Source organism: Triturus cristatus, chromosome 2_2 (genome assembly GCF_964204655.1).
Source record: "Triturus cristatus chromosome 2_2, aTriCri1.1, whole genome shotgun sequence".
NCBI lineage: Eukaryota > Metazoa > Chordata > Amphibia > Caudata > Salamandridae > Triturus > Triturus cristatus.
Genome location: NC_140582.1, coordinates 70,677,014 through 70,798,909, shown reverse-complemented (window position 1 = coordinate 70,798,909; position 121,896 = coordinate 70,677,014). Strand labels below are relative to the sequence as shown.

The following is a 121,896-nucleotide window of genomic DNA, read 5'->3' as shown; positions in this document are numbered from 1 at the left end:
TCTCTGACCCTTTATAAACAAGAGGCATGTGAACTGCATAGAAGCCCCGCCCCACACACTGGCGGTGTGCAACGTCTTCCCGCCATTTCCCCACTATGATGGACAGCTCACTCGAGGGACCCCGGCGCCCATCGGCGCGGTGGCAAAGTTACAGACACACATGGTCTCTGGAGACAAAGCGATCAAACATCAAAGCGGCCGCGAAAGTGAAAGTAATAGCGGTAAAGCGCGACGCGGGCGCACGCCCGCGCACATGCACTGTAGGTCTAGGCTGGCCTGGTAGCACTTTTTGGAGCCCTCACAAAATGTCTCGCCAGACCAGCGCATGCGCTGGGTCAGGCGAGACCTAACAAGAATCAAATACGAACCCACTATACCGGCAAGAGAATATAAACCAGAGTGTCTTGGAGTTCTACGCAAACCTCTACAGTAGCTGGCTGAGGCAGGGCGAGGGAACTATCAGGGAATATTTAGCGATTATCCCACTTCCCAAAATAAGGGCAGAGGAGGCAGAAACGTTAGGAGCCCCTGTAGACATAAAAGAGGTAGGAGCAGCTATTAAGGGACTAGCTAGAGGCAAAACACCTGGCACAGACGTGTTCCCTGAAGAGTTTTATGCTGCCTATGCACAGGAACTGGCATCCAGACTGGTAGGCTTCTTTGGAGAGGCAATGGATGAAGGTCACCTCCCCAATACCACCCAGGAGGTTCTGATCGTTCCTCTCCTCAAACCTGGTAAATCCCCCTGGAGTGCTGCGCTTAAAGACTCCTATCCATGCTGAACTAGACTTTAAGATTCTCAGTAGGATACTAGCAACTAGGATTCAGGTGTTAATGACTGACCTCATACACCCGGATCAAGCGGGATTAATCCCAGGCCGATATACTAATATAGGCAACTCCTAGCGCTTATGGAAGCATATGGCAAGCTAGGGGAGGAGGGAGAGGTCTTTGCTGTCGATATTAAAAAAGGCCTTTGATAGCCTTCAATGGGAGTTTCAGTATGGGGTCATGAGAAGAATGCAGCGGGAACAAGGCTTCTTGAAATGGGTTGAGCTGCTCTACACAAGCTCTTGGGTCGGATCAGAACGGGCCGCACCATCTCAGAACAATGTGGATTGGAGCGAGGTACGAGACAGGAATGTCCCCACTCTCTACTGTTGTTTGCCCTGGCTATGGAACCGCTGGCATGTCTTGCCGAGACAGGCACAAAGTTCCGTGGGATACGCCCAGGGAACAGAGTCCACCATAAAGCGCTATACACTGATGACCTGCTGATGTTCTTGGGGAACACAGGAGAAGACTTGCCTGGTGCTAAGGAACTGATTAAGGCATTTGGAGAAATGTCAAGTTTACAAATTAACTGGCTAAACTCTTGACTTTTCCTGTTGACAAAAGACCTCCCCACGGAACTGAGAAAGCTCCAATGGAAACACAGATGCCTGGAATAGCTAATGGTGAAAATACACCACTCCCCCCCCCCCCGATATACTTAAGGATAATATGAGGGCGGCCGTACGATCTTTGAAGACCAGCATAGAGTTTTGGAAAGGCCTCCCACTGTCATTAGCGGAGAGGGTGGCGCTTTTAAAAATGGTGGCACTACCACGATTGCTCTACTTTTTCAATATTCTTCCAATATGGATACCCCCAAGGTGGCATATCGACTTACATTCCTTAGTGTCGAATTTCTTGTGGGGCACCGGACGAAGACGGGTAGCGCTGAAAACAATGCAGCGTCCGACTGCAGAGGGGGGCCTTGCAGTCTCCGACTTCGAACGATATTACCTTGTTGGCCAAGTACAATGGTTTGCCTGCTGGCTGCAAGATCAGCAGTCGCATATACGCAAAGTGGGACCGTTTACACCAGACTTAAACATATTATTGAAGATGTTGGTGCAGGTAGGTAGGACTTCGGTAGATGATGCCGGAGAAGTACAAGTGGTACGACGTGGTTGGAGACGCTGTCTGCAAAAGACGCAAACACGATTCCCCTACTCATCTGACCTCCCAATAACAATACTATTACTACCACATGGAGGACAATGAGAGGGCCTAGGAGACACTGGATACAAGTGGGGGCATCACAACAGGGCACTCATCCAATTTGAAGACTTTAGAGAGGGCTTCGATCTCCCTCACGGTCATTTCCTATTGCACGGGGGGATGGTGGCGACGATGTGCAAACACTCAGGGGGGAATGACCCAACCTCAACATCTTGATACTTGCAGATACATCCATATGGGGGGGGGGGGGGTACAAGAACCTGTCATGTGTCTCTACAAAGCACTGGGTAGGGGTACCCTTCAACCGCTGACTGTTCTCTGAGATAGATGGACAGAGGACCAGAATAACCCTCTGGAAGACAAAGACTGGGAAACTATATCGACCGGGACCCCATAGATCTCGAGGAATGCCCGTTTCCGATTAACTTCTTCATACTACGCAGGGCATACCTCACCCCGGTACGAATTAACTAATTTTTCCACAAGAAGGACACGAAATGCCCAAGCAGGACGCTTCTGATGCACATTCCATCTTTATCAGATCCAATCTCCTGCCAATGCTGTAGTATATTCATCTGGAGTGTTTTGCTTTTCTGAGAGCTACTATTTCACAGCATACCAGATCAGGCTGTGTCATTTGTAAGGGTGGGCGACAATTTCTGTTCCGCTCGCAGAAATTGCGAAATTTCGACATTTTTGCGTTCCACGCAGAACGCGAAAATGTTGAAACTTCCGTGATCCGCGAGGCAACGGAAATTCTCGCCCACCCTTGGCTAGGCAGGTGTGCTTTCTTCCAATATCTACCGTCAGCAATTTGCTGTAAGGAGGTCTGTGCATCCATGGGTTTCTTGAGCGCAATCCCTGTGTAGTTCCTGAGGTTATGTCTCCTCATCTGCTGCTCTGGTCGGTCTCTGACCCTTTATAAACAAGAGGCATGTGAACTGCATAGAAGCCCCGCCCCACACACTGGCGGTGTGCAACGTCTTCCCGCCATTTCCCCACTATGATGGACAGCTCACTCGAGGGACCCCGGCGCCCATCGGCGCGGTGGCAAAGTTACAGACACACATGGTCTCTGGAGACAACTCTTCTGGCCCTTTACGCAGCTGTAGGGTAAGAAAAGCACTATACATTTATTCAACGAGGTAGCACTTACTGATTAGCCAGTAGAAAGTACTTCAGTTGAGTAGAGGTATTGCACAAAACGGTGGCATCTTCTTGGGTAAATATGCAGGGCAGGATTCATTCTGGCACAAAAATTAAACCGTCCTCAACAGGAAGCACTTACAGATATAAATAAAGCAGGTGCCCGAGTTGAACTTGAAGCTCAAATTCAGTAACGCATTAATCAGCCCAAAAACATTTGTGAGCACGGTCGAGGCTAGGCAGGAGTGCTGTCTCCCCATATCTATCGTCAACAATTTGCTGTAATCCTTAATGGAGCTATGTGCATCCATGAGTTTCTCGAGCGCAATTCCCGTGTAGTTCCTGACATCAGGAGGTTCTGTCTCCTCATCTGCTGCTCTGATCGGTCTCTGCTCTCTGGCCCTTTATAAACAAGAGGCATGTGAACTGCATGGAAGCCCCGGCCCACACACCAGCGGTGTGCAACATCTTCCCGCCCTTTCCCCCACTATGATGGACAGCTCATTCGAGGGACCCCGGCGCCCATCGGCGCGGTGGCAATGTTACAGACACACATGGTCGCTGTAGACAACTCTTCTGGCACTTTGCGCAGCTGTAGTGTTGGAAAAGCACTATACATTTACCCAATGAGGAAGCACTTACTGATTAGCCAGTAGAAAGTACTCCAGTTGAGTAGAGGTATTGCACAAAACGGTGGCATCTTCTTGGATGATGCAGGGCAGGATTCATTCTGGCACGATGCTCCTGTCACAAAAATTAAACCTCAACAGGAAGCACTTTACTGAATTTGACCTTCAACTCGGGCACCTGCTTTATTTATATCTGTTACAGATATGCATTAATCAGCACAAAATTTCGCGTGATCGCGGAGATATTTTGCCGTTTCGCAATATTTTGCGAAAGGCACTTTCGCAAATTCTGCCCAACCATTTGAGTCATTTGAGTGATTTGAAACGGTTCTGTCCTTCCTTCTTTCATCCTTTTCTTTGTTCTTTTTTCTTTCCTTCTTTTATTCTTGCCTTCTTTCATTTTTTTCTCTTTCTCTTTCCGCCTTCTTTTGATTCCCTCTCCCTTTTTTCTCTCTTTCTATCACCCATCTTTCTTTCCTTCTTTCCCTTTTCTCTTTCTTTATTTTCTTCTCTCATTCTTTTGCTCTCTATTTCGATCACTTGCCTTCTTTCTCTTCTTTTATTCTTGCCTTCTTTCATTCCTTCTCTTTCCTTCTGCTTCATTCTTTCTTTCCTTCCTTTTTTCTTTTTCCTTTCCTTCTCGTTCCTTCTTCCCCCTTCTCTTTCCCTCCCCCACTCATTCTTTCTTTTTCTTTTCTTCATTCTTTCTCTGGCATTCTTTCATTCCTTTTTTCTTATATTCACTCTTTCCTTCTCTTTCTTTCCTTCTATTTCCTTTTTTCTTGCCTTCCTTCAGTCCTTCTTTATTTATTTGTCAAGGGCAGGAGGCTTGCAGCCAATGCCAGACTGATTGACTTTTTTAAGATGTGTATTAGCCAAGATCTTTTAACTTTACCAAAATGATGTCCAAAACATAGTTACTTAGTAGGATTTCAGCAAAACTTCGTCCATTAGTCTGTGGTTGGTGTCACTCAAATTTTTCTTCCAGACACTCCAGCATGTATTAAGGGGCACTGTATCGGCCCACTTCAGCCATTGGCTGTTTTCACTATGAGGTTCGGCATGCTGCCCTTTTACAAAGAACACATCCACACAAAGTAGTTCCCTTCAGTGCCAGGTAGTAGAATGGTGATGTGTAGTTTTTTTTTTTACCAAACTTTGTTTTGCTTGTTGCAAATGATTTTTTTTTTTAGATTGACAAGGGCCCAGAATATCCCTAAACAAAGTTTTACAAAAAACAAAATAAAACAAGAATTGCCAGAAGGCTGGTTGCCAACGCCAGACCTATTGCCTTTGCCAATGCTTGCCGTCAAATGTCATCAATTTAATTTGCAAAAATATATATATATATATTTTCCTGTAAGCTAATCATTCTAGCCATAACTAAATAGGCATCATAAAGTTATATTTAACAAGCCAGGACTGGCACATACATGATGTCATAAACCATATACACAAGCGATATACCAGAATGCCTACCGTTCAAACCGGATGTGATTCTATTTTTCCACATCCATGAAGAAGCACAAGGGCAAGGATATCTAGACATTACGTGTACTGCGCAAAACCCCATATACATGGAACATAACATATCTTGATATGCCAGCTAATAACGGTTTGACTATCAGTGTGAAATTTGTTGGCAAGCTGATGAACGCTTGAACATCCAAAGGTCTGTTTGTCATGACAACATGGCTGCTTAACACTTGGGGTGCATGTACACATACTATACACATGCGTGCACACTTACTATCTTCCTATGTATGGTGGCAAGTGGCAATTTCCTTAGGAAATAATAGAAAAATGCATTTCCATAGACCGCCAAAGGTAGGTCCACCGTTTTTAGTGGAAAACGGCCTTTTGTGTGGGTAACACATACCCTATATAGTCATAATGATTCCCTGTATCCAAATGAGCTCTAGCAGATGTACTGGTTTCTACACTGCTGTATGATTTGCAACACAGACTGCTTTGTAGTCCCATTTGTAGGGTGAACCCTTTCTCCAGAGCAAATTTGTATTCAGTGGCAGAATGGTAGTTCTAATGTAGATGTTTCCATGTGTTCTACTGTAGTTTATGGGGAGAAGAGTGCTGTTTATCTTTTTTACGTACGCAAAGGTCCTTAGACATACCTTTCCACTTGTTCCTTAAAAAAACCTTCACACACAATGAATAATGCACTTGTTGCAGTCCCGCAATGACCAACATCCATTTCTCCACAAGCAGACCCCTTTCAGCACCAAACAGTACGACAAACCATAGTCCACAATACGCACAACTCTAAACAGCTATGTCAATGACAGGTGCATGCTGTACTAATGCAGTGGTAAATGTGCTACTTTTAAATGTACGCATAACAATATAATCCACAATTGCTCTTTGACTTGCACTCTGCCCATTCTGCCTAAATTGTGTGCACAAAATGAAATGTCATTGTACCTCTGGACTGCATTTATTAATTTATTCAATGTGAAAGCAGCAGATCAACCCACCATGTGTATTTAGTGTTTATTAGGGTGTTGAAGGTAGTATAAAGTCCTAGGTGGAGGAAGTTATTCCATTTAATAACCAAGTTAAATTGAATTTTGACACTTTGTACACGTGTTCACGTTTATAATGTCTTCATGGAGACATTTCAACTGGTTTAACCAGAAATTTGTGACACGTTGGCTATTAAACCTGCCAACTAGAGATATTTTGAAATTATCCTCCAATTTCCTTAGCAACAGCCATTTCTATACCATCTGATATGGACTGCTGCCCCGGTAACCTCAGAAGCGAGTTTACATCTTTGTAACATTCTGTTAAGTCTCAACAGATCGGTCTCCAAAATGTTCCTACATATTGTCCTTTAGTTTGATAATTCAATCTGATCACCGTGCATTTTTAAGAAGATATCCAATGTTCTAAGGCGGTTGCATGAAGTTACACACTGTAGAAACGTTTGCAGTATTGCCCCTTTGGTTCTGGATTGTCTGACTATATTTGAAATTCACTTTTTTCATGGTGGAAGGATGCCTTCTCTCTGTGTCATCCTCTGACTCTGGAGTTAGCATTATGTGCCTAATATCCTTAGCTACAGCATATTTTCTATTATTTCCTTCTGGTTGTCAACTGAGCTTATTTTTATAATCTTTATACAAAACCTATGCATTTACATAAGCAATGAGTCCACAGTGTGTTCTCTCATATCTTCTGTCCTTGGTAAGTTGTTGGGTGGTAAAGTAGCTTGCATAATGGATCTGGTTTTTTTTTTAGCACTGCTACATCATTTGAAATATTTAGTAGTTCATCTACTGAAGATGTAGATAATAGGGTCAGGTTATTATTGACAAAGTTTTTCTCCTCATGTTTTCAATGTTGAAATAGGACTTGCTTTTCATAGGAAAGCCCTTCATTAAGGTTGTTGTCAACCAGTTGGTACTTCTATCTTTAAATAGATAAGATCTGTGATACAAATGTTTCACATTCTTTTGCTGATCTGAACTCTTATTGTTAACTTCTCTAGTGCTATCGCCTACATGCTGTTATTCTAGCTCCTCAAGTTACAATTTATGTTTCGTAGCGCTGCTTGTAGTGTGATAACCTTTATATAATACTATTTTTTGATTGGTCATGTACTTTTCATGTAAAACTGTCCTCTCAAGTATGTTTTCTTCGATGTTGATTAAGGTCTCCTTTCCAGGTAAAGCTTCTTCCACATTCAGTGCATTTATATGGGCGCTCTCCAGTATGTATTCTTATATGTCCATTCAGATTATCTTTTCGACTAAATCTTTTGTTGCAGATATGACATGCATATGGCTTTTCACCTGTATGTGTTCTAGAATGTGTCATAAGATTGGTCTTCCGAAAGAAGGTTTTATCACAGTCAGGACAAGCATATATCCTTTCTCGTGAATGTGTTTCCATGTGTCGAAGAAGCTCTCTTTTCAACCGGCAGCTTTTATTACATTCAGGACATGTGTATTGTGACTGATTTTGCTGTGCGTTTGGCAGGAAACCAAGAAAACGTGTATTTCTCAGATTACTTTCACATTCATTATATTTCTGCAATATCCCTATTTTAGACCTTCGCTGCTGTAATCTGAAATGTTCAGACTTGCTGAAGTCACCCTTATATTGGACTGTTTTTTCTTGTTTTAGTTGCACATAACTTTCCGACCATGGGTGGTTTTTAGTGTTGCTTCCCTTGTGGTAGTTCTGCAGAGCCTGAATGTTTGTCTTCCCAGATGAAGCTTTGCAAAGTTGATTCTTGTTAGTAAACTGTACAGATGCAATACTTTTCCTTTGTCTGTTCATAACTTCCTGGCCTGTTGGGTTGAAATAAAACTTATTAACATTAAATTTATGAAAAAATGGCTCTTGAAACAACAGTTTATTTCAAAGTATTATTCTTAGGATTATTTTCCGGAGTTGTATGAAAAACAACACCTTTGGTAAAACTGCTCAGTATGTCAATGCATATATTGCAGAGATCTTTGTGCAACAAGCATTTCTCTATTTTAGATTTTGGCAAGGGTGACTTAACTGTTCATCCCACAGTAAATACAATGTTTAACAATCAGCGTTTGCAATATCAAATCTCTTCTAAGATCTTTAAAACCTTGGTGATTTCGCAACACTAAATATTCGGAAGATGTACGCCTAATATGGGCAAAAATCTGTTGGGCAAGATGACCTAGCCAGATGAGCCAATTACTTGGTAGTTATCAATTTCACAAAGTTAGTAGCAACAATGCAACATTTGTGCTTCTACTGAATAAGCAAGGATGATTAAATAATTATAATATTGTACAGTTGTGTACTTATTTTAGTATGAAAATATTTATACTTATAATTGTACTTAGGGTTTTAATTTGAATAAGCTAAATTTAATACCCATGTTAAATTGGCCTTTTGTTAAAGATGCCTTATGTAAATGTTCAATCTTGAGACTGCTGATGTTAATGTACTAGACCGCAAACAAACACAGAAAAGGAGATAACGGAAGTGCTTTTGGCTTGGAGTGTGGCATGGTGTTTTAAGTAATCCTATTCGCCTGTTAAATAATTTCAAAATCCGGATTCCAGCAGCTCTGCACTTAGATAATAAGTAAAACATTGAGGGTAATTGAGTTCAGTCTGTAGAGATCTCGTTAGCTGTTAATCCCTCGACAATGGTACTAAATAGCATATTTCTGTGCATTTGCCTACAAACTTTATACCATGGCTTTTCATGGGTATTAGTTTGAACAAAACACATTTCACTCAAGAGAGGGTACAAGGAAATCATTTCTTGCTGGGAGGTAAAATCACATTCAAGTTGTCCCATGATTATTACAAGATTTTTCTTACTGTGTAAATACATTGCAACATGAGATCTGAGAGGCAGCAAACTGTTTTTCTCGTCAAATTTGCCGCACTGTTGTTATAAATAGATAAAGGTGCATCTGTTTGAGCATTTACAGTTACTCAATACAGTGTGTTACTGTGCCCAATTTACTTTTACTGGTTGATCTATCTATGTATCTATCAATAGACATATATAGGTTATATGGAGATGTACAGAGCGTAATGTGGTAATTACTACCATTGCTCAGTGTGAAAAGGGCCTCTCGTGAGTCCTAATGCCCCTCCCTCCACATTTGTAATAAATAGCATATTATACTCTGCACATATGGTTTATGGTATCTTTTCACATGTGCTTGTTTTAATAAAAGATATTTAACCTAAAGCAGCATAATAAGGATTACATATGTGCAGTGTGGTAAACTCACATTGAAGTGGCCTTGTGACTATTAAGGGGGCTATTTTAGGCAATCTGTGAGGCAAAAAGTCAAACTTGACTTCTAAACTGCAGCAATAAATGTGTAAGTAAGCTTTTATTAGTACAGTTGCTCTAATTCATGTGTTATTTGGCCACGTCTATTTCTACTACAATGATTATCTATATATACACACACATACACATTTACTGAAAAAACAAAACGTTACAGGGACGTTATAGTTAGGAAATAGAATTAAACATATATACTAAACTACTACAAAAGTTAAATTAGTATACTAGGTGTGCTACTAATCAGTGATACTACTTTTAAGATATATTACGTGAGTGACTGAATCACTGTGTGTGTCCGTATGTGACTGGTGGTATGGGTTTGTAAGTGGGTGTGTGATTGGTTGTGTGGGTGTGTGATTGGTTGTATGGGTGTGTGATTGGTTGTATGGGTGCGTGAGTGGTTGTACAGGTTTGTAAGTGGATGTGCAATTGGCTTTATGGGTGTGTGAGTGAACGTATGGATGTGTGACAGGGTGTATGGGTGGTTGTGGGGGTATGGGTAGTTGTGGGGGTGTGAGTAGTTGTAGGGGTGTGTGTGTGAATAGATGTATGGGTTTGTAAGTGGGTGTTTGAGTGGTTTAATTGGTGTGAGACTGGGTGTGTGAGTATCTGTGTAGGTGAGTGAGTGGGTGCCTGAGTTCCTGTATGGATGAGTGAGTGGGTACATCAGTGGCTATATGAGTGAGTGTGTGTGTGTGTGTGTGTGTGTGTGTGTGTGTGTAAGTGCCTGTATGGATGAGTGTCTGCATGTGTGAGTGGCTATATGACTCACTGTTTCAGTGGCTGTATGGGTAAGTGAGTGGCTCTGTGAGTAGCTGTATGTGTGAGTGAGTGGGCAGGGAAAGAGATGACACCTCTTTAACAGCTCCCACCTGCTGGAACCAGAGTGTATGTTTTTGCTTGATGGGAGCTGTCAGGTCCTGCCAAGCAAAGCAAACAGCTATGTCCCAGGGATGGGCACCCCGGGACATAAGAGAAGCCAGCCCTGTGGGGTAGCCGTCCCAAGGGCCATATATGGCTCCAGGAAGGGGGTCGCGCAGCCCTCCTTTTTTTCACGGGCCGGCCCCAGGGAGTTGGTGGTCCCTATGGCCATAAATGGCCCAGGAGAGGGGGGAAGCGTGGATCCTCTCCCACTTTAAAATAAGTTTTTGGCCCAAGGGAGGTGTCTGGGTCATAGGCGGGGATACGGCCCCCAGCAATATCGTTAGATTATCCCTGGGGAGATGGTGGTCCGGGTGGACGGGAGTCTGGGTGCCCCCACTATATTGTTTATTGATTTTAGCTCCTGGGAGGTGATGGTCTCTGGGCGGGGGTCTGTGCAGCCCCTACACTATCATTATATTATCCCTGGGGAGGTGGTTGTCCCCGGGTCACAGGGGAAACCGGGCGGCCCTTCCTATATTCTTTATTGATGTTAGTCCCGGGAAGTGGTGGTTCTCAGGGGCTGGGGTTAATGTGGCCCCCGCACTTTTATTGTATTAGCCCCAGGGAGATCGTGCTCCCCAGGCTTGAAACGTGCAGTCCCCCTCCATTGATTAATTAAAGCCCCGGGAAGGTGGTACTTCCCAGGGCTCATATGAGCCCATGGAGCAGGGTCCACACGGTCTCCCTCCAGTATCTAAAATAAAGCCCCGGGAGGTGGAGGTCCCTGGGGCTCCTGGTGCCTCAGGAGGAGGGCTCCATGTGCCCCCGATTGGTTTGCTTTTTTTTTATCTTGAAAAGCCAAGTTCCAAGATGGCTGCCAACCCTTTCTGGTTGAAGTGTTGGCAGCCAATCAGAGCTCTGTAATTCTCTGCACAAGCACGCCGTTATTTATGAAGTCGTTGCAATCATAGATATACAAATTTGGATTTCCTTTAATATGTAGAAAACTACCAAACGGATTTCAATGGGGCGCTATCAAGAATATTGGTCCCAAGATGGCTGCCAACACTTCCTGGTTGAAGTGTTGACAGCCAGTCAAATTTCAGTAGGTTTTTGTGCCACCAGATATCTATATATATTTTTTTTTTACTTAAATGTCTCTGAAACTACTGAACGGATTTACACCAAATCTCAAAAAGCATGCTTTCCTGACCAACATCTAGCTTTCTGCCAAATTTGGTGTAATTCCATTCACCAGTTCCGGCTGTAATCATGTTAAAAATCCCTATAGACTTAACATGGGGTAAATGCGTTTTGAGACCCCCCTTTTTTCTCGGCCCCCGCTTGACGGATCACCTCGAAACTTCCAACATAGCAGCTGAACGAACAAGGGGACGTTTTTTGAAAATTGGGTGAAGTTTCATCAAGTGACGCCAAAGTTATTGGCAAAACAGAAAACGCTTTTCCCATGGAAACTATGGTCCTAACTTTAACAATACTTAAATTACATGTCTGTGACTGCTTCTTTTTACATAGTTTTTAGGTCTAGCCTAGGCAGCACGCATGCGAGGCTCTGGGAGGTGACCTTTAGAAATTAGTCTGCTCTTTTCAAGCACTCGTGCTTGTGCTGGCATCCATCTTGCGGGAGCGAGCAGCGGCGCACCGACCATATGTTTTCCGCTCCTTGCTCCCGCAAACACGAGTGTTTGAAAACAGCTTACCCTCCCCCACCCCAGCAAACACTGGCTCAGATTGAGAACCGCTTTTCTCGCACTTCCTTTCACACTGTATTTCTCTCCTTCTTTTCTTTCCTTATGTGTATTTTGAATTTTACCTCTCTAATTTTCTATTGTTCTTTTCTTCTGCCAGTATGCATTTTTTCTTACTTTTATTTTTTGTCATTCCTCCCACTTTCATTCCCTTTCTTATTTCTTTTCCTCCCTATTATTCTTCCTTTCTTCCTCCATCACCTATCGCTACTACATCCTCCCTTGCTTCTTTACTTCCCTCTTTTCATCCTTGTTTCATTCCTGCCCTCATTTCTTTTATTTCCACCCTCTGACATGCCCATTTCACCTCTATATAGTACTCTCTATAGTGCTGATGCTGCGCAAAGATAATCTGCTGTTACAGACAGGTACTATAGTACTGATGCTGCGCACAGATACTCCTATAGTACTTATCCTACCTACGTGTTGCATTGTCAAACAGTTAACAACAATTTATAACCTTGGCGGCCTCTTGTGAAACTGCTTCAGGCAGCACTAAAGTAGACGGAGAGGTGAGCCAGTCCACTGTGTGTGCTTTTTTCACACTCAGACTCAAAGCCATGAAATGTATTTTCACTATGCTTGTGGATTGCACTGATGCGGATGTGCGTGTACCTCTTTCAATCACGGACTCTTTCACGAGGGAACCAGTGTTCGTTCTTCTGTCACTTCTAGGGAGGCCGTGATAACTAAGGAAGCAGGGAACCGATGCTAACATCATATTTACATTTTCTTCCCAATGTGGTGTCTACTTATGTCCTCCCAAACATGACTGCTGTGCACGTGTGTAAGAAGTTTCCCCCATGTCTTGTTACATCCAGTAAACCTCTCGTGACACGGCCCTGGGCCTGGCGGTCTCCCCAGCTGTCCCAGGCCCCCCCCTCGGTTTTCATACAGTCGGCGCAGACTTTGAACCATATTTTTCCTGCCAGTGCTAAGCCCCTCCAGGTCGAGGACTCAGGCCACTTAACTCCATGGCGGGCTACCCTGTTCGCTGCGTCCAATTACGCGCATTAGTGTATTGATCCGAAGGCTTCCATCGGACATTACTGCGGAGATGCGTGTTAAGTACAGCGTCACCCGGAAGGGAGAGGGGACAGCGGTTGTGTGCAGAGACACTATGGTATGCACTACTTAGAAGCTGACAGATTGTGGTCTCATTGAAGGTCTTGCTTTTTCTATTATGTTGAATCCGGCTTTACCCTGCCGAGCATTAATATAAAAAAAACTCCTAACAACTTCACTGAGTTCATTCGTCGGCTTTCAAACCTGCTTGGCCACCTTTATATACTGCATTCTAATTTCTTGGTCTTGGGTGGTTTTAATCTGCACATTGATGAACCGAGTTACCCTACTCCTAAGCAGTTTGTGAGCACGCCGTAGGGCTTCAATCTGGAACAATGTGTAAACTGCCCCACTCATATGGCTGGTCATACATTGGACAATGCTGTGGGGAGCGCTGTGACGCTCCACTCCCAGACGCACTGCAAGAATGGATACAAAATCCTACTAGTGATTCCACTTTAAACTTTCCATTTGAATCCATGTTAGTCCATGATATTATTCAGAAACTTTTATGCTTTCCTTTTATAGTCCACATGTATGGCGTCATGCATTTTTAATGCTTCCCATATTCATACATTGGACCTTATTTCTTCGCATTCATTGAATGTTCTCATGAGGTCGGCTTTATTTTGTTTATGTGTTTATTTATTACTCCCTTGCGCCCCATCCCGATGCCCCCACGGCAGGTCGTTATACCTCGAAGTGCACGTCCGGCTTCCTCCGCCTGCCACAGACGCCGGGCTGCCTGCCGCTCACGGTATCTGCCTTTCTCGGAGTGATGCAGGCACTGGCTACCTGCTCTTTTCCAACCCTTTCCCTCTTCTTCGCGTCGGGACACCATTTGCACCATAGCCCTCCCCCTCCTGCAACTTCCTGCACTCATTCACCCTGGAGTGTTACTGTTGTTACAATGCCCATCTCCCTCGCTACTCCCTACATCATTAGCAATAAGTGTTCCCAGGGCACATGGATTGCATACTGCATGTGTGATCTGCTACCACAGCTCGTATAGGACAACACGAGTAACATCGCAGTGTTTGTTTATTACTCCCTACCCGCTTTACTTAAAACACACAAGGGCTTATTAACAAGGCCCTTGCGCTACCGGTACGTCCCTATTGCACATATAAAAACAGAAGCACCAGTAGCACAAGGGGCTAGTAAAACTCTATGGTTTACTGCCTTGTAAATAAACACCATGGTTGCTACAGTAGTTATTACAGTAAATATATAAGAACACATTGATCTATAACATACCTTAAAAACATTGCCAATACCTCTCGCTAAACACTTATAACGTCCCAAAGGCGAGACCTATTGGCTATGCCAATGCTTGTTATTATTACATTTTGGTGGTGAAAAATGTGGAAATAAATAGCTACATATACTTTTTTTCTGTAAGAAAAAAGTAATCATTTCTCTTAGCCAACATTTAAACATTTTACACCACAAAAAACACAATCATTAAAACAACTGCATTAAAGCTTTGTATTTTATGTGATACTTCTTCAAGCCATATAAAATGCTACTGGCCCCTAAGTGGCACTACAATCGCAGCTGTAGAACAAAAGCTCCAGCCTGGGAAATGATTTTAAAGAATATGGTAAGTTCTCCTGGGGCCAGGGTTTCAATGACTCAGGAGACTTGCGTTTTTTAGCTAGTGTAGCTGGGGAAGGGGGGGGGGGCTGCAGAACTCCCTGCAGTCACCCTACAACATATAAAAAAAGAGTTTTGGTGATGTCCCTGCCTCTCATTGAGAGACATTACCAAAAACAAAATATAAGCAAATAGCCCTATCAGGGCATTATGGGGAGCTCCTTGAAGGAGCAGTCAATAATAAATGAGCAGCTGTAGCCGTTCATTTAGTCTTCAGTTTTTTTCCCCTTGGTGTCCCGCCTGGGACACCCACTATTATTTTTGTACAGGGGGCTGTCGGGGGAGCTCCTGTGCCCTGTGACCCCACCGGCTTCCTGCAAGTGATGCAGGAACAAGTGTTTTTTTAGTTTCAGAGAAACACTGGTCACTCCAGGGCACAATTATTTTTAGGGGCCGTGGTGGGAGCCCCAGGGCCCCCCTGGCATTGTTTTTTGTTTTGTTTTTAATAAAAAGTGGGCACAACTAGTCCTGGAATGTTTGGTTGTTTTTTTGAGTGGGGTGCCCTGGGGCCCACTCTGGGCACCCCACAGCTAGTCCCTCGTTGGGGGTTGTGGATGGGAGGCCCAGGGTCCCACAGCCCTGCCAGCTCTTCTGCATGCACCCATCATGGATGCAGCGGGAGCCGGCATTGTTCCAACCCTGCGGGAGCAACTTTGTGGGAGCAATTCACATAAGTACCCTGCCCAAGACCGCAGGCAGGTCGAGCTGCTCCCGCCCAGTGGGAGAACTTTGCATTTTCCCAGCCCGTGCCGCAGCTGGGGACACAGTCACTGATGGCCCCTTATGTCTTTTTTTAACTTTGTTTCTAAAGACTCAGTACAAAGTCCTGAGTCTGAAGATGGCTACCACTACTTCCTGGTAAGGTGGTGGTAGCAAATCAGATCTCAGGATGAGATCTGTCAGCTCCGCTGATCCTCTACGGCGATATAAAAAAAATAATTTATCCTTAATTTTTCCAAAACTACATCAAAACACAAAAAGTACTTTTTCTGGACCAAGATCAAGCATTCTGCCTAATTTGGGGTAAATCCTTTCAGCAGTTTGGGTTGTAGCTGTGTCTATATTTGCTGTGCAAAAATGAATGGGGAAAACGTGTTTTGAGGCCCACCTTTTTCTCGGCCCAAGGGGGGTTCAAAAATCACAAATCCCCTTGCATTTTCCATAGATTTTTCAGGCACGCTACCGGAAAAACTGCTAAACGGAAATATACTACATTTATTAGGTAGCTAGATCTTGGTCCAGAAATTATGATTTTTGTGATTTGATATAAATCTGTTAAGATATTTTGGAGATATTAAGCTCCAAAAATATTTGTATATTTGTAGGGTTGGATTTGAGGGACTGTCACAAGCCTTAGAAGACCATGAGGCCCCATCCCTTGGGCAAACTGGTGCAAAAAAAGGGAAGGCTCCAGGGACTTCATCCCCCAGGGCCGGCGCAAATACCCTGTCCTAGAGAGCCCACCCCTGGGACAGAGTAGTTTCCCTGCCCACACTAGCAGGGAAACTTATGTTTGCTCCTACCTGGAGGGAGCAATTTTAAATCTCCCACCAGGCAGGAGCAAACATGTCTATCCTGACTGCAGCAGCAGGGGGAGTCTGCTCCCAGCCAGCAGGAGATTTAAAACTGCATCCACGGGGTGAGACCAGACTTCGTTTTCCCTACCTGCACTCTTGCAAACAGGTAAACAGATATTGCTCCCGCTAGGTGGGAAATTAACAGCTGCCCCCTCCTGATGGGAGCAATGCAGGCACCCATACCATGCAGGGAGCTGGCGGTGTCGTGGGGTCATGGGGCTCCCACAGTGGCCCCCAACTAGTGGTTTGTCCAGGTGAGCACCGGAACACCCACCTTTGGCGGCAGGGGATGTGGTCCCCTAGCCCAAGAAGGCACAGGGAAGGGAGACCCCCTCCTCTTTTTTATTGCATTTGGCCATGGGGGATGGGGTTTTTACTTTGGTCCTGCGCTCTCGGGCAGGGAAACAGACAGAGTACTGGGAGTTGGGGATCGCGGGCCACTGTACCTGAGCTGTCTCGGTGGGATGGGGTCCCCGGGGTCATTGTATGGCTCTGATAACATGTGCGTCACCCCCCTGGGCTCTGGCCCATCCCAGCGGTGGTATTTCTTAAAAACGTGCAGGAGCCCACACATTTTCTTTAAACAATTCCCGCACAACTGCGTGCATGATGTTTTTTATTCTATTTATGTTGTGGGGGGCACTTTTTTAGTTTTTTGGTTTTGAACTTTTTTATGGCAGTAGTTCCTTTATCCATTCCCATCTTTTTCTAAAATATTTTTTGTCAATTTGCTCCTGCTAAATTTTGGTTCACTACGACCCTTTTTTCTTTGCCATGTCTAGAACAATATCCACTTATACCCAGCACTTCCTAGCATAGTTTAGTCAACAAAACATGTTTTTTCCTTTTTTTTACCTACTGGGTCAAAGTTTGTACAGTGTATCACTTAGAGGAGACAATTCCATACAATACGGTCAAACACGTTCTCCATGTCTAATGAAATCTTGCCAAGTTCTTCATTGTTGCCCTCTATTTCCATCATTACATAAGATAGCTGTTGTAAGGTAAGAGTAAATCTTCTGTTTTGGCACAAGTCCATACTGATTCACAAGGGCCACTTCTGTATCTATGTGTATCGGTTTGTTTGCAAGTATCTTCCAGACTACCTTATAGTCCACTGAACAACAGACGATATGCTTTGTGATCCGGTGGAGATTCTTGCCTCCCATGTAGATTCCGGAAATAGTTAATTGGCAAATACCTCCCCAAGGACCAACCACAAGCATGTTTACCAGCAGAATCTCTTCAAGATGCCTTGATAATTCAACCAGAATGTCTTTGCTTCCCTGTGACTTCTCATTGTCACTGGCCTGGACTACACTGAGTATCTCCTCCCTACACTCTCCAGTACCTCCTTCTGCTTAATATACATCTTCTTCATAAAAAAAGTTCTTCATACCTTTTTGCATATGTAGTTATGTTTTGTCAATACCAGACTCCTCTATGGACTAGCCTGCCCAAACTGGAGATGGGATGTCAATATTCCCCATCACATCTATACAGGAAGGGACACCAGTGTATTTCCCATCATCCATCTGCACAAAAAGTGACATAAATGGATTCCCACCACAACCGTCTTTAAAAGAAGAAGCCAAGCAGAGAGAACTTATTTTACAATCATCTATCTGCACATAAAATCACACCACTGTATATCCCATCATCCATCTGCACAGGAACTGACATCACTGGTTTCTTGCCGAAAAACACCTTTAAAAGAGGAGTCCAAGCAAGAATACTTACTTTTCCATCATCCATCTGCACAGGAAGTGACACCACTGCATTTCCAATCATCCATCTGCACACAAAATACATCACTGGAGTTCCCATCATCCCTCTACACAAGAAGTGACATCACTTTCTGCCTTCTCCCAACTTCAGTAAACTCCCCAGGGCGTCCTATCGCCCAGGCATTCCCAGCATATGGCAGACACAGTCAATGGTTTAGCCTGTTCCACAAAAACATACAAGGTAGGATAAAATCATGTGCTTCAAGCAGTACCCCATACTGCCACTTCTCACAATCACACCCAAATGTAGATGACCCAGACACTCACAATACATTCACACAAAAAATAAGCCTAACCTTGTGCACATCTCACTAACTCTCAAATACCCTCAAACTACAGAAAAGACATTCCCACTCATGCTCATGAACGCTCGCTTATGCAGTACTATTACTCACAGCACCAGACATAACAGATCTCATAACCTATCACATGCTTGACAGCCTTCTTCATCACAGAAACATAGTTCACACTTTATCTTCGCACATCCTAGACATCCTTCTTCCCGCAAGCTACAGCATCCATTGTGTGGACTGTGCACACAAGAAGGTAGGAGCCCTCTGTCATTCCTAACTCCTCCTGGTCCGCCACCCAAGGCAAGCAAGTAACACTCAACTCCATGGAGCGTCTGACATGCCATTTCTCACTCTTTGCAATTCAGACCTCCAACATCCATCTCATCTATGGGCCTCACGTACTGAACAATCACTTCTTTTGATGAATACTCAGATTTCCTCACCACCTCATTTATCCAACATGTATACACCACCCACTTGGATGACTTCATCCTCCCAGGAAACACAAGCTAAAGAAACACACAAAGACACCCTCTTCAACCTCATCTATACACTCACCTTGGTACAGCATGCAACACATCCACCAGATTGCACAGGACACATCCTCAACCTTTTCTTCTAAACTTCACCACCAATCCAATGCAAACCATTCATACCCCTGGAATGGACTGAGCACTTTGACGTCATACCAGAAAACCAAGGTCAAGATAAAAGAGAAGACCAAACCCTGAAATCCTTCAAAGACCTCTCTATAGACAACCTAACTTGAACTCATCTCTCAACTTCACTTCTGAGACCAACACTCTTCTAAACAACTTCAACAATGTTTTTGGAAAGCTATGCGAACATCCAAGCCCAGATCACAACAGCAAGTGCAAGCCAAAGCCGTCAGCACCCTGGTATCCTAAATACCTTACTGACAATAAACAATTCATCTGCAGACCTGAAAGAAAATGGAAGAATGACAGAACTCCAGATAACCTCTTGATAATGAAGTCCCTCAGCTCAACACACAGACAGCTCATCACATCAGCCAAAGTACAATAGCAACACCATCAAAGAAGCCACCAATGGAAGCATAAGGATATTCAAAACAATCAAGCACTGCATCAATGCCCTGCTGGGCCCACCTAATCCTCCCTCCACAGAGAAGTGCAATGCAATCAACCACTTCTTCTATGAAAAAAAACAGAAGGCCCGACAGCACATACCACTACTATGATCCCCAAAATAGCCCTTTCTAGACTCTCCACTACTCTTCTCCTCCTTGCACCATCTGACACCTCTTTTACTATACTGATCCCCAAAACAAGCCTTTATAAACTCTTCCCTCTGACTCTTCCCCTCCACATCCCTTTTTACTCATCCCAAGCCTCCCACTACTGCTATGAGCTCCCAAAAAAAAAAGTCTAAATCCTTCACTCTTCTATCCCTCCACTATCCTTTACAAACAAAATAACAGACTAACTTCTCAAATTTCATATTTCACTATACTAATTCACCACCAAATCCTTTATGGGTTCCGGAGTAGCGTGCTACTCACGGAAAAAGCACATCAACGAGGTGTTGTTGCGCTTTTACGGCAAGTAGCCTCAGGGGTAACACGCGATATATATATATATATATATATACAAACCTCTGTCCCTCTTCTATCCCTCTGCTACTCTTCTCAATCCAAATAACTGACTAACATAACCAGCACTCAAATGACTTTCATATTTTATTATACTAATTCAACAATAATCTTTTAATGGGTTCCGTAGTAGCGTGTTACTGTCCAAAAAAGCGCTTCAACACCCCATCAGGATAACAAGCGCTATATAAAGGCAAACCTTTTTCCCTCGTCTATCCCTCCGCTATCCTTCTCAATCCAAATAACTGATTAATAACCACCACTCAAATTACTTTCATATTTCATTATACTAATTCACCAATAATCCCTATGGGTTCCGGAGTAGAATGCTACTTGCTGAAAAAAGCGCTTCAACACACCATCGGGGTAACAAGCGCTATATAAATGTAAACCTTTTTCCCTCGTCTGTCCCTCAGCTATCCTTCTCAATCAAAATAACTGATTCATATCCACCATTCAAATTACTTTCATATTTCATTATACTATTTCACCAATAATCCTTATGGGTTTCGGAGTAACGTGCTACTCGCCAAGAAAGTGCTTCAACACCTTATTAGGGGTAACAAGCGCTATATAAATGCAAGCCTTTTTCCCTCCTCTATCCCTCCGCTATCCTTCTCAATCCAAATAACTGACTAACCTATCAACCACTCAAATTACTTTCATTTTTCACTATACTAATTCAACACTAATCCTTTATGGGTTCCGGAGTAGCGTGCTACTCTCCGAAAAAGCGCTTCGACGCCTCGTCAAGGGTAGTATGCGCTATATAAATGCAATTGCAATACAATACAATACATCACCAATTCTTACACCCACCCCATCTCGTAGAATCATGCAACGGTCAGCCTTCAAATACATATTTCTCCAAGATCTCACTGACATACTCGACTCACTCATAGCCACTTCTTATAAAGATGATGTCTTACCATCATTCTTCATCAAAGCCCTCTCTAAAATGCTTTGTTAATCCTACTTAACATTGTCAATGCCTCTTTCACTCAAAACCTCTTTCCAGAAGCTCTCAAGACAGGCCAGATCCCCCACTACACCCTGGTGACCTCACCAACTGCCGGCCTAGCACTCACCTACCATTTATAGGCAAGATCATTGAAAAAGCAGACTGTTCAACTCCAAGACAATATCCATCCTAACCATCTCCTGCACAACTTCCAGTCTGGCTTCAGATCATGCTGCGGCATGGAAACTGCTACATTACACATCGTAGACAATTCCCCCCTGACAACAGATGAAGATGGCCCTTGCCATGTGATATTGCTGGACCTCTCAGCTGCCTTTGACAGTTGACCATTCCACCTTCATAGACCCCCTGGAGTCTCTAATGGGATTGTCCAGCAATGTAGTAATGTTCTTTATTGGTTCTTCTCCTACCTTCCAACCAACACCAGTCTGTTCACATGGGCACATCCAAGTCACAAAAGATCCCTATCACCTGTGGAGTCCACCAAAGCTCTATTCTGTCAACTGTCATCTTCAACCTATACCAATATGCCAATGAAACACAACTCTACTTGAAAGTCTCCTCTGCTTTAGACATCCAATGACTCAAACACTGTAGCACATCATCCAGACGTAGATGTTCGTTGCCTACCTGAAGCTCAACCCAACTAAGAACGAATTCCTGTTATTTGACAAAAACACTGAAAAGATACAGTACAAACCTAGCTCAATAAAATAAACAGCAAAAAAACCCTTAAAAAATATTCACATCAGAACTGTCTCACAAAAGGAATAACACCTTTCTATAACGTTATTCGGTTTTATTTTCAAAAATATTCATCTATTTCAATCAGTTAATATCCAATAACTTTTCAATAAATACATATACATTAAATTTCATATGACTCCACCCTTCATCTGATACAGAGGAGTCCCAAGCATAGACAAAGCAGTCTACTTAATCCAGGTATATGTCTCAACAACAAAAAATAATATACATACACATCACATCCACAAGAAGAAATGACAACAAAATAACAAAAAAATACCATTATCAAAACAAAAACAATTTAACAGAGACAATACATCACAGTTATAAACATCATAGACAAAATTTAAACACCACAATTGCGCCGAAGCGTGTTTCGGAATCCCATGTACCATCCTTCCTCAGGGCGCTGATGGTATATTCAAAAAAGCCAGATACATTCATTTAAGTAGACAAAGAATTTGACAATTATTGTTGAGGCTTCGTCAATAATATTTGTTGCGTCAAAGTTGTTAGAAGATACAGACTATCATGGAAATAAAGCCGATCGTTCAAGCTATCTTCCTAGGATTCAGTGCTTTACCGTATCACCAAAAAAGAATTTAGGACTCGGAATATTTTGGTCAGTTGGTATGGAACACAGGAGACAACAAGTGTTCACACAATCGGGTACTCCAGTCACGAAAATAAGGAGAACCATCAACTATATTAAGAAATAGCCATATACGTCCGTGGTAGGAAATGTTATGGGTTTAATAGCACAGTACAGGTGGACACACCCGTCTCCAGCGATAATTCTATTATATGACTTCAGATGTCCCAATTTAACCCGATCCAGTCCAGACAGTCTATTGCATGTAGTTCTGCAGTGGCTCCTCTACCCCAGTTCGGTTGAAAAGATGTGGTTGGGGGAAAGATCCCTCTAAAGTCAAAGTCCCACCATGCGTCTCGTACTCTGGAAAAACCTAGCTCAATGACATGAACCTTGAAGGCTTCAAACCCCAACTTTTACCGAATGCCAAGTCACTTGGGTTCGCCCTGGACACAAACCTCACCCTCAAGGAATACACTGCTAAAAACACAAAGATGGCCTGGTACCAGCTCTCTCTTCTAAAGAAAGTCATACCCTTCTTCCAAAAAGTTACTTAAGAACTTCTGTTCAAGCCCTTGTATTCTTGCATCTGGATGGTGGTAATGCCCTTTTCCACGGCCTCTCAGATTCCACACTAGCCCCCCCTCCCCCTTAGTGGCATCCTACATACTGCAGCACGCCTCAGCCAGGGCTTAAAGAAATATGTTCACTTCACCCCCATCCTGATGGAGCTCTATGGCTGCCCTTACCGGCCAGCACCATCTTCAAAACCAGCTGCATCGTTTACAAAGTTATCACAACCAGCACCACCGTTTATTTTGCATACAAGCCCATAATCTACAGTGGATCTCAACACACCCACAACCAGCACATCAACGGACTGCAAAGCACAAGACAGCAGGCCTTTTCCATCTATGTACCCAGGAAATGGAACAACAGCCCCCTGTCCATCAGGACCACCCCAACACTGTTCCAATTTAGGAAACAGTTGAAGAATCACTTCTTTAAAGAACTCATCATCACAATGCATTAACCATCTTCTACGGTGCTTCCTCTTCTCTTACTCGTTACTGTATGTTGGTCTTTGACGATGTACAGAACTCTGCTGCTGATCTTTGACTAGGTTTGCACTATAGAAATACCGTATACATACATACATACATACATACATACATACATACATACATACATACATTAGCTTTCAGTTGCAGGTACTTGTAGTTCCCCGCCTCTACCTAGCCAGGTTTCAATCAGTCCAAACCTAATCTACTGGCCATGTTAGGCTAATGATTATGCTGTCAAGCTTTCTGAATGTCTAGCATCCTTAAAATATGTATAGGCTTTGGGGCAGGGCTACACCTCCCCTCATGGAAAAGGGAAGGTATGACCAGAACTCTGAGTGGGGTAGAGAAAGGAGTCTGGCACTGGTAAATTGCTGTTGAGCAGCCACATCAGTAGATCTCTTGCAGTCTCCTCTAGAACCTGAATGGAATCCAACAGGTTACGCTGGTGCTGAGCCCACTGAGACTTCCGGTGCCACTACAAAGTCTGCATGCACTATCTGGCATAGTCAACGAGCGGCATGCAGGAGGCCAGAAGGCTCACAGCCACACTCTCTCCAGGGCAGAGGCTGAAACATTGGGATCATAGTCTTAATGTTCTGGACTCTGCTTCTGATGGAAAGCCCAGAACTGCTTCGTATTCATAATGACTTTGATGAATGGGAGCCTCTGCGAAGGAGTCAGGTGTGACTTCGGCACGTTAATAGTGCACCCCAGGGATGTCAAAAGATTCAGCGTCATCTGGAGGTGATCTTTGACTGACAGCGGTGAGCCCACCTTTCACAGCAAGTTGCTGAAGTCAGGAAGACTGGTATGCCTGACCTCCAAAGATGTGTTCCACCACTGCCATCACATTTGTGAACACCTGAGGAGCACTGATAAGGCCAAAGGCGAGAACGGCACACTGAAAATGCCCAGGCCTACTGTGAATTGTAGTTAGTGCTTGTGATAGTGCAGGAGAGGCACATGAAAATGTGCATGCTGCAGGTCCAATGCCACCAACCAGTCACCTAGATCCAGGGCACACAGAACCTGAGAAGGCATTTCGAGGGTAAAGAGCCACAATAGGACTTAGGCCTCCATCCTTAAGCACAAGGAAGTAGTGGAAATAACATCCAATCCCTACTTTTGAGGCCGGTACCATCTCTATGGTTCATCTAGCCAAAAGAGCCTGCAACTCTTGACATGAAACAGACAGAGGGTCATCCAAAAACTGCTGTGATATAGGTGGAACGTGCTGCAGGTTGAAAAGGAATGGTGGGGCGTAGGCCTGCTGGATGATTTAAAGGCCTCATTTGTCGGATGAGAAGTTTTACCACCCTGGAAGGATGTGGCGTATCGAGCCTCCTACAAGGTGGTTGTATGTCACCAAGGGAGTACAAAAGAGGTTTTGAGGTTGTTGTCGGAGGGGCGGGAGACTGAGGCAATGCCCCAGTCATCAGAAAAGGGCTGGGAGTCCTGTTGTGTGACATATCCCTGAAAAGGGTGAAACTGTTGGGGAGATTGCAGAACTGGTGCTGAAAGGTCCAAGGTCCATGCAGTGGGTCGGCTCTACTTACAAGTGGTGTCTAGGCCTGATCGGTAAGCAAACTTGGCCACAACACAGCCATTCCGAATGGCTTGGGCCAAGGAAACCAGCAAGATCTCATCAACCATGTCCCGGAATGCATGGTGTAAAATACCTGGAGACAGCCAGCACTGGTCGACCTCAAGGCAAGGCTAGCTGATGAAAACATTCTTTCCCAAACTTCTCCATATGTCTGGAGGAGTATTCGGTAAGGCATTAGGATTCACTCTGCTGTGGATGCCTACACCACCACACTCTCAGGGCTTGGATACGGAGTTAAAAAATCAAGGCTGTTTGAACCTGGTTTATGGCTAGGTGGGACTTTGCATCTGACCTGAGGACAGAACATGATTTGCCCAAGTGCCCAATAGCGAGTCAGTTAGGGCCTCGGTTAAGGGTAGAAGAGATTTGGTTGGTGCCTGGCCTGGCTGAAAGACCTCAGTAAGGACATTAGTTTTTACCTCCATAGTGGGGAGGAGCAAGTCCAAAGCTTCAGCAGCTCTAGGATATCCCATGGTAAAAGATGCACCTTCCTAAGTTGCTGGTCCGTGGGGGTTGGGGGGCCCAACCTAGCATCTGGTAGGGTATCCAAGTCCACTAACCTCTTACAGGTCCACATGCCAGTTTCATTGTAACAGAATAGGTAAACTCGTCCCCATCAACCCCATTATCATCTCGATAAGGCCGACTCTAGTCTGAGTCAAGACAAAAAGTTGTTGCAGTGTCTGCGGCAGCGCTGTAACGGTATTGTCTGAAGGATTGAGTATTTGGTTGTGCAACGTCGGGAATCGGGCATGAATTCAGCTCAGAGTTGAACACCACAAAACTTGCAGATCCTCCTCTGGCACCGGAACCATCGGTGATGGTGTTCACATCGGAGGGACTGGCACAGAGTTTTTGGTGCCGAAAACGAAGTCGGCACCAAACCCAGCACAGAACCCGGAGTGGGTTTGGGGGTCACTGATGGTGCCGAGGACAGATCCACGGTGGTAGCACAGCTGGAGGCCCTTGCGAACTCTTGGAGCCAGAAGATGCCCCAGAGGGGGCCGAAGCATGCCAAAAATATGGAGCATGGCTTCCTTAAAGGATTCGATCTGCTGCAACATCGCTGAAGGATCCTGAAAGTCAGGGTGCATCAGGGCCAGGTTTGGAATAGACTCTACTGTGGAACGGAAGTGAGACCAAATGGCATGGTGACATCCTTGCCCCTTGTCTCGTGATCAAGAGTGATGGGGAGGGGGGCATAGCCAGCAAGATGGAGGGCTAGACGTAGTGTTGAGGAGATCCATCCTGGCCTAAGACCTCTTGCCTGAATCCTGCTGCCCTGGGGGGCCTCGGCCCCCCAAATTCAGTGAACTGTGCCTGGCAGTGCTGGGGGCACAAACTGGAGTGAGTCTTGCTGCCTCATGCTGACTACAAAGGCTACTTGCAGAGCTGCCACCTTTGAGAAGGCGGTCTGTGAGTCTAAAGTTTGTAGCTGCTGGCATCGATCCCAGCCAAGATGAGCCGTGAGATTCCTACGCCTGCCTGGTGCACGCCCCGGGGTGTGGAGCTTGCGGTGTCTGGACTGTGGCCAATCTGTTCCCGCGACAGCTGGTTGAGGCATGGGACCATGTCTGAGAGGAGTGCGGCGAGTGGTGGGTCCTGATGGCCGGGCTGCGGCCCGCGAGTCGCGTTCCCTCGTGCGGTGCAGCGGCCCCTGAGGAGGACACACGGGCCTTGCCCCGGGGAAACTGCGTACTGTTGGGAATCATATGGAAGAGATAAGAAGATCAGGGCACTCGAGAAAACTGCACCAATCAAGAAAGTGTGATACAGTGTTATAAATAAGCAAAGATGTGGTGCAAGAAGCCAGGGACGTGACCTTCATGCGCCCCTAATATTTGGTGTCACCCAAAAAATGCGCAAGACAGCAGTGGCTCAGCACGCAACTTAAATACAGATATAACGGACAAAATTATTCGTCACAATCAATAAACAAACAGATGTGTAATGTATCCCCAAAGATTCACGATAAACTTCGAAGTCTTGAAGATGAGTTTCTCTTTATTTGGTAGTTCAGATTTTTCATTTAAAATTACAGCATACAATTCATAGCCAGTTCATAGCCGACGCGTTTCGTCCCAACGGGACTTCTTCAAGGCTCGCGAACAGTAATTTTAATAAAATCCACACAAGTTAAAGTTTTCCATTTTCTCTTTTTCTGTAATTTATGTAGTCAGATGTCTAAAATCTCAATATTGGCCTAGACCCAGTGTTAGTATGATGTGAAAGTGTAGGAAGAAAAGGTACGATGGCCTTGATCCTAATGTAGATTTCAATTGGGGCGAGTTCGATGCTTCCACCGCTGAGTGCACTTGCAGGCGTGAGTCCTGTCAAGGCACTGCCAACAGGAGGACACACGGGCCTTGCCCCGGGGAAACTGCGTACTGTTGGGAATCATGCCTGGCGGGGTTGAGGGCGAGGTCTGGGGTATATCTCGCTGCTCCATGAGGACCACAGAAACTGCCTGTTGAGTCATGGCCTGTGGAGAAGCGGCCTGAAGGCTCAAAGATGGCGGCTGCCAGTGACAGATCTGGCCATGACGAGAGGTGAGGCCCCCCCCGTCCACCTGTTTCACACCTTGGGGTATATGGAACCTGTTGTGCCTGGACTATGCCCCCCTATCTTTTACCAGCTGGTAGAGACACTGGACCGTGACTGGGTGGAGTGTGACGAGAGGTGGGGTCTGAAGGGGGCCTAGGAATGGAATGCACCCAACACACTATGTAGGCCCCTGAAGAGACCGCATGAAGCCGGCCCTGGGGGAACTACCGTATACAACACCGCCTCCACTCCTGAGAACCCCCCACGGAGTAGAGCATGTGTATGACAGCGTGGAGGTCGCAGGGAATCTGTTCCTACAGAGCACATAACCCGTGGCGTCGGGAGCCGTGATTGTTGCTGGCGGCAGGGGAGAATAGGTTCTGCCCGGAGTGGCGAATCTGGGAGAGGGGGGGGGGGGGGGAGGACATGAAACTTGGAACGCCAGCGTTGCGTACTGCATTGGAGCTGCTGAGATGGGGGAGAGGCCCCCCCTTCTTGCTGCCCCCCTACATCGTCCCTCCTGGAGGGCTGAACCTTAATTGGCCTAGTCGACCCCCCTTTCTCCTTTCTTCTCTTCCTCCCCCCACGGGGTGCATATTTGATGTTGGCCACGGTGGATGGCGGGGGCTGTATGGTGGCAGAGTGCCTGCCTGGTCCCCTACCCCTGCAATACGAAGTGCCCATCACAAAGAAGAGTTGGGGGCACCATTTACTGCTGTGCCGTTGGCCCCAGAGGGCGGTGAATTAAATAACCTGTTAGGTCGCATTCTACTGCTAGGGTGAGAGAGAGAATGAAATGGCCTCGCGATTTGCAAGGATTGTGGCCTGGATGGCACACTTCAGTGCCAGTTTATAAATTAGTGCTATCCCTCCTCCCCTTTTTAGTGGACAGTCCCGTCTTAATATACCATAGCCTTGCGGGACAGCATCTAGGATATTCGGTGACGAAGACTCAGTAAGTCACGTATCCGTCAAAAGTAAAGCGTCTGGCTGCTTCTCAATTTCCAATAGGGGAGAATACCAGGACTGTCTTGCCCAGCGGGGCCAATAGTATAAAGGTTTGTGAAGCTTGCTGCACCTTCTGCATCACTTGTGGAAGGAGCGAGAGAGGTGGAAAAACATGGGCAAATATTCCTGACCAACTGATACATAGACATTGCCCAGGGACCGTGGGTGTAGATCCCTGGAGGGGAAGCTTGGGCATTTTGCGTTCTTGGGAGTGGCAAAGAGATCCACGTCCAGTGTCCCAGCTGTTGAAGTACCGTTGTAGGAACTGCTGGTAGAGTTCCCACTCATGGACTTGTTGATGTATCCTGCTTGAGAGTTCCACAAATTTGTCCACCCCCAGTAAGTATTCTGCCAACAGGTGGATATGGTGGTGAATCACCCAATGCCAAATCGACTGGTCCAGTAGACAGGGAGGAAGCTCATGGGCTGCCCCCCTGCTTCTGGAGGTAGTACATGACCCTCATTTTGTCGGTCCTGATGAAGACTACTTTCTTGCGAATACACGGTAGGAAGGCTCTGAGAGCAAGTTAGATCGCCAGAAGCTCTCTTAGTTGATATGGTAGGCTTACTGGTCTCAAAGTCTATAAGTCCTGAACTGTGTTGTGATTGAGGTGAGCTCTCCACCTGGCTTGAGAGGCATCCATGGTAATGATGATCTGCGGAATAAGTCCAGAAAAGGCCTGGCCCACTACAGATTGGTGCTGTTCCACCACTGCAGAGAGCAATGGGCCCTGACCGTTACCAACATTAGAACCTCTATGTCACCCTGGACTTGTGATCATTGTGCTGGTAGACACTGTTGCAGGGGAAGCATGTGAAGCAGAGCATAGGGACCAAATGTGATACATGAAGCCATCATGTCTAAAAGACGCATTAAAGTTTTTACAGTAAGGTGATGTTGTGGTTTAAAAAAGATAACTTTGCCAAAGTCTGCAACTCTTTGTGGCCTGGGATAAGCTCTGCTGGTGATTGAGTTTAGAACCGCTCCGAGAAAATGTTGGATCTGGAGTGGTTGTAAGTGGGATTTGACTACATAAATGGTAAAGCTCAATTTGTGGAGCAGTGGTTGCCTGTGTGTCAGTGCATAATTTGTAAACAAATAAGTGCCATGGCTCACGTCAGGAGGCCACTGCAGCTTGAGCCACGCATTGCCCCTGGCAGTGCTGCCAATGACAGTAGCAACACAACTACTAACCATCACACTGCTACAAGTGTGACAAATTAGGCTATAAGAATGGCTTGAGCGGCAGGCAATAGTCATGTTTAATGTATATTGAATGAATAATTACCTTTTGTGGTCATCTCTAAATTAGCCAGACAGTGCCACCTTGTTTCAGAGTGTCACAAGCGCCCGTGTTGACAATTAAGTGCCGGTGATGAGCACCGGTAACCACCGTCTCAAATTAGACACTGCTGTGTGTGCTGTAGGCACAGTTGATAGCTTGAGCTCTTGATCAGCCAGTCGTCGAGGTACGGAAATACATGAATCCTCCCTCTCCTTAGGTGGGCAGTGACCACCATCGGCACTTGGAGAACACCCTTGGGGCAGTGGTGACACCGAAACGAAGTAGCTTGAATTGGTAATGCCTGCCACTTACCCCGAACCGCAGTTAGTGGTGATGGGTGGGATGAATCATGATATGGAAATAGATCCTTGAGATCCAACACTGCCATGTAGTCTCCTTGCTGGATCAGCGGTATTACAACTTGTAGCGTTACCATGTGAAAAAGTATTGAGAGGCTTTATCTGTTGAATTGTTTGAGTTCCATGATGGGTCTGAGTAAACTGTCCATTTTGGGGATGAGGATTTAAAGTGAGTAAACTGCCTTGCCCCACTGATCGTGGGGGGAAAGGGTCAATTGTTCCCTTTTGAAGAAGCACTCCGAAATCTTGAAACCTACCCCCAACAGGTGTTAGATGATTGGGGGAAGGCGAGGGGAGTCAGTGTTTGTTAGTGGAGGCTCTTTTCACACAGCCTCCTTTGCCTCTGCCCCTGTTGCTGGTGTTTCTATAGGCCCCTCTAGAGTATTCCCTTGGAGACTGCTGATGGTAACTCTGGTGTTGCTTTTGGTATAATGAGGGGGTGTCTGGGAAGGTGGCTTTACTGCTTGCCCTATTTTGATGTTTCTGAAAGGAGCCCCCTGGAGTAGCTGTTTGAAGACCACCTATGGCCTTCGCATGTCTGTATCTTTTTTACATCAACTTGGGGTCCAAAGAGGTGTTCGCCATGAAACAGCAGGTTGAGTAAATGTTGTTAACCTTTTGGCTTAAAGCCGACACCACAATTCCAAGTTTGACTTCCAATTAGGACACTAGCATGAATACCCATTGGCGTAGTGTCAGCAGCATCCATGAAACAGCGGATAGTGGTGCTGGAAATTATTTTACCCTTTCTAAGGTGTGTAGCTGCTTGTACAGTCACCCTCTTCCCTGTCGCATCTATCTTTTTGCACTCCCCCCCCTCCCCTTGGGGGGGAGGGCTCCTGTACCCTGGGCATTTGCACGCTTGCGCGGCTGGGCAACTAATGCGCCAGGTGGTAACTGTCCCTGAATGTACGTGGATAATTTGGGGAGTTTTTACATTTTTTGTCAACCCGTGGTCTCTGCTGATTGTTTTTAGCATTCGCTTTAACATAAGAAGGAATTGGACCGTGCTGTTTCCTACATAGAATCTCAGCAAGGAAGTAATATTCTTCCTTGATGACGTGCATACCCGCCTTGTGTCAGGTGGCTGTCCTCTGGATGACCACATGGTAGGAAGCTGTGGCATAGCCAAGAGTCCTCTTTAAAGCCAGGCTCAATAGTCTAAAAGGTAACTCAGGCCTCCTTCCCCATGTGAAGATCGAGGTGTTCCCTCTAGAGACCATGAAGAGGAGGTATCAAAAGATGTGATGATGATGGAGGAAGAGGAGAAGCAGGCAGAAGAGGTGGAGGTGGAGAAAGTAAACGTGGAGGAGAACATGAGGAGGAGATAGAAGTGGATTGTGAGGGGGGGCTGGTGCCCCTGTCCTTGTACTTTTACTGCTTTTGGGGGTGGTGCAGGATCAAAATCCACCTACTCTTCAAATGGCAGCCTTTATTTCCTAAGCAGAGTGTCAGTTGACTTTGCTGGAGCCTTTGTTCCGGTTTTCCCTGTTTGGGGGGTGAATAAACAAGCGCTTTTACCGAGCATCAAGCTTATCCTGCAGGTGTTGAAGAATAGGTTGCTCGGAGTTAGCCTATTTTTGGTGATGATTGGGCTTTTGGAGTGGGGAATTGTTTTGGCGTTGATCTTGCTTTCGGCTTCAAGGTCATTTTCAATGCTGGAATAGGTTTTGGCACTGCTACAGAGTTTGGTGTCTTAGCTGCTACTGAAAGGTCTTTGAGCCTCAAAGGCTTATGAGGAGTTTCAGATTAGAAGGCTGGCTCGGTTCCTTGCCCGAAGGCAGAGACAGTCTCAGCTCCGAAGTTTTTGCTCAGCGCCATCAATGGCCCAAAGGCACTGGTGGTCCAGCTGAGTGTCACTAAGAGGCCTGGTCTTTACGATGGAGGTGGTTGCCCTTGTATCGAGGCTGCTGACTGCGTTGAGGTGGCCCTCAGAGGAGACGGTACTCAGTGTGACGTTTTGATTGCTGTATAAGCGTCTCAAGGGTCTTGCTGCTATTCTTCCTCAGACTGAGGCAAATTCCGCCTCAACGTTCAGAGACAAATGGAAGAGCTCTGGCTCCGATGACCCTAACTGTACTTCCTCAACGTACTACTTCCCGAAATATCAGTAGTGTCTTGATCCTGGTGCTGCATCCTCTGATGGCCCCACTTGTGCTCACGTTGGTGCCGAGGATCTTTTTGGACCAAAAAGTAAGGCAGGCCAAATACTTGATGTAGTCGTGCTCGGGGGGGGAGAGTCACTGATTACAGACTTGGTGGTCATTAGTCCATCTGGAATGTCGCAGTGGACAATACTGAAAAAGCGTCCTTTCCAACACTCTAGGTGCATTTTCATCTAGGCACTAACTGGCGAGCACCAAGGGCTTTAGATGCCTGATACGGTGAAGTGAGGTGAACTGGGTCATTCGTCATCGAAGTGTTTTGCGATGCTGCCGGGGTCAAAGAGATGAAAAAAAAGGCCTAAAGAACTGTGCTGTCCGTGCTGAACACGGAGCCATGTCAATTCACATCCAGACCTGATGGCGGAAAACAACAATCCAACAAAAGAGTCGATACCCAATTGCCAATTAAGGGAGGAGTCAGCATCAGTATACCTTATGATTCAAAAAACTTCTTTGAAGAAAAACAAGTTGCAAATGTCTGAGTCAAACACTAGATGGCAGGAGTATGCAGAGCAGGTGTATCTACAGCAACACATGCTATGAGACGGTTGTTTCTCCTTCTTCCATCTCATAGCTGAATTCTGACTGACTGAAATCTGGATTTTTAAACTGGCTAAACAATTCTGATAAAGAATATCTGTATCGCCCTATTATGAGGTAATCAAACGCTCAGCAAGTGATGCGAGTTCTTCAGGGAATTACTTTGAAGCATTAGAGTAGCTAAAACTTGAGTAGGTGATACCTATAACTAGCTTGTTAAAGTATTAATCAGAAAACACACACTCCTTTGGCAAAGATCTTACACTGAGAAGGTCACTGCCAATAGCGAACAACACTGTGACAGACATCAAGGTTTATCAAGTGCCCAGTATCACAACATGACATGGTGGTTTAATTTGGAGGTCAGTACTTAATCAATGATATTATCGGAGATAACCAAACAGTGTTACAGCATGTGCCCAAATGGGTTACATATGGAAGTCCACAACAGAAAGAGAATGGCTGTTGATATATATACCCAAATGAAGCATAGCAATTGTTTAGATTTGAGGGAGGTAAGCTCTATTAACTCACCTGCTGGCCTACTAGTGGACTCTATTATCTCTACATCGGGATGACCTGTGGAACTGGTCTCTTCATCTTCGTCTATGCACACTACCACGGTTGCTGGACTAACGGCACGTCCTGTTAATTAGAATAAAAAACAAGTTAACCAAAAAAAAAAAAAAAAAAGAGGAATGTAGTAACCAGGGTCTCTTAGCGGTATATTCACTATGACATTTTTGTAGTGTGAAAAGCAATACTCCTGTAGTACTATTGTATGTACTCTTACATACCTTTGTGAATTAGCCTCAAAACATATTAAAGTGGAATAGATAAGGAATAGCCATACACAGCACAAACAGAAATGACTGCGCCCTCTGCATTTATAGTAATAGAAAGTTGGACGTTTCAGGGCCAACTCAGAAAGGCATATAATATTACCTAAAATGGTATTCAGATAGTACTACTTGCCATACTCATACATGTTTTTGTGAATAAACCCTTTTATATAAGAGGCCATCATTCTTACCAATTCCTTGGAGCCTACATTACCTAGTGTCTGGTCTAAAGTCTACCTTTTATGGCACCAGTTCTGAACCCATGCACCTTACAGGTAACTCTTACGGACAGATTATCTAGATATATCTCAAGGATCAGACCTAAGGTGAAAAGGCCATGAAGCCTCTATTAAATAACGTTTACAAAAAAAGAGAACATGGTTATGAAATGCCTTTGCTCCTGTGGAGTGGCATCAATATCATCGAGAACATAGGCACCCTAATGTTATACCAATGTTTGACGTACGGCACAGCTCACTGGGAAATGGGGACTGGCAAAGCTTTTGCTAGGGGAAAATTTCGAACAAAATTCACAACCTAGAAATGTAGCTATACTGATCAGTGTGGCCAGTGTAACTTCTCAAACCACATACCACTTCGGTTGCCTTGTCGTTGCGATGGCGGTCTGGGCCCAACAGTAGAAAATCTCAAATATCTCTAGTTTTGAAGAATGGAAGATTTCAGCCCATTAATGGATCTGGCAGAGTTCACTAACAGTACAGGCCAAGGAGGTGGCTATCAAGATGAACATAGCTAAGGCAATAAATCTTCATCTTTTAAGGGAGCCATGGGTATGGTTACCATCAGTAGGATAATGACCAGGTGCCTTTCAGAATGATGCTGTTTTAAGGGACGACAGATGTTTAACTCACTTGAATTTCACTCTCACCAGTGTTGAAAATCAAAAACGTATGGCTCTTTAGTAGAATTTCTATATTTCCCTACAACTGACTCTCTTTGCTAGTTGTAATGTGAGTGAGGTGAAAAGTCAATCTACCAGATCCTACACTCTCTTCCTAACCACTGTTCACCATATCGCTTTAGAAATGTGTCTCTTCCCTGGGCTTTCTTGGGTATGTAAATCCTGTTTTATATAAACTGGGCATTAAACTTACCAAAGATAATGTGGAGAAGTAAGCCAGTGTCGAAACCAAAAGCAAGATTCTGCATTTCCTGAGCAAGTGGACAAGAAGGAAACAATGACAGACAAGGGTGGACAGCTTAGCACATGTGTGTGTGGCAGCCCTCTGTTCTTGTAAATTGAACAATTTAATACTCCTGAATAGTTGCGGGGTTCTACACTGCCTAAACAGAGTTCGGGTCCAGGTTATTTTTCCTTCTAACACTGTGCTCTAAACCAGATGTCTGTCACATTTTATTCTGTTAGATTAGGCAACTTGACCTGACAATCTCACCCCTCTCATTTCATTCTTATCTGTACAAGGCAAAGTGTAAACAATTCTCAAACTATTGGAGGATTTACACCAAGTCAGCCTTGCTGTTAGGAACAAATTTGGCTAGAACAGCAGATCACATCCATCCCCAGCTATAGTCCCAAGACTCTACTCAGAAGTGTATGCGCCGCAGGAGGGGAAATTAGAGACAGAGAAAGAGGGAAGGCACATGGAAGGCTATGGTATGGGCCAAGCAATTTATCCCTTGCCTATCTACTACATAGAGACCACACATGCACACTGAATGGGATGTTAAATATTCTAACCGTCCTAGCAGGGGAAATAAGTCTAACATCACTTCACAACGGGTGCCTAGTAAATCTAATGAGGAAGCAGTGTAGCCACACCTCTGAATGTTATGTTATGTTATGTTATGTATATTTTTACAGCACACAACACACTAGGGAGGGTATCCTGGCGTTGAAGGAGGAGCTGTATGGGCAGAGCTAGGTAAAGAGACATGTTTTCAGTTTCTTACGGAATTCAAGAACTGAGGATGATGCTCCGATGTTCAGGGGAGGAACATTCCAGGGGTTAGGAGCGAGGTTGGGGAAGGCAAGACAGCTGGATCTGGTGTTGCATACCCAGGATGGGGAATATCTGTTTGCAATGGAAATTATTACTTTTGCAATGCTGACCAGTGCTGTGAGTGTTGCCACACAGTGTAACTGGACAATACAACTTGGAGAAGGTACGTTTTAAACAAGGGACACTTCTTCATTTCCATTTCCATGCAAGCAAAGTTCAGAGCTAATTATATGACTGAATCCACAGTACTCGTAAACACATTTATATTATTCTCAAGATCTCAGTAGAACATTTGGAGCCTTTTAATGAAGTACTATAATCTGGTGGAATCTTTCCTGCCAACATCAAGATTCACAGGTTTCTGGTGGGACTGGTTAAGGCAATTGAAAGCATGTTTCTCTTTCATGCTCTGAAATGAATAGGAGGAAGTGGCCTTTCCTGGTATCTAAACTTTAAAGTTGGTCTATTATGGAATTCCAGGATTCTGCTTCTTGCCAGCTACAAGTACGTCTAAATTAAATCTAACAGGTCTAATTAGCTTCTATTGAGACCAAATTTTATATGACTTATTAAAGTATTCGATGAATGGGGAATGAGTACAAGAACATTCCTGACCAGTGATAGTGGGATGAATAACCAAGGAATCCGACACTTGCCTATTCAGAGCTCACACTGCCAACATGTCTAAGAGGAAAACTATAAAAAGAACCCAAGTGCACACCTTCCACTGGTACACTACAGGGTTCGGTGCCAACAATGTTGAGTTTACACTTTTTATTTTTTGCAAGATAGAATGTGAAGAGGAAGTTGCTGCAATTTAGAGCACGCTCCTAGAGCTCCACTGGCAGCAACTTGGTCTTGGCAGAGTCCACCATAACCGCCTTCCATCTGAGTGGCCTCCAACCCTTTGGGAAGGTTTCCTTTTTCTGCACATCAAGAAAGATGCAAAAGAAGAGCTATAGATATTATTAGGTCCCCGGAATAAAACTTTTCTTCATCAAACCCCAGCTAGAATGTCCTATCAATGTGTCCCATGCTAAAGTAAATAATCTCCGTATGGTTTGGAATGACCAGCCAGATACAGGTTTGCAAATATGGAGGCAAGACACTGTTTTACGGAGGAATCAGAACACATTGTGGGGAGGTAAAAAGCAGACCTAGGGCTAACTTCACTATGGTTAAAGGATAAAGTGGTCTCAAGACAGTAATTAGTAAGGTTCGTGGAGAACTTAAGTCAAAGATTGTCTAGCTGAGCCTGTAACAGGACAAGGACAGGGGAGCAAACACCCAAATCAGGCAGGAATATACACAGATTTTCCGGATGCACAAATGGTGGTAAGGGTGTGTGAATAATGGCTAAGTAAATTGGTTGAGTCATTAACTGCTGGAGTTTTGGGAATAAGGGGATAGGTATAATGAAAGCCTTAAGATCTATTTTCTTTTGAACTACATATACAGGAAAAGTTATATTGTGCTATTCCGCTCAGAGTGCTGAAAAGTGCCACTTGCCACAGTTATGAACAGCAGGACAGGTGTATACTGAAGCTATGGTAAACTCGACAGCCCAAGGAATACTTCGTAATCAGGCTCCAGTGGCAAAAAACATAGAGAGTACACCTCAAAACAGCAGCAACATGCTTAGTGATGAAATATGCATATGCATTCAACGCAATCAGCAGGCAAGACTGACGGTGGTAACTGGCTTTCAAAGACAGATTTGGATTCAGGAGTAAGTCTCGTTATCCAGGGTAAAAAGGAAAAAAATGCTGTGAAGAAAAAGTGATTTGATCCACCTGTTTAATTGAAGTACATGTCGACCTAGTCTGAGTGGTTTGCAACAATTTTGGGGCTGATTCTGTCACAAAAGTGCACTACATGTAGTCCACTTCCTCTGGACTGCTTAAAACAATGAATCAAAGGGGCCCTGGGATGCATTCATTTTGGAGAACATATGTAGCATGTGATAGGATGTAGATGTCATGTGACCAAAGAAGAGTCTGTTCTCTCTTGCAGGGACACATTAAGGAAGCAAAACACACTGCTGCCCTCAATTCGGCTTGTGCCTTACTTACCTAAGGTAATTTATTTACACATGAGGACCACTTTGGGGGTATTGGATTTAAGAAAATAAATGCATGTTAGGCTAAAATGTTGTTTTGTCCTACTCAGACCTGCATGTTTATTATGGCTGCATTTGAAAGCTCGAAAAGTGGTTTGCTTTTTGTGAGAGCATTTTACTATGGAATGCCTTGTTTTAAAAATAACTATTAAAAGTCCCTTCTGTCAGGGGTGTGTATGCCTGGTCATTAGAGGAAATTATATCTACTTAAAACCTTTTATGATAGTAAAAAGTCGATCAACTTCCCACTAAAAAGTGTTGAAGAAGAAATTATTGCTAGGAAAGACAAGATACAAAATAGAAAGTGAAAGCCAATTCTAGGTCTCAGAACAGAGAGGTTGGGAGTGTGTGTTGCAAAGAAACATAAATGATGTGCTAGGTTGTGGCAGGAATTCCATTTAAGAAACTCAGATTATAAACTGTGCAAGCGTATTCCTTCAACAGCATAGCTGTCCTTTAGGGTTACTTATATCTTACAGGTTGATATTTCTTAGGTCATAGCACAGCTTACCCTGTGTTTACCTGACTTTCTTGGGCACACCAGACCTATTTCTTGAATTACATAGATATGAAATGTTCGAGACGCACAGTGTAGAGCTAATCCCAACGTAGGGAGCGCTTGGAGTCTCAATCCCAAAACAGAAAAACTATACTTCCTACTACATATCATAGGATTAGATCAGAGGAGGACCGGTGTATGGGAACAAGAGAGGCTAGTGTTTCTAAAACGTAGGTAAGGCAGAAGCAGATTTAGTAACATACCACTCTTCATATACCACGACTTTTAGAAGGTCAGTAATGCTATGTAAATCAGTCACTTGGTAAAGTACTTGTTTCACATATGATGACAGAATGACATGTATTTTCAAGAGATGTCAGTATTCTGACAACTATTCCCTCCAATCAATTTTTTTTAATATGGTCTTACCCTACAATAATTTCAAAATTCATTATTTCAAAATGTGTCTGTGGGGAAATAATTACTCCTACTCCCTACCCTGGATTCTGCATGGCTAAATAGGTCATGGAGATGTGTTATTTCTACTACTCATTAAGTCTACATGTTCCGATTGTTGGGTGCCAAGTAGTGTCTACGACTAGTGTCACAAAAACCCTTAAGATGTCCCAGGTCCATCATCGACCTAAGATGAATCGAGCAAGAATCACTTGCCTGAGCTGGAGGCAGCGATGCGGTCTCCTCCCCTAGGACCAGAGTGACCAGAGTGATTCATCAAACGCATAGATGTCTCCTCTTCATCTCTTGAGCAGACGTTTGTGGGGAACAATGGAATTCCTGTGTAAAGACATAGAAGAATATAATACATCAACAATGGGAATCAAAGTTGGATCCAACAATTGTCTACAGAAAAGATGTAAAAATGTGTAAATCTCGCCCATTGTGCCATGATTTTTGTGAACATGAAGTGATCCCAGTTTTTGACTTCTAAATTCTTTCTCTGTTGAGCTGAAGTGAAAGTGTGTTCCTTTTTGCCCAGGTACTTACTTTTATGCTATTGTGCACTTAGGATGCCACTTTCCCAATTTCTACCTTGATGCAAGGTAAACAAAAGCAACATCAAAACTGGGCAAGATGATGTGTACACACCTCATCTTCCTCATGCCAAACCAAGGCAAAAACATTCCCGTCCATCCTTCAAGGCTTTGAGTTGTCATATGAAGCTCTTCAACCCGACAAAAGAAGTTAGGAGCAGTGCTGGAATTAGAAAAACACTCCAAGAACCCATATATTGCGGGTCAAAGTGTGGCAGATGAACAGGGGTAAAATCATGAAGGGTAGATAATGAAAAGTGGAGTCAAACACTCATTTTAAACAATTTTTGTTTTAAAATATGCTACAAAGAAATTGACAACAAGGACAAATGATACAGTAAATATGTTCTACCTTACTCAACAGGTCACAAAGAGGCTGAATTTTACATATCTTAAAAAAATGTTTCTCAAGCTGTGGGTCATCAGCCAAATTTCAGGGGGTCGCAAAGCGAAATAAATAGAGAGGCCTTTACATTTTGTCACATTTGCAGTGTTTCAGAGACCGAGGTTAAATGTCAGGCTATGTCTTTTAACATAAGGACTGGAGTTTATTATTTCTTTCTCTGACTGCAAAGTGAAAGTTCTTTGTGAAGTGAACTATGCGACTATCTTGCTGGGGTACTAGGAGTGTCAAAAGAAAGTAGGATGTAATTTATTTGAAAGACTCAAACAAAACGAAATTAACTGTACCCATATTTCAGAATATTTCAGCAGTTAGGAAAGCAAAAAGAAGCAGTGTGATGGAAACAAAGATTTTAAAAGCATCAAGACTCTACTTGGTGAAGCACAAATTGAAAATATTCACTATAACCCGATTTCCACACATTTGTGTGCTGTATAGTGTTATCAGTCCAACTGTATGTTTGTGCAAAAAAATGTGCAGTCTGTAAATGTCAGTGTGCTACCGTACAAAGTTTTAATAATATATTTGCGACTGAGTGCTCCACAATGTACCACCACCTACATACTACACCCTTATCTCTTTCGGGCTCAATACATTTGTAACACTGGGGCATCATTAGGATGGCGGGCGGACAAAGGGTGACATTAGGATGCGCCCGCCACACTGGCGGGCGCATCCTGCATTCTTGACATTGCGGCGGCCGGTGCTTTAAGCACCGCCCGCCGTAATGCCAAAAAGGCATGTCGTGCAGTTCCATGCACACCGTGGCAGGCACCGCCCAGTGCCTCCCATGTTGTGCATGGAACTGCAGGGGGGTACCATAGGTACCCCCCATGTGCACCCCTCACCCCCCAGAATCCCTGGGGGCCCGCTACGGGCCCCCAATGGCGAGAACTGCCTGCCTTTGCGTGGCAGCGTTGCCGCCACGGAAAGGCAACACCCCACATGCATCATAATATGGATGGCGGTGTCTACCAGACACCGCCACCATATTAACTGCTTTTCCGCCCGGTAGGCAATCGGGCGATTGCCTACAGGCAGAAAACCGGCAGACGGTCTTTCCATCTGCCGGGGTCCCCCCCCGCCATGGTAATGTTGCGGGGGAAAATTTCAATGCAGGCGGTGGTTTTTGGCGGGTGGATCGCCACCGCCATACGGGCGGTGGCGATCCGCCCGCTATCCTAATGACCCCCTTGGTGTGAAAATAGGATTTTCCACAATCCCTATGACTTCAGTTAGTGTATAACATTGATGTCAGCAACACTGGTCTTAAAAAGATGCTGAACTAAGTAATAAACTCCAGTTTTACAATAAACCCTTAGAGGTATTCTGAAGAAAAACTATGGGTGAACCTCCCAGTATGCAGAAAGGGTTTACACTAAAATTACTGGTGTCAACACCAAGATTTTTCAGAAGCTTTGTGATTTTAGTGAACAGATGCCAAAAGCAGGCACCTTGCTCTGAAAAGGGTCCCGGCTCCAGTGCAATTCATTATCGACACATCAAAATTTTGGCCATAGTCCGATAAAGACATTTCGAAGGGTGTGGTTAAGATCGTGACATTTACAGACAATTGCTGTTAGTGAAAAATGCAAACAAATGTAAAAAGTATGTTATTTTGGTAATTCACAGTATTTTGAAAGCATGCCCACTATTACATTAAAAAACTTGCCACAACCTCTTGGCTTGTAAAGCTAGGTGGGTCCCGAATGTTTATTGTTTTAACAACTGGGTCGTTGTTCTAAAAGGTTTGGGAACCACTGTCAAGGGTTTAAACACCTGCTGCAGAGATCTTTGTGTGCTCAGCAATTCTCAAGAGTTTTATATAACCGTAAGATAACTCTAGTGGTTAATGCAGTTACGGGAGAGTTCTGTGTTTTGTTCATTCACAGTTTTGACTCCTAAAGTAGCACAGAATGTTAATGTGCCTCCTCCAAAGCACATTGTGGAACGTGCATATCACAGGTTTAATTTCTATGTAGATAAGCGGGTTTCTGCTTTGGACACAGATTATTTTGTTATTTCCAGTTCATAAGTTGCAATCCAACTAATATAGCACAATGAGCTATGAGATAGAAAAAAGGAGCTGCTAGCAAACAGTTAAGTACAATGTTTAGATCCTTATTGTTTTTCTCAATCTGTTATTATTTCTAGGAACTTAAAATAAGAGCAGATTAGAGACTTTATTAATAGCCTAGGGAACCCTTCTTCGTTATGTTATGTCATACTGTGTCATGCTACGTTATGTTATGTGCACTGTACAGTGCACAACTCACCTGGGATAGCTGCTTCCTCCTCTTCTTTTTCTGACTTCGTTTTTGTTGGCTTTAGGACTCTGTGCACTTTACCACTGCTAAAGTAGTGTATGTCCTCTCTTCCCTAAACATGTTTGTGATTGGTATATACCTGATTGGTATATTTAATTTACTTTTAAGTCACTTGTAAAGTGGTACCCCCTGTACACGGGGCCTGTAAGTTAAATTCTACTAGTGGGCTGCAGCCCTGATTGTGCCACCCTCAGAAGTAGACTTTCAAATCTGTCTCAGGCCTGCCACTGCATTGCCTGTGTGCACATTTTACTTCCACTTCGACTTAGCATTTAAAACTACTTGTCAAGCTCTAAACGTTTATTACATGTACGTCACCCCTAAGGTAGGCCCTAGGTAGCCCTATGGGCGGGGTGCTATTTAAGTAAAAGGTAAAACATGTACCTTTATGTTTTACATGTCCTGGTAGTGACAAAATTACTATTTAGTTTGTCACTACTGTGAGGCCTAGTCCTCTCCTAGGTTAGCATTGGGAATTCCTTAATACAGTAGCATTTATCTATACTATTTTCTGAAATGCCACTTTTAGAAAGTGGACATTTCTATGAACGTATTGCTCTGTATGCTTGACAGCCTGTCTCTAATACATGTCCGGGCTGGGCTGGGTGACAGCTAAATTTGTGCATTCTCTCTAGACAACCACTACACAGGACACAACTGCATCTGCATACTGATGGGTCTTCCAGAGCAAGCGGGAGGGGAGGAGCTAGCACTGCACAGGAATAGGTAGAGTCCTGTCCCACATAAAGGGCTGACGTACCCCTCCATCACTAGGCTGACAGACAGGACTGGGTTGAAAGGGATTATTGTGCACTTCAGAGTTACTTTGAAGTCACCAAAGGCACTTTTGGGTATAACCACTGGGACTCTGACCCCCTAAAATCAGACATTTCATTGGAACTGCAACCAGACACTGTGGCTCGACCTCTGCACACTGCCAGAAGGAAGACTGTGCTATCAGGAGGGACTACCACTTTGCTAACTGCTTTGCTGTGCTGGCTTGCTGCTTGCTGAGCTGCAGCAGGGACAGCCACTTTGCGACCTGCCTTGATGTGCTGGCCTGCTGCCTGCTACCTTTGTGCTGAACTACAAGTGTTCTCCAAGAGCTTGCCCCCTGTTCAGGAGGTCTCAGGATCATTAAAGACCTCACCCCCTTCCACTCCTGCGGGACTCTGTAACTGGTGAATCCGGCGTGTGGGTTTTGGCACAGATTTGAATGTGAGCCGATTGTCGCCTCAATCTAAGCACAAAGACCAGCACTTTACACTTGCTGAGGATTCAGCGCTCTGCTTTTCTTCAACCGGCGTGGTCTACGAGTCTCAAGTTGTTCCAGCTGTGCTTTTGCCGATTCAAGTCACCACCACTCCCAGCAGCTGCAGCGCGTTCCATCGCAGCTCTACTGCGACGCATTGCCCGGGTGACCAGAGGCATGTGCAAGGACGCAAGTTTCGTCGACACGCATGATGTTGTGAGCGACACCAGCCGACAACGCGGGCCCCGCTCTTGAGGCCCGCCAACAACTCGATTGAAGGGTACTGTCCTAAGTCCCAGTCACCGAACCGCTAGTTCTCGGGCAGTTCGCCTTTTGTTGAATTTCCCCGGGTCCAAGGAACCCGTATAACAAGGAACCTCTTGTACCGTTTTGCACACTTCTTTGCCCTGCCACGGTTAGGAAGTAATACTTCTCAGTAACCACACAATCGTATGTGCTACTAGCATGGGGTTTATGTTAATGACTGCTGTTTTGTTTAGCACTCATTACCATGGGCATTAAATGTGATAACTTGAAAAGAATTCATTGTATGTTTGTTGTTGAAAACCCTAAATTCTTACCTCTGTGACGACCCTGGATTTCACTACCAGCGAGTATTTCAGAGGTGGTTAAACTGCACAGGGTAGTAAATGAAGGCCAACAGCTCACTAGCTACCAAGATAAATTTAACTGAAGAGACATCCTAATGTCTGTCCACAAATTGCTGTATATGCCACTCACTCCTGCTGACCAGCCTTACCTGCTGTGACTTTCTTATGCTGTGACACCATTACCAAATGCTCCTGATCCTTCTAATTTAATTAAACCGGTTATATTGTCTTTTTTTGTGCCATGCTTCGCCTTAATTTTATATCCTCATCTTCTAAGACTGCCTTCCCTGCTCTGATTGTCCCCACATATACTTGCCCAATTTCCTGTCCTCCTAATGTAAACCGATTACCTCTCTCAGACTGCTTCCCTCTATGACTGCCTACCCCCTAATTAAATGTAGACTGCCTCGAACATACTGAACACCCTCTGCAGTCCCCCCCAAAGTCTAGTCACTTAGCAGCCCTTGAACATTCTCAGCATGCACCTCCTTTACTATTTAACTCTCCCGTTTGTCTTCCTGTGCAACTAGCCAGAAGCCATGGTCAAGCTACAATGCCAAGGCCTGAATGTAGAAGCCATGGAGCCTCCAATAAGGTGGTTCCTCCAGTCGCATGCCTCATGTGCAATATGGGAAACTGGCCCTAATCTCTCTGTACTCTACAAACGAAAGGCTTCCAGGGAAGATAACCCAAAATATATCTTGATCATCAGTGATCTCCTACCCATGAAACCTTCTCACTTACTTGGGGAATGATTAATACTCTCTCTTTTCCTCTGGAAGTTCATGTGACGGAGCTTTTTTTCTTCGGATGCTAGGGAGAAGACTGAACTCACAACAGGAAAACCTGTTTCAAAAAGTGAATAAATAGGATTTTAAAGATCCATAGTAAATATTTTGGATATTACTAATTATACATTCTAGAACAATCCCAAGCTCTGTGATACCATATCAAGTAAAAACTGGCCAACTCCCCAATACTCACAGACTATCCTCACCCTCCATGTCTAACCTCATGATTGAGGAGGTGGAGATGCGGCCTAATGGATAAAGATGCCAACTCTCAACATCCTGCGATTCCGAGCTGGGCAAATCATTTAATCCTCCCATGCCTAAAAAAGAAGCCTGTAGTCTGGACTCTTATAAAATGTCTGGTTCTCATGTGAAGCAGTCTCATGAACCCTGGGTAATGTTTACACTTAATGAAACTGCAAAAATGAATAATAATAAATAAAACTAAAGTTAATACAGCGGGTTGTAGCTCTGAGTTTAATAGAGGGGACTAGCTCATACAACTAATACACTTCTGCCATTCAGCGTTCAATTTACTGGTAATGCCAAATCATTAAACTCACATGCACTGGAACGGTTACGGATTTCAGTTTCCACTGAGCTGTGCTCATCTCTGCAAAAAGAATCCTCTTGCGTGATCCTGAATAATATGTCAGGAAAGACTACTGGATGAGAAGCTGCACAAAGAAACAGAAAATAATATAAATTATTGAGTGTGCTAGAATTTACACATATGTGAGATCAGAAATAGAGAAGACATAAACTTGACTGTCAAGAAGGATCCTGATAAAAACAATCTGATCATTTTTCTCCTTTTCCAGAAAGAGGCATGAAAAACTATCTGCAAATGTCACTATCAGAAGTCCCAAGTTTCATTATCAGAATCTGGAAGGGGTTAGGGCATTCTCACAATCCTCCCTCTGCACCACTTCTCTTCCCACCCAAAGGCTTTTAGATCAAGGTGGACAGTCCGATGGCTATTCAGCCATCGGATTGGAGGGATATCTGTGAGGGTGGAGATCTTTGTTAGTAATGATCAGGTAGGCTTCCTCTTTCTGTTTTTTCTTGAACACCAATCAGTTAATCATGGAGCAGCTGTGTGTGTGCAGTAGGCCTTCATGTTATTTGCATTTCACTTAGTAGATAGGGTGTAGAGTGGTATAAATTTATGAGAAGCAAGCTAGAGTGTTTTGGAACAGGGTGAAATCTCAATCGAAGTACTAAGGGCCCTTCATGTGCTCCCGAGGTTTGTGCTTGACAACCAGATAGCCCTAGAGTGGGGGGGGGGGGGAGATAGGCTATAGGACACATTTATCAGCTGACCAGGAAGGTGGTCTCCGCCGGGGTGGTGACAGCAGTACTTACATGCTCTCCACCTTGCCACCCAGTAACAGGCAACTGGCAGAACTGCGAGTAAGGCTACTCCAGAGGAAAGAGTTAGCATCAGGGGAGACTGGTGGCATCTCTCAGTCACCCAAGAGGCAAAACGGAGGGAAAGGGGATGACATGGACTAAACAAAATCAGACACACCAGGTCTGGTCGCTTAGTGGACTAATGCCACTGTAGGGGCATGTGTTCGACCTCATGGTCACAGGCTCAAATCCTGACGGGTCCACTCAGCCTTTCATCCATCTGAGGTCAATAAAATGAGTACCATTGAGTTGGTAACACTAAATATCTATTATTACGCGCCAAGATGCCCTTGGGTGAGCATACACTTTACAAATACATATGTTATGGGGGAGTCTCAGGTGCGCAGATGAAGGTGGTTCACGGACACTAGAGCAGTGCCTACAATGCCAACACAGGAGGCGATGCAGGTGCAGTGCAAAGACAAGGGAGTACCAGATGCTGCATGAAGTGAAATGATTTGGTGGGAAGAATATAAGGCCTGTACAGATCAAAGGTAGGGTAGTGGGACAGGGTGTCGAAAGTGAGGTGAGGAATGAAAGGAGATAGTAGCCAGGAAGGGGGTCAAGCACAAGCAGGTAAGGGCATAAGAAAGGTAGAGGGTGGTTGGTACATGGAGAGTGTTATATATTTTGCCTTTCAGGTACCTTAGGAGCTCCCCTATATAATGTATTTGTTCATTTGCTAATTGAGATCTTAGGGCCTACAAGTAATCATTTGTGTGCAATGACTGATGCATTTATGGTCATCAATGTGTTCTACATTTATCCTACAGTTTGATAGTTCATATATTCATGTATTCTTTTAAATGATTGAAAGTTATAATAGCTTTAGGCTATAACATGAATGTGTAAGTGAATTTGCATGTTATTTCTCCCGCCTGACTTGGACTGTACAAATTAGATGCTCACAGCACTGCAGGCACAGAGGGAGACTTCAATTCCAGGCTAAGTAAAGAGTAGTGCAGATTGTCATGTAACTGCACCAAGGTCACTGTCAAATTCATTTCATAGATATATAACTCATGTTCGTCTTCTTGACTGGGTGGCTGTGGATTGTGGAAAATAAATGGATTTCATATATGCATGTGTGATGACTATATTTAAATACTGAATAATCACAAAGACAAACGTTTGATGCTGCAACTAAACATTTGGCGATCTTCAAAATGCACTATGTAATATGTTGTCCGTTTTCATAATTTTCACATTTTGTGGTGTTGCATTTGTTACAATTGTACTAATATCTGCAACGACACTTTTGCATTTTTTCTGCACTAAATTTGTTGAGAATAAAGCCTTAAAAATAACTGTGTAGATTTACTGTCTGTGTGCATTTGTGACGAAAAGTTGCAGATCTTCCAATAATTAATCAAAATGCCTGACACTCCCTGGCAAGTTCTGTTACATGCATAACACCCCCCCACCCTCTCTCTAGGTAATTTTAGGAAGATGCATGATCTATAACTTGTCTATTCCTCACACTCAAGTTGGTAAGTTGGTACATATGTTTGTTTGCCTAAAGGTCAAAGTGGATCTACTAGGTCATGATCATGAAAAGTCCTCAATAACGTAACAAAAGTATCTGCTTGGTGAAGTGAGAGGGCTAGATTCTGGTGCAGCTATGGTAGGCTAGGTGGATGGGGAGTACACCTCAGCATTTGCAACTCTTTGTGCTGGTCTTAGACCATCAGCATTCTAGAATACCCATCAAAGCCACTCCTTGAGAAGAGTAACACACCAGAAGAGAGAAACAAGGAGGTATGTCGTCATTTCCCCTCTAAAAGGCAAGGATAGTGTACACCCCTAACCAGCAAGTTGACATAGCATGTCTTTTTCTCTTACTTGAATGCACCATAGTCCAAAGGAGGGCACCTAAAGTTAGGTTATTTACTTATTCAGTGTTTGTTGGCGTCTGTGCTGATGTTTTGGGCACATGCAGGTGACTGCCCCGGAATCTATGCATTTCCAGTTGTTAAGTTTGCATTGCATCTTGTGCTTCTCATGCTGCACAGGATGGTCCTGCATCTCTTGGACTTAAATGGACAGAACACCTGCACCACACCAGCAGAACTCAAACCACAACTCCTGGCAACATCAGATGCACAACACTGCCCCAAGACGTACAATTGGCTAAGTCTGCCACATCGCAAGCACAATCTAAGCCAAGCTATACTGCCACAGTGCTCTACAACATTACACACTAACCTACTACAGGCACCACATGGTGCCAGGCGATAATCTCGATAAGCACTGGCCTCCTTAATAGCACATTCAGATCAATCTATTCTCACACATTACCCTACAACAACTGTAGTTAGATAACACCCGGACCCATCATTTGTACAACATAAACATAACTGGTAGTGCATCAAAATCAAAATAATTCACCCACCTCGCACTACACTAAAAGTAAACAATGAACACAACAGTTGGCACCATCATATGCCTAACACAGCACCAAGCTACACAAGTACACTAAATGTTTGCCAACTCAATAGCTGTTCAGGTTATACTAGCACTTCTCACTAAACCAATGGGGCCAATCTAATCTTACCATGCTCACATACACCTAGAATGGCATCAAAGCCACTTTGTAGGATACGATGCCACAAAACACAAGTAATCTAAAGCTGTGTATTGGACAATGCACACCCAAGAAGAACAAAATAAACAGCAAAGTGCTGCTGTGCATGCATCCATACTGCTCCACATCAATCAATAAAAAGAACTAGGTGGCAACTCTCTGATATATTTCATCACTAAACAATACATTAGTCTTCCTTAACCCAGTGCGAAAAACAACCAAATACAAAATCACAAGAAGACTTTGTTTCTGAACAAATTTAAAGTCTACCTTAGTCAAATTATCAGTACTCCTAGGCATTTCTCACTCACTCGCCATTATGTGAGATGTAATATACAAACGCACAACCGGAAACTGAATGCTTAAAAGCACAACGATGTGGCTGACATCATGTATTTTAAATCGAGAAAGTCTAAATGAAGTACTTATAACAGACACAATCCACCTAAAACCTTAAACTCATGGCATCATTTCTGGCAGACACAATATAAAAACATCCTCTCTGTTTAGAGATAATGGCTAAAAGAAGGAAAATGACCACACGATGTGGCATCTTTTTACATTCTATGCCTGATGAAAGTTTTCTGGATGAAGACAGACCACACAGAATCAATAACTTTTGAGAAGAAAGCGTTTCCATGATACCAAATTATGGAAGGGACAAGAATCCTATGGGAGACTGAGTTTACACATTTTTTAAACATTAACAAACAATTTAGAGGAAATTATATTGGGGAAAAATCAATGCTGGCTAAGGTACAATTAATGATGGGAATGGAATAACCTGTACTTGTAAGATGGATATAAAACTGTTCAACAGTTGGTGATATATAGAAAAATGCTTTCTGTAATGTTTCAAAGCACAGGACACGTGCTGTTTCAAGGCGGCTATTGTAGGCACCAGCCTTTCAGCTTCACCACAAATAGCCACAATAGAAGGATGGATTGGAACAATGTCCTAAAAATGGTCATACTGCTAGGGAAAAGGAGGTGCACAAACTGTAAATTATCCTTTTGCTGAAAGATCCAAACATGGTTTGAATGGAAATGCGAATGTTAGTTGCAATTAATAAAATAAAGAATAATAATGTAGATCTATTATTGAGTAGCAAGCTTCCAGGCATGCAAACAATTTAAAAAGTCCTACTTACACAGGAAGGCATCGTTAATGTCTGTTCTCTCTGGATCACGTGAATCTTCAACGCATGCCTCTTTCCCTTTATAAATCTTGAGCAAAGTATCAGGATTGACAATCTGATAACCTGTTATTTTAAAAAAGAGAACAGAGGAGTATTAGAATTTTCATTCTTAAAGTCTCTGTATGAAAACGCACCCTAGGTCCTGCAAACAGAACCTTGGGGAAGGGCGGGGTAACTATCTGAGACAGGGGAAGGGATTTGTCAAGGTGGAGGGCACCTGGTTTGTATTGTCATAGTAATGGCATGGAACGTTCTTAGGGGCAGTGGGTTACTGTAGTGCCTTTTCCAGTTCTCTTATATGCAGAGGTGCATTTCTATGTCAATCATGGGTCTTTTCACACAGGAACTATGGCCAAGGGCAAGTAGCCCTGTTGCCTCTGGGGAAGTGACAGAGCAGTTCAATAGTATTCCAACCTCTTCTGCAGAGAATGGTCAGGGCCAACAAGAATCCACACTTGTGTGGGACCAAAGAGGCATTAATTAAAAGACTGACAGGAAAATGCTGCTTGCTTGGCATTTTGCTCCCAAATAGATTTTCATGTGGCTTCTCACTGCTTTTTAAGAGTTAACTCAGGATCAGCTGATTTCCAACAGGGATACACTAAATCTTCATATATGGAACTTGGACACGCACCTGGAGAGGAGTCATGCCAATAGAGATCCAGTCAGGTGTACACATGGATTCTCGCAAATCAAAAGTCCCATCCTGACCTGAAAGTGGGGAACTTGAATGAGGGAAATGTGGGATGTCTCTTGCTATTGTGGCCCAACAGGGAGACACTGACTGAACCCCTTTAACAGTCTCACCCAGCCACAGAGAAAAAGGGTCTGGAAAGAGAAGAGGAAACTGCATCTACTGGGGCCAGTGGGGATACATAGAAAATGTATCCAACGAACAAAACTCCTAGACACAAATAAAGGAAATTCCAGAATGAAAGTGCTGTTAAGGGAATTCGGAAAATTATGGGTACAAATATACCACACTTCAGGCAGCAGGCAAGTCCCCTGTGGCCACCAGTAGACAAAGGTGTGTGTGGGCACTAGCACCTTTATCTACATGAAAAGAATGTACTGATTTTACTGAGTACAGACACAATAGAATGAAATGATTTAGACAGGTGTGGAGGTACAGAGGGAGCTCCTACACTCCTCACTTCCTGCACAGGCTTGCGTAACAGGCTGAACCTACTCGAAGTGAAACCTCACCAACAATGAGCCCCAAAAAGTCCAAAAGCATTCAAATGCTTATGACTGCACCGTTGAACTACAGGCATGGACAGACTTCCCCGTAATTTGCACTCTCTCTTTCTCCTCATGTACATTAACCTCTTCTACCAAATTATACAGTCGAGACGTTAAAATGGTGACCACAAATATGTGGCATAAACTTGCCAAATCCCTAAGCATTATAATAATAATCAATAAAGCTTTATTATCGGTTAAAAACCAAAAAAGCAGTAACACATGGAGAAAAAAAAAATACAGCATTTCCAGGCTACCATCAAATAAATTCATATGTAGATAAAATACAAATAAAAAATTAAGAATCTGATTAAAAGAGCCGAATAGCCCTATGCACTACAAGCATGGGTTGTAGAAAAGAGATCAGTCCATAAAAGAAAAATAGTAGGCCTAAAAAGACAGAGATACAGCGGGTACATGCAATTTGATTTTAGCACTGCGAGCATTCCAGATGGCCCATAGGAATCTCGAAGTCGCAAAAACAATTACAAAAGTAGTGTCATATTTAAGTAATCTATACACCTCCCTGTAGTCTCTAAGGCCCAGCAATTTGCAAAGAGGAATAATCCACTTGACTCTGCTCCTAGCGTAGAGCGGACAGAAGAGCAGAACATGCAGATCTGTTTCTACGTACCTTTCACAACCAACACAAAGACTAGAGGCCACAAGGGAGGCTGACCAATTGGATGTCGCTGCCCGAAAAGGGAGTGTCCCATGTCTCAATTGGATGTAAAGCTTCTTAGCCAAGGGAGGTTGGATGTCATCTAGACATTTCTCAAAATGATAATAGTCCTTGGCCTCCAGGAACCTATTGGTCAGCATGCCCAGGGAGGATTTAGTGATCACAAGTTCCAAACGATGATTGTTAAGTGTGACAGCCCACTCTCTTCTAGAGAGGGAGTGGCATGACCGCTCTGGGGCGTCCCAAATATCTACCCTTCCCAGAGGCTGGCATGTGTTTTTAATATGCTTGAGCCAGGGAATTTTCCCAGCCCCCTTTAAAGAAAGTAGGTCCCTTAGATCGTCTCTGTAGCTTAGCAGCTCTGGTGTAGACCAGAGCCGTCTCCAGTATAACAAAGGGCGATTCGAAATGACCCCCTGAATGGGGGGTAAACCCAAGTCAAGGCGTAGGGGAAGCAGGGGTGTACTCTGTGGTAAGCTCAATAAGCGTCTGATAAAGGTATTCTCGGTGCTTGTCAGGGAAGTGGGAGACAGGTGACCCCATAGCTCCACCCCATAAAGCGCCCCTCCTCTAGCCTGGGTCTTATATATTTCTAGGGGCGGGCCAACTAACTTGAATGGGGACCCAGTGTGCACTTTAAGAATGCCACCACTAGATTGTGCCAACTTCATGTTTGCTTTGGCTACCTGGGGCCCCCACCCCATCCGATCACTCAGAGTAACACCCAAATAATCAAAAGTAGAGACCCTTTCCAACGCCACTCCGTCCAAATGTGGATGCGAGCAGCTGGAGATTTTGGCATTGAAGGCCATAAATTTAGTTTTAGCCAAATTGATCTCCAGGTTCATCGACTTGCAAAAGAGGCAAAAAGCCTCCAATGTTCGATGTAAACCCATGGACGTTTTTGATAGAAGTAGGGTGTCATCAGCGAACATCAGGGCTGGGATCTTCCGGTCAGCCAGACTAGGGGAGTCCAGGTCCCAAGCTCCCAAAAGATGGTCAATTAGTCCGTTAATGAACAGGGAGAAAAGAGTAGGGGCCAGCATACACCCCTGCCTCACACCCCGTTCAACCGGGAAAGGGGCCGAGAGCTCCCCGCTGCGTCCATACCTTACCCTCGCAAAGGTACCTTGGTGTAATCGTTTAAAGAGATTACATAGATATGTAGGAGCCCCCAACTCCTTCAAAATAGCCCTGAGCTTATCCCTTTGCACCAAGTCGAAAGCAGATTTGAGATCCACAAAAATTAGATACAAACTGCCGTCCCCCAATGCTTCCGTTTTCCAAAAGACCAACTGAAGTCTGAACAGTTGGTCAATGGTGGAGACCTTACTACGAAACCCTGCTTGAAGGGGGGTCAGGATTTGATGATCATCCATCCAACTTTGTAGCCTTGTTAATAGAATGCGAGAAAACAATTTCTGCAAAACATCAATAAGGCGGTAATTAGCCGGATCAAGAGGAGAGGCTTTTTTATGAATAGGAATGATCTCAGCCCCCAACCAAGTTCCAGGGATTTCCATGCCGTTTAAAATTGCATTGAAAAATAGCCAAATATAAGGGACCCAGACTTTCTGCTCGAACAAAAATAGGTCACCAGGAATTCTGTCCAACCCGGGTGCTTTCCCAGGGGCCAGATTTTTAAGTGCCATTTTGATTTCATAGATAGAGAAAGAGAGGAGCTCGGATGTTAAAGGGAGCGAACTCCCATATTGGGAGCCTGGGTGCACCACCAAGTCTTTCGTGAGAGAATACAAGGGCTTGAAATGAGCTAGCCAGACCTCTTCGCTCAGGTTCAGTGAGAAAGCTGGTGGTCCCTCCAGCGAGCCTGTTCGCACCAAATTCCTAAACCCAGTGAAATCATGCCTGTCCAAGGCATCTTTTATGTTTGCCCATCTTTGTTCTTCCCACTCAAGCTTAGCTGACACTATTAAAGCTTTGTAGGCGGTTCTAGGCTCTCTCACATTCGAGACGGGACCGGTTTTGACCAGTCCAACCAATTCTCTTTTCGCCTGTCTACAGGCTTTGTTAAACCAATGGCCCTCTTTATTTAGTGGTGGTCTATTAGTTGCTGGAACATAAAAGTATTCTGCGAGTTTGCTTATTAGACTGGAATGAATACGATCCAAATCCTGAAAGAAGGGTGGATCGTAGTTCCCAGTAGGGAGATCAAAAGCCTCCCCAAGTTTGGAAACTACACAGGAGTAGAGCTCGGCCACCATACCAGGATTGGACACAAACTTAGCCCATCTAATACGTCTGCCGCCTGCCACTGAGACCAGGTTCGTAGCAACAGAGATCTCCGACTCCTCCCTACCATGGGAATGGCCCAGCTTGTGTTTTAATTCCAGAGAGAGGAGATTATGGTCACTATCAACCCTCTGGATGACACGGAAGGCCCTTATTTGGGCTCAGAGTTCTACGTGGACTAATATATAGTCAATAATAGAGCTCTTCCGAACTCGATTAAATGTAAAATTCCCTGGGACATCGGGAGGGATTCTGCCATTGCAGGCCCTAAGAGCGTGGGCTGCCAGGAGCTAATTTAACTGCAATGCTATTGGCGTTAGGCCCCTGACTGGATACGCCTGGCACTCCTGGATCTGCCAGATAGTATCCTCGTCCTGAGTGACTGAGGGAAGCCCTGCCAGGGGTTCAAAGTGGCAATTAAAATCAGCCCCTATAATTCTGTGGGAAGTTGGTAAAGACCCTGATAGAAGCTCATCAAGGGCTTCTAACATGGATAGCCCCAGGTCTATGGGAGGGCGGCGTAAATATAGATTGGCAACCAGCATTGAAGAGCCATCCATAAAATTAAGAATGGCAGTAAGGAGGTCTGGGGAGTGGGAATCAACGACTTTCACCAAGCATCCAAGAGACAAGGATACCCAAATGCACAAGCCCCCCGACGGTCTGCCTCTGGGACCCTGGACTGCTGGTAAATAAAAAGTTGCAAAGCCCACCCTATTGGAAGGGGTACAGCATCCAGGTTTCTTGGAACAGGCATAGGTCATATTGACCCACCAGTTCCCCCCAGTCAGGGTCAGCTACTTTTCGAGTCAAGCCTGCAACATTCCAGGAGCCCACTAAAGGGCCTGAAGAAGCCAGAGCTTGGGGGCTGGGGGGGAAGAGAGATGGGCGAGGGCTCTATAGAATGGACTGAGAAAGCCAGAGCTTGGGGGCTAGGGGGAACAGAGATAGGCGAGGGCACTATAGAATGGACAGAAGAAGGTCCCCCCCAGAGTCCAGCTAGAAGTTAGTGTTACATTAATAGTTGGAAGAGATGCTGATACTGATTCCCCACCTGCCTCAAGATCTGCTACTACCAAAGCCTCTGAAACATCCACGATGCCCCCCAAAACTAAAGGGGTGGGTGAATTGAGCCTGGAAGGTTGTAGAAGTCAATCTGCACAACCTAAACAGGAATAGCGATTAGCTAGAGAAACACGGAAGTCACCCACCCTAGAGTGGATATTTGATCTTGGCCTCCCAGATGTAGTATCCCTGATCTAGAAGTAACCCAGGGGTAATGGTATAATCTCGCCCTTATCACCTGAGTCACCCCAGTCGAGGATGTGCTTGACCACTCCAGGGTCCCTGAAGTTGACAATCACACATTCCCCTCCTATGTCTTTCACTCTGGTACCCACCCAGGTCACTCTTCTAACTGTGAGAATTTCGCCCTGGCATGTTTTTGTTAGTGGCCTATAGCGATTTAACCAATGGATTGTTTTATTCTTTAATTCAGTGTGTGATTCGCTGCGGTCACCCAGCAGCGGAGGGATACCAGTTAGTACCACCACATATGGAGATGCCTCAGGGGGCAACTGAGGAAAAAGAGCTGATCGACAAGCACCAACATTTAGAGGATTGGTGTGCGACCCTAAGGGCTCCCGGCCCCCTCCCCTCTGCAAGTTGCTGTTAAGTTTGCAGGAAGGGGGGGGGGCGGGATAAGGGGAGCGACATTGTCCGAAGTTGCCCCAGAACCAGTGTCAAGTCCAAGATTTAGAGTATTGGAGGTACCGGCCGGGATATGCACTGGTAACAGGCTCGACTGATTAATAGTGCTTGGCCCTTGTTTGGAACTAGAATCAGGTGCCTGGTGAACGAGGTTGTCAGCCACCGAAGGATGATAATCGTTCCTGAATGGCGGTGGCAAACAATCTCCCCCCTTGCACTTGGTGTTAATCAAGGAAACAATTTTGTCAAGTCTGCTTAGTAAAGTTTTAAACTGCGAATTGACAATCTGTTCAATTTGAGCTTGTAGGTCAATCAAAAGGTGGGAGACGCAAATTGGGGGGACCAGAGTTGTGAGGGGGGCACCTAAGTTGCTCTGAACAGTGGCCAGGGGAAGAGGAATAGCCTTAGTTGGATTTCTTTTTACTTTAGATTTCTTTTTTCTAGGGCAGGGCTTAGGGGCCTTTATAACCACTTTATTTGCTTTAGAGCTAGATTCACTAGTTGGGAAGGCGCAAGCAGCCACAATTTGTGCAGGAGAAACTTGACCTATCTGGGCACACGGAAGCGCTGCATGGGAGGGGGCTACCATCGAGTCGGATGAAATACATGTAACTAGAGAGTCATTGCCAGGTAACACATCTAATGGAATAACAGGAGTGATGGAAAGACGTCTTTCGGTATTCTTGATGGCTGTGGCCACTACCCGTATGGTTTTTTGCAGCATTTTATCTATGGCTGTTAAACTTGGTAGGTGCGTAACTGGGGCTGGGTTCTGTCTAGTGCATGGTCGAGAAGTAGAGGGATATGATTTACCCATTAAAAAAGTTAAAAATACAAAAGGCAAGTAGGGAATAGGGAACAGTCTAGTAGTCCCGGAGATTGCAGATATTAACCCAAGCTCAAAGTTCAATCAACTCGATGCATTTCTCCGTGCCCTAACATGCCATAAAGTGTCTTAAAATAATAATGGAATGGACAAAACAATACCAATACAGGGTCCCAGTACAGGAGCAGGAACGTCAGGGAGGTGCGCCCGGCCCGGACTCCTTCGGCCTGTGACGGCCTAGGACAGTCCCGCCCTTGTCCCGGGCTTCGCCCAGGCCCGCCCGCGCGCGAGCGTTCCGCGCTGCGGGAGTGCTAGCGGCTCTTTAAAGCCCCCCGGCGCTTGGATGACGCTTTCAGCATGCCCCGCCCAGAGCCTGCTGGGAGATGAAGTCTGCGGAAGGCCGTTGCCCGATGGCCGAGATTCGCGCTGGCCGTTCCCTTCACGGCGTGAGTTGAGAGAGCAGGAGTGGACCGGGCCGTTCCCCTCACGGCTGGTAAGTAATGAAGTGAGCGTAAGCATTATAAAACATTCTGCTCCATTTTGTAGATTTTCTCCACCTGAAATACACATTTTTGCTGAAAGATTGGATGGCTGTGTACTTTGTAATTAATTTATAAAACAACTGCTTGCACTCCAGGCTCTGAGTGGCTTGCCTTTACTATGCAGTCTTTGCTGATGTCAGGGGCTTTTCAAACTTGAGTTGTTCAGAAGGCATATGTCAACTTCTGGAAAGCTTTCTGAGGTCTGAATCATAACCCTGGGTTGCTTCTTACACATTACCTCGAATTCTGGGTCATGAGTGGTTCGATAGCCCTTCACAAGACACACACAGAACCCTGTGACTGTTGAGGAGTGGAGCAAATGAGGAGGACTTACTGGGTACTGCTGCATCACAGTGGTTGTGCTTTTCCTACTTCTAATACAGAGTAAAGTTGGAGACCATGTCTTGAAGGAGACTGGCTCCTGCTCGTGGTGAGAACAACTGAAAGATGGTGAGGGTGGATAAGTATCTGTCTTGCAATCCATAAGCAAGAGGTATTGTGAGGAGGAGATGGGAACTGGAGAAAGACATTGTGGGGCAGGGGAGATGGATTGGAAGGGAGTGGGTGGATGAGCTACAGGGAAAAGTGCAGAGGCAAAGTAAGGGAGAATGAGAGAATGAGGAAGGTGGAGGAGAATGACGGGGCAGAGACTGAGATAAAGAGTGACAGGGAAGAAAGATCAGAGGGGAATGGAGAAGATAGAAATAGGAGAGATGGAAGACTAGAGGAGAGAAGAAAGTAGGAAGGCAAATGATGCAAAGCTGAGGATGCAGGTTTTGTGTAGGGTAAGATAGGTGAGCAAAGACGGAATAAAAGGAGAAATGAAAATGGAAGGTTAAAGCAGGGGCGGTAGGAAAGAGGTTGAAATATTTAGCACAACTAGGACAAAAGGGTAAGAAATGAAGGTAGGATTTGGAGGGTGGCTAGGCAATTCGATGTAAAAGGAGGAGTAGAGAAGAGGGTGGAGAATGGAGAGGTGAGCTGAGACGATGGGAGTGAAAAGGTCTGCTTGGAGGCAGGGTGTGGTTGCCTTGCGGGAGATAACACGGAGACAGCGACCAGTCCAAATGGCCTTTGTGATTGCAGAGTGTAGTGCAATTTTCCTTCTTATGACCCCTATGGGTGACCTCTTCCTATTTCCTGCTAGGAATAACACCCCTCTCCCTTCAATGTTGGTATGTTCCAAAATAGAGTATTTGCTGTGCAAAAAGCATTCTATATTATATCTAATACCTATGAGACAAAAGTGATAACACATGAAGAGTATACTTATTTCAAATAAAGAGGTATATTAAAACAGCATTAAAACAATTCCTTCAATACAACGGAAAAAATAAACATCATAAAAAGTTTCTTTCAATAATAAACCATAAAATGGAAATCTATGTACTGATGTTATGAAGATCATAACAAATACATATGAAAGGCAAATAAAATAAAAGAGACAACTAGCAATAAAGGACAATAAATGCTGTCTGTCCTTTAATCCTACTCATATTTGTTCTTATAGCTATCGGGAAGGGCAACTTCTATACATGGATACTGTATGGAACAGGTGGTGCAGTTTCAATTATGGTAGATGCATCTAATAGAGTAGTGTCTCCATCTGAATGCGAATCCCTAGAAAGGTCAGTTGTGCAGCCATGCTGTCTGCTATTAGCCCATCCTGGTCTCTGTGAGGGGGCTTCCGGGTCTCACCCTCATAGAGAGTGAGTTGTGGAAGATTCTTTTCCCCCTGAGGGTTTAGGTTAGATGTGCTAAAGCAAATACAGACTGCATGGCCTCAGGACTGTTATCTGTCTCTGAACCGGGTATCCTTGACCTGCCAATGACAGTGGGCAGCTCCCACCCTACCTCCTCTCTGAGACAGGAGATAAACTGTAGACCAAGTAAAATATGGTATACAGCCTGTGCTTCACCAAAGAGCAGATGATGCTCCTATGTGTTTCTATGCACTAAGAGGAACCTGCCACTGGAGTCAATAAATAATACCACTCAGTGCAATGTAAAAGCAAGCGCATATGAATTTACCCAGCGAAATTAGGGCTTGATGAATTTCTTTCATCACATTCTTGTAAAACTCCTTCTGCCACCTGTGTAAAAGCTTCCATTCCTCTTCAGTGAAAAATGCAGCAACATCACGGAATTTAACTTGTGCCTAGAACAACAGATCATGTTAAAATTCAGTCACTTCCCGCAGCTATAAACATAAATGAGATTACATGGATTAGTAACGTGGCATTTACTCCCATCTCGTCCCTCTTCTCTTAATGCATAGCAAGCACAATACTGTTAAGTGCCCTCCAGAAGGAATTCAATCAAATGAGCTTCTTAATAGTTACATATCACAGATTGGTTATCAGTACAGCAACAGTTTCCAATAGCTTACAACTGGAAGGAAAATATACATCCACTCACACAACATTTTACAGCCTGACAGCTTTCATTATCACTAACATCACTCAGACAAAAAAATAAAGCTCACAGAAAATCTGTCACTAGAGCACCCTGTGCTTAGGAGTAGGGAGAGTAGAAAAATCATGTAACAACTGAAATGCAGCCTTAAAAAGTGGCCACCTCCCTGATTTCTGGGTCTGTATTCAACATGCTGACATTTTGCATGGGTGACTGCTGGATTGTGGGATAGCTCTGATCTCCGAATGAGTTTCCACATGTCAATATGTAATGATAGTCAGAATGAAGCAGACATGTGCAAACTGGGGTTTCCTAACCGGTGGTCCTCTTTTACGCACTTAGGAAGAGAGGGGATGGTAAGAAAAACTCACAATTAAAGGGCCGGCATGATCAACTTTTTTAAGTACGCTGGGCGTGTTGACACTAGTAATTTGTCTAAAAGAATATATGACTCCCATTCCTCTGTGTACTTGTCATGAACACATCTGAGCCACCCTCCGAGTACATGCGGTCACCTCTTTCAAATGACTTGGGCGGTCATGCTCTATGGGCTGGTCAAAAGTGAGGAAACATATTTGGGAGCGGAGAGAAAGAGACAAAGAGCAAGGGGTCATACCTCTAATGTTGAAGTCATCTCTTACCCTCCTTTCGTCAGCTATAGTCACTTTAAATGCTATGCCAAACTATGTGGGACCAGTGCAAACAGGCAGGAAAGAACCCACTTCATCATCATGAACACCATCAGTAAGAGAACAAAGAAGGAAGTCTGGCAGGAGAAGGGCCGAGTGCTCTCCAAAGGGCACTGCTTCAATAATTCAGTTGTGATGAAAGAAACACCAGTCAAAATCTAGCATTCATTAGTTTTTATTTTTTCCCTTTCATCTGTATCTAATTGTATTCACTTTTTTACACACCCATTCCATTCACAGTAGATAATTTGTTAATCATTGCTTCACCATTGTATTGACTTTTAGGATGACATGATCACACTCCCACTGGCCTTGTTGTTCTGCCATAAGGCGATTTGACATACTGTTCACCACTAGCCCACGACTTCAGTCTTTCATGCCATTATAAAAGTTTTCCAAGTTGAGAAATACATTCTTGACCACCTGCTTTGGGCAAGAGACTATTTACCATAAGTAAAGGCATCCTCAATCCTGGGCGTTAGGGCGCACTGATCAGAACATAGGTCCCCGCCTCTAATGCAAGCACACAACATACATACCTCCATACACATCATGGAATACGGTAGATGGAAACCCAATAACATGACAAAACTGTAGAAACAACTAAGTACAATATCTTATTCATATATAGGAAAAGAGTAACATTACTTTAAAAAAGCAGTGCATCTGCTTAAAATACATCATTCACCTAATGTAATCAGTATAGTTAATTGGTTTCTGGGACAAGCAAATTATGTACATACAACAAGACCGTAAGCAATACAAGTTATTGTTTTTCTTTAGTATGTCGACCATTACCAATCACGTGCCTGCGTGTATCCTTGTGGAGTGTACAAACACACACCATATACATTTTTAAATACCAGTTAGCTACAAGTTGTAAATGAAGCTTAGCATCTTATTATTAGATATGAAAGATAGAGTTTGAAACATATTACCATAATTAGCTAGGCAATGCAGAAGGCACATTTTACACTAGAGGGGGGGTTGATTTGCATCATCTTACTGTTTCTGCCCCTTGGCTAACTTTTCCAAAGACATTTTCCAGGTGCTCTCAGAGCTCAAGAGCATGTGACATTGTCGTTATTTTTATCTCTGAAGGGGTATATGCATCATATTGCTCTGCCCTATGAATCGCCGTCTGTCGGGATCTGTGCGGGTCCTTCCTCATGTATTGTTACTTAATTTTGAACATGCTAAACAGAACACAGATTTGTATTCCTATTGTGCCTGCTCTGGTTGGTGATGCCACATTTCCAGTAAGCAAGTGATGAGGAATGAAGGAAAGACATTCTGTGTAATAAATCTTTAACAGAAGTAAAATAAATATGTAGTTGTGGACCTACCCATACCCGATTTGCAAATCTTTTGGAAAGTTCAGTAAGACGTGTCTCCCCTAATAATCACTTATCCTTCAAATGACATATGATCTCCAGTGAATTTAAGAAGCAAAATAGTTCAATGAGAGTATTAAGTATATATTAATTAAACCGCTTCTAAGAAATTGGGATGGATTACTGACTAGTGGCCGCATACGAACACCACAGATAATATGCATTTAACTCAAGGAGTGTTGTTCACTCCCATTACAACTTGTGCAGTTCCTAATGGTCCATAATACCATTTATCTACAAATTACTTGGGTCTCTTCAAAATGATCAACAGTAGCATAAAATACATTTTAGTGATTAATGATTATTTCTCAAAGAGGGTGGTCCTGAGGCTTGTGCTCCAGATTATGAGAGATGTGTTTTACAGAGAAGGGTTGCTAGTATCTGTAACCATAGATAAGGGTGTGTAGTTTCCATTTATATAGATACAAGAATTTCTGAATAAAAGTGGAGTTATTTAAAAAAGAACACGGCTGTATTTACTACAGCATAACAGTTTATGGGTGTGATTTTACAGGGTGGGATGTAAAGTGGTTCAAACAGCTCTAGTCAGTGGAAAGAAGGCCAAGGACCATCTGGTGGAATTGCTGTGGGTTTATCCTACAAACTAGTACCAGTTGCTTATTATTTGGAATTAATAAAAAACACATACCTAATGCTAAAATTATTCTCAGCTGGTTGAGGAAATCTGATGAGAGAAATGAATGAAAATAGGAAAACAGCTAAAACTATGCTTAGAAGACAGCTGAAAACTAAGACACAATCAAGAAACCATCTGCAAGGAACTCCTTAGGGTGGGACAGTAAACTTACCATTCAAACTCTCCACCAACTCCCAGCAGAGGCCAGAATCAAATGTAAGGTCTTATGTAGCATACATTTTTTGAAGTACCACGACAGGTACCACTGCTTCCACTGGTACTTCCACTTTTCACCAATATGTTTTGCACCAAGCCCACTAGGGGGGAAGAGTGCTCAGACCTCCCTCACAAACATACCTCTTCATTGGCTGTGTTGTGCATGTTGGCACTTAAATCTGGTTAGTAATTACAGGCCTCCATGCTAGCAACCACTATTGAGCAATCCTTATTGCATCAGCATTGAGTCAAGCAGTGAATTGACCCCAATGGATGTCAATCGAAGATGGACTAAACATGGCTGTGCCCGCATGCTGAAAGAGAGGACAAGGCAGAGGGACCTGTAGAAGTCTGACGCACATTCTAGTATGTCATTTAAAAGAGTTATTCTGTGGGTTTCATATTTACTGTGCTTTATTCTCCCTGTGCTCGCTGACTAGAGTCCAAACTAGGCTGAGTTTTGATACACTTAATGTCAGTGTTTACTCAAGTCTGATCCTACTGACTAGTTTGGCACGTCAGAAAATACTAGCAAAAGGCTGGGTTATTTGGATTATGAGCCCCCCTTCCCAAGTACAGCTGGTATGATGGGGAGGATGGGGAGTGGAGACTCATTCCAGGATAGCATGGATACGTTGTGTGTGGCATTATTCCTACACGGCTTTCAGAGCGGGCACATTTACCTCATCTACAGTAAAGGTTAGTATAGGCTATACATGACCTTCAGTGTTCTCTTAGATACTCTTACAGGATCATTATCTATTTTCTGAATGTTGATTGTGCAAGGTTGGCTACTGTGAACAATGGATAGGGTGGGTTGTTTTTAGATATCATTTGTTATTAATGGATGGTCCTTCGCTACCGGGTTCACACAAGTAGAGAATGGCACAACTTTTATAACTCGCTTTTGAAATATCTACCACACTTATTGATATAACCTTGCCTTTAGTTAATCATTGCAAAATAGGGCACAATCTGAATTTCAATCAAGTGGGACCATGGATCTGAAAACGATGTGCAAGCTATTGGAGGGAAGTGATTTAAGATGGCTATGAAGATGGCACTGCTCCTACACTGCTAGAGTCTCAATGGTCAGCACTTTGATCACCTTCTAACAAAGCCACGTGTCATGCCAAAAGATCAAGGCAATGTCTCTAAAGAACATGAAGCAGTCATGCAAGAGTAAAACTACCACCTTGGTAAAGCAGCAAATACTATATTGAACATTTTGAGTTCTATTGCAGACAGAAAATAGAAGGGTAAATGTAGAATGATACTGAGGTATCTAACAGTCATGTACAGCTTCAAAAGTATCCCTAACAAACACTGGGAAACACAAAACAACCTACTACAGAGTACGCTTTGAAATACAGAGGTATACTTTTTAGTCAAACCCAAAAAATGGTGGAAGGCACTATATAATATATGTCCTCTTAAGTAGGCTTGCCAACAACGAAATTTTGATGTGTTGAGATGATTGTTAAAACAAAGCAAGGGTGACAGCAGCCAAACTACTAACCCCCCCCCCCCCCCCCCATGAAAACCAGCAGCTTATGCAGGTGGAGTCTGGAGTGGATGAGTTATATAGAAGAGAAAGGCTTCAGAATTTCACACAGAGAAACTGGGCATCTTAAAAGAGGTGGCCCCCAAGGTTATTAGAGCAATATCCCAATTAGGGAAAGAAATGGAAACTTTGTGCCACTACCATCATAGATTGCAGTGATTAATAAGAATGTTTGGCCTCTTTAGTAATTACAAAGAAATCATCCATCTACCTTGACCATGTAGCCTAAAGAACTGCCATCCGAAGGCTCACGTATGAAATCGTGACAACATTAATTAAGTAAATAAATTCCTTAAATTCATATTTCTCTTCCACCCATTACACTTGATGATGCTAATGAAGTTGAATGAAGGCCATTTGGCTTCAACTAGATTTCAGAGAGCAACGACCAGAGTTGTTTGTGGAGGAGGGGAATGGAGTTGCTTTCCTTATCATCACATATTTGAGGCCAAAAATTGAAGACTAGAACATGTGCTCAAGATTATGTGTCAGAAAGGGATAATGGTCAAAGTAAGTAAATGTAAGATGTGGGTAAACTCTAGGTGTTACATGGGCCATCTAATCAGAAGATGACGTTGAGTCAAAGTCAGGTTCGGTGGAAGCAGATGAATGTGTTTCTTCACAAGCAGAAAAAAAACTGAAGACTGAAGTCTTTCAATCACTTGAGTTCTTTCCAAATGAATGTCAGCAAAAAAACATTCTAATCAGCTTCTTAATAAAGAATGTCTTGTTTGAGTGACAAATAAACATTTAAAAAATAATGACACAACATTTGCAAACTGACATCTTATGGGTGTTTGTGTTCGATATTTCTATAAGTTTTATAAGTATGCCTTATCATGATCCCTCACATAAGTGTATGTGAACTAAAAAGGAACATTGTAATCGCCACTGAAGGCACCGTGCATGCCCTAGAAGAGTGGTAAAGTCTCTCTGTACATGGGCAGGCGAGTACAAAAGCCTTCATATAGTGTTCTCTGCATGAATTTGAGCACAATGAACTCCTTGCTAGAAAATAAGTTTGCAGAAAGCTCACAGGCTTGCAAACTTTTTTTTCCAGGACATTTTGTGGTATTGTTTACACATTAATAATGTAGAACAAACTTCTAAAAAGCCTGATGTCCAGTTGAATCACTGTTCACACCACTCGCTGCCCGACTAGGTGAGCATGTGTACCAGGTCCAAGCGGCGTGCCGGTTCACTGCCTGTCACACATTTCATTGTCAAATCAAGTAGAGAAGGTGGAGGAAGAGATCAGTCATGTGGACACCAGCCCTTGTCTAAGTAGCATGCCCAAAGAAACGTAGGTAGTGGAAACCAATAATAATCTAGAGTGCTTATCAAAAGAAGATCACATGAGTAATCGCTGAACAGAAAAAAGACAGCAGGCAGGGATCTGTTAGCATAACAGCAACGGTACCAAAACCCGCAAAGAAGCAGCTAATCGTAATGCAAATCAATAAAATGCATGCATGACAGCAAAATACTATTTACACAGACCACATTACAAAGCCACGCCCTTCCAACCACGCACAGCCCAAGCCGTAGATCGCTACCAGACTCCTGAAACTGCTTTGGCACTTGTCAGGGGCATGAAGCACTTTATTAATGCAACCATCACACTGTAGGGACACTAGGTGATGAACAGAAAAGCATTAGTAGATGTTTATGTATCAAGACTTGGAGGCTGTGGATGAGGGATGTACTTCTCATGACAAGTCACTTCACATCTCACAGTAAATTCACAATCCCAGAGGATTAAATGGGCCGAACACTGGGACAGGGAACATAAAATGTTGTAGTACTACCAGTCCTTTACGTCGAATGGCCAGAAGAGCACAATGTCTGGTTTGGATCAAAATACCTTTGAAAGGGGCTGAGGGGGTGCCCCACTGGTTTCAGGAAGGTCACACAGGGCCTGAAAGAAAATACAGCACAAACGAAGTGGCTAGCTACATCCCCTCTACCCTCACCTGTGACAACTGGGCGTGTTCCCTACCCATCACTGTATCCTGCATACAGCTTTCTCAAGAGAAGTGCAGCCCTTGCAATGGCTGCAGTTCATCTTGAGCAAGTTTACACTCCCTGCTAGCATTATGGGTTGCCTACCCTTATCAAAGATTCTGGGACAATGCAAGAATTATTGGGGTAATTATATATATATATATTTATTCTTTATTTCGGCCAATTTGGCCATAACAGATATACAAAAGAAGCACATATGAACATATAAAACCATCAGAGAAAATAATCAGGAAACACATCAGATAAAAGACCATACAATTAAAATTAGAACTTAAAATTAGGTGGGAGCCTGCGACTTTAAAATACGGGTGCGAATATGCCAGACATTAGTAAGAAATTTGGCTAGTGCAAACACAATTGGACCTGAAACGTCAGTTTTTAAAATTCTATACACCGGGAGGTACTCCCTAGAACCAAGGTTTCTAATGAGTGGTAGGAGCCAATATTTCCTGGCGGCCTTGTAAGTTGGACAAAACAAGACCACGTGCAGATCGCTTTCCTCTGCTCCCACACATGCCGGACAAAGCTTAGTAGATGGCAGTGTTGACCAGGAGCAGGTGTAAGTTCGCAGAGGCAATGTGCCATACCTCCATTGGAGAAATAGCTTCCTGGCCAACACAGGAGACATAGCGTCCAGAACCCTCTCCAGCCGGTATGAGTCCTTGCTTTGCGCGAATACAAATGTTAATGACCCCTCATCCTTGCAGTCTAGGGCCATAGATAATTTCTGCTCGTGGTAAGCATTAACCAAAGCTCTTCGTGGGATCCTTAGTGAGGCGTTAGCTGGATCCGACCACAGGTCGGGGAGCCCCAATCCCGTACAGGACTTTTTTATATATTTTATCCACGGGATCTGTAGAGCCTTAGGGTGGGTTAGAAACTCCCTCAGTTCCGCCCTATAAGAAGAAAGTTCTTCGCTGCTCCATAGCCTTCGCCAGAAGACTATGGGTCTGAGACCTAGTTCATCTGCTATTGGTCTCAGCCCCAGGTCCATCCTCAGGGGGAGGAGCGGGGTACTGGACGGGAGTGCTACTATCTGTCTAATGAAGTTGTTCTCAGTAATAGACAAGCTGCAGGAAGCTGTGTGACCCCACATTTCCGCCCCGTACATCAGAGCTCCTCTTGCCTGAGCCTTATATATCTGAATAAGCGGCCCCAGCGGTCGATATGTCGAGCTTTTCATCAACCGGACGATGCCGCCAGTGGCCTGCACTAATTTAAGATTAGCCCTAGTCTGGTGAGTTCCCCACGACATGGTTTCATTCAACGTTACACCTAGATATTCAAAGGTGGAGACTCTCTCTAAACGTGATGCTCCCAGTAAAGGGTTCGGGCGTGATCTTGGGGTTGGGTTCAGGACCATAAACTTGGTTTTGGTAGAATTGATTTCTAACCCCCTATCTGTGCAGAAAGCCACAAAAGAATCAAGGATCCTCTGTATCCCCATAGGGGTTTTGGACAGCAGCAGGGTGTCATCGGCAAACATGATTGCAGGCACCCTGCTGCCATTCAATTTTGGGGCATCAGTGTATTCAGTTCCATTGAGATGGGCGATTACCCCGTTGACGAAGAGGCAGAACAGGGTCGGTGCCAATACACAGCCCTGTCTAACCCCCCCTGTCAACGGGGAATCTGTCCGTTAGTTCCCCAAGTTTCCCGCACCTGACCCGGGCATAGTTATTATGGTGCAATCTCTTTAAAATTATCAGGATGTCTGGGGGGACCCCCATCTCAGCCAGAACACTCCAGAGTTTTCCTCTGGGCACGAGGTCAAAGGCAGCCCTCAGATCCACAAATATGGTGTATAAGCTACCCCCTTCCAATATTGCTGCCCTCCAGTAGATAACGTTCAGACGAAAAACCTGATCCACTGTGGAAACTCCCTTTCTAAATCCCGCCTGGTACGGACTGAGGGCGCCTGTTTCCTCCACCCAGTCCTGAAGCCGATTCAGCAGTATCCTGCCAAACAGCTTCTGTGACACGTCAATTAAACTGATTGGTCTGTAGTTGGCTGGGAGCAGGGGCGAGCCCTTTTTAAATATAGGAACCACCTCTGCCCCCAGCCAAGTACTCGGGATTTCCATGCCACGCAAAACTCCATTAAACACAGCAGCCAGATAGGGGGCCCAGACACCGGGCTCCTGCTTGAACAGGTCCCCGGGCAGGCCATCCAGTCCTGGCGCCTTTCCGCCTTTGAGTCCCAATAATGCTACCTTCACCTCGCCCACTGTTATCAAATCCCCGCCATACTCTGCCAGTCCAGTACCGATGTCAATCTTAGTTACTCCCAGCTCAGAACTGTAGAGAGACTGGAAGTGTGCCTGCCACACCCCTGCTGCAATATTTGGCTCTATTGCCGAAAGGAGGTTCCCCGACCCCCCGTTTACTACTCTCCAAAACATTTGGTGGTCTCTAGCTGCGAGGGAAGTGGTGAGCTCCTCCCACTGCTTCTCCTCCCATTCGGTTTTAGCATGGGTAACCAGTTTTTTATAAGCCCGTCTATTTTCTCGCAGCTTCTCTCTGCCTGTACCCTCCTTGATGCTTCTAAGGAGTTCTCCCTTTGCCTTCCTGCAGGCTGCATTATACCATAGGGACTTGTGTTGCTGGGTCCTCCTCTGATTCTGAACCCTGCTAAAAAGCTCAGAGGCCGCTCCCTTTATAAGGTCCTCATGAGCCTGATATAATTTCTCATGGTGGTCTATATTGCCCACGTCATTGGCTAGCTCTCCCACTTTTCCAAAATAGGGATTAAACCTGCGTAGAGCTTCGAAAGTTTCACTTGGCTCGAAGCTAGTTTATCCCACCTGATTCTTCTCCTGTTATTATCTAATAGTAGTTCAGGTTTGAACTCCTCCATAGTTGTTGTGGAGGTCTTTAGCCCAGGATGGCTAAGATCGAGTTCAAGGGCGTTATGGTCACTATCCAATCTCTCCACAACCCTAAAGTCCAAGATAGAAGACCAGTTCACTATCTGCACAAGGGCATAATCCAAGCGGGACTCTCTTCCCACTCTGTTGTACGTGGTTTTGCTTGGTACATCAGACTTAATACATCCATTGCAGGCTCTAATTCCATACTTTAAGGTAAGGGCAGTAATCTGAAATGCCACAGGCGTCCATACCTTTGGGGAAGGTGCTACAACAGAGGGTACTGACCACCTGGACTCTTCTTCCATGGGGAATCCCTCTACGAGGCCGACCAGCGGCTCGAAATGGGAATTTAAATCCCCTCCCACTATATAAGGAATGTCTCTTGGCATTTCCGCTAAGTATACTGAAAGCTCCTCTATAGTGGGAGATTCACGCGAAGCTCCCACTGGCCTGGAGTAAATATTTATCAGGGCAAGTTTCGGTAGGTTTGGCCAGGCTAATAAAACCACTAGGATATCATCTGATGGCACCGGTAAGCGTGAAGCCTGGCATCCTAAGTGGGATGCCACCCAAGTTGTAAGTCCACCAGAGGGGCGGCCCTTACCCTCCCACCTAGCCGGGATGGAAAATGACTCGTAACCTTGATGGTTGTAATCTTCCCTTGCCCAAGTCTCTTGGAGCATACAAACATCCCCGGACTCGATGTAAGTTATCCAGTCTTGGGTGCCCAGTTTGCTGGCTAGGCCAGCCACATTCCACCAAATTAGTCTCATGTGCGCTGGAGAAGCCACAGAACAGATTGCAGAGGTGGAAGAGCCAGCGCCAGAGCCAGAAACTACGCCAATTGCTCTAACAGGGTCATTTTCAGCGGTGGGTTCAGCCGGATCAGGAAGTTTACTGGGACCGTTACCCAAGGTCACAGGATTTGAGTCCGGGTTTGGGGGCAGTCAGTCCACACCATCCAAACCGTTCAGGCAGTTAAAACGATTGTGGTCCAAAAAGGGAGTCTCCGGAGGTCGATAAACTGGACGTGGAGCATATCCCCTATGTCTAGATCTTCGTTCCACCCTTGACCAGTTACCTTGTGACAAATCATGGTGCATGCGAATGGGAGGGAAAAAGAAGGAAACTGGCAAAGTCTGTATGGTAGAATCCAGTGATCTATTTGACCCAGCACAAATGTGTAATACTGTTCCAGGGTCTCGAAAAGACACAATGATACAGTCCCCTGCTATTGATTTCCCCGACTTCCCCAACCAAGGTACCCTTCTTACCATAATGATCTCATTGTTGAGGTGGACTGGGAGAGGTCTGTTCCAATTCAACCATTTAATGGTTTTCCTCTTGAGTGAGTGAAAGTTCTCATTTTCACCCAGTTCTAAAGAAGGAACACCAGCCAAAACCACCATGAGGCTGTTAGCCTCTGGTGGTAGGTCTGGTCCCCGTGGTCTAGGGGCAGGCTTACCAGGGAATAGAGGGGCAGTACCAGCATTAGGTAAGACCCGAGGGTTTGAGCCAGTATCTGTACGTTGGAAAGCTGGGCCATCTGTCTGTGGTGGTAGGATGTTAGGAATGCTAGAAGGAATTGGAACTGAGATAGCCATAAGTGGCTGTAAAAGAGGAGCGGCAGTGGAGCCCAGAGGAGGCCCCGTGTGGATCGGTGCGTTTTGAATATTGGGGAAGGTTCCTATTGGTAGGTTGGACTTGGTGGTTCTACTCTGTTTGTTGTCCGAGGTTTTCAGGGTGGTTAAGGTTGCCTCCAGAATGGTCAGCCTGAGTTCTATTTTCTGCAAGCTCTTGCTAATGGGCAACAGGAGTGATCTAATTAGGGATTCAATGCTCCCCAAAGAGATGCCAGGAAGTAATGTGTTAAGTGGGCTCTTCCCTTTGTCGCTGGTAGACGCAGTGGTAATAGTGTTAGTACCCTTAAGGGGAGTAGCCTTGTGCACATTAGCTAATGGCCTATCCAACATAGGTACGGACTTAAGTGACTTTCCAAAATCAGAGTGGGGAGTCTTGGTCTTCCCCTGACCACCCCTCAACTTCCTTCTGCGCTTATTTGGTGGTGGGTCATGCACCTCTGCCACCACAGTTTGCTTTGGCTTGTTAGTCCTGGTTTTAGCTCTGGTGTGCGTTTGGGTGAGTAAATCAACTACCGTACTACTGGCAACTAGTAGTGGAGTGGTGGCCGTAGTTTGTTTAGGAAGTGGGCCAGGAATGGAAGAACTATCCCGTAGTAATAGGGGAACATCTTCTTGGAATAAAAGATCCTGGCTAGCATTAAGGGAACCTTCCTCTTGAGAGATAGGATAGGGAGTTATATCACTGAGGGGCCTATTTTTCAGGTGTTCAATCGAGCGACGTCGCTCTGCCCTGCGCGTCTCCAGAGAATTTTCGTTACCCCCGTCACCCTTTACCGATTTAAAATAATTGTCCAGAGTCCCGGTGTTGCCTCCCCCCTCCTTCGCTGGTGTTCCACCTAGGGCCGATGATGGCATACCCAGAACCTATTTCGCAAACCAAATAGAATCAAGGAAATGCAGGTGAAAGAGAGTGGGCCCAGCCCAGCCTCCTGCGGCCCCTGACGGCCACAGACGGTCCCGCCCTTGTCCCGGGCTTATCCCCGGGCGCTCCCGCGCGCTCCCGCAACGCGGAAGTAGCTGTTTAAATTTGTAGGGGGAGGGTTAAGCTGTAAGTGGGACGGGGCTTGCAGGGAGAGCGGCCAGGTGGCAGGAGGCGCGGGTTAACAGGACTGCTGGGAGACGTAGTCCTGTCCCGCCGCTCGCAGCCCTGCACTCGTCCAGTCCCTCACTGAAACAATCCGCAGGTTTTGCACAAACGGCTCTCACGCCGCAGCGGGACCCGCGAAGCGGGTTCCGCAAGGAGTGGTAGAGGGTCCAAAGAAAACGCCAGCAGCAAACAGCAAGTCCACAGGTATCCCGGGACAGTGGAGCTCAGAAGGGCTTTTTCAGGCTGTGAGTGGGGCGGGGCTTGCAGGGAGAGCGGCCAGGTGGCAGGAGGCGCGGGTTAACAGGACTGCTGGGAGACGTAGTCCTGTCCCGCCGCTCGCAGCCCTGCACTCGTCCAGTCCCTCACTGAAACAATCCGCAGGTTTTGCACAAACGGCTCTCACGCCGCAGCGGGACCCGCGAAGCGGGTTCCGCAAGGAGTGGTAGAGGGTCCAAAGAAAACGCCAGCAGCAAACAGCAAGTCCACAGGTATCCCGGGGCAGTGGAGCTCAGAAGGGCTTTTTCAGGCTGTGAGTGGGGCGGGGCTTGCAGGGAGAGCGGCCAGGTGGCAGGAGGCGCGGGTTAACAGGACTGCTGGGAGACGTAGTCCTGTCCCGCCGCTCGCAGCCCTGCACTCGTCCAGTCCCTCACTGAAACAATCCGCAGGTTTTGCACAAACGGCTCTCACGCCGCAGCGGGACCCGCGAAGCGGGTTCCGCAAGAAGTGGTAGAGGGTCCAAAGAAAACGCCAGCAGCAAACAGCAAGTCCACAGGTATCCCGGGGCAGTGGAGCTCAGAAGGGCTTTTTCAGGCTGTGAGTGGGGCGGGGCTTGCAGGGAGAGCGGCCAGGTGGCAGGAGGCGCGGGTTAACAGGACCGCTGGGAGACGTAGTCCTGTCCCGCCGCTCGCAGCCCTGCACTCGTCCAGTCCCTCACTGAAACAATCCGCAGGTTTTGCACAAACGGCTCTCACGCCGCAGCGGGACCCGCGAAGCGGGTTCCGCAAGGAGTGGTAGAGGGTCCAAAGAAAACGCCAGCAGCAAACAGCAAGTCCACAGGTATCCCGGGGCAGTGGAGCTCAGAAGGGCTTTTTCAGGCTGTGAGTGGGGCGGGGCTTGCAGGGAGAGCGGCCAGGTGGCAGGAGGCGCGGGTTAACAGGACTGCTGGGAGACGTAGTCCTGTCCCGCCGCTCGCAGCCCTGCACTCGTCCAGTCCCTCACTGAAACAATCCGCAGGTTTTGCACAAACGGCTCTCACGCCACAGCGGGACCCGCGAAGCGGGTTCCGCAAGGAGTGGTAGAGGGTCCAAAGAAAACGCCAGCAGCAAACAGCAAGTCCACAGGTATCCCGGGGCAGTGGAGCTCAGAAGGGCTTTTTCAGGCTGTGAGTGGGGCGGGGCTTGCAGGGAGAGCGGCCAGGTGGCAGGAGGCGCGGGTTAACAGGACCGCTGGGAGACGTAGTCCTGTCCCGCCGCTCGCAGCGCTGCACTCGTCCAGTCCCTCACTGAAACAATTCGCAGGTTTTGCACAAACGGCTCTCACGCCGCAGCGGGACCCGCGAAGCGGGTTCCGCAAGGAGTGGTAGAGGGTCCAAAGAAAACGCCAGCAGCAAACAGCAAGTCCACAGGTATTCCGGGGCAGTGAAGCTCAGAAGGGCTTTTTCAGGCTGTGAGTGGGGCGGGGCTTGCAGGGAGAGCGGCCAGGTGGCAGGAGGCGCGGGTTAACAGGACTGCTGGGAGACGTAGTCCTGTCCCGCCGCTCGCAGCCCTGCACTCGTCCAGTCCCTCACTGAAACAATCCGCAGGTTTTGCACAAACGGCTCTCACGCCGCAGCGGGACCCGGGAAGCGGGTTCCGCAAGGAGTGGTAGAGGGTCCAAAGAAAACGCCAGCAGCAAACAGCAAGTCCACAGGTATCCCAGGCAGTGGAGCTCAGAAGGGCTTTTTCAGGCTGTGAGTGGGGCGGGGCTTGCAGGGAGAGCGGCCAGGTGGCAGGAGGCGCGGGTTAACAGGACTGCTGGGAGACGTAGTCCTGTCCCGCCGCTCGCAGCCCTGCACTCGTCCAGTCCCTCACTGAAACAATCCGCAGGTTTTGCACAAACGGCTCTCACGCCGCAGCGGGACCCGCGAAGCGGGTTCCGCAAGGAGTGGTAGAGGGTCCAAAGAAAACGCCAGCAGCAAACAGCAAGTCCACAGGGGTAATTGGTTATCGTGAGAAGATGAAGCTCAAGCTAAAACTGCAGAGTAAAGGCGGGTCCAGGGGCAGGGTTCAACTGATGGTCTTCTTTAGGAGTCAGGCACAGAGTATGCATGAGAAAGAGAGTCTCCTGTTGCTCTGATGATACGGTAATTCAGACTGTTTAGTGGGTCGGGCACCTCCCCTAAATAACCTCAAAGAGGATCAGCAGCAGCGGCCTCTGCATTCAGATATAGTGGGAGGCAATGGCCACATCCTTGGAAGAAGCAACAGGGGTTCCACTGGAATTGATGCCAAAGCTGGTAATCCTGGGGATGTGAGACCCAACGTATCAAACAAGATACCAAAAACTACTGATAAATATGGGATGTATGGTGGCAAAACGTGATATAGCGCGAGGGTATAGTATAGGGCACAGTAATTGGGAAACAAGATTGGATTTTGTAAGGTGAAGGAAAAAGAATTCTATAAAGCAAGAGGGTGTATGAAAGAATTTGAGAAAATATGGGGAGGGTGGAAGGGAACTGAGGGATGAGTGTGGTGGAATAGGTAGTGGGGGCTTGAAAATGACCGCTCCAGGCATCCTTGATTTCAGAACGGGAGGCGATGCACATTGCTGATGGGCATTTGCGGGCAAATCATGCATCCGGAACAGAGGGAAATATAGCGGGGATTGTATCTAATACTGTAGACCGAGCACATAAAGGATGTCATATTACGTATGTTTATTGCTGGTTGCTAGAGAATTTAAAACAAATAAAAATGTAATTGGAAAAAACAGAAAGATCAGTTGCTCCGCCCCTGCCATGGGTGCTGCTGCCACCCAGTCGGACCTGAGAACCATCGCCGTGAGGCAGAAATAGTCTTTAGCTTCCTCTTTTAATGTTTCCTTTTAGATAAAGCCCCAGGACTACTTCACCTGAGACAGTTCGGAATAACACAAGAGCTCATGATGCCCTTTAATGAACAAGTGTCTTTCAATAGGCTGACCGGGTGCTCTTCCCTCCCTTTGGTCTGCTTGTCCCTTTTTTCCTCAAATACTCCTGTGTTTGTGGCCCTTGTGCTTCTCCAATTGCAGACTACTAACAACAGCAAGACTGTGCGGTCACTTCACCTGCAGACCTTCCAAAAAGATGGATTTCATTTCATTAGCAAATTTTGACATTTTGCTTAGCTTTTAAACCTTACATGAATACAACTCCTCCTCTTTTATATAGATGTAGCATCGACTAGATAACCAGTTCATTGTGCATTAGTTCAGTGTTATTTGTATGTGAGCTTTTAAACGTACATTGTGACAATCCAATAGTAAGTCTTGACTGTGTGGTCTTGTCACACCTTGAAACACAAAACCTAAGAAGTGGGCACCTGGGATTTTAGTAAGCTTACAAAAGTACCTAGTACCAGAGGATTTGGAATCAACAGACAGTACTTGTCACAACAACTGCCCACATACCCTAGAGGTCTCTAGGACCTTCAGACATGGCTTGACAGTTGTTTGCCAAAATGCTTGTACAAATCAAAACGATGTTTGCATGTCATGTTAAAATACATGTCAAGCGAAAGTATTTTCACTCATTTTTTGTAGCCGTAAAAGTATGAGTGGGTTACTCAACACAACAGAAATGAAGTTCTTCAAAATTCCTTCCAAATATTTACTCTAGGAATATCTTTATGCAGCCAGCAAAACATGAGATCAGAAGTAAGCCCAGTATCTATCTGAAATGGAATTTCACTTATCCCCAAATTATGTTTATATGGAGAAGTCAAGGCGTTGATAAAAAAGTGTCCTGTGGATGTGTTCACAGTGCTCATCTCAGTGTGTATGCATTCACTGACGACACTCAAAATACTATCATGTCAACCTAAGATGGTGTTGAGACCAATTTTTTAAACTATCATAGAGAATCAATCAGCAGATGTAGCATTGAACATACATTCATTTTTTATGGAATCGCTCCAAAGCTACAATGAAAGTGCTAAACTAATTTCCTCTCCCATTCTCAAGTACTTAATAACTAGGGAGACCTTAGCAGCCACGAGATGTTAACGTCTGATTGAACTGATAACTACTTTAACCAATGTTTGGAAGATTGCATTTATTTTCTAATGGTGAAAACTGAAGAAAAAAATTGCATATGGCAGAATCAGTCCTTTGGTTTATTATTGCTTTGTGTTGATGGAACACATTTTCACAGCTGATTTTTGGATGCTCAACTGTTTACACTTTTGTCATTTTCTTTGTCCTACTTTTTTGTGGAATATCGAATGCTGATTATACAGTACTTGAATGTCTGTAAACTAACAAGGGTTTGTAATCGAATGAAGCAGAGCTCAATTGAAAAGTTCATCTTTGAAGGAGGGCCACTGAATGTGGCCCAAGTTCCAGCACCTCGACAAACAAAGTTGTCAGTCAGACTCTCAAAAGACTCTCTGACCCACAGGTAGACAATGTTTGCCGACAAGAGTTTTGTTCCAGTGTAATGTTTTAGTATTTCTTTTGATAATTTTTGCGATGTTTTTGTTGTGCACAGACCAGGTGGAGCAGGTGTCTTACTCTTAGCCCTGACTATGAGTAGGTCATCATCTAAAGCATGAGCTGATAGCATAACCACATAACTAAGTGGTGAAGGTGACAGTGCACGTAATAGGTCAACTGAATATGGTGCATTAGAAAAGTGTACTGCAACCGAAGCATGACTACACAGCAAATCTACACTGAAGGGCGCAACTAGATGTTAAAATATGAGCTATAGAGCTCACCAAAGTGTGCACTTATGCTATTTAACAGACCAACAGATTCTGAATTTCTTATCCTTCTTTATCCGAAAGTAACCAAACTACGTTCTCCTTGGTAAATGAAACTTTATTTTAACTTGACTGGTTTCCAAAGGTGCCTCCAGGACGTTGCAGCGATGTAAAGATAAGGCATTTGTATTCAAATTAAAACATATTACATTGCTACCAAGGTTTGAAGTGCGGCTGGTCCTGCCGGGTCCGGCCACTGGCACTTCAAAAAACAGGAGCAGTAGCCGAAAGACCTATTTTGACGACCTCCAATCATAATAAAAATTTGACAGACACCTACAAACCAAGGATACGTGACCAGTGGAAAGCACGCTACAATCAAATATGTATGCAATGCACTGCCGAGGCTGTAACACGACGAGATGGGGCTACGTGTAAAAGTCTTTCTTAAAAAAAGACGTGCAATTGTCAAATTTAGGATAGTTTTTTCTGTTTTTCGGCAGTCGTCTGGAAGGGATTTTATTTGCTTATTTTGTGTTGCATAAATATCTTCAACGACTCACTAGCCATCGCCTGCCCCGTTGTTTCAAGAGTACAGTGGGCAGCGCTTGTCACGTCGTTTCTGAAGTTATGTTAAAGCTTTTTCACACATCAATCACACTTACCTCGTCTGAATCTTGGCCGTTCATTTCTCTCTTGCTCACTGGAATTTTCAAGACGAATTTCAGAGCGTCCCTGAAACCGGATAACGGATAAGGAGGAGCACTCACCCAGTACCAACACGGAGAGCGTAAAAAACTAGGCAAGACAGACAAACTCGAAAAACTCCGCCTTGATAGTTATCCGAAAAGTAACGGGCTCTTACACCTGCCAGCTCCGATCTTTTGTGCATCTCCTGCATCTCATTCAGTCTGGAATTAACCGGGCACTTTCGGAGCAGAGATGATGCTCTTGAGCGCATGCTCAGTGTAACACTTTCAACCTGAGCATGCGTAGTCAAATATGGCGCATCATTGCACTTCTCGGTGAGAAGTTTGGTGTTCGCGTTTATTTTAGCGACAGCACACAATAGTTACCGCTGGTTAGCCTTATCTCCGGAGGTAACGCCTGGATAGAGTCGTACTGTCTCTCCGCTTCCCTGCATAAGTTAACTTAGAGGCGATGCAAGGTTTCTGAAACTTCGAGCCGGGCCCGTTACTTAGGGTGGCCGGGTTTTCCGAACAAAAACTGGGACAGCCATTGAGATAAAAAACTATGTTGATACTGCACTGACTGACCAGTGCCAACATTTAGCCCTATTTCTAGTTCAATTACTTTTCCGATATATATGTACTGCGGCCAAGGAAGTCTTTAATTGTCATGCCACAGAAACAAACACCTCTGAGCCATGAAAATCAAAGACTTCCTCAGCCATGCTGCAGTGTGTTTGTTGTAAGGGGAGCTTTGCGATTCTGGACTCAGGTGATGGGCTTGGCAGGGGTGGATTCACCCCCCATAATCATGGTGTGCTGCCTGAAGTCACAGCAGGAGAGTCTTTTAAACAAAACTCTGTCCATGTTGTCATGAAATGGCCGGTGTGAACGTGAACCTACTGAGCACAGTGATAAATGTGAGGGCTCACTCGACCCTCTCTCAAACCCAGGAAATGTATCTGTTTTTGTAACAAATGCCGGAACCCGGTGCAGTCATCGAAAAACCCGGACTATCTGGGCAAATCCTGGACCTCTGGCCACCCTACCCCATTGTACCCCATAATGTCCAGGGCCCGCCAATCGTGTTCTTGTGTACATGGTGTCCAGAAAGTTTGAGAGTATTGTGTGGTCAATTCCCCGAGCCTCCCCGCTCCCGTCAGGTGACTCCGCCAAACCCACCCAGCCCTGCATATGCCACTTATCTGTCCCTCAAATGTTCAGGGTCTCTTCATGGGGGGATGTCTCCCTGGACAGCGTCTCCAGCACCGACTGTCTTTCTTGCACCATCGTCGTTGGGTCAGGTCTCATCGCCCGCTCTGTGCTTCGACTTCCGGTGACCTTTTGCCAACGATCTCGGGGGGTCTTGATCTGTCGGCTCTCCACCTCCTCTTGATGTGGGTTCTCGATGCCCTGCACCCGGCAAGTGTCCTGCATTGATCGGAGTTGGTGCAATTTGCCCTGCCACTTAAAAAGTTGCTGAAATGGATATCCCCAAGAGTATGGTACTCCCTGGTTCCAGAGGTGTGAAGTTGCTAACCGAAACTCTTTCCGCTTTTGGAGGGTTATTAGGGCAAAGTCTTGGTAGAGGGCGATTGGATGGTCTTGGTATCGTATGGGTTGCTTATCCCTGGCTGCTCGTAGTATGCACTCTTTTAGTTGGAAGTGCAGGATGTAAGCCAGGCTATCCGGCAGGGGTGCCGGTGCACGACACGGGAGACCAACTCTGTGTGCCCTGTCTATTTTAATGTCCAGGTCCGGTGGGGCGTCCAGTACAGTCCTCAAGAGGCCTTGTAGGTATTGCATAATGTTTGGGCCTTCTTCCTTGAGTGGATCTTCCTTGACACAAATGTTATTCCATCGAGAGCGATTCTCCAGGTCTTTCTGTGTGCGCCTGGAGGTCTATCTGCTGAGCCTTGAGCCGGAGAAGCTCCTGCTGTAGTTGTTCTACTTCCTCCTCCCGGGCTTGTTCTTGATCTTCGATGGAGGCCACACGCTCTCCCACAGCATCAATGTCCCGCTGCATCTCTTTCATCTCTCTAGCAATCTCCCCTTTCAGCGTCTAAATGTCTTCTCGCAAGGTGCTGAAGAGTGTCTCCAAGAAGGAACGGGTGACCGGGGCTTCGTGGGGATCTGTGTCCTGCCCAACATGAGCTTGGTCAGAATCTCCTTTAGATTCCGGTCCTTCTTGCCCCGTACTGAGGTCATGGCCGCTACGTCCCCCCCGCCTCTCCATTCACTAGAGGCGTAGGGCCCTTTATCGGGTTCACCTGTCGGGTGCTTATCCCTATGGGGCATCAGAGAATACTCCCCAACGTCTTCTCCCGGAGTTTGCTCCGCTTTCCCCCTTCAATGGGCCCCTTGAGGGGCTGCCGCGTGCAGCCAGTTGGAGGGCCTTGATGCAATAATCCTCGCCGATGGCCCTGTGTTATGGCTGCGTGTCTCGCCGGCCCTGTGACTACCAGCGAATTCCTGCCTCCCGAGAGCGCTCTCTTGCCCTGGGCGCTTCCGGGCCATAGCTATCCCTTCTCGCTGTTCACCCCAGGGGGTGTTCTCAGAGGCTGGGCCGTGTAAGGATAGGCCGCGTCTGTCTCCCTGCCCGCAGTTCCTCCGGATTCACGCACTATCTGCCCTCGCTGCTCCTCGCCAAGCCCCCCAGCCTCTCACTTGTGGGCCTCGGTGTCGAGATCCTGGCGTGGCAATGTGTCGGCTTGCCTAGGGGTCACGCAGTCCTCCTCGCCAGGCCTCTGTGCATCTGGCTCCTTCAGGGCCTTATCGTCATCCGCGGGCCTCCATGCCGCGTCGCAGCTGCTCCCCTGCGGGCCCAGATCAGAGGGGCAGTGATCGCAGTCAACCGGCGAGGCCAGTCCTCCGCTCCGGATTCCATGCTCCGGGGGGTGCGGGCGCCAGATGCACAGGCGCCGCATGGTCAGGCTGGGATCCTCGCTTGTGCACTCCGCCGTGAGGATCTGTAGGTGGGTGCCCACTGCCTGTAGCCTCTCTCTGCTAGCAGGCCGTCTCCGGGTCCAGGGCTCTTGACTCCACCGATTTTGCCTTCCTGCACCCTGCCAGCCGAAGACTCTGGCCGAAGCCCTATGGGGTGGGGGAGGCCACGGCGTAGCTCACCATTGTCGTTACGCCTCTCGTGGGCTCTCTGCCTCAGGCCCAGCCGAACTAGGCTCCACTGGGCCCCACCGCCCTTTTGGTCCGTCTGCGATGAACCAATGGCCGCAATCAGGCTGATGTGGGCCCGAGCCCTGTCACCCCGTTCCGCCCGTAGCCCCTCGCTCTCTGCGTGCCTCTCTACGTCCCCCTCAGCACACAGATGGTCTCCGGTCCGTCGCAGCTGGGCCTGGACGAGCCTCGGGGGAGATCCGGTGTGAAGAGCGGCCTCAGCGGGCCCAGTCGACTTCGGCCGCCATTTTCTTGTACCGGCCTCACATCATTCCGGAGCCCTCACTTGCCCGGAGACAGGCCCCAGCTCCGAATTTCAGCTCCTCTCAGGCACAGTCGGGACAGGACATGTGCCTCCCCCCACAAGGCGGTGCATTGAGAGAATACCACTCTGATCTAGGCCGGATTAGGCGCTCGGGAGCGGGGAGACAAAAGAAACACGTCTTACCCGCTCGCCATCTTGGCCATGCCCCCAGGAGACCTCTTTAGAGATACAGACTGCTCCCGTTTGAGGTGCTCCGCAGGGGCATTACCGAAACCTCCCACATCTCAAAGTTGCCAATATATAGCCCTCTCAGCAAGCACCATTTAGGAATGTCTGACAGAATATCGACGGAGAGAAAATCGACCTACAAAAATATGGACACAAAAATATCGATGACAAGAATATCGAGATACTATCTACAACATGGTAAGTACAAAAATATCGAAAATAAAATATAGAGGTGCCGATTACGATCCGGTAAAAAAAATCCCCGTACGACTCGTAGCCGGTCTTTTTACCGTACGAATCGTACAAGTGCCGTACAAACTGCCAATTACGATTCACATGGGAAAAAGACCATACGAATCGCATCAGGAATAATTCCCCACACGTCCTCGGGTCGGAAAATGTGTTCGACACGTCCACGGACGATTTACCATACAAATGTGAAAAGGGAAGTCCGACCGCGGAATCACGATCCATCCCGTGCGTCCGATGTTACAACCGTATGGAAAAAACACCGTCCGCACCGAACACCCATAGCAACCATGGAGACATGTGCCCGCATACGCGCCGACCCCCCCCCAGCCCCCGTACGTTCGAGTCGTACCCCCGTGTATGTACACCCGTGTACGTTCGAATCGTACCCCCACCCGTGTATGTACACCCGTGTACGTGTCGTACCCCCTGTGTATGCACACCCGTGTACGTTCGAGTCGTACCTCTACCCGTGTATGTACACCCGTGTACGTGTCGTACCCCCGTGTATGTACACCCGTGTACGTATCGTACCCCCCCGTGTATGCACACCCGTGTACGTTCGAGTCGTACCCCCACTCGTGTATGTACACCCGTGTACGTGTCGTACCCCCGTGTATGCACACCCGTGTATGTATCGTACCCCCCCGTGTATGCACACCCGTGTATGTTCGAGTCGTACCCCCACCCGTGTATGTACACCCGTGTACGTGTTGTACCCCCCGTGTATGCACACCCGTGTACGTTCGAGTCGTACCCCCCGTGTATGCACACCCGTGTACGTTCGAGTCGTATTCCCACCCGTGTATGTACACCCGTGTACGTGTCGTACCCCCGTGTATGCACACCCGTGTACGTTCGAGTCGTACCCTCACCCGTGTATGTACACCCGTGTACGTGTCGTACCCTCCCCGTGTATGCACACCCGTGTACGTTCGAGTCGTACCCCCCATGTATGTACACCTGTGTACGTGTCGTACCCCCGTGTATGTACACCCGTGTACGTTCGAGTCGTACCCCCATGTATGTACACCTGTGTACGTGTCGTACCCCCGTGTATGTACACCCGTGTACGTTCGAGTCGTACCCCCACCCGTGTATGTACACCCGTGTACGTGTCGTACCCCCGTGTATGTACACCCGTGTACGTTCGAGTCGTACCCCCACCCGTGTATGTACACCCGTGTATGTGTCGTACCCCCCGTGTATGTACACCCGTGTACGTGTCGTACCCCCCGTGTATGTACACCCGTGTACGTTCGAGTCGTACCCCCACCCGTGTATGTACGACCCGTACCCTCACCCGCGTACGTATGGAGCATACCCCCCACCCCAACAGTGTAAGTACGACCCGTACCCTCACCCACATACGTATGGAGCGTACCCCAGGCCCCAACATCACCACCTTCACACAACATCGCACATGTACGAGTCGTACCAAGCCAGACACAAGGACAGCACTGTACAACAAAATGGCCCATGTACACACCGTACACACGCTAAAAACGCACGTACACAACCAGGACAAAGCAAAACAACACAAGAATACACCATTCGAATGGCACAAAGCCACAAAACATGTCCAACAACCACAAAAACAACACATTCACTGACCTGCAACTGCCAAAATCCAAAACAGAGGTCCAAAACATAACCACTCCTTATAACACACCCACCCAAAGTTCAAACACAGCCACACCCACCAATGGACCAATAAAAAGGGCCCACACACACAAACCATGAGCCTTTGCAACAGACTCACTTCTGCCAGACCCCACAGACAACCTACAGCACCATACTAGAACTTTTACTACACCTTACACTTGCACACCTTCACACACACCTTCACAAACACCCCCTCATCACATTCACACACACACACCTGCACAACCACACCCACACACCCACAACCATCCACACACCCCCCCCCACCATCCACACTCACATCCCTCACCATGCCCACTAACAAGAATCCAAAGTTCACTAGCCGAGAGTTGGAGGTCCTTGTCGATGAAATCCTCAGAGTTGAGCCACACCTCTTTGGAACATTGGTCAGACAGACCAACATTTCAGAAAAAACAGCCATGTGGCAGACGATCGTCGATGCTGTGAATGCTGTTGCGGACACCAGAAGGACCAGACATGAATGCCAAGCCAGGTGGTACGATCTGCGGAGGAGGGTCCGAGCCAAAATGACCGACGAACACAACCAGGCCAACGTCACTGGAGGAGGGCCGCCCCGCAGACGCGTAGAATACCATCCCTGGGAGGAGAGGGTGATGGCCATACTGCCGGTGGTGGCAGTGAACGGATTAGAAGGACTCCGAGACCCGGGTGAGTACACAAACAACTCACCTCACATGGGGGGAACGTCATCCACAACCAAACTCACAAACAGGCACGCAACCACCCCAAGCTATCGCATGACTCAACCATGAACACGCACATGCCACTGGCGCCACCATGCCCCATGCACCCAGCTGGACAATGTCAAGTCACAGGCCACAGAAAACACCAACACATGACACGGTAAGCCGGATGGCGGGAGTGTAGGCCCCAAAAATCACATAGTGCAAATCAGAAGCAGACAACAATGCCCCCTGCCCATATGGCCTAGGTCACAGCCAGACAAACAGTGTGTCCCCACACAGGAAAGACTCGCCAGCATATGGCGGACGCCTTGCATCAACACATGGGGGTGACGGCACGTTCTTGCACATGACAGCAGCTAATGAACAGCCAACACTGTGAAAGAGTGGCAGCACACACCACCACAGCAGCAGTGCAGACAGACACTACACCCAATGGGTGCCTGGAGATCAGAAACAAACTCACATCAACAATCCAAGGGCCATTCAAAGATCTGCTAACAGTGTGTGCCCAGGAAGCTGGGCTGAGGTGACAGAGGCTGACACACAGAGGGAGGGAGAGGGGGACAGAGAGGGAGGGAGACACAGGGAGACGGACAGAGGGAGGAGGCTGACACACAGAGGGAGGGAGAGGGGGACAGAGAGGGAGGGAGACACAAGGAGACGGACAGAGGGAGGAGGCTGACACACAGAGGGAGGGAGAGGGGGACAGAGAGGGAGCGAGAAAGGGACACACAGGGAGAGCAAATCAGCCTTGTGGTGTGTGGGAATGTCTGCTCGTCAGCAGGTGGACTGCGTGCATGTAGACAAGGGTGGCCAGTGCCAGAACCCCCACTCTTCTCCATGGCAAAACACAGGGCCATGTCACAACCTGTGCACGAGCACAACGACAGCTACCTGCATCATATAAGTGTGTGGAACAACTCCATGTGCACACGTACAGTGCTACACGGAAGGCGCCAATGCATGGCTCGCCACACCTGCCCACTCCACTGCTGACAGCAGTCACAATTGACGCAGCAAGTAAGACTGTGCCACACATAGGTAAAGTCGCAAAAGCTGTGGCCAAGGGACATACCCATGCACAAGTGCACTGTGAGTGGAATGCAAGACATATCCAAATTCCCAGAGGAAATGTGCCAACTTTGAAAACAATGAAACATGGATGTTGCATGGAACAAAATTAACATTGTCTCTCTCACACACAGGTCAACGTCGTGGATCACCCCCCAACACTGGGGGGGAAGACTCACAGGACCCGGCTCGGCGGGATGACGGAGCCACCGGCAGCGACGACTCTCACCACTCTGTGGACGAACCCGACCCCGACCAACCTGGCCCCTCTGGTGTCCAAAGACCTGCAGCATCTGCGTCAGGTACAACTGGGCCAACCACCACCCCCACTCCTGCCACATCCCAGGAGACACCCAGGATCCCTGCCCCACCACCACAATGCAGCCAGGCTGGCCAGGAGGGACACGGTGTCCCGGGCACCCAGGAGGAGGCAGGCGACAACGCCAATGCCACCCCTCAGGGGTCCCGGAGACCCGATGTGCCCACAAGGGCAGGCCAGGTGCAAGTGGGCAGGGGTGGTGGGAGTGGAGGACGGCGGAGGCGCGAGCCTGACCGGTTGGCTGGGGAACCGGTATATTCCCATGTCCGAAACATCCTGGACACATACCGGCAGGACACCACGGGCATGGCCCAGGTTGTGTCCATCCTCGAGGAGATCAAGACCCAGCAGGCCCAGCAACATGCGGAGCAACATGCCTGTCTACTGCAACACCAACGGCGGATGGAGGACAGACAGGCTGAGCTCGTGACGGTGTTCACGGGTGTGGGAGCCGGCCTCGTGGCGTGGTCCTGTTCCCCCTCGCTAAGCCGCACGAGGTCCCATGCACCTCGGGGCTCCTCCATTTTGGATTATACGTCACTCCACGTGACCACCTATGTGACCCCGCTTCCCCCGGCCTCTGTCCCAGCGAGGCCCGACATCAAGGCGCCAACTCCTGGCCCGGGGCGTACCCCGTGAACCCTTCCCACTCCCGGCGGAGGGCAGTATCGATGGGACCCCCAACCGTCCTTCCACACCTAGGTGCGATCGCCCCACAGCTCTCTGGGGCCTGGCGCCTCTCCTGCTGGGCGTCTGGCCGCTCCCTACCCGGTCTCTCCGCCCCCTCCGGGCACCAGGGTCCGGACATCAAAGGGCTCCAGTCCTATATCTGGGGCGACCCGACAACAGGACAACAGTTGTATCCTGGAGTCAAGAGCCCTGCTGATCGGATCGCGGCTGACCCTACGGAAGAAGACTCATCCTGAACCCACTCTCTGAGCCCTGCTGACGACGTCGCGGCTCCACCGTGCTAAAGACCTACACAAACCTTTGGGGCCCTGCTGACGCTGTCGCGGCCCGACCTTGTTGAACCTTACCATCAGAGCCCAGCTGACCTCGTCGCGGCTCGACCGAAGCGGACCTACCACCGGAGCCCTGCTGACTGTGTCGCGGCTCGACCCAAGCGGAACTACCACCCGAGCCCTGCAGATGCCGTCGCGGCTCCCCAAGTCCGAGCCGCTCTGAGACCAGCACTCAAGGTCTGGGCAGAGCCCTCCGGTACCTGGTTGGTACCAAGACTGTCCCGCTACCCTATCCCTCTGAAAGACATTGAGACTCTTACTGGATCCCTCGATCCCACTGTAAATATTGAAACGTACTACTGCTGATAAAGAACCAAGTCAAGCAACTGATATTGAGTCCTGTGTGGTGGTGTTACTGGGCCTAGTACGATTATAGGAGAAAGACCTCCCCGAGGGGGGGCTTCTCAGCGGCGCTCTGCTATAACTTTGCGGTAGGAAGGTGTCCCGGAGTAGTCTCATCGACTCCCCGGTGGTCCTCCCTCCAACATTTGGTGGCCAGCGACGGGATCCGAGCCAGACGCAGTCGTACAGGCAAGTAACGCACCCACTACCTAACCAGACGGAAAGAAAAGGGAACCATGGACGGCCAAGAGGCAACCGTGGCCGCAACCTTCCAGCCGGAAAGGTTGGAAGAATACACCCACAAAGAACTGAAACAATTCTGCAAGGACAAAGGGATCCCAACCACAGGATTGGGCACCAAGGAAGAAATGCTGAAAGCCCTGAAAGCCTGGGCAGAACCCGAGAACACTCCACCCCGAGCCGAAGGGACCTCGGCCCGGGACGGAAACCTGCCAACCCCAACCCCGACAGATGGGGGGCGAACCGTCCCAGAAACCAGCCTTTCCCACGAAGAAATGCGAGAACGGGAGAGGGTCCGGACACACGAAATGGACCTCGCCCGACTCCGGCTGGACGGTGAGCTCCTACTGGCGGAGAAGAAAATAGCCTTGGAGCAACTATGGCTGCAAGAGGAAATCGAGGAAAAGAAGCGGCATCGGGAACTAGAGGAGAGACGGCTAACCCTCGAGCACGAGAGGAGCCTCAAGGAACTTGAACTAAAAGCTAAAACGGGGGAGACCAGCACCCCCGGAGCCCGGGACGCTCTGCCACTGACCGAGCCAAAGGTTCACATTCCCAAGGATGTCGTCAAGGAGTACTATAAAAATGACGACATCCAGCAATGGTTCCGAGCGTACGAAGTAGCCATGGCCTCCCATCGGGTACCCCGGAAGGATTGGGGTGCCGGCCTATGGGGGAGGTTCCTCAGCGAGGGCCGGGATACCCTGCTGGAACTCCCCGACGCGGTGATGACATCATACGACCACCTGAAAGAAGCCCTACTCACACGCTACGGACTATCAGCCGAGATGTACCGGCAGCGCTTCCGGGACTGCAAGAAGCTCCCCGGTACCACGTGGGTCGAATACGTGGACTTCTTCAGCCGAGCATTGGAAGGATGGATAAAAGGAAGCAAGGTCACCTCATACAATGAACTGTTCGACCTCATTGTCTGGGAGCACCTCGCCAACAACTGCTTTGTTGAACTAAGGCAACACCTCCTGGACAGTAAACTGACCGAGCCCCGGAAGCTCGCCGCCGAAGCAGACCGATGGGTCAACACCCGGGTCTCCGGAACCCCGTGGGGGACTACCAACGGAGTACCACGGGTCCTCCCCGCCAGCGAGGCGGGGGAGGAGGGTCCCACCGCAGTCGGGAATTCCCGGCCGGGCCGCCCAAAAGCCCGCCACGAGGCCAAGCCACCAACCACACGTCCCCGACCCTGGGCCGAAGGGGGACTCCTATCGCACGGCCTGGACCACGACCGACAGTGACCTGCTTCGGCTGCCAGCAGACCGGCCACTATGCGAGCGACCCGGCCTGCCCCGTGAACCGACGGAACGGGACCGCTGGGCCCCCACCCCGGCAAATAGCCACCGCAGCCCTGGGGGAGGGAGAAGACGAGGAGGAAAACCACGACGGCGGGTCCCCCGAGTGGGAACCAGCTGCCATGTCGCTTGTATGCCTGGGCTCCCGAGAAATGGTGCCCCGAGCTGCCATCCCAAGCAACACCCAGAAGTACCAACAGTGGGTCACCATCAATGGACGATGGGCCGAGGCCCTCCGGGACACTGGGGCCAGTGTGACCGCTGTCCGCTGCCACCTGGTGACCCCCGAACAAATCCTGCCGCATGTCCTATGCCCTGTCCGGACCGCGGACAACACCGAGAGCATGTGCCGGATGGCCAGGATCCCCTTCGAGTGGGGAGGAGTGTCCGGCACCCTAAAAGTGACTGTCCGCGACGACGCCCCAGTGGACTGCCTCCTAGGGAATGACCTAGAGAGCTCCCCCTGGGCCCAGGTGGAACGCCGAGAGCATCTGGGGATGCTAGGACTGCCCGAGTGGGCCTGCGCCACCACCCGGTCCATGACCGCCCAACCAGCCGCTGCCACGGCCCCCGACAAGCCGACGGGCCCCGAACTATCACCCTCCTCCGGCCCGGAGGAACCTGACGAGGAGGCCGGGCCATCCGAACTTTCTACAGACGAGGCCACCTCCCTCAGCGAGATCCCCGAGCTGGCCCAGTGGCGCCACGACGGGGGCCCCACCCGCGAACAATTCCAGCAAAAACAGAAGGCCTGCCCGTCCCTCGAGGGGGCCCGACAGCAAGCGGCCGCCCAGGCTGCGGGGGACCCCACGGGAACCCACTGGGTCTATTGGGACAATGACTTATTGTATAGCGAGCAGAAAGTCGCCGAACTGGGGGCCGGCCGGGTGCTGGTGGTCCCCCTCCGATTTCGAGAGTTCCTCCTGAACCTGGCACATGACGTGCCCCTCGCCAAACACCTCGGGCGAGACAAAACGTACAGCCGCCTAGTGACCCATTTCTATTGGCCCCGAATGAGAAGAGACGTGAACCATCACTGCCGGTCCTGCCCGACCTGCCAAGCTAGCGGGAAGACTGGGGGTCGAGTGAAAGCCCGTTCGAACGAGTGGGGATCGACATTGTGGGGCCCCTCGACCCCCGAACCGCCCTGGGACACCGCTTCATCCTGGTACTGGTCGACCACGCCACCCGATACCCCGAGGCCATCCCACTCCGCACCGGGACAGCTCCAGTGGTGGGTCGGGCCCTGATGAGCATCTTCTTCAGGGTAGGGTTCCCCCGAGAAGTGGTGAGCGACAGGGGTACGAACTTTATTTCAAAATACATGAGGTCCCTCTGGCAACAATGTGGAGTCACCTATAAATTCACCACCCCTTACCACCCCCAGGGGAACGGACTGGTCGAGCGGTTCAACAGAACCCTGAAGGGGATGATCAAGGGCCTGGAAGAGCCCCTGAGGAGGAGATGGGATGTCCTGCTGCCCTGCCTCCTGTTCGCCTATCGGGAGGTACCCCAGAAATCCCTGGGCTTCCGCCCCTTCGAACTATTGTATGGGCACCCCGTCCGAGGGCCCCTCAGCCTGGTCAAGGAGGGCTGGGAGGCGCAAGTCCAAGATGCCCCTCCTGACGTCTACCGGTACCTCCTGACCCTGCGGAACCAGACTCGGAAGTTCCGGGCCCTGGCAGAAGCCAACCTCGAAGCCAGCCAAGAAGACATGAAACGCTGGTATGACGAAAATGCCTCAACCATCGAGTTCGAGCCGGGCCAGCAAGTCTGGGTCATGTCACCCGTGGACCCCTGCGCCCTGCAGGACAAGTGGACCGGGCCCTTCAAGGTAGTTGAGAGGAAGAGCCCGTCACGTACCTAGTCGACATGGAGTCCCCGAGGAACCCCCTCCGGGTCCTGCACGCCAACCGGCTCAAGCCCCATTTTGCCCGCACTGAACTAAGCCTGCTGCTGGCTACCGACGATGGGGGCGAAAGTGACTCCGAACTACTACCAGCCCTCCTGTGGTCCTCGGGCCAAGACGGCTCCTTGGAGGGCGTCCGCCTCTCCGCCACCCTGACACCAGAACAGCGCCATGACTGCCAGAAGCTGCTGCAACCCTTCGCTGCCCTCTTCTCTCTCACGCCCGGGGTGACCCCCTGGTGGGTCCACGACGTGGATACTGGGGACAGCCCCCCTGTGCGTCACCGCGCTTACAGAGTACCTGACCGAGTCCGAGCCTGCATACAGTCCGAGGTCGCCAAGATGCTCGCCCTCGGAGTCATCGAGCCGTCCGACAGCCCGTGGGCCAGCCCGGTGGTCCTGGTGCCGAAGGCTGCCGCCCCCGGCACTGCCCCGGAACTCAGGTTTTGTGTCGACTACCGGGGCCTGAACGCAGTCACCAAGACCGATGCCCACCCCTTGCCACGAGCAGACGAGCTGATCGATCGCTTAGGGGCCGCCCGCTACCTAAGCACCTTTGATCTCACCGCTGGGCACTGGCAGATCAAGCTCACTCCCGGCGCCCAGGAACGATCCGCCTTTTCCACCCCCGACGGGCACTACCACTTTCGGGTAATGCCCTTCGGTATGAAGAACGCCCCAGCGACCTTTCAGAGGCTCGTGAACAAGGTCCTGGCCGGACTAGAAGCCTTCAGTGCGGCCTACCTCGACCACATTGCCGTCTTCAGCGACCACTGGGCCGCGCACCTAGGACACCTCGGGGAAGTCCTGGCCGCTCTCCAAAGAGCTGGACTCACCATTAAGGCCAGTAAATGCCAGATCGGTCAAGGATCTGTGACCTATCTGGGCCACCAGGTGGGGAGTGGCCAGGTGGCGCCCCTCCAGTTAAAGGTCGACGCCATCCAGGCATGGGAGCCCCCCGCAACCCAAACCGCTGTCCGGGCCTTCCTAGGCCTCACAGGCTACTACCGACGATTCATCAAGGATTATGGCAGCATTGTGGGCCCCCTTACGGAGCTCACTTCCAAGAAACAGCCCAAGGCGGTGCACTGGACGCCCCGCTGTCAGACCGCTTTTGAGGCCCTCAAGGCGGCCATGTGCGCTGCCCCTGTGCTACAGGCCCCTGACTACAACAAGGAATTTGTAGTCCAGACCGATGCCTCGGAGTACGGGGTCGGGGCGGTCCTCTCCCAGCTGGACGCCAAGGGCCTCGACCGACCTGTGGCCTTTATCAGCCGCCGACTGCTGCCGCGAGAACAGAGGTGGAGCACCATCGAGCGGGAGGCCTTTGCCGTGGTATGGGCTCTCAAGAAGCTCCGGCCCTACCTTTTCGGCACCCACTTCAGGGTCCAAACTGACCACCGGCCCTTGCGGTGGCTCATGCAAATGCGGGGCGAGAACCCCAAGTTGTTACGATGGTCCATCTCGCTGCAAGGGATGGACTTCATTGTGGAACACCGGCCCGGCAACGACCACGCCAACGCTGACGGCCTGTCCCGATTCTTCCGCCTCGGCGAGGAGAACCCCCAAGGAGATGGGTGACTCTCCCTGCCTTCAGCTGGGGGGGACGCGTGTGGGAGCCGGCCTCGTGGCGTGGTCCTGTTCCCCCTCGCTAAGCCGCACGAGGTCCCATGCACCTCGGGGCTCCTCCATTTTGGATTATACGTCACTCCACGTGACCACCTGTGTGACCCCGCTTCCCCCGGCCTCTGTCCCAGCGAGGCCCGACATCAAGGCGCCAACCCCTGGCCCGGGGTGTACCCCGTGAACCTTTCCCACTCCCGGCGGAGGGCAGTATCGATGGGACCCCCAACCGTCCTTCCACACCTAGGTGCGATCGCCCCACAGCTCTCTGGGGCCTGGCGCCTCTCCTGCTGGGCGTCTGGCCGCTCCCTACCCGGCCTCTCCGCCCCCTCCGGGCACCAGGGTCCGGACATCAAAGGGCTCCAGTCCTATATCAGGGGCGACCCGACAACAGGACAACAGTTGTATCCTGGAGTCAAGAGCCCTGCTGATCGGATCGCGGCTGACCCTACGGAAGAAGACTCATCCTGAACCCACTCTCTGAGCCCTGCTGACGACGTCGCGGCTCCACCGTGCTAAAGACCTACACGAAGCTTTGGGGCCCTGCTGACGCTGTCGCGGCCCGACCTTGTTGAACCTTACCATCAGAGCCCAGCTGACCTCGTCGCGGCTCGACCGAAGCGGACCTACCACCGGAGCCCTGCTGACTGTGTCGCGGCTCGACCCAAGCGGAACTACCACCCGAGCCCTGCAGACGCCGTCGCGGCTCCCCACGTCCGAGCCGCTCTGAGACCAGCACTCAAGGTCTGGGCAGAGCCCTCCCGTACCTGGTTGGTACCAAGACTGTCCCGCTACCCTATCCCTCTGAAAGACATTGAGACTCTTACTGGATCCCTCGATCCCACTATAAATATTGAAACGTACTACTGCTGATAAAGAACTAAGTCAAGCAACTGATATTGAGTCCTGTGTGGTGGTGTTACTGGGCCTAGTACGATTATAGGAGAAAGACCTCCCCGAGGGGGGGCTTCTCAGCGGCGCTCGGCTATAACTTTGCGGTAGGAAGGTGCCCCGGAGTAGTCTCATCGACTCCCCGGTGGTCCTCCCTCCAACAACGGGAATTCACAGTACACTCCGTCGGATGGCCGACAACATGGGCAACCCTCCCTGTGCCATCAGGTGTAGAACATCACCACCCACAGGGAGGGATCAGGAGGAGGAGGAGGAGACATCCGACGGAGCATCCCAAACATCGTCACGGCCTGCTTCTGAGGGTCCCCGCAGGAGGGCGGGTCGTCCACGGAAAAGACCGTGAGGGTCGGCGCAACAGCACCATCTCCCAGGACACCTGGCCTGGCACCTGGCCCACTGGACCAACAGCAGCACAGCAGCAAATGACATTCTCTGCCACATGGACTTGCTGGTCACTGTCTGACCAATGTTGACAAAGACTGTGGCATGGACTCTGAGGATTTCAAATGGCAAGGACACCAACTCCCCTAGTGAACTTTGAATTCCACACACCCGGAAAGCCCCTCATGTCAACCCCCCCCCCCCCACCCCAACCAAAATAAAAAGTCACACCATAAAGAGAAGATGCCTACTTATTGCATTATTACCTTACATGTGTCTTGTAAAGTCTAACCATGCCTGAGTTCTCATTTGACTTCAACCATCCACACCCTGGGGCCTGAGTCTGGCACAGGACACACATGGGTCACATTGTATTAGGCAAGACAGACATGGAGCACCATACACACCCGTGATGGGCCCAACCAGCTGAGGGAGTGGCCGCACAACCGTGGCGACAGACATATTGAGCACAGCGACAGCCATGCGCAGAGGTCAGGGATCATGTGGAGTGTCCTGTGGGGCACCCAGGTATGTGTGGACAGGTGGCAGAACCATGTCCTGCAAGCTTGAGTCAGGTGGATGCAGAGAATGGTGGCCTGGCCAACGTTGGATGCATGGGGATGGCACATGTCACAATACCCGCACAGTCATGGAAATCATGCACAATACACAGTCTAATCCCACACAAACAGCTTGCATCTTGCTACTCTACACATAGACACATAGCCACTATCACGGAAAACCATGCCAGACATGCCGGATGCACCGTGGCAACACACCAGCATTGACTGAGAAGAGGCACCTTGGAGGCATAGGGACACCTTTATTAGTCATGTTTTCGGGATTGCAGAGGCAACTCGGAGTACACATGAACAGGTCATGTGGAGTAACATGTGGGTCCAACACTGGCACCCCCCTTCTGCAGCACAAATGCGTGATAGCCATGGAACTGGCACACAAGTGTCGGCTAACAGCTAAACACCCCCTGCTGCTCACGAAGAGACTGCCATACACCATTGATTGGCTGATGTGGAAGTCCCACACCATGTCAAGCCAATGCAAACCGTATGTGTCCGAGGGCAGTGTAACACACATTGATGCCATCATCACATTCCACAATCCCATCACTGATGACTGTCAACAAGTCTGACCATCTATTCAGGTGTACCCAGCTGCATGTCATGTGTACCATGGTGATGCGACATGTCTGCAGAGGAACCAAACATCGACAGGGGCAGTGTGCACACATCGTAAACAACTGCCACACCCAATACACCCCTGATGCATCACTTGCCCTAAGGAGATTTCCAAACTTGTCCGTGCGTGTAACGCTGAGTCAGCACACGATGACCTGTCCATGAGGAATAGCAGTGCCACAACAATGCAACCAGCAGACGGCATGCGCAAGTACCTGGGGATGAGAGACACACAAGAAGTCAGCCACAAAAAGCACAGCCACTTGCATGTGCATGTACTCGACACATGTAAGGATGACAACATGCCAGGTCACAATTATGACTGGGGAACTACACATCACTGCCACCATCACTCGAGTGACACATCCACACACACCTCTGACTCACGTGGCATACATGCAGATGGGCACACACATCGCAACACATGCCACACGGGGACCAATGTGTGCACACACAGACACTGGTACTCACCACTAAGCAAAGAAGTCGCGTATGGGCCGAGTCCGGATGTCCTCTTGCGGAACCACATCCTCCACATCACTAGCCCCATTGCCCAGACCTTCGTCCTCCACGGGTGGATGGTCCTGATCATCTTGATCCAGGATGAGTGGCACAGCTTTCTCAACTGCCATGTTGTGCAGCATGCAGCAGACCATGAAGATTTTGCAGACCTTCGCCGGGGCATATGGGAGGGCGCCGCCGGTCTTGTGGAGGCATCGGAATCGGCTCTTCAGGAGGCCAAATGTCCTCTCTATCACTCGCCTTGTCCGGCCATGGGCGGTGTTGTAGCGGAGCTGGGCCGGCGTGATGGGGTTGCGGAGAGGTGTGATCAGCCATGGCATGTTGGGATAGCCAGCGTCCCCTACATGGAAAGCACATCGACATAAGTAGGACAGGAGAAGCGGTCGTGCTGGAAGTCTATGCAAAATACAGGACAGACAGAGTGAACCCACCAACAACACATGCTCGTTCGTTGCGCAGCTGCGTCATCATTTCAGGCACCCTGCTACGCCTCATGATGTAGGCATCGTGTGCTGATCCTGGAAAACGAGCACAGACATGTGAAATCACCATGTTGGACAGACACACCACAAGGGCATTGATGGAGTGGTAGTGCTTACGATTCCTGTACGCTACCTCCTGTGCCTGTGGTGGTACCAAAGCCACATGTGTCCCATCTATGGACCCAATGACATGGGGCATCTCTCCCAGGGCATAGAATCCACGCTTGACACCAGTCAACATTTCAGGGGTTGGGAAATGGATGAACTCATCCAGGTGAAGCAACATGGCCTCTAAGAAATCATGCAGCACACGGCAGAACATGCTCTGGGACATGACACCAACATGAGCTATGGTATTTTGAAAGGTACCCGTGGCAAGAAAATGTAGGGCTGCCATTACCTTCAGCTTGGGTGTCAGTGCCGTAGGATACCTGTGCAGCGGTTGCAGGTGTGGTGCCAGTCTCGCCGTCAACTCCAAAATCAACGGTTGGGGGAAGCGGTAGCACCGGATACAGTCATTCTCCCGCATGTCAGCCAAGTCCGGAATTGCTCGGGGAAGAGGCGGCGCTCTGCAGTAATTTGGAAGTGACAAGGAAGAGTGAGTGCACTACAACAACAATTTATATGTACTGAGCACATGTTAATCTGTCAATACACATATGCGACATACGGAGTCAGGTATGTGCCACATGCCCTGGACACGTATGGCTGCCAGGTGACACTCCTACCAAGACCCAGCTACACACGGAGATTGTGAACCTCCACATGCCATGGCATGGGAGTAGCTGTATCCCAGTGTAAGTGAACAGCCAGACGCAAGACAGGAGTGACATACATCCACACATCAGCAGAAGTAGGATGTCGATTGCAGAGACTGGTAGCGGAACACTAGAGCCACAGGTCACATGACATTACACTAGGACAGCCCACACACCTTGCCATGAAGATGTACATGTGATGACTCACCACACATTCATAGAGAGGATGCAGACATGTCCTTGTTACGCTACTCTGTGTCCCATGCATACATACGCACCTCACATCCGATACCACATGTGGCCTGGTGTGCGGAACAGTGTGCCATGTCCATTTACACACAGACACATGTTGGTTGCTGCAACAGCTGATGCTTTTGAGGGAGCTCCAACATCAACCTAATGGGAACCCCCCACACATACATGACATAGTCACATCGTGCACCGTGGGTAGTGACATGTCTGGTGTGGTAACCCCTGTACCGGGCCTCAGGGGACACTTGCGTGTGTTGTTGACCGTGCCATGCCAGTGACGCTCATCCCAAGTGTGCAGTACGACATGCACACATGTCAAAGGAGTCAAGGGCATGCCTGGCACACATTGCACCGTCACACATGACATCTGTACACATCTCATCATACATCTGGTGCCACTCAGGAGTAATGTGCCACATCACAGCCTTTCACACCTGTGCCCCACACATGTAGCACTGCCCAGACAATGCCTTGATGTCCATCCATGGACAAGTATGTCAGCCCTATCCCTTCCTATGTGCTGCCTGTCACCACTGTGATGTGTGAAAGGCACCGTACTTTCGCTAAGAGGGCCTGTGTACGTTCCCTATCACTATGGGAGTGCTGCCGTATGTGTACCCATGGTGATAGTGAGCGTACGCACGCGTGTACGGTCCGTCTCACTATGGGTGTTCTCGCGTATGCGTACTCATAGTGATAGTGAGCGTACAGGCGTGTGTACGGTCCGTACCACTATGAGTACGCATACGCGAGAACACCCATAGTGATAGTGAGCGTACAGGCGTGTGTACGGTCCGTCTCACTATGGGTGTTCTCGCGTATGCGTACTCATAGTGGTACGGACCGTACACACGCCTGTAAGCTCACTATCACTATGGGTGTTCTCGCGTATGCGTACTCATAGTGGTACGGACCGTACACACGCCTGTACGCTCACTATCACTATGGGTGTTCTCGCGTATGCGTACTCATAGTGGTACGGACCGGACACACGCCTGTACGCTCACTATCACTATGGTGTTCTCGCGTATGCATACTCATAGTGATAGTGAGCGTACAGGCGTGTGTACGGTCCGTACCACTATGAGTACGCATACGCGTGAACACCCATAGTGGTACGGACCGTACACACGCCTGTACGCTCACTATCACTATGGGTGTTCTTGCGTATGCGTACTCATAGTGGTACGGACCGTACACACGCCTGTACGCTCACTATCACTATGGGTGTTCTCGCGTATGCGTACTCATAGTGATAGTGAGAGTACAGGCGTGTGTACGGTCCGTACCACTATGAGTACGCATACGCGTGAACACCCATAGTGGTACGGACCGTACACACGCCTGTACGCTCACTATCACTATGGGTGTTCTCGCGTATGCGTACTCATAGTGGTACGGACCGTACACACGCCTGTACGCTCTCTATCACTATGGGTGTTCTCGCGTATGCGTACTCATAGTGATAGTGAGCGTACAGGCGTGTGTACGGTCCGTACCACTATGAGTACGCATACGCGAGAACACCCATAGTGGTACGGACCGTACACACGCCTGTACGGGCCGTTGCTATGCATTTGGGGTGCCCTAGGGCCCCGGAACGCACCGTACCTGTTAGACGGACCGGGAGGGTCGGCCGAGGACAAGGGGAGAGGTCTCCGGGGAGAGCCGTCTCCAGCGATCGTACAGACAAATAACTTCCCCCCCACAGACAGATACCACACAAGGAGATGAGTTAGCGTTCTTTATAAGCACTTCTTAAGGTACGATGAAAAGGTACAAGGAGGTCTGGACTCAGGGGTCCCCTCGATTCAAGTCTCTCAAGATGGGAAAGGGGGTAGCGGGACAGTCTGGTTACCAGTCTGGTAGTTGAGGTGGTGTGGTGGGTAGCTCACAATCCTCGAGCTTAGGTGGTCTAGCTGGTACGGGCCGCGGCAGCGCCAGCAGGTCCCAGTGAAGATGGTCGATACACGGTCCGCGGCAGCGCCAGCAGGTCCCAGTGAAGATGGTCGATGTACGGTCCGCGGCAGCGCCAGCAGGTCCCGGTGAAGATGGTCGTTACAACGGGCCGCGGCAGCGCCAGCAGGTCCCGACGAGGATGGATGTTGCAGAAGGCCGCGGCAGCGCCAGCAGGCAGGTTGATAGTTCACAAGATAGGGCTACGGCAGCGCCAGTAGTCCGTCAAGGCTGAGTTCTCTCGGTGTCTCTCGACTCCAGGATACAACTGCCTTCCTGCTCCGCAGCTGCTCCAGTTATAGGGCAGGTGCCCTTTGATGTCCGGACCCTCGCACTTGGAGGTCGGAGGGTCCGGGATGAAGGTGTCCAGACACCCAGCGGGGGGTGGAGCCGGTGCCTGGGGGAGCTGGAGGCGATCGTCACCTGGCGGGGGAGAGTCCTTGGCGCTTCGTCCTCCCATTGACCTGCCAAGTGGTCCGCTCACCTCCTGGGTGGATGGTGGTGCCGGGATGTCGGGCCGGCCAGGCCCAGGGTTAGGGTCGGGGGGAGGCCACGCGGCCTCGTGGCGCAGGGCCCAAGATGGCGGCTTGACCCGGCCGAGGGAGCCGGTGGTGGCTTGGGCCTGTGATACATGGAGGTCCGAGGGCAGGAGTTCCGTCGGGAGACGGGGTGCGGGTGATTCTCATGGGCCGCGCCTGGGGGGCCGGGGCTTGGGCCCTGTCATGCGGGGAGGGAGCAAGCCCTTCGTGTGGCCTGTCCAACATGCGTCCCCCCCAGCTGAAGGCGGGGAGAGTCACCCATCTCCTTGGGGACTCTCCTCGTCGAGGCGGAAGAAGCGGGACAGGCCATCTGCGTTGGCGTGGTCTTGGCCCGGTCGGTGCTCCACGGTGAAGTCCATTCCCTGCAGGGAGATGGACCAGCGCAATAGTTTTGGGTTTTCCCCCCGCATCTGCATCAGCCACTGCAGGGGTCTATGGTCGGTTTGTACCCGGAAGTGGGTACCGAAGAGATAGGGCCGGAGCTTTTTGAGGGCCCACACTACTGCGAAGGCCTCCCTCTCGATGGTGCTCCAGCGCTGTTCTCGGGCCAGGAGACGTCGGCTGATGAAGGCCACCGGCTGGTCATGACCCTCGGGGTTCACTTGGGAAAGAACCGCTCCGATGCCGTGGTCGGAGGCGTCTGTCTGTACTACGAATTCCCGACTGTAATCGGGGGCCTGGAGCACAGGGGCGGTGCACAGGGCGGCCTTCAGCTTTTCGAAGGCCGCTTGACAATCGGGGGTCCAGTTAATCCGCTTTGGTTGGTTCTTGGACGTGAGACCCGTGAGGGGCCCCACAATGCTGCCGTAGTCCCTCACGAACCGCCGGTAGTAGCCGGTGAGCCCCAAGAAGGCTCGGACTTCGGTCTGAGTGACGGGGGGCTGCCAGGACTGGATGGCAGCAATCTTAAGTTGCAGTGGGGCCACCAGCCCGCTCCCCACCTGGTGCCCCAGGTAGGTCACGGACCCTTGACCAATTTGGCATTTGCCGGCCTTAATCGTGAGGCCGGCCCGCTGGAGGGCCTGTAGGACCTCCTGGAGGTGGAGGAGGTGGTCGGACCAGTGGCGGCTGTATACAGCGATATCGTCCAGGTAGGCAGCGCTGAACTCTTCGAGCCCCGCCAAGACCTGGTTCACAAGACGTTGAAATGTAGCGGGGGCGTTCTTCATGCCAAAGGGCATGACCTTGAAGTGGTAGTGGCCATCGGGGGTAGAGAAGGCGGATCGTTCTTGAGCCCGGGGTGTGAGACCGAATTGCCAGTAGCCCGCTGTTAGGTCGAAGATACTGAGGTAGCGGGCGGCCCCCAGCCGGTCGATCAATTCATCCGCTCGGGGGATAGGATGAGCGTCGGTTCGGGTGACAGCGTTCAAGCCCCGGTAGTCGACGCAGAATCTCAGTTCAGGTGTGGTGCCGGGGGCAGCGGCTTTGGGGACCAATACAACTGGACTGGCCCAGGGACTGTCCGAGGGCTCGATGACCCCGATCGTGAGCATTTTGGCCACTTCCTCTTGTATGCAGGCCCGTACCCGATCTGGTACGCGGTAGGCCCGGTGTCGGACAGGGGGACTGTCCCCGGTGTCCACGTCGTGCAAGCACCAAGGGGTGACCCCGGGAGTGAGGGAGAACAGTGAAGCGAACCGCAGCAGGAGGTCCCGGCAGCCCTGGCGTTGCTCTGGGGTGAGGGCATCGGAGAGCCGGACCCCGTCCACGGAACCGTCGTTCTCCTGAGTCTTCAGGAGATCCGGGAGGGGTTCGGAGTCCTCCTCTGCTCCACTGTCTGTAGCCATCAGGAGGCTGAGTTCTGAGCGCACAAAGTGTGGTTTGAGTCTGTTGGTGTGGAGGACCCGAAGGGGGTTCCGGGTGGTCCCCATGTCGATGAGGTAAGTGACGGGGCTTTTGCGCTCGACCACCTTGAAGGGCCCCGTCCACTTATCTTGTAAGGCACATGGTTCGGTGGGGGACATCACCCACACTTGTTGTCCAGGTTCGAACTCGACGGAGGAGACATTGCGATCATACCATCTCTTCATGTCTTCCTGGCTGGCCTCGAGGTTCGCCTTGGCCATCTCCCTGAAGCGCCGGGTCTGATTACGTAGGGCCAGGAGGTACTTGAAGACGTCTGGAGGGGTCTTTAGGGGGGCCATCTCCCAACCTTCTTTGACTAGGCTGAGGGGCCCTCGCACAGGGTGCCCGTACAGGAGTTCGAAAGGGCTAAAACCGAGGGACTTCTGGGGAACTTCTCGGTAGGCGAAGAGGAGGCACGGGAGTAGTACATCCCACTGGCGACGGAGGGGCTCTTCCAATCCCCCAATCATCCCCTTGAGAGTGCGGTTGAATCGCTCCACTAGTCCGTTCCCTTGGGGGTGATAAGGGGTCGTGAATCGGTAGGTGACCCCGCACTGTTGCCAGAGGGACTTCATGTATTTGGAGATGAAGTTCGTGCCTCGGTCGCTGACGACTTCTCGGGGGAAGCCCACCCGGGAGAAGATCCCCATTAGGGCCCGGCCAACCACCGGAGCTGTTACCGTTCGTAGAGGCACCGCCTCGGGGTAGCGGGTGGCGTGATCCACCAGTACCAGGATGAACCTATGTCCTTGTGCCGTGCGGGGGTCCAGGGGCCCCACAATGTCTATTCCTACCCTCTCGAACGGGGTGGTGACCATCGGGAAGGGTTGTAGAGGGGCCTTCAGCTTACGGCCACTCTTCCCGCTGGCCTGGCACGTGGGGCAGGACCGGCAGTGGTTCAGGACGTCGTTCCGCATCTTCGGCCAGAAAAAGTGGGTCACTAGGCGACTGTAAGTTTTGTCTTGGCCCAGGTGTCCAGCCAGGGGGACATCGTGGGCCAGATTGAGCAGGAAGTCTCTGAAGCGGAGGGGTACCACCAGTACTCGACCGGCCCCTAGCTCTGCGATCCTTTGTTCGCTGTATAGCAGGTCGTTCTCCCAGTAGACCCAGTGAGTTCCGGTGGAGTCCCCTGCGCTCTGGGCGCTGGCTTGTTGGCGGAGCCCCTCGAGGGAGGGGCAGGTCTTTTGCTCCTGGCGGAACTGTTCTTGGGTGGGCCCCCCTTCTTGACGCCACTGAGCCAGGCCGGGGACGTCCTGGAGTTGCGCGTCCCCTTCGGTCGTTGGCTCCGGGGGGTTGGCCTCATCGTTGTCTTCTACTGGGGCGACCGGGGGCGGAGGTGCTGGCCATTCCGGTTCTTCTGGTCGGGGAACGGCACGGGCTGCCACGGACCGGGTGGTTACGCAGGCCCAGTCCGGGAGGCCCAGCATCCCCAGGTGCTCTCTTCTCTCGACGGTGGCCCACTGGGAACTCTCAAGGTCATTCCCCAGGAGGCAGTCCACGGGGGCATCATCCCGGACCGTCACTTTCAACAGGCCGGAGACCCCTCCCCATTCGAAGGGGACGCAGGCTATTTGACACAGACTTTCGGAATTGTCGGCTGAGCGGACGGGGCAGAGAATGTTCGGCAGGATCTGCTCGGGTTTCACCAGGTGACAGCGGACGGCCGTCACACTGGCGCCTGTGTCACGTAAGGCCTCGGCCCGATGCCCATTAATGGTCACCCACTGACCGTATTTCCGGGTGTTGGCGGGTAGGGGAGCCCGCGGGACTATGTCTTTTCCCCCTAGGCACGCTAGAACCATGGCGGCCGGTTCCCACTCTTGCTGGGCCGGCTCATACTCTTCCTGTTCTTCTGACAGTCGTTCTTCCCCCAGGGCGGCGGCAGCTACCTGGCGGGGCTTGGGCATTTGGTTCTGCGGGCAGCTCGGGTCATTGGCGTAATGGCCGACTCGCTGGCATCGGTGGCACGTGACATTGGCTCGGAACCCTGGACGCATCGGGGGGTTTCCCCGGCCGGCCGGGGGCGGGGTGCTGGCCACGGGTGTTGCCGGGAGGGTGTCTCTCCCTCGCCCCTGGCCTCCTCCTCCTCCCCGAGGACGGTGCTGGCCTTGGTTGCTTCGGTTCTGCTCGTGCGGTCCTCTCCGGCCCACTCGGGTGCTCTCCCATCGGTCAGCTTCAGCGGCGAGCTGCCGGGGGTCGGTCAATTTACTGTCGAGGAGGTGCTGCCTGAGCTCGACGAAGCAGTTGTTCGACAGGTGTTCCCATACCATGAGGTTAAAGAGTTGTTCGTAGGTCGTTACATGGCTCCCCTTGATCCAACCCTCGAAGGCTCGGCTGAAATAGTTTACGTACTCCACCCAAGTTGTACCCGGGATCCGGGTGCAATCTCTGAACCTCTGGCGGTACATTTCGGGTGTGAGGCCGTAGCGGGTGAGGAGGGCAGCCTTCATGTGGTCGTAGGACGACATTTGGTGATCTGGGAGCTGCAACAGGGCATCGCAACCTTCGTTGACGAACCTCCCCCATAGTCCAGCTCCCCAATCACTCCGGTCGATCCGGTGGGAGGTCATGGCGATCTCGTAGGCTTTGAACCACTGCTGTATGTCGTCTTCTCGGACATACTCTCGGACAACATCCTTGGGGATGTGGACTTTTTTCTCGGTTGCCCCTGGGGTGTGCGGTCGCTCAGGCACCCCCGTTTCTTTATTCTGTTTCCGAAGTTCTATTTCCGCCAGTTTGCGTTCGTGTTCGAGTGTTATTCTTTTTTCCTCAAGCTCTCTCTGTCTCTGTTTTTCTTCTCGCTCCTCTCGGAGCCGCAGATGCTCTAGATTTAGTTTCTGCTCGGCTAACTTTAGTTCACCGTCCATCTTGAGTCGTGCCATTTCCAACTCGTGTAATCTGGTCCTTTCTCTTTCCTGGATCTCCTCCTGCGAGAGGCCCGTTCCCCGCTCCTCGGGAGCCGTGGCGTTCCCCTCTGGTGCGACACTGTTTTGGTCGGAGGATCCGGTGATCCCAGTTTCTGCCCACGACTCAAGGGCGCGCTTCAAATCATCTTTGGTACTCAGGCCGGTGGTAGCAATGCCTAGTTCCATGCAGAATTGTTTAAGTTCGCGGTGGTTATACTCTTCCAACTTATCCATTTGGAACTTTTCAGTGGAACCGCTATCTTTAGCTGACATCGTGGTTTTGTCGTGGGGTGAGCTACTCTCTGTACGATTACGCGTTGATTCGGATCGTGCCGCTGGCCACCAATGTTAGACGGACCGGGAGGGTCGGCCGAGGACAAGGGGAGAGGTCTCCGGGGAGAGCCGTCTCCAGCGATCGTACAGACAAATAACTTCCCCCCCACAGACAGATACCACACAAGGAGATGAGTTAGCGTTCTTTATAAGCACTTCTTAAGGTACGATGAAAAGGTACAAGGAGGTCTGGACTCAGGGGTCCCCTCGATTCAAGTCTCTCAAGATGGGAAAGGGGGTAGCGGGACAGTCTGGTTACCAGTCTGGTAGTTGAGGTGGTGTGGTGGGTAGCTCACAATCCTCGAGCTTAGGTGGTCTAGCTGGTACGGGCCGCGGCAGCGCCAGCAGGTCCCAGTGAAGATGGTCGATACACGGTCCGCGGCAGCGCCAGCAGGTCCCAGTGAAGATGGTCGATGTACGGTCCGCGGCAGCGCCAGCAGGTCCCGGTGAAGATGGTCGTTACAACGGGCCGCGGCAGCGCCAGCAGGTCCCGACGAGGATGGATGTTGCAGAAGGCCGCGGCAGCGCCAGCAGGCAGGTTGATAGTTCACAAGATAGGGCTACGGCAGCGCCAGTAGTCCGTCAAGGCTGAGTTCTCTCGGTGTCTCTCGACTCCAGGATACAACTGCCTTCCTGCTCCGCAGCTGCTCCAGTTATAGGGCAGGTGCCCTTTGATGTCCGGACCCTCGCACTTGGAGGTCGGAGGGTCCGGGATGAAGGTGTCCAGACACTCAGCGGGGGGTGGAGCCGGTGCCTGGGGGATCTGGAGGCGATCGTCACCTGGCGGGGGAGAGTCCTTGGCGCTTCGTCCTCCCATTGACCTGCCAAGTGGTCCGCTCACCTCCTGGGTGGATGGTGGTGCCGGGATGTCGGGGCCGGCCAGGCCCAGGGTTAGGGTCGGGGGGAGGCCACGCGGCCTCGTGGCGCAGGGCCCAAGATGGCGGCTTGACCCGGCCGAGGGAGCCGGTGGTGGCTTGGGCCCGTGATACATGGAGGTCCGAGGGCAGGAGTTCCGTCGGGAGACGGGGTGCGGGTGATTCTCGTGGGCCGCGCCTGGGGGGCCGGGGCTTGGGCCCTGTCATGCGGGGAGGGAGCAAGCCCTTCGTGTGGCCTGTCCAACAGTACCTGTGTGTGAAGCTCCAAATTACATAGGGGACACATGAGGGACAAGTATAAAGGCCTACATGCATGCTGGTTGTCATGGAGACCAAGTGTAAAGTTTGAATTTTTTGAAGCAGGTGCACAGCAGTAGTCAGTTTGAATGAATCTACTTTGTTGCAATGTGCTTCTGGAGTTGACATCATGCTGAAGAAAAAAACCACAATAAGAACCCACTGACTGTGCTAGCTTTGAAGGGATTGGAGGAAACATAGGATGCAAATGTGAGTGACCAATCACTCTGTACTTCTGTGCATGAAACAGGCCAGCAAGGCAGATATAAGGCAGCCAGGTCCCATGAGGGAGCACTTGCCTGCACATCTTTGTATTCCACGACCCAGCTGCTGCTACTGATTCCCTGGTGTGGCACACATGCTATGTACTGTAGGGGGGGTCCCGGGGGGGGAATGCCTGATGTCTCCCAGCCAGTGCATGCTGTGGTGCATGTCTGCCGTCCTCACTTGCATTGTGTTTACTGTGACAATCACTGCATGGTGCATGCCATATTCTGCCTGTCTTGTCCTCCTGGGAATGTAGCCTCTACAGTCCTCATGTGATTATGTGGTCAGCCCAGTGTGACAGGTGACTGTACCCACAGATGTGTGTTCTGTGTACCTGTGCTGAGAGTGTCCACATGATGTGTTCGTACCCTGGACATCGGTGTGTGTGTAAGTCCCCTGTCATGTGGGTGGGTGCATATGTGGAGTGTAGCACCCGGGCTGCATGAGGGATGGATATACCCTGGCCATGTGATGTGAGCAGGGAGCAGTGCTGTGTGTCTGACGTGCAGAGCCAGCCCCACACCTGTGAGCCCCCCCGTCTAGTGGCACATGTGCAGAGTGAGTTTTGTCGCTGCATTTGGCAATGGCAGGTGAATGTCCTGTGCGTGTGTGTGTCTGTGTACTCTGCTGCGGTAGCGTCAGTGGCCTGTGGCATGTGACTGCTTAGAGCTGCTGCACATTATCCTGGTGTAGCTTGTGATGCACAGTGTGAGCCTGGATCATTGATTGTGTCGTTGCCCTCATTCCACCTGTGTACTTTCAATGGCACGTACTGCTTTTGCCCTTCCCCAAAGGATCGTGTCCCTATGACAAAGGTGCAATGCGTTGGATGCATACTATGCCTTGTTGTAAACAGCAAATTTGTTCTAATATGTCTCTCTGTGACATGTGCCTGGTGTATTGATGTAGTGTCACTTGTTCATCCTCACAGGTAGGCGCCTCTGCCAAGAAGCAGATATGGCTGACCGCCGTCAGTGCCGTGAGGAGTGCGGATGGTCGCAAGCGGCACCTGGCCCAGGTGAGGAAACGCTGGCAGGATATCCGGTGCTGGACGTGGAGGATCGCACGGGTCCTGCTGGGGGACTCACCTGAGACCCATAAGAACCGCAGGCGCCGCCGTCTGACCCACATCCACAAGCGTGTGCTGGCGGTGGTATTTCCAGACTTGGAGAGGCGCTTACAGGAGAAGCAGCAGCAGGAAGGGAGTAGGTACATGTGTGTTTGTTGTGTGTCACCAGCATTTGTAAGTGCACAGTTGCATGGATACACTGCCAGGGTTTAAAGGTGCTGTGCAGATCCAGTTACCCACAGTATAGCTGTGCTCTCCTGCCTCCCTTCCCCTCCTTGCAATGTGTTCCCTGGTCTGTGTGTAGTCACTCCTTCACAAGGTAATGTAGGCTGGCGCTTTCTCCACGTGAACTATGCCTGTAGCATCATGTGTGGGGGTGGTGTGTGACAGGTTTGGGGACCTTGCCTGTGCCCTGTCCAGTTCAGTACATGTGGGTTCCATGTCAGTTGGCACTGATGCTGAGTCCAGACATGGGAGTTAGTCTCTCAAGTGTCATGCCTTACAGCGCGCATGTCCTATGTTGTGGCCTGTGACATGATGTGCATGAGTGTGCGATACGCATAGTGCAGGGATGGTGGCGTGTGTTGCAGTCATTCCCATTCAGGACCATGGAGTTGTGTGGCCACTACTGTCACCTGGGGCATATTTTCCTAGGTGTCATGTGTGTCATCACAAAACGTGGACACTCTCAGTGTCTACAGCATAGGTTGTGCTCTGTGCCATTGTCCCCTGGCACCATGTATATTGACGTGAAATGTAGTACAAGTGTCCACTGTACAGCCTGACCTGATTTTCCTTGTTCATAGTCACAGTGGCCAGTGCCTGTGTGTCTTGTTACAATCATCTGATGATGGCCATTTGTACATGATTATTTGGACAGGCGCACCTTGGGAATTTGGCGTACAATCTTGCATTCATGCAGCCCCTGTGTATTTCACCCAGACTAAGAGATGTAAGTGCCACCTGTGTCTCAACAAATTGTCTCATGTAGGGGGTGGTTGGTGCGGCGCCAAGCCTACATGTCAAAACCAGAATTCTCCTTGCTAGGTCTGGCCAGTGTGTGATGTTTGTCTGGACATACACTCAAGGTGCAGTGAGCCAGTCATGGTGGGCATGTTTTCAGTATTACCTATGCAGCATGTGCCTCAAGTTCATGGATATGGTCCCTCCTCATCCCTATTTTCGGCAACGCTGTGTGGTGCAGATGCAGTGCTGGATTGTCCCCAGGGCCTGGCTCCTATGTCAAACTCCATTTCATGTAATTTGCTATTGTGTCATGCTCTCCATGGATTTTCATTGGCATGGTGGGTCAACCAACTGTGTGTTGCATGCCTTACATCTGTACCTTGTTTTGTAGATGTTACTGATCTTTCTTTGCAGGCTATGCACTGTAACCTATGTAGATTGGACTCATGTGACATATGTATACAGGTGTGTGATTAATTGCTGTCTCTTCACCTTGCCCACAGCATCGTCGGGGGACACGGAGGGAGACATGAGCACAGACGGAGCGGAGGGACCAAGCACCAGTGCCAGTGTTGACATCGTGGCTGGCTGAGGCGGAGGAGAGTGAGGCCGAGGACCTGTCCACTGGCACGACAGAATATGAAGCTGACGGGTCCGAGGATGATCTCTCCGAGTAGGCGGAGGCTGCACCAGCAGCTGACAGTGGCACAACATCGCACCCCGCCCCCTCCATTGCCATCAGCCGCCTCCCACTTGCTCGTGTTCCTTCCCAGCGTGCCCAGTCACCACATGTCTCCTTTCTGTCAGGCACCGCACCCCCTGCCCCTGTCTCCACTGCTGCCGCCAATGCCGAGTCTGTGGACATCCAGCGGCAGTTGCAGGTTGGTCAGGCTGCGACCCTTAATGTCCTCCATGGCCACAGCCAAGTGCTGCACAACATGGAGGCATACTTGGAGGGCATTTTTTCATCGCAGGCTGACCAACGCCAGTTGCTGAGGTCCATAGACTCGACACTGACTGCAGCAGTGGGTCTCCTGCAGCGCTACGTCCCACCCCCTACCCCTGCCCCATCCACACTTCCCACTCCCATGCCTGTCCCACGTACACCCAGACGTCAGCATGCACCCACCACAACAGACACAGGCACCACACCAGCAGGGAAGGTCATACGCACACCTCCTGGCACGCACACACAGGGTGAAGTAGGCACACCCACTGGGTCGGGGGGCAAACGTAAGTCATGCAGCCAGAGTGAGAGTCCGCATTCCACCCAATCCACTCCCTCCAAATCCCTTCCCCTCAGCTCTCCTGGCCACATATCCGGCAAGGACTCCTTCATGGCCGCTCTGTCCCTGAGCCCCACTGTGACACCACCCCGCAAGCGGTCAAGGGAGTCCCCGGTCAGGGTGGTTGAGTCCCCCCCCCTGTCTGCACCCTCCCCCAGTGGCGCTGCAACCCATCCCTCCGCCCCCCCCTCCTTGGGCCTGTGGTTCCTTCGGGTGCAGGGGAGACGCTGGAGGACCTTGCTAAGGTGTGCAGCGACATCCTGGCCTCCGCCTTTGGCCCTGCCCCACCCCCTGTGGTGGAGTCCTCCATCCCTGCACCCACGACGCCTACCCTTCGCCCTCATGTCCCTGCGGTGCCTGGTCCTTCCCCCCCACATGATGCCCTCCCCGCTGTGGAAGACGAAGGAGTCTGACTGTGCAGGCAAGCTAGGGGACACGCGTCCCACTGTGTCCCCCATCCAGCTGTGACTCATGGACTGCCCTATGGGCTTTGTAAATATTGAAATTGATCCACACACACATTATTTTGGAATACTGAATAAAGCCTTTTATTTTTCCTTAGAACACTACTGCTTTTGTGGTGTTGCTGTTGGTGGGGCTGCTACATGATTTTGGGTGGTGATCATGTGTTGGGTGTGTGGGAAATGTAGTAGTGTGCTGGTCATAGGGGGGGCCCTGGTATCTGTGTGCCATCACAAGGTGTTAGCTAGGTTTCTCTGTTCATGTACGCAGTTACTGCATGGTGAAATTGTCCCAAGGTGTATTCCTTCCTCTGTGTACCCTGACATCTTCCCTGCAGGGTGTTCCCAATATTTAGCGCTGAGCTGTGTCTACATTAGCTGGGTGTGTGACGGACCCCTTCAACTTTGGCCATGCATGCAGAGCGATGTCTCCACCTGCATCATTCGTGGCATCCTTGGTGATCACTGTACTTGTGTATGTAGTCTGTTGACATGACTTCATGTGGACATGTTCCCTTTTAGGCGGTATGCATGTGTGTACTCCCAGCCTCGCACACATGTGGTACATGTACTGCAGGGTCTTTGTGCACCTGACTGACAATTGTGGCAATTGGATCTGTGGGTACTCCACCCATATTTTTTTCCATGGGCAATGCTGGGGGCCTCTGCACCCACCCCTCCTGTCTCTGGGCACTGCTGGGAGGACTCTGCACCCACCCCTCCTGTCTCTGGGCACTGCTGGGAGGACTCTGCACACACCCCTCCTGTCTCTGGGCAGTGTCTGGGCACTGCTGGGAGGACTCTTCACCCACCCCTCCTGTCTCTGGGCACTGCTGGGAGGACTCTGCACCCACCCCTCCTGTCTCTGGGCACTGCTGGGAGGACTCTGCACCCACCCCTCCTGTGTCTGGGCACTGCTGGGAGGACTATGCACACACCCCTCCTGTCTCTGGGCACTGCTGGGAGGACTCTGCACCCACCCCTCCTGTGTCTGGGCACTGCTGGGAGGACTCTGCACCCACCCCTCCTGTCTCGGGCACTGCTGGGAGGACTCTGCACCCACCCCTCCTGTCTCTGGGCACTACTGGGAGGACTCTGCACACACCCCTCCTGTTTCCGGGCACTGCTGGGAGGACTCTGCACCCACCCCTCCTGTGTCTGGGCACTGCTGGGAGGACTCTGCACCCACCCCTCCTGTCTCTGGGCACTGCTGGGAGGACTCTGCACCCACCCCTCCTGCCTCTGGGCACTGCTGGGAGTGATAGGCACACACCCCTCCTGTGTCTGGGCACTGCTGGGAGTGATAGGCACACACCCCTCCTGTCTCTGGGCACTGCTGGGAGGACTCTGCACCCACCCCTCCTGTCTCTGGGCACTGCTGGGAGGACTCTGCACACACCCCTCCTGTCTCTGGGCACTGCTGGGAGGACTCTGCACCCACCCCTCCTGTCTCTGGGCACTGCTGGGAGGACTCTGCACACACCCCTCCTGTCTCTGGGCACTGCTGGGAGGACTCTGCACCCACCCCTCCTGTGTCTGGGCACTGCTGGGAGGACTCTGCACCCACCCCTCCTGTCTCTGGGCACTGCTGGGAGTGATAGGCACACACCCCTCCTGTGTCTGGGCACTGCTGGGAGTGATAGGCACAGACCCCTCCTGTCTCTGGGCACTGCTGGGAGGACTCTGCACCCACCCCTCCTGTCTCTGGGCACTGCTGGGAGGACTCTGCACCCACCCCTCCTGTCTCTGGGCACTGCTGAGAGGACTCTGCACACACCCCTCCTGTCTCTGGGCACTGCTGGGAGGACTCTGCACCCACCTCTCCTGTCTCTGCGCACTGCTGGGAGTAATAGGCACACACCCCTCCTGTGTCTGGGCACTGCTGGGAGTGATAGGCACACACCCCTCCTGTCTCTGGGCACTGCTGGGAGGACTCTGCACCCACCCCTCCTGTCTCTGGGCACTGCTGGGAGGACTCTGCACACACCCCTCCTGTCTCTGGGCACTGCTGGGAGGACTCTGCACCAACCCCTCCTGTCTCTGGGCACTGCTGGGAGTGATAGGCACACACCCCTCCTGTGTCTGGGCACTGCTGGGAGTGATAGGCACACACCCCTCCTGTCTCTGGGCACTGCTGGGAGGACTCTGCACCCACCCCTCCTGTCTCTGGGCACTGCTGGGAGGACTCTGCACCCACCCCTCCTATTTCAGGATATGTACGCTTAGAACATACACGGGTGTGGGTTCGCTCCATGCATACGAGGTGGGGGTACGTGTCGTACATACACGGTTGGGGTGGGGGTACGCTCCATACATACGCGGGTGAGGGTACGGGTCGTACTTACACTGTTGGGGTGGGGGTACGCTCCATACGTCCGCGTGTGAGGGTTCGGGTCGTACTTACACTGTTGCTGTGGGGGTACGCTCCATACGTCCGCGGGTGAGGGTACGGGTCATACTTACACTGTTGGGGTGGGGGTACACTCCATACGTCTGCGGGTGAGGGTACAGGTCGTACTTACACTGTTGGGGTGGGGGTACGCTCCATACGTACGCGTGTGAGGGTACGGGTCGTACATACACTGTTGGGGTGGGGGTATGCTCCATACGTACGCGGGTGAGGGTACGGGTCGTACTTACACTGTTGGGGTGGGGGTACGCTCCATACGTCCGCGGGTGAGGGTACGGGTCGTACTTACACTGTTGGGGTGGGGGTACGCTCCATACGTCCGCGGGTGAGGGTACGGGTCGTACTTACACTGTTGGGGTGGGGGTACGCTCCATGCATACGCGGGTGGGGGTACGTGTCGTACATACACGGTTGGGGTGGGGGTACACTCCATACGTACGCGGGTGAGGGTACGGGTCGTACTTACACTGTTGGGGTGGGGGTACGCTCCATGCATACACGGGTGGGGGTACGTGTCGTACATACACGGTTGGGGTGGGGGTACGCTCCATATGTCCGCGGGTGAGGGTACGGGTCGTACTTACACTGTTGGGGTGGGGGTACGCTCCATGCATACGCGGGTGGGGGTACGGGTCGTACTTACACTGTTGCGGTTGGGGGTACGCTCCATGCATACGGGGGTGGGGGTACGGTCCGTACATATGCGTCCCCACGCTATGTGATGCTTGTGCGGGCCGTACCCAGGCCTTTGCCACGTGGGTACAGCCGTCCCGCCATTGTTGGGATGACGTAGGTGTGGGCGGGGTACGACTCGTACCCACGCTCTTAAGGCGTGGGTACGGGACGTACCTGTATTGTTGTGTTGCCGGTTCACGTCGTCAAGCACTTCCGTTGTGGCGGCCGCTGGCTTTGCTGGACACGCCCCACCCCCTCGTAGTGACCAGGGCCTGGGGGTCAGGTATGTCCAGGGCATGTGTGCTGTGTGTCTTGGGTGGCCTGCCCCTGCTCCTGCCCAGGTACTCCTTGTTCGCGTCGTCCTGATTTCCCGGCAGTTTTTGGCAGCCGGAAAATATTCACCGTGCGGGATGACGTCGGTGCGAATCGTGATTCCTGGTTCGTAAATGGCAGGCTGCGTGCGTCCCGACGTCACGTCGGCGCTTTCCCGGATCACATTTGTATGTTTTTTTCGTCGGTCGGGGTTTTGTACGATTCGTACGGAAATGGTGTTTCCGTGCGAATCGTAATTCCATGTTTGTATATTTTGACGAACGGGTACGCGTCGGACGGTGAATATGCTCCGTCTGACGGTTCGTACCCGGTTTTTACCGGATCGTGATCGGCACCAGAATGTCAAAAATATTGTTATTAAAAATATAAAGTATTTTTTAGTTAAAAAAAAATATGTAAAATAAACCAAATAATACTTATAAATAAAATAAACATAATTAAATATATTTTATAATGTTCAAAATTAATAATTAATATATATAATGTAATAAAACATTAATTAAACATATACATATAATATATAATATATATACTTACTTAATAATACATTTTAATAATTGTTTTAATAACTTATAACTTGTTAAAAATTATTATAAATTACAAATACATCATACACATAAAACAATAACATGAATACAAATTAAATAATTATATATAACACATTTAAAAAATTACATTTAATTTGAATATTGTTAAAATTAATTATATATTACATTAGCTAAAATAATACAAAAAATATTCAGGTGCCGATCACGATCCGGTAAAAAAATGGCCCGTACGACTCGTATCCGGTATTTTTACCGTACGAATCGTACAAGTGCCGTACAAACTGCCAATTACGATTCGCATGGGAAAAAGTCCATACGAATCGCATTGGGAAGTATTCCCCACACGTCCTCGGGTCGGAAAAAGTGTCCGACACGTCCACGGACGATTTACCTTACAAATGTGAAATGTGCAGTCCGACCCGGGAATCACGATCCATCCCGTGCGTCCGATGTTACAACCGCATGGAAAAAACACCGTCCGCACCGAACACCCATAGCAACCATGGAGACATGTGCCCGCATACGCGCCCAACACTCCCCCCAACCCCCGTACGTTCGAGTCGTACCCCCCGTGTATGTACACCCGTGTACGTGTCGTACCCCCCGTGTGTGTACACCCCTGTACGTGTCGTACCCCCGTGTATCTACACCCGTGTACGTGTCGTACCCCCACCGTGTATGTACACCCGTGTACGTGTCGTACCCCCCGTGTATGTACACCCGTGTACGTGTCATACCCCCGTGTATCTACACCCCTGTACGTGTCGTACCCCCCGTGTATGTACACCCGTGTATGTGTCGTACCCCCGTGTATCTACACCCCTGTACGTGTCGTACACCCCGTGTATGTACACCCTTGTACATGTCGTACCCCCACCCGTGTATGTACACCCCTGTACGTGTCGAACCCCCCCGTGTATGTACACCCGTGTACTTGTCGTACCCCCCGTGTATATACACCCCTGTACGTGTCAAACCCCCACCCGTGTATGTACACCCGTGTACGTGTCGAACCCCCCCGTGTATGTACACCCGTGTACGTGTCGTACCCCCGTGTATGTACACCCCTGTACGTGTCAAACCCCCACCCGTGTATGTACACCTGTGTACGTGTCGTACCCCCTGTGTATATACACCCCTGTACGTGTCGAACCCCCACCCGTGTATGTACACCCGTGTACGTGTCGAACCCCCCCGTGTATGTACACCCGTGTACGTGTCGTACCCCCGTGTATGTACACCCCTGTACGTGTCGAACCCCCCGTGTATGTACACCTGTGTACTTGTCGTACCCCCCGTGTATATACACCCCTGTACGTGTCGAACCCCCACCCGTGTATGTACACCCGTGTACGTGTCGTACCCCCCGTGTGTGTACACCCGTGTACGTGTCGTACCCCCGTGTATGTACACCCGTGTACGTGTCGTACCCCCCGTGTATGTACACCCCTGTACGTGTCGAACCCCCACCCGTGTATGTACTCCCGTGTACGTGTCGTACCCCCCGTGTATGTACACCCGTGTACGTGTCGTACCCCCCGTGTATGTACAACCGTGTACGTGTCGTACCCCCCGTGTATGTACACCCCTGTACGTGTCGTACCCCCGTGTATGTACACCCGTGTACGTGTTGTACCCCCCGTGTATCTACACCCCTGTACGTGTCGAACCCCCCGTGTATGTACACCCGTGTACGTGTCGTACCCCGTGTATGTACACCCCTGTACGTGTCGAACCCCCACCCGTGTATGTACACCCGTGTATGTGTCGTGCCCCCATGTATGTACACCCGTGTACGTGTCGTACCCCCCGTGTATGTACACCCATGTACGTGTCGTACCCCCGTGTATGTACACCCGTGTACGTGTCGTACCCCCGTGTATCTACACCCGTGTACGTTAGAGTCGTACCCCCACCCACGTATGCATGGAGCGTACCCCCGCCACAACATCCTAAGTACGGAGCGCACCCCAGGCCCCAACATCACAACCGCATGTACAAGTCGTACCAAGCCACACACAAGGACAGCACTGTACCACAAAATGGGCCATGTACACACCGTACACACGCTAAAAACGCACGTACACAACCAGGACAAACCAAAACGCCACAAAACATGTCCAACAACCACTAAAACAACACATTCACTGACCTGCAACTGCCAAAAACAAACAGAGGCCCAAAACACCACCACTCCTTATAACACACCCACCCAAAGTTCAAACACAGCCACACCCACCAATGGACCAATAAAAAGGGCCCACACACACAAACCATGAGCCTTTGCAACAGACTCACTGCTGCCAGACCCCACAGACAACCTACAGCACCATACTAGAAGCTGCACCACACCTTACAATTGCACACCTTCACACACACACCTTCACAAACACCCCCTCATCACATTCACACACACACCTGCACAACCACACCCACACACCCACAACCATCCACACCCCCCCCCACCATCCACACCCACACCCCTCACCATGCCCACCAACAAGAATCCAAAGTTCACTAGCCGAGAGTTGGAGGTCCTTGTCGATGAAATCCTCAGAGTCGAGCCACACCTCTTTGGAACATTGGTCAGACAGACCAGCATTTCAGAAAAAACAGCCATGTGGCAGACCATCGTCGATGCTGTGAATGCTGTTGCGGACACCAGAAGGAACAAGCAGGAATGCCAAGCCAGGTGGTACGATCTGCGGAGGAGGGTCCGAGCCAAGATGACGGATGAACACAACCAGGCTAACGTCACTGGAGGAGGGCCGTCCCGCAGACCCGTACACTACCATCCCTGGGAGGAGAGGGTGATGGCCATACTGCCGGTGGAGGCAGTGGACGGATTAGGAGGACTCCGAGACCCGGGTGAGTACACAAACAACGCACCTCACATGGGGGGAACGTCATCCACAACCAAACTCACAAACAGGCACGCAACCACCCCAAGCTATCGCATGACTCAACCACACTCCATGAACACGCACATGCCACTGGCGCCACCATGCCCCATGCACCCATCTGGACAATGTCAAGTCACAGGCCACAGAAGACACCAACACATGACACGGTAACCCGGATGGCGGGAGGGTGGGCCCCAAAAATCACATAGTGCAACTCAGAAGCAGACAACAATGCCCTCTGCCCATATGGCCTAGGTCACAGCCAGACAAACAGTGTGTCACCACACAAGAAAGACTTGCCAGCAAATGGCGGACGCCTTGCATTAACACATGGGGGTGAAGGCACGTTTTTGCACATGACAGCAGCTAATGAACAGCCAACACTGTGAAAGAGTGGCAGCACACACCACCACAGCAGCAGCGCAGACACAGACACTACACCCAATGGGTGCCTGGAGATCACAAACAAACTCACAGCAACAATCCAAGGGCCATTCAAAGAACTGCTAACAGTGTGTGCCCAGGAAGCTGGGCTGAGGTGACAGAGGGTGACACACAGAGGGAGGGAGAGGGGGACAGAGAGGGAGGGAGACACAGGGAGACGGACAGAGGGAGGAGGCTGACAGAGGGAGGGAGAAAGGGAGACAGAGGGAGACGGACAGAGGGAGGAGGTTGACAGAGGGAGGGAGAAAGGGAGACAGAGGGAGACGGACAGAGGGAGGAGGCTGACACACAGAGGGAGGGAGAGGGGGACAGAGAGGGATGGAGACACAGGGAGACGGACAGAGGGAGGAGGCTGACAGAGGGAGGGAGAAAGGGAGACAGAGGGAGACGGACAGAGGGAGGAGGTTGACAGAGGGAGGGAGAAAGGGAGACAGAGGGAGACGGACAGAGGGAGGAGGCTGACACACGGAGGGAGGGAGAGGGGGACATAGAGGGAGGGAGACACAGGGAGACGGACAAAGGGAGGAGGCTGACACACGGAGGGAGGGAGAGGGGGACAGAGAGGGAGGGAGACACAGGGAGACGGACAGAGGGAGGAGGCTGACACACAGAGGGAGGGAGAGGGGACAGAGAGGGAGGGAGACACAGGGAGACGGACAGAGGGAGGAGGCTGACACACAGAGGGAGGGAGAGGGGACAGAGAGGGAGGGAGACACAGGGAGACGGACAGAGGGAGGAGGCTGACACACAGAGGGAGGGAGAGGGGGACAGAGAGGGAGGGACACACAGGGAGAGCAAATCAGCCTTGTGGTGTGTGGGAATGTCTGCTCGTCAGCAGGTGGACTGCGTGCATGTAGACAAGGGTGGCCAGTGCCAGCACCCCCCCTCTCCTCCATGGCAAAACACAGGGCCATGTCACAACCTGTGCACGAGCACAACGACAGCTACCTGCATCATTGAAGTGTGTGGAACAACTTCATGTGCCCACGTACAGTGCAACACGGAAGGCGCCAATGCACGGCTCGCCACACCTGCCCACTCCACTGCTGACTGCAGTCACACTTGACGCAGCAAGTAAGACTGTGCCACACATAGTTACAGTCGCCAAAGCTGTGCCCAAGGGACATACCCATGCACAAGTGCACTGTGAGTGGAATGCTAGACAGATCCAAATTCCCAGAGGAAATGTTCCAACTTTGAAACTAATGAATCATGGATGTTGCATGGAACAAAATTAACATTGTCTCTCTCACACACAGGTCAACGTCGTGGTTCACCCCCCAACACTGGGGGGGAAGACTCACAGGACCCGGCTCTGCGGGAGGCCGATCCCACCGGCAGCAACAACTCTCACCACTCTGTGGACGACCCCGACCAACCTGGCCCCTCTGGTGTCCAACGACCTGCAGCACCTGCGTCAGGTACAACGTGGCCAACCACCACCCCCACTCCTGCCACATCCCAGGAGACACCCAGGATCCCTGCCCCACCACCACAAAGCAGCCAGTCTGTCCAGGAGGGACAAGGTTCTCCGGGCACCCAGGAGGAGGCAGGCAACACCGCAAATGCCATCCCTCAGGGGTCCCGGAGACCCGATGTGCCCACAACGGCAGGCCAGGCGCAAGTGGGCAGGGGTGGTGGGAGTGGTGGGAGTGGAGGACGGCGGAGGCGCCAGCCTGACCAGTTGGCTGGGGAACCGGTATATGCCCATGTCCAAAACATCCTGGACACATACCGGCAGGACACCACGGGCATGGCCCAGGTTGTGTCCGTCCTCGAGGGGATCAAGACCCAGCAGGCCCAGCAACATGCGGAGCTACATGCCTGTCTACTGCAACACCAACGGAGGATGGAGGACAGACAGGCTGAGCTTGTGACGGTGTTCACGGGAATTCACAGTACACTCCGTCGGATGGCCGACAACATGGGCAACCCTCCCTGTGCCAGAAGGCCTAGAACATCACCACCCACAGGGAGGGATCAGGAGGAGGAGGAGGAAACATCCGATGGAGCATCCCAAACATCGTCACGGCCTGCTACTGAGGGTCCCCGCAGGAGGGCGGGTCGTCCACGGAAAAGACCGTGAGGGTCGGCGCTACAGCACCATCTCCCAGGACACCTGGCCTGGCACCTGGCCCACTGGAGCAACAGCATCACAGCATCAAAAGACATTCTCTGCCACATGGCCTTGCTGGTCACTGTCTGACCAATGTTGACAAAGACTGTGGCATGGACTCTGAGGATTTCTAATGGCAAGGACACCAACTCCCCTAGTGAACTTTGGATTCCACACACCCGGAAAGCCCCTCATGTCAAACCCCCCCCCCCACTAAAATAAAAAGTCACACCATGAAGAGAAGATGCCTGCTGGTTGCATTATTACCTTACATGTGTCTTGTAAAGTCTAACCATGCCTGCGTTCTCTTTTGACTTCAACCATCCACACCCTGGGGCCTGAGTCTGGCACAGGACACACATGGGTCACAGTGTATTAGGTAAGACAGACATGGAGCACCATACACACCCGTGATGGGCCCAACCAGCTGAGGGGGTGGCCGCACAACCGTGCCGACAGACATATTGAGTACAGCAACAGTCATGCGCAGAGGTCAGGGATCATGTGGAGTGTCCTGGGGGGCACCCAGGTATGTGTAGACAGGTGGCAGAACCATGTCCTGCAAGCTTGAGTCCGGTGGATGCAGAGAATGGTGGCCTGGCCAACGTTGGATGCATGGGGATGGCACATGTCACAATACCCACACAGTCATGGACATCATGCACAATACACAATCTAATCCCACACAAACTGCTTGCATCTTGCTACTCGACACATAGACACATAGCCACTATCACGGAAAACCATGCCAGACATGCCGGATGCACCGTGGCAACACACCAGCATTGACTGAGAAGAGGCACCTTGGTGGCATAGGGACACCTTTATTAGTCATGTATTCGGGATTGCAGAGGCAACTCGGAGTACACATGAACAGTTCATGTGGAGTAACATGTGGGTCCAACACTGGCACCCCCCTTCTGCAGCACAAATGCGTGATAGCCATGGAACTGGCACACAAGTGTCGGCTAACAGCTAAACCCCCCCAGCTGCTCACGGAGAGCCTGCCATACACCATTGATCCGCTGATGTGGAAGTCCCACAGCATGTCAAGCCAATGCAAACCGTATGTGTCCGAGGGCAGTGTTACACACATCGATGCCATCATCACATTCCACAATCCCATCACTGATGACTGTCAACAAGTCTGACCATCTATTCAGGTGTACCCAGCTGCATGTCATGTGTACCATGGTGATGCGACATGTCTGCAGAGGAACCAAACATCGACAGGGGCAGTGTGCACACATCGTAAACAACTGCCACACCCAATACACCCCTGATGCATCACTTACCCTAAGGAGACTTCCAAACTTGTCCGTGCGTGTAACGCTGAGTCAGCACACGATGACGTGTCCATGAGGAATAGCAGTGCCACAACAATGCAACCAGCAGACGGCATGCGCAAGTACCTGGGGAAGAGAGACACACAAGAAGTCAGCCACAAAAAGCACAGCCACTTGCATGTGCATGTACTCGACACATGTATGGATGACAACATGCTAGGTCACAATTAGGACTGGGGAAATACACACATCACTGGCACCATCACTCCAGTGACACATCCACACACACCTCTGACTCACGTGCCATACATGCAGGTGGAGACACACATCGCCACACATGCCACACGGGGACCAATGCGTGCACACTCAGACACTGGTACTCACCACTAAGCAAAGAAGTCGCGTATGAGCCGAGTCCGGATGTCCTCTTGCAGCTCCACATCCTCCACATCACTAGCCCCATTGCCAAGCCCTTCGTCCTCCACGGGTGGATGGTCCTGGTCATCTTGATCCAGGATGAGTGGCACAGCTTTCTCAACTGCCATGTTGTGCAGCATGCAGCAGACCATGAAGATTTTGCAGACCTTCGCCGGGGCATATGGGAGGGCGCCGCCGGTCTTGTGGAGCCATCGGAATCGGCTCTTCAGGAGGCCAAACGTCCTCTCTATCACTCGCCTTGTCCGGCCATGGGCGGTGTTGTAGCGGAGCTGGGCCGGTGTGATGGGGTTGCGGAGAGGTGTGATCAGCCATGGCATGTTGGGATAGCCAGCGTCCCCTACATGGAAAACACATGGACATAAGTAGGACAGGAGAAGCGGTCGTGCTGGAAGTCTACGCAAAATACAGGACAGACAGACTGTACTCACCAACAACACATGCTCGTTTGTTGCGCAGCTGCGTCATCATTTCAGGCATCCTGCTACGCCTCATGATGTAGGCATCATGTGCTGATCCTGGAAAACGAGCACAGACATGTGAAATCACCATGTTGGACAGACACACCACAAGGGCATTGATGGAGTGGTAGTGTTTGCGATTCCTGTACGCTACCTCCTGTGCCTGTGGTGGTACCAAAGCCACATGTGTCCCATCTATGGACCCAATGACATGGGGCATCCCTCCCAGGGCATAGAATCCACGCTTGACCCCAGTCAACATTGCAGGGGTTGGGAAATGGATGAAGTCATCCAGGTGAATCAACATGGCCTCTAAGAAATCATGCAGCACACGGCAGAACATGCTCTGGGACATGCCACCAACATGAGCTATGGTATTTTGAAAGGTACCCGTGGCAAGAAAATGTAGGGCTGCCATTACCTTCAGCTTGGGTGTCAGTGCCGTAGGATACCTGTGCAGCGGTTGCAGGTGTGGTGCCAGTCTCGCCGTCAACTCCAGAATCAACTGTTGGGGGAAGCGGTAGCACCGGATACAGTCATTCTCCCGTATGGCAGCCAAGTCCGGAATTGGTCGGGCAAGAGGCGGCGCTCTGCAGTAATTTGGAAGTGACAAGGAAGAGGGAGTGCACCACAACAGCAATTTATTTGTACTGAGCACATGTTAATCTGTCAATACACATATGCTACATACGGAGTGAGGTATGTGCCACATGCCCTGGACACGTATGGCTGCCAGGTGACACCCCTACCAAGACCCAGATACACACGGAGATTGTGAACCTCCACATGCCATGGCATGGGATTAGCTGTGTCCCAGTGTAAGTGAACAGCCAGACGCCACACAGGAGTGACATACATCCACACATCAGCAGAAGTAGGATGTCGATTGCAGAGACTGGTAGCGGAACACTAGAGCCACAGGTCACATGACATTACACTAGGACAGCCCACACACCTTGCCATGAAGGTGGAAGGTGTACATGTCATGACTCACCACACATTCATAGAGAGGATGCAGACATGTCCTTGTTACGCTACTCCGTGTCCCATGCATACATACGCACCTCACATCCGATACCACATGTGGCATGGTGTGCGGAACAGGGTGCCATGTCAATCTACACATAGACACATGTTGGTTGCTGCAACGGCTGCTGCTTTTGAGGGAGCTCCAACATCAACCTAATGGGAACCCCCCACACATACATGACATAGTCACATCATGCAC

General features: G+C 49.2%; 1 protein-coding gene across 1 annotated transcript; it reads right to left on the bottom strand.

Annotated features, from left to right (window-relative positions):
* Positions 1–6,219: 6,219 nt before the first annotated feature.
* LOC146861869 (uncharacterized) lies at positions 6,220–77,870 on the bottom strand. The gene is made up of 8 exons (XM_085641039.1): positions 77,611–77,870; positions 59,497–59,623; positions 50,166–50,276; positions 45,581–45,694; positions 44,971–45,072; positions 39,254–39,376; positions 33,674–33,784; positions 6,220–8,095 (listed from the first exon to the last, which is right to left on the bottom strand). The coding sequence occupies exons 1-8, from the start codon at positions 77,632–77,634 to the stop codon at positions 7,425–7,427; spliced, it is 1,383 nt and encodes a 460-aa protein (XP_085497165.1). The 5' UTR covers positions 77,635–77,870; the 3' UTR covers positions 6,220–7,424.
* Between the last annotated feature and the right edge of the window lie 44,026 nt (positions 77,871–121,896).

Bases quoted from the DNA above. Each gene is read 5' to 3' on its own strand.
- LOC146861869 (XM_085641039.1), bottom strand. From the start codon at position 77,634: ATGAACGGCCAAGATTCAGACGAG. The intron at 50,277-59,496 runs GTAAATTCATAT...TTAAAATAACAG, and splicing joins TCAAGCCCTAATTTCGCTGG to GTTATCAGATTGTCAATCCT. The intron at 45,695-50,165 runs GTAAGTAGGACT...TTCTTTGTGCAG, and splicing joins CATTAACGATGCCTTCCTGT to CTTCTCATCCAGTAGTCTTT.